We start from the raw sequence: 144179 nt of genomic DNA on the forward strand, positions 1-144179 counted from the left end.
TGAATATATGTGTAATGGAAAAAATAACTGCAGCGCTTCATGGGAAGACAGCGCCACACAAAGAGACATGGGTTGAATTTATGGCGAGATACCTGAAGTGCCAGGGAATAAGATGTGGTATTTGATAGGAGGTTATGAAATGGTGATATTGAATGGCTCTTAGAAAGGGAGTGGTGAATTCCACCCTCGAAGGTATTACTTCAACCAGATGAGGTCCCTAGATGAGGTCCCTAGAGAGAGAACACCTCCCAAGAGGCGGCCAAAGATATTATTCAGAAGCAAGTGAGAAGATTCTCTACCAGGTTGCAAATGATAGTTTACATGCTGGTTTGTCTTATGTTACAGAAGACAAAGTTTAAGGGAGGGAGGGGGTGGGAACATGGGATGGGTGAAAAGTATTAAGAGATTAACAGATTGATTTTTGAGGTAGGGGCTGAAAAAGGAGTTGATTATTACTGTCTCAAGTCTTTTTACTGTGTTGATGGTTTTTGATGTACTAAAATTACAACAAAACAAGATATAGTTTATTTCTGTGAGAAACCAAAGGGTGTCTCACTTACTAGTCCATGGACATCTCTCTCTCAGGTGGCCAGGGCATGGCCTTCACCTTTGGGTACAGACACTGGGGTGGACCATTGTGGGAGGATCACCTGGGTGGTGGATCTTCAGCGAGTGGAGGTGAGTCAACCGACAGTGAGATGCAATATTTGCCACTTTCGCATGCTCATACCCCATCCCACTTTTTAAGATTATGTCATATTCCAATTCCACTCCCTTTCTACACAAACACTGGGCCAAGGCAGAGGATGACTGAGCGTACATTTATATATCTCATTGGATAAGTCCCATTAATCAGGTCAGGTAAAGTCAGGAACTTGACCATAATCACATACATCGGATACCCATTAGCTCCCCCCATAAGGATGAAAGGCAGAATGTAGAGACACACTCTGACCAAGGTGAGACACGAGAAGGAGCAGATCTTCTGGGGTGAAGGCAAACCCACTGGAGCAGGATGATGGATTGAGGGAAGAGAGCAAAGGGTAGGTAACCCCTGATGATCCATGCAGGACGTAATTGCCTCCAGTAAACCACAAAGGATACGTGGAGAAAGACAAATACCAGACAAGAAGAAACCTGCATTGTGTTTCAAGGATGACAACGACCCTCCTGGGTGAACAACAGCATTGGGGAGAAGAGGCCAGACCTGTAGTATCACCCTTGACTTGTAAATCAATGCCGCAGAGACAAGAAAAGAATGCACACAACCAGTGAGTTAGCGAAGGGCATGAAAGGCTGGTTTGTGTCAAGGTAAGATTGAAGCGTAGCAGTGTATCTCACAGTTGAAGGTTGCACGCATGCTGATGAGACGTGAAAAAAAGCAAACCAGAGGTGAACTTTTAAGTTTCCGATAACTCTGAAGCCAGTGATATAGAGTAGCAGAGTGGTACGGCGACAGGAAATAGGCCATGTCTTGTTGTGAAGCAGCAAAGTGAATGAACTCTGAAATGTGCAATGTTCGAGATTAACCCTGTCGAAAGGGGAAGTTAAAAGGTGATTGCTTTAGGAGGAAGATTTCTTTTGAACATTTCCGATTGCAGTATGGAACTACCAAGACCAAGAGACACTGGGACAAATAACATAAGGGAGAGCAGAAGTGAAAGTTGCTGTAGTCCTGCGGAGGTCTATGTTAAAAGCCTTGCATTTTCAAAAGTCTTCAACATCAGTGAAAGGTCTGAGCCCAACTGAGGGAGACCAGTCACATGAAATAATTTGGAGGAGGACAACCCCTAATGAATGTGAATGAATCTTGAGGAAGGGAACCCCTGCAAGTGCTGTGATTGCAAAGTCTGAGTCCAGCTCAGGGAGATCTATGTTGAATAAGGCACTTTGTGTTGAAAGGTCCGAGCCCGACCGAGGGAGAATTAGGTGAACTATTGATACCTTGAGAGGTCATCTGAGTGAAACACAGGCAGACCTACATGAACTTTTGTAGAACTGTGAAAGAACTTTTGGAAAGCTGGAATAAGTGGCGTATTGGTATCACCCTGTCCTCGGTCGGAATATGATGCTGTTCATTTTTCTATTACTGTACCTTTTGTCACCAGAGTCCAGTCAGTCCGCTCGGAAGCGATCTCATATCGCAATACTAAATCCCTACCTTTGGACAAAATAGAAGCCCTCATAACTCAGAGCCTACATATTGTGGAGACAGACGACATTGGCATTCTCTCGAAGAAAATGAGCTCTAACTTCAAATTAGTGGCTAATTCTCTTGCGCCCGTTAAAAATAAAAATAAACCGTCAGAAATTAAAATAACTAATCCTTAGTTCTCTCCCGAACTTCAAACCCTTAAAGCTGCCTCCCTTAAATTATTTTACATCTGGAAAACCAATGAATCTCCCATAGCATTATCCAATTATAAAGAAGACTCCAACACCTATAAAAGAGCCATTACTGAAGCTAAGAAATCGCACATGGACTCCAGAATCTTACAGGCAACCTCTAATTCTAGGGAATTATTTAAAATTCTGAAAGAACAAGAGGTTGTCCCAGAACCTGTAGCATCTTCGATCACTAAAAATGACGATTGGTGCCTGGATATCCAGAACACCATGGTAAATAAACTGGATGGTATTCGGGAATCCATAGCCACAAAATAAAGTGCATCTGACACACAGGACACTCATACTGTCGGCAATACTTTTACTAGGGATCCAGACATCCCCATCTTTGACTTCGTACCCATATAAGAGGAGGAGTTAGCATCCAATATCAATAAACTTAAAGCAACTAATTGCACAGTGGACCCATGTGCCTCTACTATTATCAAAACATGTCCCCCGACTCTGGTACAGGCCATATGCAAATTTGTCAATGCATTACTTCAGAATTGTACGGTTCCAGATGATATGAAGCAAGCCTGGGTCACTCCATTATTAAAAAAAACAATTTGGTTGAGAACGTACCTACTAACTATAGACCGATAACCAATACCCCTTTTTTATTAAAGATATTGGATCACGTTGCCTACATCCAAATGGCTCAACACCTTAATTCCTACCTTATCCTCAACCCTTTCCAGTCAGGGTTCAGACAAGGCTTCAGCACTGAGACCTCTCTACTGGATCTTAAGTGACAACTGCTCCTGAGATTGGATACTCAGAAGATCTCTCTCCTTATCTCTTTGGACCAATCAGCAGCGTTCGACCTTGTCGATCACGCCATACTGGCAGATAGGCTCATTTTAGGCCTCTAATTGGCTGCTCTCCTTCTTATCTAACAGATCCATTAGGGTATGTGCCACCAATGCAAAAGCACCAGCAATTGAGATACTTTTTGGAGTGCCACAAGGAGAGCTAGCTTGTCACCGTGCATTTATAATATCTTTATGGCCCCTTTCTTTGCCCACCTTGCCCAGGAGGGCATACTTTTCTCTAACTACGCAGATGACACAAAATGTATCATCCATTTTACGGGCCAGCATGACCAGGAAAAAAGAGAACTTGACCGCATATTTGCCATCACTGAACAATGGATGATGCTGAACAATCTCGCACTCAACCGTGGAAAGTCGGAACTTATGGTGGTGGGATCTGATAGCATTTTAGCCATACTAGACCCAGATTACAAATATTTTCAGCTGGGAGATGCTCAAATCCCCACTCTCCCCAAGGTAAAGATCCTGGGAGTGGTTCTGGACCAATCGCTCAACATGAAGCCTTACATGGCCAGTACTGTGTCCTCTGCTACCTACTACATTAAACTGTTGGCCCACCTGCAACCATTTATCTCTCAGCCTAACGCAGAGACTATCGTTCAAGCTATCATAGGATCAAAATTAGATTATTGCTGCAGCTTATTGGCAGGTTCTAGCAAAAAGACGATTAACCATCTCCAGGTGGTTCAAAATGGAACGGTTAGAGTGGTACCTGGACTTGCCTATAGGGCACATATATCTGTGGCACGTCGAGCACTGCATTGGCTGCCCGTGGAGTCACAAATATCCTTCAGACTCATGGTCATCACCTTTAAATGTCTAAAGGGCACTATGCCCATCTACCTACAAAGGTATATAGAAATAAAACCCTGCCTTAGAAATCTTCGTTCAAATAACCAGAACCTGCTTCACCAGCCCAAATTTAAAACTAAAAAAGCACAATGTGGCGCCTTCGCAGCTCCGGCACTCTGGAACGCCCTGCCAGATCAGCTGAGAAGCTCCATAGCCTTGAGTAACTTCTAGAAGGGTCTCAAAACCTTACTTTTTAAATAGTAGGCTTTGAACCTCTTAGTGCCTTTCTTCCCTGCTCTGGAGATACTTAGGGATTTCCCGGTCTTTCCATGTCTTTTTTCTGTCCTGTCTGCGCCCTCACACCCACGTGTCTATGGCTGCGCAATATAAATGCAATAAAGTAAAGTAAAGTAACGTGGAAGGCCAAGCAGGCCTCGACCCATGTTTTGAACTGGCTTTTTCTGATAACCTGTGCCAGAGTGTGTCATCTTTTGTCCAGGGGCCGCCTTACTCTGTGCTGTCCAACGTGGGGAGCAGAGCTGATTCAGCCACCTTGATCCTTTATGTTATAACACTGACTTTCCTTTGCATACACATTTCCTTTTGCACACTTTTTTTATAAGACATAGGGCTGGCATTCAGTTTTGTTAGTATAGACCATTTTTATTTGGCAAAGACTTACGCGGACTGTGTTTTCCTTATTATTTGATGGTAGAGACTGTTCCCATCATACCTATAGGGCAAAGTAGGAGTGTTTCCAAACCCCAAGAATTTAATAAAGATTTAGAAACGTGTAACTCTTGTGTCAGTGTCATTCTTGTGATACCATGCCTCTCTTACATTACCCATTCCCTATCACATAAATATTCTTATTTTATAAAACACCGCCCAATTTCAATATCATATTTACCCAAGCATATCACAGCAATACAGCCTCTTACTCTTGCAACCTTCCCAACCACACTTATCATCCCACTACACAATCTGAAATCGCTCTATTCATCTGTACAATGACACCAACACACCCATCTAGAATACATGGATAAACATTCCACAACTTACAATCACAAACTTTCTTTTTCCCAACAGACAGAACAAAATGCCTAGTAAAAGCCAACTTTTTAGAAAACAAAGAAAATATAGAGCAGACTAAAAAGAAGCCATTAAGTCATCTGCCTTTTAAACATTGTATAGAAAACAGTAAAACCAAACAGCTACCAAGCACACTCAACAAAACTAAGCCTGCCACCACTAAATAATAAGGCCCCTAACTCTATATCTACCAATGTTAGCATAGCCAACGTAAAACATTTGAAAGATCAATTGTACAAAAAGATGTTCACCGTAGAGTTCTCAACAATCTTATAAAGAAAGCTAAAATGTCACAATTTACCCATAAAAATGACTAGAGAAAACTAATCCTTGAAGCTCGAAGTGTGAGCACATTTCTACTAATGAAAACATTGTTTATATTTATTTTAAACAGAATGAAACCACTAACTAAATTAATCAATATCTCACGAAAAGTACTTCTAAACATGTGCAATGTCAATATAGATACCTGTTCAATCTTATATTGTGAAAACAAAATCGAAATATCGAGGCTGAGTACCCCAAAAGGAAATACACTGAACACGGGTTACAAAGGAACATGCAAAGTACTTTATTTTGTACTGAATTCAGTTACAAAGAACAGAACAAAATAAGATAGCTATCGGCCCTCAGTGCAACACAGGGAACTCCAGCGTGGTTCAGTGTGTTCAGTGAGAGACGCTGTACATCAGAATGTATTGCTTTTTATACCATTTGCGAACACAATGTCCAACCCTACTTTGGGTTAATATTCCTCTAATACATTACTTGTCTAGGGTTCATGCCGAGTTTGCATATCCACATGTAACTGGTTTGCTTTTAATACATATATCAACAAGCCTGCACTGCAACTGTGTGTTCTGGGATTCTTCATACAAATCTTTTCAAACATTAATACAATGTAGTTAAACAAGTGTTCTTAGTTCAGTATTTGAATACATTGTTCTTAACATATGCTCGCAGATTAGTTTCATTGACGCAAATAATCCTTTACACACAGGTCAAATAAGGACAAGGTCTCAGTTCACGACCTCAACAAGTGGCCTGCAGGCAAGTTACATATTAGCTACATGCAGAGGTCAAGACGGCCATGTTGTATTTTTGGAATGACATCGTCCACCATTTTAACTCACAGGGTGACTTTACAGAGCAAACCTAAAATGGCGGATTGACCTAAAATGGCGGCTTACATTGATTTTAAGGTCAGGACCTTGCAACACGGATTTCTTTGCAAGTGACTTACAAGCAGCTTGGTGTAGGCCAGTATACATATACTCATTGCAATAGGAGGCACAATATGAGTTCTCATTTGACAAACCCTCCTTTTGGCCTATGCCAAGTGCTAAACTACTTCTGATCTCCTTGCAAATAACTCCATGCATCATTGTCCATGCACCCTGAATCACTGTCAGAAACATCTATTGCCATTAGGTCATTCGCTAGAATTTCTTTCAACACATATTCTTTAGAAGTTTTATCTGGTGCATTCACTTTATGGCCTATCGTACCTATCGCTTGTGTGAAGCATCCCCCTAGCATCAAACATATACTAGGTAGACACTGAATACAACAACAAAGAAACAACAGAATTCCCAAAATGATCAGCAAGACTGAAAGTACCTTCCAACCCCAAGATCGCAAGAAGCAAGAAGTCCCAGAACCAAACGCTAAGATCCCAGTTTCCCTCTGGAACATGCACTTCTGAACTAAGGACGTGCATATTCTGTATTGCCTTGAAGATAGTTGGGGAGGAATCTGGTACAAAAACACAGCAAGCGGACCCCACTAATTTACACACTCCACCACGTTCAGCCAGAATGACATCTAATGCCATCCGGTTCTGAAACGCTACTAGTCTTATCGCTTTCTGTTCTAATGTCATATTATAGAGTATGTCCGTGGTCCGGTTGATGGTTCTCTCCAATACTCTCGCTAGTCTTCTGATATCTTTGGAATTCGCTATCTGCCCCCAAAATGGCACAACTGATTTTGCTACATCTCCCAAGATTTGTGCTGGAGTGTCACCGTTCTCGTCCCGCCGTGGACGAGCCTTTGAAACCTCTATTTTACTAGCTATAAACACCCCCGGTATTCCCCAGTCAAATTTGCAACATTGGCACAACCTAGAAAATCTCCCATTGACTGATTACCATTCCTCTGTATGCAAAAAGAAACTGATTCGGGGCTATGGTTAACAGTGTAAGAAGGAGGCATGGCATCCTTATTGCCTATCGGAGCCATCTTGAAGGAAATCAAAGATTGGAAAGGACAAGATAGTCTGTCAGAAGGCCTAATTGAAGCAACGTTGGGTTTACTCCTATTTGCGAAAAGTGAGCATCCCAGGGGAGTCAAAACACATTTCTCAAAGCTATTCAAATTAGTGCCATCAAAGTTCCCTGAGATGCTCTCATTCCGATGGCCAAAAAACTGTGCTCTAAGAGAAGCATAACAAGCAGTTGTCAAAGGTAAAGGATGAATATACCAGTCTAGCCCCTTATCCCCATGTTGCGGTAAATGGGAGCAGACCCAACAGTTAGATTTATTAAAAATGGCATGCATTGCATTCATGATAAGTAGCAGAGTATTATTGTGGTACCTTTGTTTATGCTGAGATCCCTAGGGGACAGAGTATGCAAATGTACGAAGGGAGTAGGAACAGTAGGTACATTTTCGGTCAGTAACAAGGATTCTAAACGATGAGTTTTCTCGAGGTACCACAAACCTAAAACAGTGACTATTATAAACTCAAATATTATCATAAAACACAGTCCAACACGAGCGGTAGTGGTGGCAGGCATTGTAGTCTTCAAATGGAAACCCCCAATGTTCGTTGCTTGCGACCTCCCAGCGGAGCGACTTCTTAGTCCTTCCACAACCCTAGCCAACAGAATCCCCTTTCTCAAATTTGGGCCAAAAACAAGCCCTCGATGATTCTTTCCTCCTCCGAATGCACAGTCGAACCATGCCGTAAGTCTATCAGATGCACAGCAAAACCGTGCCGTGAATCTATTTTCTTGGACGCAGATTGTACCTTCCTTTTCCCGGTACTGATTGATCCGGAAACAATGTGTTGTCACTTCCCGTTGGAAGAAATGTATCAGAGACAAGTGAAGGTGCCGAATTTGAAACAACAGTTTCCGGATGCAAAACTTTTGGACAGTGTGGAGACAAAATGGCTGCTTCCCAAGCCTCACAGGCTCAGAAAGATTCTCCAACACACTCTCGGCGCTATTTACTGTTTTGGGATCATTGGTCGCAGTGTTAGCGAGAGGTTCTGTTTCTTCTGTATCGTGTGGCACTGGGTGAGGAGGTTTCTTGACATGCGACACGTGGATCCAATTCTTTCTTCCAGAAACCTGCACCACTGTTTGGGTGACCAACAGGACTTGGAATGGGCCCCGCCAGCGAGGTGCAAGGCAGGAAGAGCGCTCAAATGCCTTGATGAGCACCCAGCTTCCACGCCGTATGCTGTAGCCCGGGCCCTCGTATCGCACAGGTAAAGCCTCTCGCACCTGGTGATGAATCAAATACAGGTTTTTAGTCAACTGGCTGCAATAATCTGAAAGTAATACATTTTCAACATTTCTTAACGATTTACATTTAGGAAGGTTCCAAATATTGGCAGGTCTCCCCATTACCACCTCAAATGGAGAGAGCCCAGTCTTAGTTTGAGGGGTTGTACGCATGGGTAATAACAAGATCGGTAAGGGGTCCGGCCATTTTAATTTAGTGCCGGCACACGTCTTAGCGAGCTTGTTCTTGATGATACCGTTGTGTCTTTCTACTAATCCGGCGCTCTGAGCATGTCTGGCCGAATGGAACCGTTTGTCGATCTGTAATGCCGCACATATCTGCCAAATTACAGCAGCGACAAAATGTGGACCATTGTCCGACCAGATAACTCTTGGTAGCCCAAACCGTGGGAAGTACTCCTTTAACATGGTTTTTGCAGTAGTCATGGCTGTAGCATCTTTTACGGGGAAAGCCTCAACCCATTTGCTAAAAGCACAAATGACCACCAGCACGTACTTCATATTGTTGCACCAATCCATTTCAATAAAATCAAAGTGGATAACTTCAAAGGGGACAGAGGGTGGCCCAAAACTTCCCCCTGGAGTTGCTGTCCCCTTTCCCACATTGTGTTGTAGGCAAATCATGCAACCCTGAACATAGCGCTGGGCAATTATTTCAAAATGTTGTCATTTGCCCAAACTTTCTCTAATATTTTTGTCACCTTCTGAGCACATACATGCATAGGTCCATGGGCCATGATGTCCATCATCATTACATACGCGTCAGGGAGTAGCAATTTCCCTTCAACTATGTCCACCCAACACCCGTCATCATCAAGTTTCCCCAGGCCTTCAGCCCACCTCTTGTATTCTTCTAACGTAGCATCAGCTTGGATATCCCGTACAGACCCAACACCCTCATCCATTGCATAAGCATATACAGTCTCCCTTGAAACATACATCTCCGTAAGAGGATCGGTAGCAGTTTGTCTAGCTATCTGATCAGCGAAAGCATTCCCTTTTCCTATGTCATCTGTAATCTTTCGATGTGCTGCACATTTCATAACAGCTAACTGGGTAGGGAGCACAAGCGCTGAGAGTAGTTGTACTATTAGGGAGCCAGGCTGGATTTTAGTGCCATGTGAAGTTAAGAACCCTCTCTCTGACCAAAGTCTCCCAAAGTTGTGAACCACCCCACAGGCATACTGACTATCAGTATATATGTTTACTGCAAGCCCTTCGGAATGTTTGCAAGCTCGGGTCAATGCTATAATCTCTGCGGCCTGCGCAGAGTCATGCGTAATTCTCTTGGTCTCCAGTTTGAAGCAGGAGCCATCACAAAACAGCTCTCCTTGCAGATTATCTAAAGCAGTGTCTTTCAAATCAATTCTACCCTTTGTCTCTTGTTCGGTAGTATACAGACAGTCATGTGAATCTTCATCACCGCAAGTAGTATCTCGCGGGAAAGGTAGGAGTTCAGCCGGATTAATAACACAACACCTCTTAATTTGAATGTGAGGAGCAAATAATATCAATTCATATCTCGTCAACCGTGCAGAAGTGAGGTGTTGCGTTTGGGTTCGGTTCAGTAGAACATCTACAGAGTGAGGCACCATCAGGGTTAGATCATTCCCTCACTCTGTTTTACAGACGCAGCAGCGACAGCTCGCAAACATTTTGGCAAAGCGCATGCTACAGGATCAAGGGCGGAAGAAAAGTAACTGCACGGCCTATTCTTCCCTCCATGTTCCTGCGTTAATACAGCCAAAGTACATCTATCACATTCATGCACAAACAACACAAAGGCCTTTTCATAGTTTGGTGTGCCCAAAACTGGTGCAGCGCATGCAGTCTGGAGCAAAGCAAACAATTGCTGGTGTTCCATGTTCCACGGCAATGGCAAAGAAATGCCCTTCTTTGTCAAAGCCAACATCGGTTTGAACACTAGTGAAAGATTTGGGATCCACAACCTACAGTAAGAAGCCATACCTATCAAGGCTCTAGCTTCCTTCTGTGTATTTGGGACAGACATGCCAGAAATGTGTTTTATACTTTCAGGTGTCAATCTTCTTCCCTCCTTTGACAGGAGATAGCCTAAATAGGCAACCTCCTGGCAACAATATTGAAACTTTTTAAGCAAAGCTTTGTGACCATGCTTAGCTACATGAGTAAGCAATAACACAGTGCCCTCCTTACAGGCGCTGTCAGAATCAGCAGCTAAAAGCAAGTCATCAATATATTGAAGCAATGAACAAGTACAGGGCAATTCAAGGGTATCAAGCTGTTCTTTCAAAGCCCTTCTATAGATGCTAGGACTCTCTGTGTACCATTGAGGTGCACGAGTAAATGTGAATGAGTGTCCCCCCAAGGTGAACGCGAACAAGTATCTACTATCCTTGTGTATAGGAATGCTAAAGAAAGCATTCTTTAGATCCACAACACTAAAGTAAGTAGCTGTAGCTGGAATCATGGTCAATATTGTCGTCACATCAGGCACAATTGGAAATTGTAGAGCGACAACTTTTTTAATGGCACCTAAATCAATTATATAACGGAATGGAATTGTATTATCGCCTTTCTTGTATATGGGTAAAATTGGACTATTGCACAAACTTCCTGAAATTTCACCCTGCGATGCACAAAATCGGAAACAATGCATTTCAAAGCTTGCTCGCCCTCAACTGAAATCTTATACTGGGGAATGCGTGGCAGCGCAATTCCATATTTCAAAACTATCTTAACAGGCTCAATCTGTAAAACACCGACATCGTTGTCATCAACAGCCCATACGCTCTCTGGTACATTAATGAATTCTGGCGGCAAAGCTCTAGTCAAGAATTGCGAGACAGAATATTGCTGTGGTGAAATTGTCAAGCGCACTCCATGAGAAGAACAATAAATCACTGCATTTAATTCTTTTAACAGGTTCAACCCCAGCAAATTCTCTCCACAATTCAAAGTCAGCAGAAATGGACAGTGGTCTGTAAAGGGACCCAAGGAAATGGGTACCGGCGAAGAAACTGGACAAACAACTGGTGTGCCAGAAAACCCTACAGAAACATTAGTTTGCCATGACAGTGGAATGTTTGGAACCTGTGAATGATCAATGGAACACTTCTGTGCTCCATTATCTATCAAAAACTGATGTTTCCTATTTCCCACCACCATTTCAACGTAGGGACCTTTCTGATTGACGGGAATAGGTGTAGATTCCAAACCCTGCTTCGGGCACTCCTAACGAAACAGAATATCATCAAAAGGAAGCTCTTCAGATAAATATGCAGCAGAAGGATGATCAAATATGTTCCTAGTATCCACACTCGGAGTCTGATTATCCTGTGAAAAAGGTTGTTGAGGATCCTGTGCAAACTGACCTCTACCAGGGCCCCCTAATGCGGGCGACCGCTGGATCGTCTACCCATATTCCCAAATGTGTTATTCGACCTCTGTCGAAGGACGGGGCATTGTGCACGCCAAATGACCTTCTTGACAACAATAGGCACACTGGGTAATGTTCACAGGACCCAAGAGCACATAGCCTTGTGGCACATACTGACCTCTAATCAGAGAACTACCCCCTCGGGGGCCTCTAACAATTTGCTGTAGTAGTACTTTAGTCTTTAAATCACCTTTTCGTTTTTCGACTCTATCTTTTTCATTATTGACATGATTCCCGTAGTACTGAGCCATATGCAGTACTTCTGATTGGGACTTCGTGTAACGCTCACCTGACTCCCACGGAGGCGCTGGCCTGGTTTGGATTGCTGTGGCCTCTTCTAGGGTGATGCGCAGGACTCGGAAGATGGAATGGACCGGACCCCCAAATCTGGATTGTCTGGCTCGTAGAAATATCCTTCTGTGTGTGAAAAGGGAGTATTAACAATCTGCGGGATAATGCGTAGGCCTCCCACTTCCCTTCTCACCCTCTGCGAAACCCTTCTGCAATTCCCCGTGAAGTCTCACGTTAGGGTCTGAAAGGACGATCTCTCCATCCTGCTTCTGATGCAGGGGCGCGTTGTTATCCAGTTACTTCACTGGATCTCGGATTGGTGAGAGTTCAAGTTCGCTTGACTTTTCCGGTAAGGTACCGTAAGAATTCTGTTGCAAGTTCAAGCTTTAAATAACCATTGTCCGTTTTCTATATTTCAGGTGCTGAATGAAGATTCCGAGTTAGGAAATGGAACCGTCGAAGGAAAACTCTGGTGAGTTTTTGATGAGTGGTTCCTCTAGTGTTCTTGCATTAATGCACTAATGCTAATGTCTTTTTCCCCTTAGGGGCCGGGGTGCGGAAATGCCGAAGAAACGGCGCCGACCCGAAGTGAAGAGGGATTGACCCAACAGGTAAGTCTTATGGTGGAAATTAAGCCTTTCTTATTCTCTTCCCTCGCTCACCTTTGTTCTTGTCTTTTTCTCCTTTAGGCACTGAAATGCGGCGGATGATCCAGATGATCGCTGATGAGAAAGAAGGCGCCTAGTAAAGGTGAGTGGAATGCGGCACTGCAGCGAGCAATGCGATGTGCTTTTAAAAATGAATGTCTTCCCTTTAGGATTGTCGGCGAGATGACTCCGGAATGCGGATTAAGCAGGTAATGTCTCTTCTTTCTCCTGTTCTCTTCTCTTCTCCCTTTACAGGTGTTCCAGGATGCTGTCGGGCGTGGCTGGAGTCCGGATTCAGGAGCAGACACGGTGAGCGTCCAGCTGCTAGGTGCAGAACAACGCAAAGCGTGAGTTGCTGCTTGGGCGTGGCTTAAATAGCCTTCAAAGTTGTTCCAGGTATGTATTCTTCCTCTAAGGTATGTATTCTTCCTCCGACCACACCCGTGTTGTAAAGTAGTCCCATAGGTAAAATAGTCCCATTCAGTCCTCTAGGTGGCCTGGATGTTGCAGTACGGTCTGCATCAGGTAAGTTCACACAAAGCACTTCTTCACACAAAGTCATCCTTTATGAGCCTGGCGCCTATGGTGCCAGGACTGTTGTCCAACATGAGCCTGGCGCCAAAGGCGCCAGGACTGAGTCCAAAGGGCCCCTACCTGGGGCCGCTGGGACTTCCCTCGGGAACATGATGTCTGCCTCTGGGGTTGCTGGGTCCGGTCTGGCTCCTTGGGGGTAGGCATCATGACAGTACCCCCTCCCAAGGCCCCTCCCAAGGTTGTTCTCTCCGGAGGTTTCGGTTTGTTTTGGAATTTCCGGTGGAATTTCTGTACTAACCGAGGCGCATGTACCTGGTCTCTTGGTTCCCAAGACCTTTCCTGAGGCCCATATCCTTTCCAATCAATTAGATAGAAGAGTTTTGACTTTGGCACCTTGGAATCTAATATGTCTTTAATTTCGAATTCCAGCTCCCAATCTACTTGAATTGGTTCTGGTGGTTTGATTAGTCTGGTTCCAGGTTGTACTGGTTTCAACAGTGATACGTGAAAAACAGGATGGATTTGCATGTTTGCTGGTAGATCGAGTTTGAAGGCCACCGGGTTGATTATAGCTTTGATTGGGTAGGGCCATACATATCTTGGATTGAAAGTTCGCGGTCCTTTGAGTGTTAAATGTCTAGTCGCTAGCCACACTTGGGCCCCTATTTGGTACGGAGGTGCTTCACTTCGATGTAAATCAGCATTTTCTTTGTACTTTTTCTTGGCTTGCGGTAAATGAGTCGTTGCTTCTTTGAAGGCTTGAGTTATCGTGGAATGCAAATGATCTACAGCGGGCATTTCAAGACTTTGAGGGGAGTCAAGGTCTGAGGTTCGGGGGTGATGGCCATATAAGGTATAAAAAGGGGTTTGTCCCGTTCCAGAATGTACAGAATTGTTTTATGCATATTCTGCGATCCAAAGAATGTCTTTCCAATTACATTTAGATTGGTGCAACATACACCGAAGATACTGTTCAAGGGTCTGGTTTGTTCTCTCGGTTTGACCATCGGTCTGGGGGTGGTGACTAGTGGATAGTCGTACATCGATTTGTGCCAGTTGACAACACTTTCTCCAAAAATGGGAAATAAATTGGCTTCCTCGATCAGAGACCAGTATGGATGGAAAACCATGTAAACGAATGACATTCTCAAGAAATTCCTTGGCCAGGATGGAGGCTGAAGGTAACCCCTTTAATGGGATAAAATGGGCCATTTTGGAGAAGAGGTCCACAATCACCAGGATAGTGTTGTATCCATAGCAAGGAGTCAGGTCTGTAATAAAGTCCAGCGACAAGGTGTGCCAAGGTGCCGGTGGGATGTCCAAGGGTTGTAAAAGGCTTGCTGCTCTTTTCTTTTGACCTTTATTTTGGGCCCAAACTCCGCAGGACATCACAAAGGATTTTATATCCTTTTGCCAGGAGGGCCACCAGAATTGCCTTTTGATCTTTTCTTCAGTTTTAGCAATACCAGGATGTCCTTCCATTAAAGTATCATGATAATGGGCAATAACGAGTTCTTGCAATTCCTTATGAGGCAGAAATAATCACCCCTGGAAGTAGGGTAGATCATTATTGACGGAAAAGTGTGAACCCTTTTGACTCCATTCTTGCAAGGCTGTAGGGTCTAAAAGGTGTAGTTTGAATGTCCTCAATAGTTTATAAAGAGGTCAACCCCAAAATTCTCTGTTCTGGTATAATCGGTACTGGTTCTAATCTTGAATTTGTTTCTCCCATCCCAATCCGGGATAAAGCGTCCGCTTTGCCATTCTTGCAGCCAGGGCGGTATGTGATTACAAAATCAAACTCCGCAAAGAATAAAGCCCATCGGAGTTGACGTGATGATTGAGCTTTGGCCGTTTTTAAATATTGCAAATTTCTGTGATCTGTAATCACTGTGATGGTGTGTCTTGCGCTGAATGACGCCAAGCTTTGAAGGCGGACTTAATAGCTAATAACTCCTTGTCAGCGATTGCATAATTAACTTCAGGAGCCGAGAATTTTCTGGACCATAAGGCTACAGGGTGCAGTTGGTTAGTTACAGGATCCCTTTGAGACAGGACAGCTCCCATGGCTAAGCTGGATGCGTCAGTTTCAACAATGTAAGGGAGATCTGGGCGCGGATGTTTCAATACAGGTGCGGAGGTGAATTTAGTTTTTAGTTCTTGAAAGGCCTGTTCTGCCTCATTAGATCATTCGAAGCATTTATTTTTCCGTAAGAGTGCAGTGATGGGTTGAACCACCCGAGAAAATTCCAGGATAAATCTTCGATAGAAATTGGCAAAACCAAGCATGCTCTGAACACCCTTCACAGAGCTAGGAGATGGCCATTTGAGGATTGGGTCCACTTTTCGTGAGTCCATTCGGATTCCCTTAGGTGTCAGGATGAATCCAAGAAACTCAACTTCTGTGGCATGAAAAACACATTTTTCGAGTTTTGCAAACAGTTTGTGCTGGCGCAATTTCTCAAGAACTGCCTTGACATGTTTTCTGTGATCGGATTCCGAAGAGGAGTACACCAGAATGTCGTTGATATATACGATGACACAAACATCGATAAGTTCCCAAAGAAGATCATTCATAAAGTATTGAAAGGCAGCAGGTGCGTTGCACAATCCGAAAGGCATCACCTGGTATTCGAAGAGTCCATATTTGGTGCAGAAATCAGTCTTCCATTCGTCGCCTTCTTTTACACGCACCAGGTGATAAGCTCCTCGGAGATCTAACTTGGTGTATATTCAAGCATCTTTTACCTGGTCGAGAAGTTCAGGGATCAGGGGCAGAGGATAACAATTCTTAATCGTTATTTGATTTAGGGCGTGGTAGTCAATACAAGTTCTAAGGTCGCCTTCTTTTTTCAGCACGAAGAACAGAGCTGAGGAAGCAGGAGACTTTGATGGGCGAATAAAACCATTGGCAAGGTACTGATCTAAATACTGTCGCAAATGAAGATTCTCAGGTTCAGTAAGGGCATAGATCCTACTACAAGGCGGTTGAGCATTGGGTACCAGATCGATTTGACAATCGTACGACTGGTGGGGAGGTAACGTGTTCGCCTGTTCTTTTTGGAAAACGTCTTGGAATTCTTGGTACTCAGGCGGTAGTTGTATTGTGGCAGAGATTACTGTGGCCAGGCCCATGTTTGGATTTCTTGGATAGCAAGTTTGTGCACAATCAGGAAAGGTTATTCTCTTTGCTCGCCAGTCAATTCAAGGATTATGTGTTTCTAACCAAGGAATTCCTAGAATTACTTGAAACTGTGGGGCCTTGATTACGTCAAACACAATAGCTTCCCGATGTCCATCCTGACCCACTAGTGTCATTTCTGTAGTAAAATGTGTTACCGGCCCTGAGGCAATTTCGGTTCCATCAACTGTGGTAATGACATCCTTGTTGGTTTTCGGACAGAGAGGGAGATTAATCCTGGAGGCCAATTCACGATCAACATAGTTTCCGATAGCTCCACTGTCGATGTATGCCTTTATAGCATGCAACCGCCGAGGCTGTCTCGGATCCACGAGGACCATTGGCATGATGAAATGCGAGGTCAAAGAGTTTGTTTTCAAGCTCGGCAAGCGGACCTCTACGCTTGTCGGGCTTGGTCGTTTCCCGAATCAGGTTGCGTTAGATTGTTGTCAGTGGCTCCAACCACCTTCTTGGGTGGTTTTACCGGACAATCTCGTAAAAAGTGGCCAGAAGCCCCGCAATAAAGACATAATTGCTTCTGCCGCCTTCTTTCTCGTTCCTTCTGAGTTAACGGTCCTTTAACTCCACCAATTTGCATAGGTTCTGAAACGTCAGTACCCTTGGGGTTAGCGTGAGTTTGATCAACACTCGGGTTTCAAACTTAGACCGATCTGCTTTTCTATTCTGAAGTCTGTGATCAAGTTGGACCACTAAGTCTATGTATTCCGCGCAGACTTGGGCGGATTTACTATTTTAGCTAGAACGTCTTTAAGTTCTCCGCGCAGGCCTCGATTAAATAATGTGATCCTTTTATTTTCTGGCCACCCAGTTTCCACAATCAACCTATTAAAGGTGGCGATGTAGGATAAGAGTTCCTGGTTACCTTGTCGTAAGGATAGCAGTTTGTTGTCCAGGGCCTGTCCCTGGGAGTGTCGAGCGAATAATCTTTCCATGCTTGCCTGGAAGCCTTGAAAATCCTGGAGAATTGGGTCATCTTGACTTACCAAAGGAACTGACCAATCGGCAGCACAGCCGCTGAGATAAGATAATACAAAAGCTACCTTGGTTTGGTCATTAGGGAAGGCCCCAGGTCTGCATAGAAAGTGTAAGCGACATTGGTTCATGAAAACAGCATATTTCTTGGGGTCCCCAGCAAAACGTTCAGGCGGGGCCAGTGGCATATTTCCAGGTAGATTGATTTGTACCGAGTTATTCGAAACCACAGGAGTGGGATTACCCCCGGAACCAGGTAAAGGAGTTTGTCCTGCCTGACCTTGCAACAGCTGTTTGGCCAGGTCATCAGTTCGTTCCTTGGATAGGATCAGTTCTCTCCTGAGAGCGTTAGTCTCCTGGCGGGTGGAATTTACTTCTGCCCGTAATTCCCCCAAAAGTTGGGCGAGCTGGTCTGTCTTGGAAGTATCCATAGCGCCCGGGTGGGAAATTGTAGGTCGGCTTCGCGTTCTGTAACGCTCACCTGACTCCCACAAAGCGCTGGCCTGGTTTGGATTGCTGTGGCCTCTTCTAGGGTGATGCGCAGGACTCGGAAGATGGAATGGACCGGACCTCCAAATCTGGCTTGTCTGGCTCATAGAAATATCCTTCTGTGTGTGAAAAGGGAGTATTAACAATCTGCGGGATAATGCGTAGGCCTCCCACTTCCCTTCTCACCCTCCACAAAACCCTTCTGCGAGTCCCTGTGAAGTCTCACCTTAGGGTCTGAAAGGACGAGCTCTCCATCCTGCTTCTGATGCAGCGGTGCGTTGTTATCCAGTTACTTCACTGGGTCTCGGATTGGTGAGAGTTCAAGTTCGCTTGGCTTTTCCGGTAAGCTACCATAAGAATTCTGTTGCAAGTTCAAGCATTAAATAACCATTGTCCGTTTTCTCTATTTCAGGTGCTGAATGAAGATTCCGAGTTAGGAAATAGAACCGTCGAAGGAAAACTCTGGTGAGTTTTTGATGAGTGGTTCCTCTAGTGTTCTTGCATTAATGCACTAATGCTTGTGTCTTTTTCCCCTTAGGGGCCGGGGTTCGGAAATGCCGAAGATACGGCGCCGACCCGAAGTGAGAAGAGATGTCCCAATAAATATCAGGTAAGTCTTTGATGAGCGTTCCGCTAATGTCCTTGCATTCGTTCACTAATGCTAATGTCTTTTTCCCCTTAGGGGCCGGGGTGCGGAAATGCTGAAGAAACGGCGCCGACCCGAAGTGAAGAGGGATTGACCCAACAGGTAAGTCTTATGGTGAAAATTAAGCCTTTCTTATTCTGATGGTCGCTGATGGGCAAGAAGGCGCCTAGTAAATTTGAGTGGAATATGGCGCTGCAGCGAGCAATGCAATGTGCTTTTAAAAATAAATGTCTTCCCTTTAGGATCGTCGGCGAGATGACTCCGGAATACGGATTAAGCAGGTAATGTCTCTTCTTTCTCCTGTTCTCTTCTCTTCTCCCTTTACAGGTGTTCCAGGATGCTGTCGGGCGTGGCTGGAGTCCGGATGCAGGAGCAGACACGGTGAGCGTCCAGCTGCTAGGTGCAGAACAACGCGAAGCGTGAGTTGCTGCTTGGGCGTGGCTTAAATAGCCTTCAAAGTTGTTCCAGGTATGTATTCTTCCTCTAAGGTATGTATTCTTCCTCCGACCACACCCGTGTGGTAAATAGTCCCATAGGTAAAATAGTCCCATTCAGGCCTCTAGGAGGCTTGTATGTTGCAGCACGGTCTGCATCAGGTAAGTTCACACAAAGCACTTCTTCACACAAAGTCATCCTTTATGAGCCTGGCGCCTATGGCGCCAGGACTGTTGTCCAACATGAGCCTGGCGCCAAAGGTGCCAGGACTGAGTCCAAAGGGCCCCTACCTGGGGCCGCTGGGACTTCCCTCGGGAACATGATGTCTGCCTCTGGGGTTGCTGGGCCCGGTTTGGCTCGTTGGGGGTAGGCATCATGACACTTCGCCTGCCAAGCGCTCTCAGAAGACATCATTTTTGACTGGATGTCAGGCAGCAATCCATGCACAAATTTGTCCACAAACAACCTTTTCCCAAACTGTGCCTAAGTCTTGTCCGCTGAAATCCGAGACTACCTGTTCGAACTGATTAAAGAGCTTGTTAGCACCCTCAGATTTCCCTTGGACACAGGCCGTAAGTTTGTCCCAAATAATTCTCTTTTCTTGAATTATGGTTTTCAATTTCACAATGATTCTACCAGGCAAAGTTAGTATCACCTGGGGCGGTCTTTCACCAGCTGGCCTTTCCCCATCGAATCTAGTTATATTCGCCCATGTATCTCCCAACCCTGGCACATCGTCTATAGTCCTAACTTGTTTCCACAATTCTACAGGTAGGAGTACAGGAAATAATAAATCAATATCGACTAAGGTGAACACTGAGGACTGCAAGACAGACTCTTTTTCTTTATAGAAACCTGTCGGATTTTTCCTAATATCAGGAATAGATTGTCTAATAGTATTCACTTCCTGTCTTGAGAACGGGACATGGACAAACTGCGATACATAATGTGCAGGAATGTCCACAGTGACTATACCCCATGCAGCATCGGCCGCAATCTCAACCTTAGGGACAAATGTCAGAGGAACCTCTCTCATAGGCAACTGAGAAGTAGGCGACTCTGAACGCTTACTAAGCAACAGAGCTAAGTCAAGCACTAAAGCAGTCGAAAGAGTGTCAAGTGAAAAAGCTCTTTTATAAAAACTCAATAACTCCATGGGACAACTAATCTTTCTTTTTACACAATCATCCTGTAGGTACTCTATTATTACCTGTATCACTTTCCTCTGCATTTCTGGCATATACTGACTATGTGTGTCATATACTTCAACTGGAGTTATCGACATATCTGAAATCCATTAAAGCGTGTCCTTCGTACAAATTCACGCTTCCTCAGATATCGATTTTCGACAAGGAAGGAACCGTTTCTGTACATACATACTTTCCCCCTCGTCATCCTCATTCTGTAACCTTTCTGACTCCTTTCTATACTCAAATAACCTCTTGACATGCTCATTTACTTTCTCCACAGCGTCTCTTGAAAACGCTAAAGTATTTAGATCCCTTAACCCTTGCGGGTGATCTGTATTATTCAATTTGCCCCACATCACACATAAATTAATTGCTAAACCTTCAATAAAAATATTTTTCTCAGGAATATTATCCATATTATAAAGTGTGGCAAAAACATTAGCTTGATCACCCTTCTCCATACAATGCTTAGCCCATGCAATCATTTCACGTTTCTTCTCTGGTGGTACAGTATTGCGAGTGACAACCTTCGACCCCGCACCCTGATCAACTACAAGCGGCACAGGACCACTCAGAAGAGAGGGGGCAGGCAAATTCAATGGAGGTACTGTTACTGGTGCGATAAGAAGAGGTGGAGGAGCTGGAGGTAGAGGAACATTAGGAGGAGCAGGAACAATGGGAACAACAGCAGTTTGAGCAGGAATAGCAGGAGGAAGAGGCAAAGCAGCAGGAAGAGGAACATACAGAGGTGGCGCAGAGGCACCAGGCCTTCGTTCATTTAACAATTTATCTATGAATTCATCGGAAACATGAAGGTCTTTAGAAGGATACATTTTCTGAATTCCAAGTGAGAAAGCCCTATCCATATTCCTAGTCGACTCAGAATGTTTATCTTGGTCATACAATAATGCTTTATTGGCGTTCGTCTTATGACGGCGCGCATGTTTTTCTCTACTTTTAAGTTGCTGTAACGCTTCTTTTTTTCCAATTATGCAAAACATCAAATGCTGCAGGTCTAGCCTTTTTCTTTAATAGAATTGACTCTAAATATTCAATACGAGGGATTTCAAAACTACCATTGATTGGCCACTGAAGTTCGGAGGCATGTCTGGTTTGTCTGTGCCAAATATGATTAAATACTATACTTCCAATGCCATGCTTACAATACATAGTACATGCTGGCGACCCCTCCTGTGGTGCGGGACCGCTAAATACCAAAGATTGTTTATCGCTGCGGAACAACGCCCTGAAGCAGGTAGACAATTTCCCAGGCATATCAAATTATTGGTGTTACCTGGTCAATAATTGTGTTTGCAGATACAATATGCCAAAATCAAATTATCAGGATTAAATTAAGAGTCGGGTCATGACTCACCTGATCAAGCCTAAGGAGGTCCGATCGGATTATAAAGAATCTTAACTAACTAATCTTACCTCGTGTGTGGTGATTTCGGCATATCTGCCTGCCTCGATAAGTGGACCCTTGTCAAGATGCCGTCTCGGAGCACAAGCTAATCATACAGGGATTGGGTCGTGCAGTGCTGCTGAGGTGTCACGTCTCGTTCAGTGGGGCCCCTTTTTGTGACACCGTCCGATCCCGTTCTGATAGCCTGCCTCAACCTTCGACAATCCGGCATCAATTTTGAGGGTCCCTAATCTGGTCCCAACTGTGAAAACAAAATCGAAATATCGAGGCTGAGTACCCCAAAAGGAAATACAACGAACATGGGTAACAAAGGAACATACAAAGTACTTTATTTTATACTGAATTCAGTTACAAAGAACAGAACAAAATCAGATAGCTAATGGCCCTCAGTGCAACACAGCGAACTCCAGCGTGGTTCAGTGTGTTCAGTGAGAGATGCTGAACATTAGAATTCATTGCTTTTTATACCATTTGCGAACACGATGTCCAAACCTTCTTCTGGTTAATATTCCTTTAATACATTACTTATCTAGGGTTCATGCCGAGTTTGCATATCCACATGTAACTGGTTTGCTTTAATACATATATCAACAAGCCTGCACAGCAACTGTGTGTTCTGGGATTCTTCATACAAATCTTTTTAAACATTAATACAATGTAGTTAAACAAGTGTTCTTAGTTCAGTATTTGAATACATTGTTCTTAAAATATGCTCGCAGATTAGTTTAATTGATGCCAGTAATCCTTTACACACAGGTCACGAAGGACAAGGTCTCAGTTCACGACCTCAACAAGTGGCCTGCAGGCAAGTTACATATTAGCTACATGCAGAGGTCAAGACGGCCATGTTGTATTTTTGGAAGGACATCGTCCACCATTTTAACTCACAGGGTGACTTTACAGAGCGAACCTAAAATGGCGGATTGACCTAAAATGGCAGCTTACATTGATTTTAAGGTCAGGACCTTGCATCACAGATTTTTTTGCAAGTGACTTACAAGCAGCTTGGCGTAGGACAATATACATATATTCATTGCAATAGGAGGCATGATATAATTTCTCATTTGACAATATGAAGGTGAATAGATTCACACAAACAGCATAGAACCATATTTCTATGAAGAGGCTAATAAACAAGACCTAAAAAAAATCCATAGACAATACTGGCGATGCTATGAAATGGTAGGACTTTAAATATGGGAAAATAGAATGTGAATAAATAGTTCTAGAGGGGGATGTATAACAAACAGTGAATATATTCTATTACGAACAATAGGAACAATACAACATATAGCTTACAAACGGCTAACCTTCATTTGGAGCATAGAACGAAGCATAAAATGGTGAATCATTATTTGAAATGGTAAGCATATTAATAAGTGGAACTGGTTTGTTGACTGTGTTACCATACAGAGACATAGAGTCTCGACATTTTTCAGTTCTAAAATGTCACATATACAGAACATTCATCAGGAGAAGGTTGTGTGCAAAGAATTCCTATTCTGCGTCCAGCTTGTGTGAAGGTAGACAAACAAGCACTACCTGTCAAGGTTAAAAAGAGAGAGAATATGTGTAAGCAATTACTGCTAATATATATATCTGTATGAGTTCAATAGATGAACACTGAACCAATCTTCAAGGATAAACAGATTTACCTTGGAGTGGTTCTTGTGGGGGCTTACAACTCTTCTGATGAATTGTGGTAGGAGAAACAAAGAATCCTACAGTGTGGCTGCAAGAAAAGCAAGTAATTAGCTTTCCATATGCACACGGAGCACAAGGCTCTCTTAAGACAAACACAGTAGGGTTTGGGAGGTCAGATTCAAAAACATGCAAGAATTTGTGTTGAACCCACTTGTAGTGGGAGCTTGCTATCCTCACTGTTTTATAGAGGAGTCGTGTCACTAGCGTTAAAAATTGGAGTCACAGTCACTGTGCTGGACTCACAGTCCTCAAGGCAAACGCTTCAGAGATCTCATTCACATCGGTGGTGCGTAGAAATGCCGTCACTTGGAGTGAAGAAAAGAAATGGGAGTGATTTAAAGGGCCATCAATGTAAATTTGGGCGATCCCATGTGTGCACGGCAAGTCTAAGTAGAAACCAAGCCTGTCCCTTTTTCCCTCTTCTAGAGAGTGAAATTATCAAAGAGAAGTGAAATACCTCTGAAATATATCCCAAACAGTAGTTGGTGATGAGGTGTAGCCTCGGTGTATACACTTGGTGCCAGTCGGCAAAAGGGCCTCAGGTCTCCCTACCAAAAAGACATTGAGATAGTGTAAGGTCTGGGAGCCTGTAGGTACCATGGAGAGTACCCATTGAATCAAGCTGCTGTACGTGAGTGAATGAGAACAGCATGCGTTGGCGAATCAGTATACAGTTTCCCCGGTTGCCATATCGCAAAAGGCTGCCTTGGTTACCTTATCAACAGTGCATCGGGGCACACTACGACATCCTTCTGGGTCGCTCTGGTCACCCTCTGGTTTGTATGTGCTTACAAAGTGTCCACTGGGTTTCCTCCCTTATCCCCGTTTACACACCGTGGCAGATTGTCACAGGAAACATACATAGTGGGGCTACAGAGGCAAGTGGCACTTTAGACTACCAGTAGGTTGCACCAAGATGGCAGAAGAGAGAACTCTTGCATACAGTGACGATTAAGCGTCTGCACTTATAAAAGCCATTTAGATTCTTAACTATTCAGAAATTGATGACCTCACGCCTCAACCAGATGAATGGGATGAGTTGGTACAACTCAAAAAAAGACTAATTTGCACTGAACTACACGGAGCAATAATGCTTGAGTATCTCAGGAACAAATCCTTACCACAAGGACTTTCTGTACTGAATGAACCACACTTATTTCTAGATAACAAAAAGTTTTGGGTCCAGTGGAGCCACATCTGAAATCGATGTGGTCGCGAATGGTTGATCTTGATAATAGACACGGCCAAGGAAACCTCTGGAAAACTTGAAATCGATCTAAAAAAAATAGAAGAAAATATTAAGCAACTTTTAAAATTGGACAACTGCAAAAAAAAGAATAGAAGAAATTGAAAAAGAGATCAAAGATTTCAAAATTATTAATACACAGGAGCGGATACAGAGGATGAAGAAAGACCTGGCACGGTTCACACACGAACAAGCCTTTCCATATGTCAATGCTAACTATCAAAATAGATCACTACAACAGGAAGGGCCCTCTAAGAACAACAGGAGGGTCAGTTTTCAGAACACCTCATGCAGCACTAGCAACGATAGCAGCGATCCAGAAGAAACAGGGGAAGGTACAGCAGCTGCAGCACAACAGACTCCAGCAAGAGGTAGAGGCCAATTAAATAAACAGAGAGGAAATGGTGGACGTCGAGCAAATACCAGGCCTTTTTTATACCAAGGCCAGATCCAGACCTGGAACTACGGACCAGAACACACCAGAAGAGTGAATCGCTTTTAGTGAACCTTTCTGATTATTAACCCACCAGTATTTAAGAACAAGTCTTCAATAAAGGTCTCAGGTTTGTCATCTTTAAATAACATGACCCTTTCGAATTTCATACAGATTTTAACAAATTCCTCAGAAAAATCCATCTTAAAGAATTCTTCAAGACAGACGAGAGTGGATCCGCAGACAAGACCAGGAATTCTACTGTTTTGTGTAATCCCTCCACATTCTGCCCACCGAGCTACAGCCACTCACCTGAATCACAGGTTTTGAAAGAAGAGTCCTTGCCAATATTGGGAGAATAATAAAACATAAACCCTTTCAGTACCTAAGTAAATTGAAACAAGATGCCATCCAATCTCTGGCTTCTAATCCACAGATACTGATCAAGAAGGCTGACAAGGGCGGAGCCATTGTGATCCTCAACAAGACTGATTACATCAAGGAATGCAAGAGACAATTGTAACGCTCACCTGATTCTCGCAGAGGCGCCGGTCTTGACTGGGCGACTACCGTATCTTCAAAGGTGATGTGTAGCACCCGGTTGGCTCTTTGGGCTGGACCTCTGTGCACTGTATGCCTGACGTGTAGAGTAAGATGTCTGCAGATAGAAAATATGGGGTTAATGAACTGGGGTTACTGGGGTGTCCCTATCTCTTTCCTCTTCTCCTCTCCTGTAGACCCCCAAAGGTTAACGCTCTCACCTTAGGTAAGTGAATGCCAAGCTCTCCATCTGCCTCGGGGCAGGGTGCTGTAGCCAGTTTCTTCACTGGATAGGTAGCACAGCCCTCTTGACTTCAGAGGACTGCTCTCCGTCGTTTACTGCACGAACGGTAAGTTTCGAGTCATTCAAATGTCTTTTTAAAGTCTTTAGTAATGATGTCTCTTGTTTTGCAGGGTTCCGGCGATGGCGGATGACGGGCTGAAGTGAGTTCAAGATGGAGCCGTGTGATGAATAGAAGCGCCTGGAAGCACGTGAGTAAGCGCTTGTTGCCTGTTTCACAATGCGCTCTAACTGTCTTTTTATTTTGCAGGTACGAGTTCGGAGCGGCTGCAGGGTGCCGGAATACCCACTGGATTAGATGTGGAAAGGAGTAATGGCACGTGAGTATTAAAGTTCCCCAATGTCTTTAAACGCACCTTGTTTTGTCTTTCAGATGCGGATGCAGCGCCGAAGGCCTCCGGAGCGTGCGAAGAGTTGGTAAGCTTTTGTCTTTCAGATGCCGGAATGCAGTATGAAGACCTCCGGAGCGCACGAAGAGTAGGTAAGCCTTTGCCTTTCAGATGCCGGAATGCTAACCTGTTCTTTCTTGTCTTTATAGGTGTTGCTGAAGACTGGATTCCGGATGGTAAGCCTTTTTCCTTAGGCCCAGGACTGGATGCAGAAGACACGATGAGCGTCCTGCTGCAGAGGGTGCAGAATAACGCAAAGCAAGATTCATCCACCGGGTGTGGTTTAAATAGCCTCCTGTAGTGCTTAGGTGTCTCCTTCCACAGCCACGCCTAAGTAAGAAAAGAGTTCCTGGTAAGAAAAGAGTTCCTGCCTTCCAGAAGAGTTCCAGTGTTCTAAATCTAGGGAGTGGCTCCAGCCCCACCCAACAGGAAAAGTAGTTCCAAACAGAAGAGGATCAGAGGCTCAACTGGCAGGCAAGTAAGCAGCATGGTCTTCTGCAGGTAAGTCCACCCAAGCATTATGAGCCTGGCGCTTCCAGCGCTGGGACTGGGCATATTTATGAGCCTGGTGCCACTGGCGCCAGGACTGGGTCCAAAAGGTCCCAATTGGGACTGGTTGGCACTCGGAACCTGGGTTATGGATCTGCTTCCAAGGGAGTTGGGAAAACCCTGACCTTTTGGAAGCAGAGATCATGACAGTACCCCCCCTCAAGGCCCCTCCCAAACCGGGCTTCTCCGGGGGTTTTGGCTTGTCAGGAAATGTTCGGTGAAATCTTTTGATTAGGCGAGGAGCGTGGACATATTCAGCAGGTTCCCAGGATCTCTCTTGGGGGCCGTAGCCTTTCCAGTCAATTAGGTAGAATAGTTTAGATTTGGAGATCTTGGAGTCCAGAATGCTTTTGACTTCAAACTCGAGTTCTCCATCCACTAGGATAGGTTTTGGAGATTTGGTTAGTCGGGTTTGAGGTTGCACGGGTTTTAATAGAGAGACGTGGAAGACCGGATGTATCTTCATGTGCGGGGGCAAGTCCAACTTGACCGCTACTGGGTTTACTATGGTAGTGATGGAATAGGGACCAAGGTATCTTGGGTTGAATGTGCGTGGCCCTTTTAGAGATAGATATTTGGTGGATAACCAGATTTGATCCCCTACTTGATAGTGAGGGGCTTCCTTCCGATGTTGATCTGCTCCTTTCTTGTATTGTTCTTTAGCCCTTTGAAGGTGAGAAACAGCTTCCTTAAAGGCTTGGGTGATTGTAGAATGCAGGTAGTCTACTGCTGGTGTTTCAAGATCTTGGAGGGGATCCAACTCCGAGGTTCGAGGGTGACTGCCGTACAAAAGAAAAAACGGGGTTTTCCCAGTTCCCGAATGAACAGAGTTATTGTAGGCATACTCGGCTATCCAAAGGATATCTTTCCAAGTTTTTTCAGTTTGTTGCAGCATGCAGCATAAATACTGTTCCAGAGTTTGATTGGTTCTCTCGGTTTGTCCGTCGGTCTGAGGGTGGTGACTGGTCGATAGTCTCACATCAATTTGAGCCGACCGACAGCAAATTCGCCAAAAATGAGAAATAAATTGACTACCTCGATCCGAAATTAGAACCGAAGGAAAACCGTGCAGTCGGACGATGTTTTCGAGAAATTCTCGGGCCAGAGTTGCTGCTGTTGGCAAGCCTTTGAGCGGAATGAAATGCGCCATCTTGGAGAATAAGTCCACGATTACTAGAATCGTATTGTATCCGGAGCATGGAGGTAGATCGGTGATGAAGTCCATAGAAAGCGTATGCCAAGGGCGAGGTGGGATGTCAATAGGGCGTAAGAGGCCTGCTGGTCTTTCCTTTTGACTCTTGTTTTGGGCGCATACTCCACAGGACATTATAAAGTCTCTGATATCTTTTTTCCAAGACGGCCACCAGAAGTAGCGCTTGATCTTTTCTGAGGTCTTGGCTATACCGGGATGACCTTCCAGTAAAGAGTCGTGATAACAAGAGATTACTTTTTTCTGTAAATCTGTGCTGGGTAGGTATAATCGTTCTTGGAAATACAATAAGTTGTCCTTTACTGCAAAGTCCTTTCCCTGCAGATGCCAATTCTGTATATCTGCTGGAGTTACAAGTTGCCTGGCTTTATCCTTAACTTCCTCTATGGATTCTGTGGCGATTACACCCAGAATTCTTTGTTCGGGAATGATTGGTACAGGTTTAGGGTTGATCAAGTGTTCTTCCACTCCCATCCGAGAAAGGGCATCGGCTTTACCGTTCTTTGTACCAGGTCGATAGGTAATTATGAAGTCAAACTCGGCAAAGAATAATGCCCAACGGAGTTGTCTAGAGGATTGGGCTTTTGCGGTTTTCAAATATTGCAGGTTTCGGTGATCCGTAATCACAGTAACGGTGTGTCGGGCCCCCAGCAGATAATGCCGCCAAGCCTTAAAGGCAGACTTGATAGCCAGAAGTTCCTTGTCAGTAATCGTGTAATTGACTTCAGGAGGCGAGAATTTGCGGGACCAAAATGCCACGGGATGCAACTGATTGGTTACCGGGTCCTTTTGTGATAGAACTGCCCCCATGGCAAGGCTTGAAGCATCAGTTTCCACGATGTAGGGGAGTTCGGGGCGAGGGTGTTTTAAGATTGGTGCAGAGATAAATTTAGTCTTCAAATCCTGGAAAGCTTGTTCCGCCTCGGTAGACCATTCAAAACGTTTGTTTTTCTTTAACAAGGCAGTGATGGGCTGGACTATTCGAGAGAACTCGGGGATAAACCTGCGGTAAAAGTTAGCGAAGCCTAACATGCTTTGCACACCTTTTACGGAGGATGGTGATGGCCATTTGAGAACTGCATCGACCTTCTTTGAATCCATACGCACTCCGCCAGGTGATAATATGAATCCCAAGAATTCAACTTCAGTCACGTTGAAAACACATTTTTCCAACTTAGCGAAAAGTTTGTGTTGACGCAATCTTTCGAGGACCATTTTCACGTGTTTCCGATGTTCAGATTCCGATGAAGAATAAACGAGGATGTCGTCAATGTAAACAACAACACATACATCTATGAGCTCTCTGAGGACATCGTTTATAAAATATTGAAAGGCGGCCGGGGCATTGCAAAGTCCGAAGGGCATGACCTGATATTCAAATAGCCCATACTTGGTGCGGAAGGCCGTCTTCCATTCATCGCCCTCTTTTACTCGTACCAAGTGGTAAGCTCCTCTAAGATCCAGCTTTGTATATATGCATGCTTTTCTGACTTGGTCCAGGAGTTCAGGGATCAAAGGTAACGGATATCTATTCTTAACGGTGATCTGGTTCAGGGAGCGATAATCGATACAAGTTCTAAGGTCTCCTTCCTTTTTTGGAACGAAGAACAAAGCTGAAGAAGCAGGGGACTTGGAAGGACGAATAAACCCATTTGCCAGGTATTGATCCAGGTATTGTCGAAGGTGAAGGTTCTCAGGCTCGGTGAGGGCATAAATTCTACTACAAGGAGGAGTAGATCCAGGTATCAGGTCTATCTGGCAGTCATAAGACCTATGAGGAGGTAGAGAGTTAGCCTGATCCTTCCGGAAAACATCTTGGTATTCTAGGTATTCGGGAGGTAACTGGGGAGTCTCTGAAGAAATTGCGGCCAGTGCAACACCAGGTGGAGGGTGACAAGTAGAGACACATTCTGGAAACTGGACCGTTCTTGCTCGCCAATCGATCAGAGGATTGTGTTTCGCTAACCAAGGTATTCCTAGAATAATCTGAAACTGAGGGGCCTTGATCACATCGAACACGATCTTCTCATGGTGTCCATCTTGACTTACTAGCGTCACTTCTTGAGTGGTATGCGTTACTGGCCCGGAGGCTATCTCCATACCATCCACCGTAGTAATGACGTCCTTTACAGCCTTGGGACAAAGAGTTAGATTCATCCTCAAAACCATTTCATGATCCACATAATTGCCGATGGCACCGCTGTCGACGTAAGCTTCAATTGCATGTAATCGAACCGGATTATCAGGGCTAATGAGGACCATAGGTATCACGAAATGCGAGGTCACGGAACTGGTTTTTACGCTCGGCAAGAGGACCTCTATTCTTGTCGGGCGAGGTCGTTTCCCTGCTCAGAGTTTGTAACTTTGGTAACTGCAGCTCCTACTACCTTCTTGGCAGGTTTCACCGGACAGTCTCGAAGAAAGTGCCCTGAGTTTCTGCAATATAGGCATAATTGCAACTGTTTCCTCCTATCCCGCTCCCGTTGTGTTAGAGGACCTTTCAGACCCCCTATTTGCATGGGTTCCCCGGAGTCTACTCCTTTGGAAGTAGTTGGCGGTTTGGAAAATACTCGAGCATCAAACTTGGAACGATCGGCCTTCCTGTTCTGCAGCCTGTGATCTATTTGAACGACCAAGTCTATGTAATCCGAACAGTCTTGTGGGGGATTCACTACTTGGGCTAAAATGTCTTTGAGCTCTCCACGTAGACCTCTATAAAACAGCGTAATCCTTTTGTCCTCAGGCCATTGAGTTTCCACTATTAGTCTATTGAAAGATGCAATATAAGCCAAAAGGTCTTGATTACCCTGTCGCAACGAAAGAAGCTCATTGTCCAAGGCCTGCCCCTGTGAATGTCTTGTGAACAGTTTTTCCATATTAAGCTGAAAGGCTTGAAAATCATGGAGAACCGGATCATCTTGATGAACTAGAGGGATCGACCAGTCTGCCGCATTGCCACTAAGGTACGAAAGTACAAAAGCTACTTTAGCTTGATCAGTTGGAAAGGCTGCTGGCCGGCATAAGAAGTGCAACCGGCACTGATTGATAAATACTGCAAACCTCTTTGGGTCACCAGAAAATCGCTCGGGCGGGGCCAGAGGTACATTCCCAGGTAGGTTGATCTGCACTGGATTCATAGAGGATGTTGAAGGAAGATTTGCCCCTGATGCGGGTAACGGGGTCTGTCCGGCTTGTGACTGTAGCACTTGTCTAGCAAGATTGTCTGTTCTCTCCTTGGAAATAATTAGTTCCCTTCTTAGAGCATTCGTTTCCTGACGAGTTGCATGCACTTCTGCCCTTAGTTCCCCAAGTAACCGGGCTAGGGGGTCAGTATCCGAGGTTTCCATAGCGCCTGGGCGAGAGTTTTGCGGTAGGCTTTGCGTTCTGTAACGCTCACCTGATTCTCGCAGAGGCGCTGGTCTTGACTGGGCGACTACCGTATCTTCAAAGGTGATGTGTAGCACCCGGTTGGCTCTTTGGGCTGGACCTCTGTGCACTGTATGCCTGACGTGTAGAGTAAGATGTCTGCAGATAGAAAATATGGGGTTAATGAACTGGGGTTACTGGGGTGTCCCTATCTCTTTCCTCTTCTCCTCTCCTGTAGACCCCCAAAGGTTAACGCTCTCACCTTAGGTAAGTGAATGCCAAGCTTTCCATCTGCCTCGGGGCAGGGTGCTGTAGCCAGTTTCTTCACTGGATAGGTAGCACAGGCCTCTTGACTTCAGAGGACTGCTGTCCGTCGTTTACTGCACGAACGGTAAGTTTCGAGTCATTCAAATGTCTTTTTAAAGTCTTTAGTAATGATGTCTCTTGTTTTGCAGGGTTCCGGCGATGGCGGATGACGGGCTGAAGTGAGTTCAAGATGGAGCCCGTGTGATGAATAGAAGCACCTGGAAGCACGTGAGTAAGCGCTTGTTGCCTGTTTCACGATGCGCTCTAACTGTCTTTTTATTTTGCAGGTACGAGTTCGGAGCGGCTGCAGGGTGCCGGAATACCCACTGGATTAGATGTGGAAAGGAGTAATGGCACGTGAGTATTAAAGTTCCCCAATGTCTTTAAACGCACCTTGTTTTGTCTTTCAGATGCGGATGCAGCGCCGAAGGCCTCCGGAGCGTGCGAAGAGTTGGTAAGCTTTTGTCTTTCAGATGCCGGAATGCAGTATGAAGACCTCCGGAGCGTACGAAGAGTAGGTAAGCCTTTGCCTTTCAGATGCCGGAATGCTAACCTGTTCTTTCTTGTCTTTATAGGTGTTGCTGAAGACTGGATTCAGGATGGTAAGCCTTTTTCCTTAGGCCCAGGACTGGATGCAGAAGACACGATGAGCGTCCTGCTGCAGAGGGTGCAGAATAACGCAAAGCAATATTCATCCACCGGGTGTGGATTAAATAGCCTCCTGTAGTGCTTAGGTGTCTCCTTCCACAGCCACGCCTAAGTAAGAAAAGAGTTCCTGGTAAGAAAAGAGTTCCTGCCTTCCAGAAGAGTTCCAGTGTTCTAAATCTAGGGAGTGGCTCCAGCCCCACCCAACAGGAAAAGTAGTTCCAAACAGAAGAGGATCAGAGGCTCAACTGGCAGGCAAGTAAGCAGCATGGTCTGCTGCAGGTAAGTCCACCCAAGCATTATGAGCCCGGCCCTTCCAGCGCTGGGACTGGGCATATTTATGAGCCTGGTGCCACTGGCGCCAGGACTGGGTCCAAAAGGTCCCAATTGGGACTGGTTGGCACTCGGAACCTGGGTTATGGATCTGCTTCCAACGGAGTTGGGAAAACCCTGACCTTTTGGAAGCAGAGATCATGACACAATTGTCCGATACTCTTCACTACGCCTTACTTGAAGACGATCTGACGAAAACCCTACAATAACAAATTACGAACAAAGACTCAAAAGCAGAAGAACAGGGTTGGATATCCAAACAGGAAGCAGAATTCCTCATGAATACCAAACCTACCACCCCCACCTTTTACTGCCTCCCCAAAATTCATAAAACACTGGTGGATCCACCTGGGCTACCCATTGTGGCAGGAATCAATTCAGTATTAGAACAATTGTCCAAATACGCAGATCACTACCTTAAGGGGTATGTGAGGAACAAGCAGTCCTATTTTAATGATTCCAGAGATGTAATCAACCACTTTGAGAATTTTGAAATCAACCCTGAAACATCTTTACTTCTTGGTCTGGATGTGGTCTCTCTCTCCACGAACATTCCACAGCAGGCAACCCTGGAAACCATCGAAGAGATTCTCCTCAACAGAGAAGACATGGACCCTGTTCCGACATCCTTTTTGATGTGGTGCATCAAACTGGCCCTGACCAAGAACTATTTTGAATTTAACTCCAAATTCTACCAGCAAGTGGAAGGGACAGCTATTGGGGCTACTATGGCACTGAGTCTGGCAAATCTGTACGTGGAATTATTGGAGAAAGCTCATACCTACAGTGAGACCAACCCTTACAAACATCATATCACCAAATGGACACGCTACATCAATGAAATTTTGGTCATCTGGACTGGTACTTTGGAAGCCGCCTTAGGTTTTTTCAGATGGCTGAATAGTCTCAATAGACATCTATAATTCACTATGACGAGTGACCAATACACCACCAACTTTTTAGATCTCACGATCTTTCACCAAAAAGGAGTATTGAAGGTGAAAACATTTCAAAATCCCACAGACAGGAACTCTCTTCTTGAGTATTCAGCACCTTAGGGACATCTCCCCTTCGGGCAATTTTTGCGCCTCAAGAGAAACAGCTCCGACCATACAATATATGAAGCAGAGGCAAGAATACTGACCAAAAAACTGTGCCAACGTGGATACCCCAAGAGAATGGTGAAGAAACCAGACAAATGGGCATCAACAACAACAGGGAAGCCCTACTGGACAAGAAACCAGCTAAAGAACAAGAGGACAAGATGGTGTGTTTCAACACCTTAACCAACCTCAGCATGAGAATTAAATCTGTCATACTGAAACAATGGAGAGTTTTTGGCACCAAAGATGTACCTCTTCCGCAACCTATCTTCGCCTTCAAAAAGAACATCTCGATAGGCAATAGGGTGAGCCATAGCAGACTTAAAACAAACAAGAGCTAACAGCCCAGTATCACCACTCTGTGGGGAATGAACCCTATAGTGGGCCACCACCCATGCGGAACCTGCAGGGTCTGCAAACTCACCACCAAGGCTACAGAGATTGATATTGGCACCAACAGACCATGGAAACAAAAAACCATGATGAACTGCAAAAAAACAACCAGAAAAGCAAACACGAGAATATTCAAACATAGTAGTTGCCTGAAAAACAAAACTGAGAATGCTCCCATGGTCCAGCACTTTATTTCCATGAACCATGGACATGAGGACTTCAACTGGACAACCTTACAGACACTCAAGGGGGGCCCCAGTACCACAGTTGACCCTAAACTATTCATATTGGAACATGAAATGATCTTCAGAATGAGAAGCAACTTGTATGGCATGAATGACTCAATAGAATGGAACAAGATCCTCCCTACTATCTCAGTCCTAGTCCATGCCCAGGGAAGAGCTAGCCTGCTGGTAGTCACCTCACTAGGACCAAATTAGTGATGAAGGGTTCCGTTACCTTACCCACTAGAGCCAAACGGTAGGACACCCAGTTGATCCAAATAGATTTATTTATTTTTCAGTAGGGACTATAATTAATCTCTTTACCCTTTTTACCACACACAGGGGTGACCCAGAGCCTGGGCCTTAATAGACACCAGACCGGAATTGACAATGTGATGGTAGATACTGCAAAAGAGACCAGCCAATTGGCATTGTTTATATCACACCTACAATGTGCAATGATAACTGTTAACACCATTTATGGATTGGACAATCGACAAAAATATGAGAATGTAGTGATTTTACCATGTATCACTAGTCTGAGACTAAGCACTTGGAATTGTTCACACAGCATTCGACTAATGCGTTATGAAATTTGTCAGCACTGCTAACGAACTGGACACGCGATAATAACATGAGAATGTAATATAATAACCTTGTACCTAATGTTGAGTATGGCACTACAGTGGACACATGGTATACCAGCAATAGCAGGGCCATTGTGCAGGATCACTTCATTACTGCACATCCTGCTACCCAGCAGATGATTATGATTATTCTCATTACTTGCTCATGGCAGTGTCAAAATTACTAAATGCCTCGATGCAGTGATTTCTATCTTTCCATGACCATTTCCCCAGAGCCGGTTTCCAATAGTCACATTTATTGACTAGCACTATTTACAAATGGTACCCAGGTTCCCTGGTCCATCTGGATCTTCCAGACGGACCGTAAACAACAAGAAGGGACTTTTGCAGAGTGTCGGGTAACCGTAGTTACCAACACGCTTGCTCCGCAGCGGCTTTATGAATGGAAAAGCTGGCACAGCGGTCAGGACATACTAACCAGAGGGTAACCACAGCATCCCAGAAGGGACATCGTAGCATGGCCCGATGCACTGTGATAAGGTAAGCGAGGCAGCCTTTTGCGATACCGCAACTGAGGAAACTGTATACCGATTAGCCAACACATGCTGTCCTCATTCACTCACGTACAGCAGCCTGATTCTATGGGTACTCTCCAAAGTACCTACAGGCTCCCAGACCTTAAACTATTTCAATTTCTTTTTGGCAGGGAGACCTGAGGCCATTTCCCTTTGCCCACCGGCACCAAGTGTCTACACCGAGGCTACACCTCATCACCAACTACTAATTGGGATACATTTCAGAGGTATTTCACTTCTCTTTGATAATTTCACTCTCTAGAAGAGGGAAAAGGGGACTAGCCGTGCGCCCATGGGATGCCCTGGCGTGGCACCGGGGCCACACAATGTACATACATGGCCCTTCAAAATGCCCCCATTTCTGTCTTTCACTCCAGGTGACGGCATTTTTACGCACCACCAATGTGAATGAGATCTCTTCAGCGTTTGCCTTGAGGACTGAGTCCAGCACAGTGACTGTTACTCCAATTTTTAATGCTAGTGACAAGACTCCTTTATAATACAGAGAGGATAGCAAGCTCCCACTAGGTGGTCTCAGCACAAATTATTGTATGTTTTTGAATTTGACCTGCCAAACCGTACTGTGTTTGTTTTAAGAGAGCCTCATGCTCCTTGTGCGTATAGAAAGCTAATTACTTGCTTTTCTTGCAGCCACGCTATAGAATTACTTGTTTCTCCTACCACAATTCATCAGAAGAGTTGTACGTCCCCACAAGAACCACTCCGAGGTAAATCTGTTTATCCTTGAAGATTGGTTCATTGTTCATCTATTGAACTCATAGAGATCTATGTTAGCAGTAATAGCTTACACATATTCTCCGTCATTTTAACCTTGACAGGTCGTGTTTGTTTGACTACCATCACACAAGCTGGACGCAGAATAGGAATTATTTGCACACAACCTTCTCCTGATGAAAGTTCTGTATATGTGACATTTTAGAACTGAAATATGTCGAGACTATATGTCTCTGTATAATAACAGAGTCAACAAACCAGTTACACTTGTTAATATACTTACCATTGCAAATAATGATTCACCATGTTTTGCTTTGTTCTATGCTCCAAATGAAGGTTAACTATTTGTAGGCTATGTGTTGTAATGTTTCTATGACATTTTTTGATTTGGTAACTAATGATTTAATACTTGTTTTATGAGTGTCTTAAATAAATTATATTCACTGTCTGTTCTATGTCCCACTCTAGATCTGTTTATTCACATTCTATTTTCTCATATTTAAAGTTCTACCACTTCATAACATCGCCAGTATTGCCTATGGATTTTTTTTGGTCTTGTTTATTAGCCTCTTCATTGAAATATGGTTATATGCTGTTTGTGTGAATCTATTCACCTTCATATAAGATTGAACAGGTATCAATATTGAAATTGCACATGTTTAGAAGTACTTTTTGTGAGATATTGATTAATTTAGTTAGTGGTTTCATTCTGTTTAAAATAAATATAAACAATGTTTTCTTTAGTAGAAATGTGCTGTCAATTAGAGCTTCAAGTATTAGTTTTCTCTTGTCATTTTCTGCGTAAACCATGACTTTTTAGCTTTATTTAAAAGATTGTTGAGAACTCTACAGTGAACATCTTTTTGTACAATCGATCTTTCAAATGTTTTACTGTGGCTACGCTAACATTGGTAGATAAGGAGTTAGGGGCATTACTTTTTTAGTGGTGGCAGGTTTAGTTTTGTTGAGTGAGCTTGGTAGCTGTTTGTTTTAATGTTTTCTACACAATGTTTAAGAGGCAGATGACTTCATGGCTTCTTTTTAGTTTTATTGGCACTATATTTTCTTAGTTTTCTACAGAGTTGGTTTTTAGTAGGCAATCTGTTCTGTCTGTTGGGAAAAGGAAAGTTTGTATTTGAAAGTTGTGGAATGTTAATCCATGTATTCTGGATGGGTGTGTGGGTGTTATTGTACAGATTAATAGAGAGGTTTCTGATTGTGTAGTGGGATGATAGGTGTGGTTGGGAAGGTTGCAAGAATAAGAGGCTGTATTGTTGTGATGGGCTTGGGTAAATATGATATTGAAATTGGGTGGTGGTGTATAAAATAAGAATATTTATGTGATAGGGAATGAGTAATGTAAGGGAGGCATGGTATCACAAGAATGACACTGACACGAGAGATACACATTTCTAAACCTTTATTAAATTATTGGGGTTTGTAAAAGCTCCTACTTCTTCCCTGTAGCTATGATGCGAATAGCCTCTACCATCAAATAATAACGAAAACACAGTTCTAGTAAGCCTTTGCCAAATTAAAATGGTCTTTACTAACAAAACCGGATACCTGCCCTATGTCTTACAAAACAAGTGTGTAAAAGGAAATGTGTATGCAAAGGAAAGTCATTGTTATAACATAAAGGATCAAGGTTGCTGAATCAGCTCTGCTCCCCACGTTGGGCAGCACAGAGTAAGGCAGCCCTCGACACAGCATGACACACTCTGGCTTAGGTTATCAGAAAAAGCCAGTTCATAACGTGGGTCGAGACCTGCTTGGCCTCCCACGTTACTTATTCCAGATTTCCAAAAGTTCTTTCACAGTTCAACAAAAGTTCATGTAGGTCTGCCTCCGTTGGGCTTGGATGATCTCTCAAGGTATCAACAGTTCACCTAGTTCTCCCTCAGTTGGGCTCGGACCTTTCAACACAATGTGCCTGATTCAACATAGATCTCTCTGAGCTCGACTCAGACCTCGCAATCACAACACTTGCAGGGATTCCCTTCCTCCAGATGCATTCACATTCATTTGGGGTTGTCTTCCCCCAACTTATTTCATGTTTCTGGTCTCCTTCAGATGGGCTTGGACCTTTCACTGATGTTGAAGACTTTTGAATGTGCAAGGCTTTTACCATAGACCTACCTCCACAGGACCACCGTGACTTTCACTTCAGCTCTCCCTTATGCTATTTGTCCCAGTGTCTCTTGGTCTTGATAGTTCCATACTGCAATCAGAAATGTTCAAAAGAAGTTTTCCTCCTAATGCAATCACATTTTAACTTCCCCATTCGTCAGGTTTAATCTTGAACATTGCACATTTCAGAATTCATTCAACATTATGCATAGATTTTTGAGTGGCCTATTTCCTTTCGCCGTACCACTCCGCTACTCTATATCACTGGCTTCACAGTTATCGGAAACTTAAAAGTTCACTACTGGTTTGCTTTTTTTCACATCTTATCAGCATGCGCGCAACCTTCAATTGCGAGATAAACTGTTGCTTTTCAATCTTTCCTTGATACAAACCGGCTTTTCATGCCCTTCGCTAACTCACCAGTTGTGTGCATTCCGTTCTTGTCTCTGCGGCTTTGATTCACAAGTCAAGGCTGATACCACAGGCCTGGCCTCTTCTCCCCAACTCTGTTGTTCACCCATGAGGTTTGTTGTCATTCTTTACACACAATGCAGGTTTCGTCTTGTCTGGTATTTGTCTTTCTCCACGTATCCTTTATGGTTTACTGGAGGCAATTAACTCCGGCAGGGATCGTCAGGGTTTCCCTACCCTTTGCTCTCATCCCACGATCAGTCATCCTGTTCCACTGGGTTTGCCTTCACCCCGGAGGATCTGCTCCTTCTCGTGTCTCACCTTGCTCAGAGTTTGTCTCTACATTCCGCCTTTTATCCCTGTGGGGGGAGCTAATGGGTATCCGATGTATGTGATTATGGTCAAGTTCCTGAATTTACCTGACCTGATTAATGGGACTTATCCAATGAGATATATAAGTGTACGCACAGTCATCGTCTTCCTCGGCCCAGTGTTTGTGTAGAAAGCGAGTGGAGTTGGAATATGGCAGAATCTTAAAAAGTAGGACGGGGTGTGAGCACGCGAAAGTGGGGAATACTGTGTCTCACTGTCGGTTACCTAACCCCCACTACCCGAATATCCAACACCCAGGTGATCCTCCCACAATGGTCCACCCCAGTATCTGTACCCAAAGGCGATGGCCATGCCTGGCCACCTGACAGAGAGATACCCATGGACTAGTAAGTGAGAGACCCTTTGGTTTCTCACAGTAATAAATGGTGTCCAGTTAAAGTATCGACTGTAAAAGGATTGAATGCAAAAGGATCGACGTAATAGGACCGAAAACAAAAGGATCACAATTTGTTTTTTATTATATATTTTTGGGGGGGTTTTCAAATAGGGAAAAAAGTGGTTTTAAAATTGTTTTAAAAAATGTACAAAAAAAATTAAGTTTTCAATCCTTTTGTTTTCGGTCCTTTTCAGTCGGCCCTTTTGTCAATCGATCCTTTTAAATCCTTTGACCTATATATTTTTTGTTTTTGTAATTTTCGTACATCAAAAACCATCAACAACAGGAAAAAGACTTGAAGCAGTAATAATCAAATCCCCTTTTAACCCCTACCTCAAAAATCAATCCGTTAATCTCTTAATACTTTTCACCCATCCCATGTTTCCATCCCCCTCCCTCCCCTAAACTTCTGCAAAATAAGATAAACCGGCATGTAAGCTATCAGTTGCGACCTGGTAGCGTATGTTACCACTTGCTTCTGAATAATATCTTTGGCCGCCTCTTGGGAGGCGTTCTCTCTCTACGGACCTCATCTGGTTGAAGTAATACCTTCGAGGGGTGGAATTCACCACTCTCTTTCTAAGAGCCATTCAATATCACCATTCCATAACCTCCTATCAAATACCACATCTTATTCCTTAGCACTTCAGGTATCTTGATATAAATTCAACCCATGTCTCCTCGTGTGGCGCTGTCTTCCCATTAAGTGCTGCTGTTATTTTTTCTCTTACACATATATTCATAGCAACATGGGTCCATTTGTTCTTGCAGGAGTTGTGACACCTTTCCATTTCATAACTAGGCAAGACCATGCTGCGACATTCAACGTTCCCACTTTAAGATGACCACTCCCCTGGGTTCCTAAATGTACTGCCATAGTATCATCGCACTGTCCACACCTCTACATCCCTCTCCAGATGGCAAAATCCAGAACTCCCCCAACCAGGAACCGATTGAACTCAACTTCAAGAAGACCCTTTTCCTAACCCATTCTTCTCCGCCCCCTCCTCAAAGGCGCCCGACACCTCCCGCTTCAACTTCCTCCAACCGTTCCTCCATCTTATCTATCCTCTGGGTAATCTTGTCAACCCTGCTTCCAATGTCCGCCCTCATATTCTGTATTTCCTCTGTCAGGGCTGCCACGTCCTTTTTGGTTGCTACTGATTCCTTCGATGTAGAAGCCATTTTGCGCAGCCCCAAAGTTTCCAGCCCAGAACGGTTCAGGGTATATTTGTATGTGGCTAGCTTCAGCTTTGCTGCCATGCACCGCCGCCCCTTTCAATGTGTGTGACCTTCTCTACCCTCTCTCCTCCGGATGACTGCTGTCGCCTCTTATGTATCCTGATCTTTGAGGCCACTTGCTCAATCTAGGCCATTGTTTCCCCGCCAGGAACCCTGTGGCAGGCACATGCCCCAGACTTGGCGGCCCACCCCACTAAGGGCCTATGTAGATGGGAACTTCCCTCCTCCACTCTGCACTCTTACGTCCGAGCTCAGGAAAGGGGGAGTGTATGTCAATGGGCAGACCTCAGGGTATTGTTTTGTCCAATTGTAGACTCAGCCCCTCTTGCTTAGAGTCCCGTCCGGGGCTTGGGGTCTACCCACTTTCAGCACAGTGGCCCAGTGTCCCTTTCCCCCACCTGTGCAGGACCTCATGCCGACCTCCAATTTAACTTTTTGAACACACCCCCAACTCTGGTTTGCCAGTCACTGTGTACCTGCTGCGCCTACATGCCGAGCCTGGAGCACAGCAAAGGATTCTCACTGAGTCTTCCTATATCAATGGCTGAAGGTCCTAGCCTGCACTGGGGAGGAAGACACACACCCGAAACTGGGGTCCCACACCCCCCTGCACCATATGCAAGGGTCTACCATGACCACCAGGAGAACCCTCCTCCCAAATTCTCCACAATACTCACCATGGTGGGGGACCTCCATGCCGTTGTGCCCTCTGGTTCCCTTCTCAAGACATCAAAGTGGTCCGGGTCACACCCTGGACTGTGGCCGCCAGGTTCCTCCTATCCCACCATATACTAAAAACTATCTTTTGTGTCTCTACGGCAGTCAACTGTGTAATTCAGCAGTCTTTGAGTATTTGGAGGGTTGCCGTGTTTCTCCTGCAGCCTTACTTCTGTGACAGGGCAACCTCACTTGGGAAAACAAACGTGGAGGTAACGCTGTATTGATGCTACCTCCCGTGGTCATGCCCTTCCTAATCCCTTTGGCCAGGTTACAGCTCCACTCCGAAGAGAAACCACTTGGAGCCCACAGTCAGTCCCTTGAGGCACCAGTGATGTGCTTCAGGCTTCACTTTTATGCTCTTGTCCATTAAGAGCACCTCCCCAGCTGGCTCTCCAATGATATATCCATCAGGCGATTTACTCACCGCGTCCTTTCCCTTGTCTTTGCAGGCCCGCCCCTCTCCTTTAGGCCCGCGTTTCAGCCTGATAGCAGGAAATCAACAATGTAGGGTGTGTGGTCGTCCTGCCCGCTCCTTGGCTTCCCCCTAGTTCACATCTGGGGCCCCTTGGCTTTCCCGCTACAGTATGCGCTGCAAAATACTTCTCCCCTGCCATGCGGACTGCCCTCATGGCCAAGCGACAGCCCGGGGGGCCGAGGAGGCAGTGGCCCGCCACACACCCAGAGCTGCACACTCACCAGTGTCAGAGGGCACTCACTCACCTCCGCTGCAAGCTCTGCCGAGATCCTCCTTTTGCCCCACTAATTCTGGTCTTTCTTGTGCAGGGGGGTGGGGGCAGTCACCACACAAAGCCTTCCTGAACCCTCGTGGTGGGAATCCGGCATCCACTTACATCCCAATTCTCTGGCTCATTTGCCACGATTCAGGGTCATTTTGATTTGCTGTTTTGCCTCGGTGTGCCTCACTACTGCCCATTAACACCGCTTGAGTTTCATGTAGGGGAGACAAAAAGCAGGGGCTCAAGCCTGTTAACGGTCCCGGGCAGAGAGAATAACACGCTCAGGCTGCTTCCATGAGCGCACCCCCTGGTGGTCTCCCAGTAATACACTTTTGATAGTTGGATGTATTGAGCATTACTGGTGTTAGTGAATAATGGAGTGATGCTGCGATTAAATAAATAGGAATTGTATAATATGTTGAGGAAAACAGCAGTAGCTGTTATAGTGTGATTTAGTACATAGTTAGGAAGGTTGTGTGGGTGCAATTGAAAAGTTGTGAGGAAGTGTGTGTGTGTGTATGATAGTATGTGTTAGTGATTTGATATTTGCAATGAGTGTGAACATTGTTGCGTTGGAATTAAGGACCTCACGTGGATAGGGCTATGGAAGAGTTAGCAAATGAAATTGTGGTATAGAAGTTGATGAGAGATGGATGTGTTGTTAGGCAGTAAGGAATTAGTGGTGTATTGAATAAAGAGAAATGTTTAGATAGGAATAACATGAGTGTGAATGTTGCAATAGAGTGAGTAAGAGTGAAATACAATATTGCTGACTAGAAAATAATACTTTGTGCTAATATATAGTGAAAGTACATTGTTACAATTAGAGAGATATACGTGCTCTATTAATCTACTTACTTTGTAGGATGTGAAGAGTATTCTTTCTTTGGTAGCTGTCTTTGTCAATCTTCTTTTTTTTCCTTTAATTGTGGAAGAACATTAATTGGTTTATTTGGCAATTGTGAAGTAATTTCACTAAGAGAGGTTTTAGTTTATTAAGGTAGGAGGGTTTGTTGGGAAAAAAGTGAGTGACGCTGTGTTATGGTTGGAATAGTAAAGTAGGTTAACTATGTTGTTAGAACAATTGGATCATGGCTAGTGCTGTGCGGGACATTATAAGGAACAGGGTAAAAATGGGCATGTAAAAAGATGCACATCTAAGTTATTTTTGCAACACAGGAAGGTTTCTTCTAGGGCTAATATGTAATGGTATTGTTTCAGTTTGGCCTGAAATACGATGCATGTGTTTCTAGTAGGGCCATTAATGTGGTAGTGCTTTTAATAAGAAAAGTGTTGTGTTTGTGGCGCAATGTATTTGTAATTTGGAGTGTTTTTAAAGAATAGGGAAACTGTGGTGTAGTGGTATTGCAATGACAGTTTGTACTTGGAGTTGTGTATGGTGTCTTATAGTACTGGTTGGAAAAGAGCCGTATTTTGTATGTAAGGAGAAGTGTTGCATATAGATATGTTGGCAGTATAAACATGTGTGAGTAGGTGGAGAATGGTGGCACTAGAAGTAATGTGGTGAGAAAGGTTGGAAAGTATGACATTTATACAATAGGAAAAATGCAAAGTGCTATATCTTTATAAATGTTTCTTTTTAGGAGCTTTTTGTGGAAAGTAAAAAAAAATACATATCTGCATTTACAGCAGCACTGTGTGTAACTTGTATTGTGCAAGTAAGGGAAATGCAGTTGAAAGGGACTTGTAGAACACTGTTAATTAGCAATTGGTGTGTGGAAGTTGAATATGTTGTCAGTACATGTAAGTAACTGCCAGGTGATGTGACCAGGTGCAAAATGTTTCAATACATGGAATTTGATAGCACTGGTTAAAATAGAGAATTTTATTATTGAGATGCATATTAAAGGGTTAGTGGCAGGACCCAGGTATACATATTTATAGATGGTTTAAAACAACAATAAGCATACCTGTACTATGTGTTGTTAGATATTGTTAAATCTGCAAATAGAAATCTTGGAGTGTTTCACAGTAGTTTTTGATGCAGGATGCTGTGACTAACAGGACACATACTCTCAAAGATGAAACATACATCTGAAGTGTTGAAGTGAGGTAACAGGGTTACATCTAGAGTTTTTAGATGTGATTTGTGGATGGATGTGTTTGTGTTCGATGTAGCCAATGAGGGAGTGTTACAAACATAAAAGTAAAAGGGGTAGGAGGGCTGTCCTGTGCTACAGTGTCCATGGACAACAAAGTAGTCCCCAAACACGCATGTGACATTCAGGTCTTTTAAAGATGCCTGCCGTGGAAATAGTCCAAAGACATCGGGGGATTAGAAAATGAGGTGTTGTAGCATACAGGAACACAGGGTAGCAAATGTTTTCTTTCTTGTGTGGAGTGAAGCTGGCTATGGCTATCTCTAAGAAGAAGCCAAGTGTGTGTATGGTGGGATATTCTTGGTTGCATTCATTGAAGGTTTAAACTGAACATCATGGCATTTATGCTACTCTTGTATAAGAGGAAGTGGAGGTTTCATGTCATGCAGTTTGTGGGTTAAACAGGGTGACCATATTACTATTTTGTGAGAGTATGGCTCACTTTAAATGTCCAGCTATCCTTATTGTGTATTGTGGAGGCAACAGTGTGGTGTATGCGACTGCAGTATCCTTGCAGTTTGCCATGAAGGATATGTTGAAAAGCCTAATGGAATGCTTTCCAGATGGGAATATAATTGTTTCAGAAGTTAATAAAATACACATTTGAAGACGTCCCAACTTGTTTTGTCCACAAATGGAATATACCAGGCAGCATGACAGTAGAGCTGTATGCATTCTTTTACACTGTGTAGTATAGAGTCAAGTCTGATGACGTGAATATTTTTTCGTGGAGATGGAGTTCTTTTGACAGATGTTGGAACTGAGATTTTTCTTTCCAGTGTTCAGAATGCATTGAAACAGTTTCTGTGTAAAAGAATTAAAAGGGGAGCTATGCAGTGTATACTAAAGCATGTGTTAGTAGGTGTAGGGAATACAAATGAAAAACACAAAAATATGTTTAAAGCAGTTTTTTTTTACCTTATACAAACAAATAAGTACAGTACAGCATGTGTTACTATAGTAAATAAAAGCAGCAAAAAAAAGGTTATTTTTAAACAAACCCAAACAAAGGATCTTTTAAGAGATTAGCCAATCAGATTTTGTGAAGAGAACTAAAAAAAAATCTCATAGACTCCAAGTTTTCTTCTAGCCACTCAAGTGTGTTTGCTATTTCTGTCAAAATAAAACATTGTAATATTTGCTTATGAGAAATGTTTATATAATGAATGATAATAAAAGAAGAATAAATAATGTGTACTTACTGTTTGGTAAGAGTTTATTTTCCAAAGTGCTGCTGGAGTATCTTAGTGTGTATGAAGTGTTGCACTAAACTGATAATACGAGGTGTATAGTTGTGCTTTTTTATTGGTACATTCCATAACATTGGGTGCTTAATGAAAAAGGTATGTGTACATTTCTAAATGTTGAATTGTGTACAGACATCACAATACTATGAGACCAGAGGGTTATTTTAAGACCTCATAGTTCGAACCCTCATTAGGAAACTGTTCTTACAAATACACACTTGCTATACGGTCTACTCATTTCAGCAAAATCCATGTATTACACTCACAAGGACCATATTTTCATATAAAAATAGACACCTTATTAATTCACAATGTGACAATTCAATTACTACTTTTACAACAATAACATCAATTTCACTTGTTTTTGCAGTAAACATATATTCAACCATTGCAATTTTGATCTACATCTTCATACATTGCAATACTAAATAGCAACAACGGTCATCAGGTCTAAAATGCCATTTTGTAATAAAGTGCTAGTGCTTCCAATATAAAGTGCAATTCTTTAAACTCAAAATAATGTAACCTCATTTTCAGACACCAAATCTACCATTCGAACCACATTCATGCTATTGTGCACAGATGCATATTTTGGTGTGGTAAATATTAGTAATGTTGGTTTATATATATTTTTGGTACTAGACAGGTACTAAATGTTCTATTGTCCCGTGTGCTTCTGTGTTTTGTTGATGCCACCTGCTGTCAGCAGACTTTTATACTGTCCGTGGACCCTAGAGCTGGAACATTGGGGGTGACTATGATATTAGGAAGTTGTAGCAAATTGGGTTGCACTAGTAAAAACCTATGACATTCAGTGGAAAAAACCTTTGTCAAACAGATCTTATGGTTAAGGTGCACTAATAAAAACCTATGAAATTCAGTGAAAAACATATTGATAAAAGCCCAGATATGTAATGTCATCAGTGATGTCATCAATGACATTTGTCATCTTTGATGTCCTGGGTGTTAGTCTTAGCAGTGCAAGGTGTTGGTGTGAGTTATGGTTGCTGGCAATATTCTGAGGTTTTTCGATTTTACTTGTCACCATAACATCCCTTTGACAGTTTTTTCAGGGGGGCAAGTTATAGGGGGGTCCCAAAATTCATAGACATAATGGGAAAAAAAACTTTGTGCATGCCTAGAGCTCAAACCGCCGGACGGATTTCCACCAGATTTGTGGCAGGAGCGGCAGTTTAGTCCCGAAAGCGTGCTTTTGTTAATTTGCTGTAAATCCGTCCAGTACTTTTTTTTTAAATGGCCGAAACATAAGAAAAAAAAATGAGTGATATCTATGTCCGCTCTGCGGACACACTTTCGTGTTCGCTCCATGGACAGGACACCGATTGGATAATCGGATTACGACATATCCGCTGACATGCAATGTGTTTGCCGATTGGCTGGGGTGAGGTGAAAGGCACGTCACATTTTTTTTAGATGCGCCCGCCATTTTGGATTTGCTGACAGGGCGGCGGCAAACAGAGGCAAAATGCAATTCTGGGGAGTGTGTTGGTGTGCAGGAGTGATTGGTGAGGGTTGAGGAGTAATAGATGGGTCAAATACTGTATTTGTTCAGGTGGTAGGTGCCCTTGATGTGTTCACCATGCCAACGGTCGTAGCAGCTGTGCGCAGACATAATGAATGCACTACAAACTAATTTACTTTAGTATGATGTTGGTTTTGAGTTGTTAGTACAGCATTGATTATTATTAATATGATCTATAAGCAGCCCAAATACCACAGTCAAAATGTTTGGTAATATAGGTGTGTTATGCTGCGGTGGTTGTGGGCAGGGCCTAGAGACTAGGGTGCATGGCCGAAGGCCGTAGGCCGTAGGCCATGCATCCAAGACTCTATGCCCTGTCCACAACCACCGCAGCATACACACACATAGAATCAAACACCCATCAAATATGCACAACCCAAAAGTGTGCGTACTGTTTCATTTGAAGAGTTTGTATGTGAGGTTGGCTAGGTTATGCAGTTAAGATTGTAGAGTTTGTAACAAAGAGTGCAGTGTTTCTGCGTTTATTAATTGGATACTTACTGGTTCAGTATTTTGTGGTTGTATGCAGTTTTTTCATTACATGGGTAACTGGACCAGACATACTTTTTCGATCACTGTGATAAAAGAAAACATCATATGTTAGAGCAGGTAGTTCATAATGAGTCATTGCACAGCATAATAGACATTTCTGTTTTTTTACCCTCATATTTAGTACTTTACAAGTACTTTAGTTCAAACCGGTGTACTGTGCAATTTGCTCAGTTTCTGTGTTTGTTTTCTAAATCATTGGGTCTGTGGGAAAAAAAAATCCATGCTGGATTAAAAAAAACTTCTATGTTGTGGTACAATATATTTCTTTAATTGTTTTACTGTTTATTTCTTGTTTCTTGCGAATCTATCTGTTGGCTTGTTGCAGATTTTTGGGGCAATTAGATACCTGTTGGCGTATTCTAATTGTTTATTTTTACTTTTATGCTATTCCATCTATCTGTTAGGTTGTTGCAGATTTTTTGGGGCAGTTAGATACCTGTTGGTGTATTCTAACTGTATATTCCTTGTTTGATTTTAGTGCTATTTATTTATCTGTTTGCTTGTTGCAGAATCTTGGGGCAGTTAGAAACCTGTTGGTGTATTCTAACTGTGTATATCTTGTTAAATTTTAGTGGTATTTATTTATCTGTTTGTTTGTTGCAGAATCTTGGGGCAGTTAGATACATGTTGGCGTACTCTAACTGTGCACAGTTTTGAAGTTGAAGCTTTGCTTTTGTTCATACACAGGGTACCTATTAAATTTTGGTTTTAAGAATATTAAGTAAGTGTTTACAAGATTTGTTGGCAATCTCTGCTTTAGAGTAATGGTACTATCATTACATTCAAACCATCCACAATTCTTTTTTATATATGCTGTGTAGTGACCTGCATTGCTTGTGACCCCAGCGTGGTAGATTATACCTATTGTTGTGAAGGTTTTCTTACCAAGTGATACTTGACCGTGTGTGAATCTAGTCAGTTTACAGTTTTTGGTACCATCTGCATTGTAACGTAAAATAATTACTATTACGTATTTACTATGTGTCTGTATTTGTAAGGTGGAGTGATTATCTGAATTGCAGGTAGTACATAATCTGCCATGGTTTGCATTTTGTACAAGTTGCTGACATGGAATGGATTCATAGTTAGGTATGAATACATGCACAAAGCGTTTGTTAGGGACTTCTTCCTGTGCCACATGATCAAAAGAGAGTGCATATATGTTTCCACATGTATGAAATCTAAAAGATTTCATTTATAGGTATGTTTTTGTTTTCCAGTACTTGTATTCAGTACATTAGAAATTCTTGTGGATCTTCCTGTGAGTTTATAGTAAATCTGAGCATTCCAGCACAGTAGTCTAATTCTTGTCTTATTCCATGAACACTGTATGTGTTGTCAGGATTGTTGCTTGCATTTCTATGAAGGACTAACATTTGCAAACACAATTGGTCTGTACTGTGTAAGTAAATGTTCTCAATAATTGTTGGCAATTGGAATAGAATATGTATTGCTACATTTGCATAGCAATTTACAGCAGTTACATTTGAAAATTTGAATGGACCTGATAGTTCTGTGTGGAAGTCATTTGTTTGGAGTGTGTGTTGCTTCTTTGAAGAAGTAGTTGAGTTACTTTGACCACTAGATTCTTGTTTAATTGTGGTACTTGATGAAGTATTAGTTTCTTTTGTTTTCCTTTGGAGGAATTGTAGTGATATTGTGTATCTTTTCAGTTTGAAGTAGTTTTCTTTAACAACGTTTTGCTTGTTGTGGAATAGAATAGGTTTTCAGATGGGGGTGTGCAGTGAACGCAGCCTATTTTATTTTAGAATGCCAGGAATATCAGCATTTGCTTTACCTGCATCAAAGTTGATTAGAAATAGCCTGTCAAGTGTACTTAAGCTTTATAGTGCTACGTAGCTCATGCCTTCTTTGAAGACTGTGCTACCAATATCTATTAATGCTTTATCTAGGGTAAGACTTTGTGATTTGTGAATGGTTACTGTGTATGCTAGAGTTAGTGAAAATTGTTCTCTGTGTACATACATGTCTTTGAAAAGAAGGAAGTGGGCTGTTGAGTGTCCTATCCTTTTAACTTCTGATAGTTTGTCAAAGAGAATATTGACAAATTGAAAGTTGTTGTCACGTGGGTATGTTTGAAAGTCAACAACTGTACCAAGTGCTCCATTAACTAGTCCTTGCTCCATGTCAAGGTTACGTTTAAGCGTTACTCTACAGTTTAAAGATAATTTTAACATTTTTTCCAAACCAGCTGTGTTGGAGATAGAGTGTTCTTGTGTATTTAGTCTTGTTGTGGATGTTGACACATGGGTAGTGTCCTATCATGTACGTGCAGTTTATCTGTGGAGCAGATTTCAATTATTGGTTGTATTTCTTTTTTCAACATGGTTTCATTGAATTTTGGAACAGCTTGCAAGAGTTGGCATCAAGGACATACAATCGAAATGTGTGTGTGCTAATTGTTGCATGACATCAGTAGCACATGAGTTAAGGCCATAGAGTGCATGGATGTGCCTGGTTTTTAATACTGTTTGCGTATGTGAGGTCTGCAGACTGGCACATGTTTTGAGTTAATTCCCTGTATTGAAAATGTTGCCAAAGGTTGACATTTCCTATGCTGCCAAGAGTTTTATGGCACAGTTTGTGCCCTAAGGTTTTAAAAATAGGTTCAGCTTTCACTGGTGTCAATTGAAGATCTCTGAAAACAATAATGTGTTTAGCTCCAAAGAACTGGTCATAGTCTGTTTTGAGGACCTCTTGTAATCTGAGGTGAATCAAAGCCAACATTAGGTTGGAGATCATGCTCAACTCATCTATTGGCAGCATTTTCATTTGTTTGAAAACATTGCGTAGTTCCATTGCAGCTTCAATGGAAAGTTTGCAATAGTCTCATTTACTTTGGTGTTCTACTGGAAGGAGTAGTAATCGGTGTAAAGTGACACCGCCTATGTTGTAGGGGGCAGTTACAACAACTGACAGTTTTGTTGAAGGAACTTGCTGATGATTTTGATTAAGAATGTTTTGCCTGAACCAGCTTAACCACTTACGTATAAAAGTATAGGTTTGCAGTCTTGGCAGGTACAGTTTTTATTTTCATGTTCCACACCATGTTCAGTTTGTTTTGTTATTTTTTGGAAAATGCTGTGCTGCTCATTGTTCAGTTGTGATTTAGTTACAGCAAAGTCTTCTGTAGCTTGTTCATACTGACACATGGTGTTTACTACTTCTACCATGGCAAATTCTGCCTCATTTGCTATTTGTGGTGGTCCAAGTGGTTCTTGGCTTCCTGTTACAGAAGGTTGACTACTGTCGGTAGTGTCCACTTGTAGTTGGGCCTGGAGTTGTTCTTCGTGTTGCTGTTCATTGGCAACATTGTTTGGTACTGTGTAAAGTTTACATCTGTTATAGTGCTTTTGTTTGCTTTGAAAGGGTCTTCATAGGAGTCATATGTATCCAGTAACTCTTCGTCATTTCCCTGTGGTTTAAAAAGTTGTAGCAGGGACATGTAATACAGTTCTTTATGTTGAGGAGTTTTTAATGACAATTTGATATGATTAATTAAGCTGTGTTTGGTAAGTTTCACTAAGCTGCCTTCACAATTTAGCACTCTGTATCTACCTTTCTTTTCATTTGGTTTAACATTATTTTTGTATCTGAAGTGTTGGGCTACGTGGTAGAGACACATGGTTTCCAAAGTGGTACACCTGTTTGGGTAGTATGTGTCTAGTAAATTGTTTTTGAAAATTTCTTGGCTGCTGGGATCATTTTTGGCTATTGTTTCTATGTCCTCATATGATTTGACACCTATTTTCCTAGATTTAGCAGGACCAAAACTTAGGCATACTATATTGTCATATTTCCCATACAAGGCAGTACTGGTTAAATGGTCTGCAGCTTCATAGCAGCCACATTCTCTATGAGAGAGCATCTCTGCTTTGGTTAAGAAGGCTGTGACATATTGTGCAACTGCAATGAATTGTCTGCAAAGTACTGCACATCTATGTTTGCATTCCATAGGAGGGCAATGATTGCATTGTAATCGCTGATGTATTTTGATTCTTCTGTTCTTTTTATGTAATATGTGTTCTTAGGTGATTTACCTTTGACACTATGTCTGACTGAAGACATGAAGTTGTTTACTTGACCTGTTGCTGAAAATGGTCTAGGGAAACCAAAGCAGCATTTGGTGTAGTATTTCCCTTTTATTTATATTTGCGACTGCAATATTTCCCGCATTTGTATTTTGAATTTGTAAATGTTGTGCATGAAGGTCACTATGTGTTATTTGTGAAGGGATTTCACAGTGACATATTTTTGGATGAACTGCAAAACAGTGGCATCACTGTCCTGACCAAATTTCGGAGCATCCTTAATCCATAATAGCATGTGGATGTGTGGTGCTCCTCTGGCTTGGCATTCTTTTCTCCAAAATAAGTGTTGAACTTCTCTGAGGGGAGGAACAGTTTTATTGCAAATAAAGTGTAGCATTGCAATGAAGCAATGATGGAAATATCTTGATACATTTACAGGATCTAGAGAGCAGAGTTCTCCTGGTGTTTTTATATCTATGTTTGTTTTATTTTTATTTTCTATGCATAGAAAATTGTGTAAATCTTCCCATGCATATTCTGCACAACATGCAGGCCGATTCATGGAATAAATGTGCGCCGAAAATCCCGGCGCAGAGGGGCCAATACGTGCGCTGCGCCTAAAATCAGCGCAAAGCGCAGGGAAACCAGCGCACGTCGATTCATGGAAGTCCCTGCGCAAGAAAAGCAGAGGACGTGCGCGGAAAAAACGCGCGGCGCAGGCCGGCGCACAGGTCAACCAACGTCGTGCGCCACGGCCACTGCGCCATCACTCCGAGCGCAGCGCACAGCTCTAAAGTAGGCGGGACACAGGGCGGGACACTCGGAATGGGGAATAAAATGGGGCACAACACTCGGAATGGGGAAGAATGTGGGCGGCACGGGGAAAGTTTAGGAGGCAAGTGCGCGGAACGCCCACACGCTCGCATACAACACGTATTCATGGAATAGAATAGGGCAAAAAAGCGCACGCTCAAAGCAGCGCACAGGCACAAACAGGCACAAACACGACCGCCACAAGAAAGCAGGCGGTAGCGTCTCTGCGCCTGCAAGAAATGTGCGCTAAAAGGTGCGCCAACAAATAGCACCTATATACAGACATGATCAATGTCCAATACTGTGGCCCTCCAGGACAATGACGTACAAAGGGGTACCCACAAACACAGACACGCGCAGAGAGAAAAAATAAACGTGTGCGTGCATACCGGGGTGCGCGGTAAGTTGCACACGCGATATGGCCGGGTACGTGGATTTCAGGGGTGCGCGGGAAGTTCCACACGCGATATGGCAGGGTACGTGGATTACAGGGGTGCGCGGGAAGTTCCACACGCGATATGGCCGGCTACGTGGATCCCAGGGGTGCGCGGGAAGTTCCACACGCGATATGGCCAGGTACGTGGATTGCAGGGGTGCGCGGGAATTTCCACACGCGATATGGCAGGGTATGTGGATTGCAGGGGTGCGCGGGAAGTTCCACACGCGAAATGGCAGGGAACGTGGATTTCAGGGGTGCGCGGGAAGTTCCACACGCGATATGGCCGGCTACGTGGATTGCAGGGGTGCGCGGGAAGTTCCACACGCGATATGGCAGGGTACGTGGATTGCAGGGGTGCGCGGGAAGTTCCACACGCGAAATGGCAGGGAACGTGGATTTCAGGGGTGCGCGGGAAGTTCCACACGCGATATGGCCGGCTACGTGGATTGCAGGGGTGCGCGGGAAGTTACACACGCGATATGGCAGGGTACGTGGATTTCAGGGGTGCGCGGGAAGTTGCACACGCGAAATGGCCGGCTACGTGGATTTCAGGGGTGCGCGGGAAGTTCCACACGCGATATGGCCGGCTACGTGGATTCCAGGGGTGCGCGGGAAGTTCCACACGCGATATGGCAGGGTACGTGGATTCCAGGGGTGCGCGGGAAGTTGCACACGCGAAATGGCCGGCTACGTGGATTTCAGGGGTGCGCGGGAAGTCCCACACGCGATTTGGCCCGGTACGTGGATTGCAGGGGTGCGCGGGAAGTTCCACACGCGATATGGCAGGGTACGTGGATTGCAGGGGTGCGCGGGAAGTTCCACACGCGAAATGGCCGGCTACGTGGATTACAGGGGTGCGCGGGAAGTTCAACACGCGATATGGCAGGGAACGTGGATTTCAGGGGTGCGCGGGAAGTTCCACACGCGATATGGCCGGCTACGTGGATTGCAGGGGTGCGCGGGAAGTTCCACACGCGATATGGCAGGGTACGTGGATTTCAGGGGTGCGCGGGAAGTTGCACACGCGAAATGGCCGGCTACGTGGATTTCAGGGGTGCGCGGGAAGTTGCACACGCGAAATGGCCGGCTACGTGGATTTCAGGGGTGCGCGGGAAGTTCCACACGCGAAATGGCGTGCTACGTGGATTTCAGGGGTGCGCGGGAAGTTCCACACGCGAAATGGCCGGCTACGTGGATTTCAGGGGTGCGCGGGAAGTTCCACACGCGATATGGCCGGCTACGTGGATTCCAGGGGTGCGCGGGAAGTTGCACACGCGATATGGCAGGGTACGTGGATTCCAGGGGTGCGCGGGAAGTTCCACACGCGATATGGCCGGCTACGTGGATTCCAGGGGTGCGTGGGAAGTACCACACGCGATATGGCCGGGTACGTGGATTGCAGGAGTGCGCGGGAAGTTCCACACGCGAATTGGCTGTGTGCTCCCAGGCATTACCTGTACACCCTCCACGGCCCCTGCAGGCAGCACACACAACAGGGAACTACCCTGCACACCTGCTCATGTCTCCCACCACCCCCACCCCCCATCCACCAGGGACACCCTCCACCAGGCCCCCACCCATGTCTCCCACCACCCCCACCCCCACCACTGTGGGGAACCTGTCAGCAGGCCCCCACCCATGTCCAACCCATGTCTCCCACCACCCCCACCCCCCATCCACCAGGGACACCCTCCACCAGGCCCCCACCCATGAATCCCACCACCCCCAACCCCCCATCCACCAGGGACACCCTCCACCAGGCCCCCACCCATGTCTCCCACCACCCCCAACCCCCCATCCACCAGGGACACCCTCCACCAGGCCCCCACCCATGTCTCCCACCACCCACACCCCCAGCACTGTGGGGAACCTGCCAGCAGGCCCCCACCCATGTCCAACCCATGTCTCCCACCACCCCCAACCCCCCATCCACCAGGGGCACCCTCCACCAGGCCCCCACCCATGTCTCCCACCACCCCCACCCCCAGCACTGTGGGGAACCTGCCAGCAGGCCCCCACCCATGTCCAACCCATGTCTCCCACCACCCCCACCCCCCATCCACCAGGGACACCCTCCACCAGGCCCCCACCCATGTCTCCCACCACCCCCAACCCCCCATCCACCAGGGACACCCTCCACCAGGCCCCCACCCATGTCTCCCACCACCCCCACCCCCAGCACTGTGGGGAACCTGCCAGCAGGCCCCCACCCATGTCCAACCCATGTCTCCCACCACCCCCACCCCCCACCCACCAGGGACACCCTCCACCAGGCCCCCACCCATGTCTCCCACCACCCCCACCCCCAGCACTGTGGGGAACCTGCCAGCAGGCCCCCACCCATGTCCAACCCATGTCTCCCACCACCCCCAACCCCCCATCCACCAGGGGCACCCTCCACCAGGCCCCCACCCATGTCTCCCACCACCCCCACCCCCAGCACTGTGGGGAACCTGCCAGCAGGCCCCCACCCATGTCCAACCCATGTCTCCCACCACCCCCACCCCCCATCCACCAGGGACACCCTCCACCAGGCCCCCACCCATGTCTCCCACCACCCCCAACCCCCCATCCACCAGGGACACCCTCCACCAGGCCCCCACCCATGTCTCCCACCACCCCCACCCCCAGCACTGTGGGGAACCTGCCAGCAGGCCCCCACCCATGTCCAACCCATGTCTCCCACCACCCCCACCCCCCATCCACCAGGGACACCCTCCACCAGGCCCCCACCCATGTCTCCCACCACCCCCAACCCCCCATCCACCAGGGACACCCTCCACCAGGCCCCCACCCATGTCTCCCACCACCCCCACCACTGTGGGGAACCTGTCAGCAGGCCCCCACCCATGTCCAACCCATGTCTCCCACCACCCCCACCCCCCATCCACCAGGGACACCCTCCACCAGGCCCCCACCCATGTCTCCCACCACCCCCAACCCCCCATCCACCAGGGACACCCTCCACCAGGCCCCCACCCATGTCTCCCACCACCCCCACCCCAGCACTGTGGGGAACCTGCCAGCAGGCCCCCACCCATGTCCAACCCATGTCTCCCACCACCCCCAACCCCCCATCCACCAGGGGCACCCTCCACCAGGCCCCCACCCATGTCTCCCACCACCCCCACCCCCAGCACTGTGGGGAACCTGCCAGCAAGCCCCCACCCATGTCCAACCCATGTCTCCCACCACCCCCACCCCCCATCCACCAGGGACACCCTCCACCAGGCCCCCACCCATGTCTCCCACCACCCCCAACCCCCCATCCACCAGGGACACCCTCCACCAGGCCCCCACCCATGTCTCCCACCACCCCCACCCCCAGCACTGTGGGGAACCTGCCAGCAGGCCCCCACCCATGTCCAACCCATGTCTCCCACCACCCCCACCCCCCACCCACCAGGGACACCCTCCACCAGGCCCCCACCCATGTCTCCCACCACCCCCACCCCCAGCACTGTGGGGAACCTGCCAGCAGGCCCCCACCCATGTCCAACCCATGTCTCCCACCACCCCCAACCCCCCATCCACCAGGGGCACCCTCCACCAGGCCCCCACCCATGTCTTCCACCACCCCCACCCCCAGCACTGTGGGGAACCTGCCAGCAGGCCCCCACCCATGTCCAACCCATGTCTCCCACCACCCCCACCCCCCATCCACCAGGGACACCCTCCACCAGGCCCCCACCCATGTCTCCCACCACCCCCAACCCCCCATCCACCAGGGACACCCTCCACCAGGCCCCCACCCATGTCTCCCACCACCCCCACCCCCAGCACTGTGGGGAACCTGCCAGCAGGCCCCCACCCATGTCCAACCCATGTCTCCCACCACCCCCACCCCCCATCCACCAGGGACACCCTCCACCAGGCCCCCACCCATGTCTCCCACCACCCCCAACCCCCCATCCACCAGGGACACCCTCCACCAGGCCCCCACCCATGTCTCCCACCACCCCCACCACTGTGGGGAACCTGTCAGCAGGCCCCCACCCATGTCCAACCCATGTCTCCCACCACCCCCACCCCCCATCCACCAGGGACACCCTCCACCAGGCCCCCACCCATGTCTCCCACCACCCCCAACCCCCCATCCACCAGGGACACCCTCCACCAGGCCCCCACCCATGTCTCCCACCACCCCCACCACTGTGGGGAACCTGTCAGCAGGCCCCCACCCATGTCCAACCCATGTCTCCCACCACCCCCAACCCCCATCCACCAGGGACACCCTCCACCAGGCCCCCACCCATGTCTCCCACCACCCCCACCCCCAGCACTGTGGGGAACCTGCCAGCAGGCCCCCACCCATGTCCAACCCATGTCTCCCACCACCCCAACCCCCCATCCACCAGGGACACCCTCCACCAGGCCCCCACCCATGTCCCCCTGGCCCCTGGTCCTGACGATACACAATAATGGCAGTAATGGCCAGCATACCCAGCACAAACACCCAGGCAAGGATTGCATGCACCCACATAGTGAATGCAATCACATGACACAACCCCAAAGGCAAGTATGCAAAAGAACACATGTCCGCCACACACACATACACAATGGGTGCAAGTGAATGTCAAAACCCATATCATGACATGTAAGAAACCAAAGAAAAAATGACACAAGTGTAAGATAATATAAAAATGTATTAAATAAAAAAATAAGTAAACTAATACAACTATCTGGCAAAGCAAATAAAAGGTCCATGTCCGGGAACAAAAATGAGAAACCAAAAAACAAAGGATAGAAAAATCAATAGATTTTGTCCAAAGCAAACACATGTAGCATGAAATCAAAGAAAAACCATTACGACATGGTGTAAACAATATGAAATTAAAAAAATGTATCTCCCAAAAAATAACAATATATACAGGAATGTTCAAGGGTCCATGAGCCCAACACCACTAATGAAACCTAATACTAACTAAGTTAAAAAATATGTACAAAAAAGTGGCCATTGTCCAAGCGGTCCAAAATAATAAAAAGAAATAAAGGAAACCTAGCACTAACTAACTAAAAAACTATATACAAAGGCAGCGGGCTAGTCCTGCGGCTCACTTGGTGATGCTGGCCAGGGCATCCTCGAACTCCATGTCAATGTCCTGGAGGCGGGACTCAGTCCTGGCCCCGAGGTCTCGCAGGGACAACCCCATGTGCTCACCAAATTCCCTGCGAGCCTCCTCGAGGCACTCAGCCCGCCTCAATGCCTGATGCATGGAGATCTCCGCCCTGGCCATGGCGAGCCGCTCCTCTTCCGCCCGCTGCCGCTCCGCACCTATCCGCTGGCCAAACTCCTCCCACACGGAACACACCGCCATGCCAGGGTTGCCCTGCCCTCCGGCCGATGCCTGCCCCTCTGATCTTGATGGCCCTGAGCCATGATGCCTCCCACGTCGAGCCCGCTGCTGCCTCCGACGGCACTGCCTCTGCCAGCACGACGGCATCCAGGCTGATGGTAACCACCGACGCCGTCGTGCACGTGCCCTGCCCGATGATGCCGGCACATCTTCCATCTGCTGGGGTCCACTTGCTGTGTCGTCCACCCCTGCTGGACCTCCGACTCCCAACTGCGGCAGGGATGGGATCCCCACCGAGCTGGCTGCATTGGTCGGGGCAGGTCCACAGGGGGCCATGGTGGCATCTGGGCTGGAAGACGGCAAGGAGAACGACCGGTGGATAGCCTGCACAGAGGAGGAGAGGGCCGTCAGATTGGCCAACACATGCAGGAACCCCCCGAACATGGCCGATCCCAATTGGGCCACGTCGGCACGGTGCACTTGGTGATGACGTGCGTGCTCCTCCCGGGAAGCACGCACGGCATCACGAATCACAGCCGTGCGCATCGCGACCCCAATCAGGACCTGCTCCACGCGGCCAGGGGTTCCCACGGCCGCAGGTGGAGGGGAGTCAGTTGACATGGATATCCCCTCTACCTGCGGACGGGCCTGGGACGGGGCATCCCTGCTGGTGCATGGTGGTGCACTCACAGGGTCAGGGACAGCGACATGCACAGGCACCTCCACGGTGACCTGTGCTGCCTCCTGCCCCTGGCCCTGGACTGCACCACTTGCACCAGCAGGGATGCTCCCACCAGGCCCCATGTGTGCACCAGTGTCGGCCTCCTCCTCCTCTGTGCAAACCACCAACCTGGATGGCTCCTCACCGTCTCCCGCCGTAGCAGGCCCCTGTGGGGGCTCACCCACCCCTTCCGCTGCAGCCGTGGGGGCATCCCCGCCGCCTTGCTCCACAGCGCCGTCTCCGCCCTCTTCTTCACTAGCCGCTGCGTAGAGGGAGACAAAGGACACAAGCATCAGGCTACTGTACAATGGTCCCCTAGACAGGAAGCAATAGCAGATGAGCACCCCTGTCAAAGTACTCTTCCATCATGTCCCTCCACAACACATGGGTCAGTCCAGGCAAAACACACACAGTAACAGGCATGGTGCATGCCATGCACATTTCCATGCATGTCCAATTGACTCTTGAAACATTCAATGATATGTAACTCACATGCATCATGGCTCATGCATATCACATGCACACACTTCACCTCAGTCACATCCATCTGGCCCCAATCACACCGAACACAGGCAAAACAAGGGGAAGTTGGGTGCGTCACTGAATCTGTGCATTGTCACACACATGTGTCATGCATCCATGGCATGCACAAGTCACAGACATGCAGGTCAGGCACACAGACATGACTACCATATATGTACCTGGCATCAGCACCCATCCTTCACCCCCATCCATGTCCAGGTACAGAGACTGGCATGCTCTCATGTCCCAAATCTGCATAGTGCTCCCCATGCCGCATTTCAACACATGCAACAACCATGTGGGTCACACATCACTGGTCGCACATGCATTACCATGATGTCCCAGCACACATACATGCATACATGGCCCATGGCACACATACAGGCAAGTATCATAGAACCAGCACACCGCAACATGCACTGTCTCACACAGTGATGCTTGGACACTTACCGCTCAACTCCAGACGGGTCTCCCTCTCAAGGATCTGGGCGTGGAGCGCTGGGTCGTACGCGTTCCAGGACCCTCTTCTGGATGGAACTCATGTGGCCCCGGCCCCCCTCCACGAGGCGCCGGGCCTTCACAAGGGTCCTGGACCTCAAGTCCTCCCAGCGCTTCTTGATCTTCAAGACGTTGCGGGTTGCCACCCCCTCCGCGTTGATGGCAACCACACAGTCGGCCCAGATCCTCTCCCGTCCTTCCTTGCTGGCGCGGGACGATCCAAAGAGGGCATCATACTGCCCCAGGACATGCTCCACCAGGACACCAACTTCGGTGGCAGTGAAGCTGGTGCCCCTCTGCCCCTCTGGCCTGGGGTTGCCACTGGTGCCAGATGTAGAAGTGCCCGACATGGCAACCCCAGAGGCAGGTGTGGGTGGGCAACTGGGTCCTGGGGCTGGGCTGTGGAGTGATGTAATCCCAGTTGGGAGTCTTCAGTTCCAGCAGGGGTGGACACAGCAACTGGACCCCTGCAGATGGCTGATGTGCAGGCACCAAATGGCAGGGCACGGTGGCAGCAGGCAGGCAGGCAGGCAGGCAGCAGCAGATAGCACGTGGGAGGCTGCTCAGGGCACTGGGGGGGCAGTAACTCGGCCTTCGGGGCAGGAGCGTGGTGTTCCGTGTGTTTTCGGGTGGCCAGCTTGATACGGAGTGATTTGGCACGTGAAATTCCTGCACGTCAGCGTGAAATCCGAGGAAAGGCCCTTAGCGCGTAAGTGCGTCAGCACGCATACGCGATTCTATTGGACCAGAGTCCCTCATCGCGTAAGCGCGTCTGACGTGATCCGCACGGGCGTTCCCCACTCAGCACGTGAAGACGGAGCACACGCGGAAATACTGCACGTCAGAGTGTCATCGCGTGTAATTGGCCAAAAGTGCGCGTACACGCCATTGGCCTATGTACGTGTATTTCATCGCGTGTAATTGGCCAAAAGTGCGCGTACACGCCATTGGCCTATGTACGTGTATTTCATCGCGTGTAATTGGGCAAAAGTGCGCGTACACGCCATTGGCCTATGTACGTGTATTTCAGGGGTGCGCGGCCACTTACACAAGCAAGTACGTCAGCGCACCTGTATGCCTGCTGCGTGGGAATTTCCACACGCGATTGGAGTGGGAACTCGATTCCAGGGGTGCGAGGCTCACACGCTCGCCTAGAACACGCGCAAGGCATTAATTTGCGCACTTTTCAATAAACAAGCCAGATGCCAGGATGAACATACCGTTCCTAGCAGCAGTGGCAGTGGGCTACCAAAGGAGGAGGAGGAGGAGAGTCAGGGCCAGAATATTCACACCCAGAACCAGCCTATTCGGGATGCCTGATGACCAGGTGTATGGGAGGTACAGGTTTCCAGCACACATCATACTGGACCTGGTCAGTGAGTGGGAGGATGACCTCACATCACCCACCCTGTGCTCCCAAGCACTCAGCCCCCTGCAGAAGGTCCTGAATGTACTGCACTTCTTGGCCACTGGATCCTTTCAGCGGACAAGTGCCATAGTGGGTGGTGTGTCACAGGCCACGCAGTCACGCTGCCTACACCAGGTCTTGAACATCATCACTGCACGGCCATCAGTCCGCAGGCACATATATCTCCCCAGGACTCATGCAGAAAGGCAGACGTGCATCCAGGAATTCTATGGTGTGGCTCAATTCCCCAAAGTGCTTGGTGCAATTGACTGCACACATGTGGCTCTACGTCCACCCAGGGAACAGAGCACATCTATAGAAACCGCAAGCACTGGCATTCCATCAACGTGCAAGTTGTATGCAATGCCAAGGGAATAATCACATCAGTATATGCCAACTATCCAGGGTCCACCCACGACAGCTTCATCTACAGAATGTCTACCCTATGCCGGGACCTAGAGGCTGGACAGCATGGAGATACATGGCTGCTTGGTGAGCATGAATGCCACTGCACATGCATGCATGTCAGATACTGGGTCATGACACAACACCACTAATGATACCCATCACCACCTCCACAGGGGACAGTGCCTACCCTATCAGCCCCCACATGATGACCCCAATCCGGAACCCCACCACGCCACCCCAGGTAAGGTACAACACAGCCCACATTGCAACACGGGGCATAGTGGAGCGCACATTCGGAGTGCTCAAGTCACGCTTTCGCTCCCTTGACCATTCTGGCGGGCAGCTGTTATATGCTCCCCGAATAGTGTGCAGGATCATAGTGGCAGCATGTGTCCTGCACAACGTTGCAACACGCCGGGGCCTGCCCGTGGACATGGTGGTGCCCCCACATCCACAACCACATGCACGCCCGCTGCGCATGGGAGGGGAAAGGGCACGGGGGGAGGCAGCCCGTACGCAACTGGTGGCCAACTTCTTCACCTAGGAATCACAGTGCTGGCTAGTGCACACTGCTCTGGCACATACCATCTGACAATCAATGATGACACTACCTGACAATGTCTGAAATTTACTTGACAATAAACTGTCAGATACACATCAGCCTGAGATTGTTAACATGGAAGTGTCAATATGTGTGCACCCCTAGCTACACATACACCAGCAATGCATCACAACGCAAAGACACAACTCCATCAATCTAATATGCATTGCCACAGGCGATTCACTACATGACAACATTGCCATGTCACCCATTCCCTTCACAGTCCCGCCACTGAGGACACCATGTCATGGTATGTGACAGCAAACAAACTGGCCATCACAACATGACACCAGTGTCACAAATAGCAGTGCCCCAAATGGAACATAGCCGCACTTGAGCAGCTAACGGACCTGGAGCCACTACTACACACCTGTGTAAGAGTAATTTCAATCAAATTACACACCAACCCACCCTGAAGCCCACCCAAACAAGACACAATGCATGTAATCAATGGTAGTCTCATTACCTGATTCTGCTGGTATGTCCTCACCGTCCAGATGTACAGTGATGGCGCCATGCAAAAGTGTCAGTGCACATCTACCGACATGTAGTCTGACTCCAGAGAGTATGCCCTTGTGAAGATCTGTGTGAAATACCTGCAAAACATGAGCAACATATGTAAGTAGAGGCACATATCAAACCATCATGCATAGTTAGGTGCAACAACAATGAACACTATGAATGTCTACACAGTATTGACTATGGACTGGCCAACAGCTCATGGGAGTCCAATGTCACCGTGTAATTTGATGTCACTTGGGCACACCCTTTGCAAGCCCATGGAAACGGAAGCAGGAGGGGTGTGGATGTCTGCTACCCAAGCATCGAAACCAAACTCAGGACAAGCCTGCATGTGCCCAGCCACAATACAGTGTATGCCCAGGTACCCACACAAGGCAACACTCTTGCAAAATAAAAATAAAATAGAGAAAAAATGGCCATGAAAGGGCCGGCGGGGGGGGGGGGCACCTATGAGGTCCGAGGACAGGATGCACGCCACAATCCACCTGTGTGGATCATGGGAAACGAAAACACCCCATAGGCTCGTGGCCCACACGGCTACTCTGTTGTGGGAGATGAGTCGCTATGGCTCTGGCCAGACCCTGCAGCTGACTCTGGAGGTGGGGGAGCTGCCTCAGAAGATGGTGTGACAATGGGAGGCAGCCCACGCAAAGCACGAGTTTGCTCCTCCATGGCTGCAAGCAGGCGGGTCTGGTAGTTCTGGTTCTGGGTTATAATCATGCGGAGGTCCCCATGCAGTAACTCCCGGGATGACCTGACCTCCGCACGAGTTGCCTGCATCTCGGCCGAGAGCGTCCGTGTCAGACGCTCCAGCTGCTCCTCTGTCCTTCTATGGGATGAAGCCTCAAGCTCTAACAGGGTCGACCTGAGGTGACGGAGTTCTTCCCTCAGGCCTTCCCTGTGGCGCTGGGACTCCATGGAAAGTGATTCCCGCAGAGTCGCCAGTGCCGCCCGCCTGTCCATGTTGGACGCCAACATATCCTCCCTGTGTGCCTGGCAGATGGACTCTGTAGCCTGCTCCAGTCGCTCCATCAGCCTTTCTGGGGGGACAATGGAAGTGGCCACCCTATCCATGGCCTGTGCAATCATCTCGGATGATGCTGCCTGTTGGGTGGCCATACCGTAGATGGATTGCTCCCAAACGGTATTGCCAGGTGGCATACGGCCACCACGTTGACGGGCACCACACCTGCCTGGGGCAAGGCGGACTGCGCCTTGCTGTGCCGGCAAGGCCTCAGGCTGCAGGACTGCATTCCCTCTCTGATCTGCAGCCCCAGGAACAGGATCAGAGATTGGGTGGTGTGGCCCTGCATCCGTAACCACCGGAGGCTGATCTGCCGACACTGACATCCCCATTGAGGGCAATGGCCCGGCTGCAGGTGGGTCGGACAGAGGAGATTCTCTCCCAAGAACACTCACCTGCGACTGCACATAGGTGTCATCCTCCGAGTCTACACCTGAATACTGCTCGGGGGAGGAACCCCCAGAGACACCCCTCGACAGCACAACCTGCAGCACTTGTGGGTTTTCACCCACAAACACACCACGTCCCTCACTTGTGGTAGGTCGGCCCGGGTTGCCCTCCTGGGACGGCTCAACCACCACATCCCCAGCATCAACAAGTGCTTCGTCCCCTGCAAAGACATGAAAGAGAAAAATGGAAACAGGCATTAGCACCATGGCATGCAACAAGGGCTGATGAACAACAGAGGCAGTAGTTCTACGACACATGTCCCACATGACTGGGAGACCTCCTATGCATTCACCATCACTGGGTCTGTAGGGGAGGCTCAGGGCATACAATGTACAGATTGGAGAGCAACGCCTGCTCACCATGCTGCCTAGCACTGCCATCACACATTGGCCGGTGATTGCCATGTCAAAGGCACATGTCATCACACACATGGCATGTGACATAGCCACCAAGTGAAGAGGGAGAGGAGGGCGAGTTTTTTGGATTTCAACCACTCTGGTCCTGACATTGCATCGTCACTTCAATAAGTATACATGTTGTACATGGATCTGCTAGTCCAAATAGGCCACGATGCACAGTGCCTTGTCTACATCAACAAAATGCAGTAAACAATGTGATTCCACCTCCCCATCACCTGTAAAGGATTCATATTGCATTCGTGAAGCACCGGTCCAGAAATGTATGAAGGTACAGCGGAGCACTGAGGGGTGGTGGGGCAGAAGGGGATGCCAGTCAACAATCCTACTGGTGCTGGTGTCATTCATGTCACGCAAGTGCAGGGGTGGGTGGCACAATGAAGTGCAAGGGGAAGTGGCGGCTGGAAGTGCTGAACAAGGTAAATAGGACTTGACGTCAAGGGCAGATGGTGTTAGGCGCAGACAAGTGCTGGGGGGGTGGCCTATAGGGGTACAGAGTCAATCATGCAGTGCTGTGGGCTCGGAGGGGACAGGGGAGGTACACACTGCATCTGGCTCGGCAAGGTCCTTGCAGATTTCTATGTGTCCTGCAGAGTTGTCACATGCCGCAGATATGTGCCCTTGGATTGGGGATCTCATCTTGGTGAAAAGGGTGAGGCGCTATTGCCTTTGGAGCATGTGGCAGGCCAGTTTGCCAGAGGATGGCCATGATGCAGGACATTCCCTCTCTGCCACCCGGCACCTGTGGTTTGGGTTCACAAGATCCGAGTCATGCCAGGACTCTGCATTGGCATGGGGCTTCAGACAGGTGGTCATGACCGTGGCAAAGACATCCAGTGTACCTGACATGGAGTGGAGCATGGAGTGGGCCCTGTCAGGATGGGAGTGAGCCTAAGGGGGAGCTGGATGGGGGGGAGATTTTGGCAGCATGAGCCTCGACTGACACACACTTCATGGGTCGGAATACCAAGAAGGTGTGACAGTGGTGAGGGTGGCTTTGCCTGTGGGGTGGTGAGGGTGAGCTGGGAGGAGAAGAGAATGTGATCACTCCAGGAGAGAGGAGTGCAGAGATGGACGGAGAGGGGAAAGTCAGATGAGATCAGAGCATCAAGAGTGTGCCCTGCAGAATGAGTAGGGACAGACGGGAGTCTAGAGGGTGAGAGGGAGTTGCTGAGGTCACAGAAAGGTCACGTGGGGGCGTCAACAAGCATGCAGGTGGATGTGTACAGCACCAAGGATGAGGATTTCTGTGTCTGGGGACATGAGTGAGGAGGAGAGGTGAGGACACTCAGAAAGGAAGTAGTACATTTGACCAGTTTTCCCAGACACAGTACGCACTGTTTGAGAATGTCAAGGTGTGGTGGAGAGAGACGTCACACAAGCCATTCCAGAGTGGAGTAGGTCTAAGTAGGAGTGACAGTGGCAGGAATACCCTCAGGGAAGCCAAGGGCACACCCCCCCTGCACAGTAGTGGCGGGCCAAGGAGAGGGTCTCCTGAACATCAGGTAGGAGTGTGTGAAGGATGCAGACAGAGCTGGCCGTCAGACATGTTTCCATGAGACCAAGGATGTCAAGGTGCATAACCTCATGTAAGTGACAGATATCGGAGGAATGCCTGATGCAGCCGCAGTGAAAGGAGTGTAATTGTGGAGGAGGTTGACAGCCTTGTAGGACTTACGGGGAGTGCTAGAGATCAGGGGTGCAGCATGTGTAGGAGTTGGAGTGGGAGGCGGAGAAGGTTCATGGGAGGGTGCAGGGAGGCAGTGCAGGATTGATGAGGAGAGAGGAGGGGGGACAGCAGGAGAGGTAAGGAAGTTGATGAGATGTGGGTAGCATTTCTCAAGGAGATTGAGGTTGGCCTAAGGGCCTTGGACTGGGACGCTCCCATTACCATGCACATCAATAGTGGCCTCTGAGGATTGGAAGGAGGCCAGGAGTACACCCCAACGGGTCCCACCATTGATGGTGGAAGAGGAGCAAGGAGAGAGGACAGGGACCATGTGAAGGGTCTATGGGACAGGCAAAGGCATGTATGAGCAGATGTCAGTGAGAGTTAGCTTTGAGTAGGCTCAGATGCACTGGTCAGCAATAGGGTGGGTCGCATTGGAGGGCAGGGTGCCCTCATTTGACTTTTGGCAAGCAGGTGTCGTGAGTAGGGCACGATGGTCTGAACTGTAGAAGTCATGGAAGATAGACCATGAAGAGCAGCATGGAGTGTGAGGGAATGGGGCTCGAAACCAGACGGTACCAAAGCCCACAGGTAGGAGGTGGATGTCAAGGCAACATCCACAGTATGACAGCATGTTGGTTGGCATTTATATACAGAGGACGCATTAGCATGTGGTATCATTGCATGTCAGGCATGTGAAGATGAAACTTGAATGGCTGGGGGAAAGTATAGGAATGGTATGTAAGACATCAGATGAATAGACAGGGGAGTATGAGCAACAATGTAGTGACAAAATGACAATTCAAGGGCAACTTCCATGGTGTCGGGCCATATGTGCACTGTTGCCAGTAGGGATAGTGCTGTGGGCAGATGGTGTTGCACTGAACATACTGGATGGGGCACATGGGTGCCACTATCAACTCTGCCACACACCCCCTTGACAGGCACCCAACATGAATGCTTCACACACACACCATGCACATGGATAATACACACATGCATGTGCACTCACCGGATGATGCCTCGTAATCAGGGAGGTCTCCCACACCTTGGAGTTGTCCCTCGGTGACGTAGGATCCAGCTACGGACTCGTGTGGTGTGAGTTCTATTTCCTGTGCTGGGGACCCACCTCCAGTCACCAAGGTTGCGGCATGACTTGAGGCCAGCTTATCCTTTGCCCTGCGCTTAAGGTCATTCCAGCGCTTCTGGCAATCACTAGCTGTGCGCCTCACTACTCCAAGGGCACTTATTCTGTCAGCAATGGTCTGCCAGTGTGCCTGGCGTCTGGCATGTGTGGTCTTGGACCCTGCAACGATGACCATTTCCCTATCATGATCTGACACATACTGAACAAGTGCATTCAGTTCGGCGTCTGTGAAGCTTGGCTTCCTTGATGGGCCGGACTGTGCAGCCGTGCCTGGTGCATCAGCGTGTGCCGGACGTGCACTCTTCCTCTTGCGCTTGGAAGGGGGTGGGGATCCAGAGTGTCCTACGCCGCTGTGGACACTAGGGGCAGGAGCCGTGGTGGACTCAGTACTTGGTGTGTGGGATTGCCCACTCAGCATGGGAGTAGGTGCAGGCATTGGGGGTAGTGGGATGGGGTCAGGCCTGATCTGAGGTGCATGAACTAGGACCGACACAGTCTTGGCAGGGTGTATGAGAGGTGGGGTGGATGGAGCCACACCCTGGCTACGGGGGCCAGCAGATGACCTATCTGGCATAGATGCGCGTGCCCTGATGACACCAATGTGCACCGGTGCACGTGCAGTGGACCTGCTGACCTGGATGTCAGCGATGGGATCACCCTCGGACAGGTCTGGTGCCACAATGGCCTGGTCCGACAAGGGCTGATCAGGGTTGGTATCAGCCACATGACTCTCAACTGGGGGGGGGGCATGGGTGTCCCTGACTGGTCCTCCAGACTGGGGGGGACAGGGGCACCCTGCAAGTCACAACCACGTCCCCTAGTGGATCCTCCACGGCCACCACGTGTGGCTCGGCCACCTTTGCCACCCTTACGGCTTGCACGCCTCCCAACCATGGCACTGATGGTATTGTGCGTATGGGAGTCGGTGTGCACAATTGTCCTGGGCAATTGGGTGTCAAAGGGGTTGGGTACCAGATGGTATTCGTACCCTAGTGCAGTGGCAAGGCTATATGACACCCCTGGGGAAAGATGACGGGTCACGCAACGCACAGGCACCCCAAAAAAGTTAAGGAACGTGCACAATACCCCTCCTAGACCACGTGTGCTGATGGAAAACCCTGCATTACGCTGTGGCATCCAGTAACACAATGAACGTATGCGTGTCACACGCAGCCTAGAATGACCTCTGAAGGGGTAGGCTACACACGGGGCAAGCACAGAAGTTAGATACGTGCGTGACTCACCGTCTGCCAGGTAATAGAGCGTGAAAAATGAGCGCGTTTGGTTGGCAACACCCCCGCCAAAAGAAGATGTGTACGCTGTCTGAGGAGACAGGACAACAGTAGAAGGGGACACTGTTTGAGGGAACAGGCCCAGGTAAACCAGTACTAGAGGAAAAAGAGAAAAAGCTGTCAGAGGTAACAGGGAGTACGAACTGGAAACACCGTGAAGTCAATCGCGTGTGAAACGACAAGAAGTACAGAATTCACCCACTCGCTCTCCACGAAAAGCACGTACAAGGAAATGGTGTTCAACACTACCTTTTATACAGGCCCACACGTACAGCGTCACTTACGGCGTGTACGTGCTTGGCCCATGTTCACCAATCACACGCTTTGTCACTTCTGCGTGTGGATCCTTTTTCACCAATCACACGCTTTGACACTCCTGCGTGTAGCTCACTTTTCACCAATCACACGCTTTGTCACTCCTGCGTGTGGATCCTTTTTCACCAATCACACGCTTTGACACTCCTGCGTGTAGCTCACTTTTCACCAATCACACGCTTTGTCACTCCTGCGTGTAGATCCTTTTTCACCAATCACACGCTTTGACACTGCACGTGCAGGTAACTATTGACGCACATATGCTGGGGACGGCTTTTCGCGCGATTCGCTGAGTGTGGGGTTTTCACGTGCAAAATCACTCCCTATCAGGCTGTCCACGCGTTCAAACACGAAAGACCACGCTCCTGGCCAGGAGGCCAAATTAAAGTCCCCCAGAGCCCTGAGCACGCTCCCACCTGCCATCTGCTGCTGCCTGACTGCCTGCTGGCCACGTGCCCCACAGTGCTGGTGGGTGGGGGTGGTGGGAGACATGGGTGGGGGCCTGGTGGAGGGTGCCCCTGGTGGATGGGGGGTGGGGGTGGTGGGAGACATGGGTGGGGGCCTGATGGCAGGTGCCCCTGCACTGCTGGGGGGTGGGGGTGGTGGGAGACATGGGTGGGGGCCTGGTGGAGGGTGCCCCTGGTGGATGGGGGTGCAGGGGGACATGATCAGGTGTGCAGGGTAGTCCACTGTTTTGTGGGCTGCCTGCAGGGGCCGTGGAGGGTGTACAGGGTACACCTGTGAGGGCCCACCCAGCCTATTCGCGTGTGATAATTCCCGCGTACCCCTGTGATACACGTTCCCTGGCCTATCGCGTGTTCTACTTCACGCATCCCCCTGTAATACACGTTCCCTGGCCAATCGCGTGTTGAACTTCCCGCTACCCCTGTAATACACGCACCCTGGCTGTTCGCGTGTGATAATTCCCGCGTACCCCTGTCATACACGTTCCCTGGCCTATCGCGTGTTCTACTTCACGCGTACCCCTGTAATACACGTACCCTGGCCAATCGCGTGTTGGACTTCCCGCTACCCCTGTAATACACGCACCCTGGCTGTTCGCGTGTGATAATTCCCGCGTACCCCTGTAATACACGTTCCCTGGCCTATCGCGTGTTCTACTTCACGCGTACCCCTGTAATACACGTACCCTGGCCAATCGCGTGTTGGACTTCCCGCTACCCCTGTAATACACGCACCCTGGCTGTTCGCGTGTGATGATTCCCGCGTACCCCTGTAATACACGTTCCCTGGCCTATCGCGTGTTCTACTTCACGCGTACCCCTGTAATACACCTACCCTGGCTGTTCGCGTGTGGTGATTCCCGCGTACCCCTGTAATACACGTTCCCTGGCCTATCGCGTGTTCTACTTCACGCGTACCCCTGTAATACACGCACCCTGGCTGTTCGCGTGTGGTGATTCCCGCGTACCCCTGTAATTCACGTTCCCTGCCTAGTCGCGTGTAGTACTTCCCGCGTACTCATGATTTGAAGATTGCCCGCTTTGCTTTCCTTGTTTGCCTGCCCTGTGAAGTGGTCCAGGGTTAGCGCAGCCCTTAGCGATGATTTAGCGATTTTGATGGCTTTTCCTTGCGCGAGGGCGTTCTTGGGGGCGTTACTGGCGCTGCTGCAGGCTCGCTGCGATTCTCTGCGCCACGGCTGGTTTGGGAGCTTGAAATCCATGAATACGCTGTGCGCGGAAATCTGTTTTAGCGCACGTGCCTGGCGCAGACTATCGCAGGCGCACGCTGTGCGCCAGCCGCGTGCGCTACTTGTGCGCTGGATTCTATGAATTAGCCTGTTAATGTTACAAACCAAGTGGGTGGGCCAAGGTTTCTTATCATACAGCGTACATCTCTGTGACATCAGAACCAGTATTCTTTTGTACCACGCATGTTTGCTAAAAGATTTGTAATACTGACTGTAAAATCTCATCTTTTTCTTGCACTTTTTTGTAATAATTGTGCAACTGACATATTTTGAAAATGGGTACCTGAGTTTAATGTGTGTGCAACTATGTAGCATAGAATTGCTATTTCACTTTCAAAGAGAAGGTGGAATATGTATTCCACATTTTGTCTAAATATGGGGTTGTCAGAATACATTCGTAGAGAGCGATATGCTGTTGCTGTTATCTGTGTGGGTCTATCATCGTACCTTCCTCCTTTTCCAGTAGGAAAGAGTAGCGGAAAGGCCTGTGCTTCTATACTTTTTTCCCATATGCTAATTGGAGATCATTTGGCTTGTCGCATTTGGTATGTTTCAAGTGCATCATCTATAGCGTCTTTAGAGTTAAAAGGATGAATTGTATAATGGTCTACAATATTGGATACTGTAGTAGAATGTAGATGTTCAAATTGACCAGTTTCTGGTGACTCTTGAATTATTTCAATGGTTTCTCTCAGGTTTTCTTCAATATTAATTTCTTTGTAGTATTCATTGTTGTTTTTTTAGATATTGCAGGGCTTGTCTAACTTTATGTAAGTCCACGAGTTGTTGCCATATTGTTTTGTCTTTTGTAGGTATGCCATTTAGAAGAAAATTAAAGATTGATCTATTGGCCATTGCACTCTAGAGTGTATACATTTTCTGTCAATTCTAATGGTAAATAAACTGCTTTTCCACAAATGCCTTTGACTAATTCAGAGAGATGTAATTTTGCTGTTTCTGGTTGGAGGTGTATTATTGCTTGAAATGGCTACACTGTTTGAATTATGTTGCTCTCATATTGTTGCAGGGGTTTTGGTAGTAGGAATAATTCCAAGTTATTTGTAATAGCATGTGAAGGCATTTGGTTGTTGTCAAGTTTTGCAGTGCAGTAATTGCAAAGTATTAAGGTGTCAGTAATATCGTAATTGTTTTCTGCTATAAGGTAGAGAGCAAATATTCATTGTCTTCTATTTTTTACGTTATGTTTATAGTTTTTGTGGTACTTTTCTAAGAAGTCCTGCAGCAACACACGCAAACATGGTTTGGTAATTTAGCGGAGGTAATTTTAAACTTTAGTATTTCTTTTTTGTATGTGTTTAATAGAAAGTTGCTATTTGTACAGTAGTTGCTAGCTTGTTGTACATCTATTTCATTTTGTAAGTGGCTTTCAATTCCAAAATATTTTCTCTGGATATGGTCTATTTCTTCGAGTAGTTGTTTGGCTGTGCCATGTAGAAGATTGTCATTTAAGTTGTATGGACGTGATTAGACTATTTTGAGAGACTATTCTGTCAGGTGACACTTTTGATAGCTTGTATTTTCTATTATTGTGGTTATTGATCTGTCGCGTCTTGTCTGAGGTAGGTGGTAAGAAGTCTACAGAACCACCTTGGAAAAAGTAAAGTATCAGCACCCACTCAGAAATCAAGAATTTCGTCAGACTGTATTAAGACATTGACTTGAGCTTTAATGCGTTGCCCTTAGTGATGACACGTTTTTTGGATACTGAAATCCTTTCTCAAATCAGGGCTATTTGTGCTACCATTATCAAATTCAAAACCATATAATGTGAATTAAACAAAACATATAGACATCCATGAATTCACCAAGATAAATGGTTGGAATAGGGGAGGATTGGTAGGTGATTGAGAAATAGAATGACAAAAGAAAAATAGATAAAATACATAGTCAAAATTACAATATTAGCTCAGCAAATACAATAATACAACTGTACTGTATTATTCTCATATGGGTAAATATGTGACTTGTATTACACATTGCCTTTGCAGCATTGTAACATTTTAAATCTGTGTTGGTTTGTTTGTGTTCCTTTTAAAAGGGTCCGATCCCTGTGAATAAATGCCATAGTATTGTAAGTAACTACTCTTAATCTAATAATTTATTGAGTGCTTAAAGTAATATAAACGGTAAATTCAGCCCGCAAAATGTTCTGGCTAAACTACTTTTCCATGGTTTGAATTTACAAAGGGAAGTTTCATGTGTATGAGTTCCATAGCAAAGCGCTCGTATCCCGTTCTAAATATTTGCATTGCTGCCTATTTCATTCTAGCAACATCGTATTAGTAAATTAATTGTATTTGCGTATGTTAATTTCACGTGTCCATTACCTGGTGCCTCCGCGGCTTGTGTATTTACATTATGTTTAGCTTTTCATTCTGAAATGTGTCACATGCGCTCACACTGCTCCCTTGAATACAAAGATGGTCTCTTACCTTCGCTCAAAGCCCTACGGCGTCCCTCGCGTTGGCCCCACTCCTCGCGTACTAATCTCGCACTCGTAGATCTAGAGTGCCTCTGTACGTTACCTAGGTAACAGACAAAGCTTAAGCCCTTCCTTTGTTACTACTGCAGCATCTGACTTTTGCGGACGCCATGTTTTTGGAAAGTGGAAACCGTAAAGCTTTTTTTGGTGACATTCCATTTATTGAGAAGTCTTTTTTGTAGTTTAGTAGTAAGTTTTGTTAGTGGTTTCATCCTGTTTAAAACTAAAATAAATAACTTCCTTTTGAGAAGGATTGCACTGTCTACCACAGATGCTAGGATTCATTTTCTATGGTAGGTTTTAAGGGTTGCCCATGATTTGTCTCCTGTTTTTAAAAGGTTCTGAAGGACTCTGTGGCGGAACATTTTTTGTAAAACATATATTTTTTTTGTTATGCTTACTTGCCACTACTTCAAGATTTATGGGTCCAGTGTTAGCAGTCTTGGTAGTTGAAGTCTTGTTAATCACTTTCTGTTTGGTTTTACATTTTGATAGAGGAGGGCACGTTTCTGTACTGGAAGCTTGTTTTGTTTCGCTTAATGACTGTATTGGCTGTTTTGTTTGAAATTTTTGTACAAAATCTGCTATAGATGGATGATTATTTGGGACACTTTTATTTTGGTTTGCTCTACTTCTGCGTTGCTTTTTGGTAGGCATTCTTTGGGGTCTGTTGGAGAAAAAAAGAAAATGTGGGTTGGGCTGTTGTGCAGTGTATGCGTGCTTTGTGCATGAGTGTCTGAGTATGATGGTAAGTATGATTGTGGAGGTGTGTGATTGTGCAATGGGCAGGTACATCAAGTTGGGGAAGCTATTCTTGTATTTGTTTGGTACTATACTGGGCTTCAGATGACAATATAAAGTATGTAGCTGGCAAGGGGAAGCACTAATACTACATCTAATGGCAAAGGGTTTAATATATTTGTTTCTTCTACAACACTAAAATGCTAGTGTGTTTGAGAAACAGTTAGAACATTATGTTGGTTTTGTACTTCATTTTTGTATGGAAAGAGTAGGTTTCTTCAAAGTCCTTGTTCGTACTTCAGACGCTGCTGCTTTTCAGGAGACTGATGTTCACTGAAAGTGTAAAAGAAAGATATTAGTGCATATGTGTGTTTATAGCACTTTTATTAATTTAGACATTGTTTTGCACTTTTCTTTGCCTATGTGCATCCTGTATATTTTATTTAGAATCTGTTAGTTGAATGTTTTTCAAATGAGTATAATAGTAAAAGTATAGAGTACACTTGTTTTTTTAATGTTTTTACAGGGCAAATGGCAGTGATTGTACATACAAACATTCAATGTATGCCTTTGAGGTCACCCTATGCCAACATGCTCTCAGTACCCAGGGTAAAAAGAGCCAGAGCAGGGGGCTCCAGCTTCCCGTACCTCGCTGCCTTACACTGGAACACTCTTCCTGCCTCCCTGCGCTCTGAACCCTCACTAACTGCTTTTCGTAAAGCCATGAAAACTACCCTGTTCACCTAACCAACACCACACGACCAAGTCCTCATGAATATCATGCATGATGTATTATGTTGTATGATACCACCGATATTTGATCACAGGTCACCGCCTCACTGTAACCCAAGGTGCAACTGTACCCATTGTAACTAAGTCTCCTTACAAGTAACAGTGCCACAATGCCCCTGGGCTGCCTGCGTGCTATATAAATGTAATACATAAATAAATAAATAAATAAATAAATAAATAAATAAATAAATAAATAAATAAGCAGAAGGATTTGATATAGAGGCAGTGGTGTTTTTTTTATCTGGGAGCTTTTCTAATGATATTGACTGTGTGTGTGCTTGACTGAAGATGTATGTACTCATCTAGGCTATGTGTAATTGTATAACATACTGGAGAGTCTTTTTCATAATTATACTGTTATTTGTCAAATCTTATAATATGAAACAATATTTTTATAGATAGGTGTGTGTGTAAAGAAATACTTGGAGAGCTGAAAGGTTTGGAAATGATACTTCATCAGAGCAGATGGGAGAAATGACAGTAAGTTTATTTTACAGTTTATACAGGGTCAGTGGCATTTACTCTGTTCATATTTTTATTTATTTTGTTTTACATTTTTAAAGTGCTTACAGAGCCCGCGGGCATCGAGGCGCTGATACAGGGGTTGAGTGGCATGGAAATGAAACTGAGCAGAGCAAGGGATTGGTCAATAAGGTTTACTGGGTGTGTTATGTAAGGAGAGAGTTTGTCAGTAGGTATTTTACCTGATGGAAGAGCGCATAGCTATGGCTGTGTGTTTCAGAAAGCAGATTCTTTGGATTTTGGGAGATTCATGGATAAATTGGTTGGAGGTGCATGCAGATCGCTGTGGAGTGGCTGCACATCTTGGATTCTCTCATGTGGAATTGCACTGGCATGGAGTGTGTGGAATGAAGTGGGTGGATTTGGTACCTCTCTGTGCTTCTGTGATGATACAGCGTCATCCAGACATTATTATTATTCATTGTGGAGGGAACAGTTAAGGACATGTGTCTGGAATCTCTTTGCAATTTGCAATAAAAGAAGGACTTGGGAAAATCATGGACATGTATCCAAACTCCAGAGTCATTTTTTCGCGTATTACACAGAGACAATCTGATCTGGGAGCTTTTCTAATGATATTGACTGTGTGTGTGCTTGAATGAAGATGTATGTACTCATCTTGGCTGCGTGTAATTTTACAACATACTGGAGAGTCTTTTTCCCAATTATACTGTTATTTTTCACATCTTATAATATGAAACAATATTTTTATAGATAGGTGTGTGTGTAAAGAAAAGTTTGGAGAGCTGAAAGGTTTGGAAGTGATACTTCATCATAGCAGATGGGAGAAATGACAGTAAGTTCATTTTACAGTTTATACAGGGTCAGTGGCATTTACTCTGTTAATATTTTTATTTATTTTGTTTTACATTTTTAAAGCGCTTACACAGCCCGGTGGCATCGAAGCGCTGAAACAGGAATTGTTTGTTTTTTAGTTGAGTAATTATTTTGTTTTAGTTGCGTATTTATAATGCGCTTAAACATGCAAAGGTTTTTAAGCGCGGACCCTGGGATTGAATCTGTGTTGGTTCTTGTCGTCTTGCTTTCAAGGTGTGCACGTTGCCGCTGAGCTATGGTCCCGGGATGTATTGTATTTGTAGAAGTGGTGTACATATACTGTGTAGAAAATATTCATACCTGTAGTCTGTGTTCTTGCATGTGGATGTGCTTGAATCTGCAAGAAGTTGTATAGTAGTTGTTGCTATAGGTCCTTTGCAGTGACAGCCGAATTGTACTGAGAGTGATCAATAGTACATCTAAAGTGCTGATATGTGATGACAGAGTTACATTTAGAGTTGTTGGATGTGATTGGTGGATGATTGTGTGACTGCTTAACAGTAGCCAATGAGGAAATGGTGCAGAGAGTGCAGTGCAATGGGTAGAAAGGCTGCCCTAAGTGTTACTTATGCACTCCACAGACAGTGCGGCTGTTCGGAGACAGGACTTGCTACTTCCGGGGTTTCCGAGCATGAAGTGGCTGTGTATTTTGAGGATTAGCCAATCAGGTGTTGAGGTTCTGCTTTGTATTGAGAGAGGATTTGTGTAGTGAAGATGGAGGAGGTGCATAAAGTCAGGGTGTTGGTGATTGGAGATATGTTTTTGGATGGTTTGGAGCAGTATGTGAAATCTAGGAATGCGGCCAACCATTTGGCATAAAAGGAGTGGATGTGGTGTGGAGCACTGTGCCTGATTTGAATTTGCAGGCAATTCTAGTAGTTTGTCAAGGTGTGGCTAGGTTTCATAGTCCACATGTGGTTGTCCTACCCTGTGGTGCTGTGCAGTTGGGCTATGGTAGTGGCCCTACTTTGTTGCAAGATCTGCAAAATGTGGTTCAGGGAATCATGAAAGTCCTTCAAAATGCCAAGGTTATTTTTTCTGGGTTAACACCTAGGGCAATATGGGAAAATAGTTATGTTTTTTATCCTCAGCAAAATGTTGCTAGGAGATTAGTTAACAGAGGAATGTTTGGTTTTATGACTAGTTTGGGCATGTTGTTATGCAACAATGACAACATTGAGTCTTGTAATGTGGATTACTTTAAGGAAGATGGCATTTCTTTATCTTTTATGGGAAATGCTGTGCTGTTTTGGAATGTAAGGGTTGCTTTGGAGAAGCTAGTGTTAAGATTTCTGGAGCAAAATAAGAATAAAAACAAAACAAATTGAAAATAAAAGATGTTTCTGAAGCATCTGCAAAAACAAACAAAAAGAGCTCTTTTCAGAGTCAACCTCAAAGGGGAAACGGGGCACACTATTTAATTTTTCATCCCCCACGCTCAGATTTTTCAATTTGCCCGCAGACAGCGCGGTTGTCCGTGGACAGCGCGTATTGAATATGGGGATTTTGGGGTTGAGTGGCAAGAAAATTAAACTGAGCAGAGCATGGGATTGGTCAAAAAGGTTTAATGGGTGTGTTATGTAAGGAGAGAGTTTGTCAGCAGGTATTTTTCCTGATGGAAGAGCACATAGTTATGGCTGTGTGTTTCAGAAAGCAGATTGTTTGGATTTTGGGAGATTTGTGGATAAATTGGTTGAAGGTGCATGCAGATCGCTGTGGAGTGGCTGCACATCTTGGATTCTCTCATGTGGAAGTGCACTGGCATGGAGTGCGCGGAATGAAGTGGGTGGATTTGGTACCTCTCTGTGCTTCTTTGGTGACACAGCATCATCCAGACATTATTATTATTCATTGTGGAAGGAACAGTTTAGGACATGCCTACACCCTCTGACCCTGCCCCCTCTTGGGCTCCTTCTTCACCTCCGAAGGGCGTACCTCTGATCTGTACTCTTCCCCTGAAGTCCTTCAAGGATGGCAACCTTCCCTACATTGCCACTCTTAACTCGCGCTCTGCCATCAAACATTCCTCTGATATCTGTCATCTTCTTGAGGAACTGGACCTTGATGTTCTCGGTCTCACTGAGACATGGTTCACAGCCAGCTCTGTCTCCAGCTTTGACACACTCCTACCTGACGGTTACAAGATCCTCTCCATGCCCAGGCCCAACCGTGCTGGGGGGTGTGGCCCTTATCTTCCCTGAGTGTATTCCTGCCACTGTCACTCCTACGCAGACCTACTCCTCTTTTGTATGCCTTGTCTGCCGACTCTCTCTCTCTCCTAGCCATTCCCTACCATGGCTACTATCTATCGGCCACCTGGTCAAATTTCCTCCTTCCTCTCTGAGTGGGCGGACCTCTCCTCCTCACTCCTGCCTCAACCACTCAACTCCTCTTTCTTGGAGACTTCAACATCCACCTGGATGCCTCCTGTACCCCCTATGGACTCTTTTGGGACCTCTGTGACTCTCTCTCACTCTCTAGCCTCCCGTCTGGGCCAACTCATTCTGCAGGGCACACTCTTGATGCTCTGATCTCTTCTGACCTTCCCCTCTCTTTCCCTCTCTCCACTCCTCTCTCCTGGAGTGATCACTTTCTCCTATCCTCCCACCTCACCTTCCCTACCCCACAGGCAAAGCCACCCTCATCATTGCCACCCATCCTCCTCGGTCATCCGACCCATGAAGGGTGTGTCAGTTGAGGCTTTCGTTGCCACCTTCTCACACCCCCTTCCCCCTTCGGCTGACTCCCACCCTGACAAAGCCCTCTCCACTCTCCACTCTGCTATATCTGATACTCTTCATATCCTTGCCCCTGTCATGAGAATCCGCCTGAAGCCCAAAGCGAAATGTAACTCCTGGTATGACTCGGATCTCGTCACCCTTAAATGCAAGTGCAGGTTGGCAGAGAGGAAATGGCGTGCTTCATGTTCATCCTCTGACAAACTGGCCTGCCGCCTGCTCCAAAGGCAATACCGCTCTCCGTTCTCACCAAGAAGAGAGCCCTTATCCAAGCCCGCATCTCTGCGGCATCTAACAATTCGGCTGAACTCTTTAAAATCTGCAAGGAGCTGGCCGACCCTGCTGCAGTCTCTGACTCTCCTGTCCCCTCCCAGGCCCTCTACACGGCACTGGCCTCTCACTTCATTTCAAAAACTCAGGACATCCTGTCCTCACTCTCCTCCTATCACCTCCCCCCTCTATTCCCTGCTCTTCCTCTGGCCCTTCTGCAGCCATCACTCCTCCCTCGTTCTCTGCCTTTCCCCTTTTTTCTGCTGACGAGGTTTCGAGACAAGTCCGATCTATGAAAGTCTTGTCAAAACAGGTCCACCCCTGTTCCTCCAAAACTATCAAGGACCACATCGACTCCTTGGCTCCTGCCCTGGCTGACTTCTGCAATCACTCCTTCGCCTCTGGAGTCTTCCCATCCCCTCTCAAGCACTCCCTTGTGCACCCCCTTCTTAAGAAACCCTTTTCCGACCCCTCTAGCCGAGCTAACTATCGCCCATCTCTATCATTCCATTCCTGGGCAAGCTCCTGGAGAAACTGGCCATCTCCCAGCTTAATCTCCATGCTGAATCTGTTGGTAGTCTTCATGACCATCAGTCTGGCTTCAGAGCTGCCAGAAGCAGGGAAACTGCTCGCCTGAACATCTGTGAGGACCTGCTCTCGAACCTTGACTCTAACACCCCATGTGTTCTCATTTTGCTTGATCTCTCTTCTGTCTTTGATACTGTCAACCATACCATCCTGCTCAACCGTCTCCGTGATAACCTGGGTATCACTGGTCAGGCTATGGCGTGGCTGACCTCTTTCCTCTCCAATCGGCCCTCCCAGGTCCAACTGGGGTCCTTCCTCTCTGACATCTTTTTCTCTAACTGTGGTGTCCCCCAGGGATCTAAACTCTCTCCCTGGCTGTTCAACCAGTATCTGGCACATCTTGCCCCAACTTTCAGTGCTATGCGGATGATACCCAGCTCATTTTCAGGCTACCCTCGGCCTCTTCTTCCCCTTCCTGCATCTCTCACTGTCTTTCTGCTATCCATGAATGGTGTGCCACCAACGACCTCTGCCTTCATGCCAGTAAGACTGAGATTCTACTCATCGGCACACCCACTCCCTCCTTACCTGTAGCTCTCTGGCCAGCCTCTCTTGGCCCTCTTCCTGCTCCTACCTGCAAGGCAAAAAACCTCTGAGTCATCTTCGACTCCACACTCTCTTTCTCTCCTCACATAGCTGACGTCTCTAAGAAATCACACTACCAGCTACACCTCCTCAGAGTTATCCTTCCTTTCCTCTCCTTCCCCTAGAAGCTCACTGTCTCTAGAGCCCTGGTTCTCTTAAAGCTGGACTACTCTAACAGCCTCTATCTAAATCTGCCTGCCTCTACTTTCTGCCCTTTGCAACTCATCCAGAATAGGACTGCAAGACTTGTCCTTGGCCTCAAGCCCAGGGACCGTATCTCTCCAGGACTGAAATCATTACACTGGCTCCCAGTGGCTGCGAGGATTAAGTGCAAAACCCTCTCCATTGTCCACAAGGCCTTCTTGGGCCAAAATACCTTCAACTCTCTCTTCCTAAATATCTTCCTTCTCGAGCTCTTCGCTCATCCGCCTCCAACTCCCTCAGGGTCATCTGCTTCTCCAAGCAACGATTTGGGGGTAGATCTCTCTCCGCAGCAGGGGCCTCCCTCTGGAACAGCCTTCCTGCCTCCCTGAAACTTGAGGAGAACCGTCTCTGGTTCTGTAAGCACCTCAAAACCTTCCTCTTTGCCTCTGCTTTCTGTCCCCCTCTCCCCTGCTAAAATTACTGAAACTGCACTGAATCTGCAACTGGGCCACTCACCGATCTCGGTCCCTGGCCCAGCCACTCTCCCCTGCACTGCTTCCCTGGCAACCCCTGCACTGCCGGACTGTCTCTGTATCCCTACAGCCCCTCTTCCCAGCACTTGTCTGCACTTACCTGGCACTTGCCACCAGCTGGCCCTTATTATTTATCTTGTATTCTACTAACCCTGTACTGTACTTTCCCCTCTCCCCTTCCCCCTTGCACTTTTCCCTTCCCTCTACCCTTGCACTTGCACGATCTGAATGGCACCTGGCCTAGTAGGATTGTTGTCTGTCTCCCCTTTGTTCCCCCCCTGCCTCGTCGCGCCTTGAAACACTTGTGTATAGGCGCGTTACAAATGCCATATCATATCATTTCATATCATATCATATCATATCATGTCATTTCATATCATGTGTCTGGAATCTCTTTGCAATTTGCATTAAAAGATGGACTTGGGAAAGTCATGGACATGTATCCAAACTCCAGAGTAATTTTTTCGCGTATTGGCTGCACTCTTTTTCATTTGGTCCACAAATGGAGAAAGCAAGGCACAATGTTAACAAGGCTGTTTGTGCCTTTTTGAGAGGTGTTGGTATGTCCTCTTTTCAGAATGAATCCATTATGTTTTGTTGCACACACATTTTTCGCAGAGATGGCGTACATCTTACTTATGCCGGCAATCAGATTTTTCTACAAAATATACAAAATGCAATGAGACCTTTTTTGGAATTAGAGCAATCCATTTTGCAATCGGTGTTGACCATTTGAAGTTTTCATAACACAAAAAAACACCACAAAAAGGCTCTTTTTAGAGCCACCACTTCCTCCCATAGAAAAGTACAATGGTTGTGGCAGGGCAGCACTGCACAGATTTTAGATGTCTGCAGACTTCTAAAAAATGCACAGGGCCCTGCACTATTTATTGGTCACTTCTGTTTTTAAACTGTAAAAGGAGACTCTGAAAAGAGGCTTTGCTTTTTTTCTGTTTTATATTTTTTGTGCACACAAGGAAAGGAGGGGAAAGGAGGGCAAGGAAGGCGTTAAAACCTTTAATGCCACTCCCTATTTTCAAACATTTGTATGGTGGAGAGGAGGGGTGGCACACAACTTTTGTTTCATCCACCTTCCTTCCTCTTTAACATACAAATGCTGGAGATGCCTATGGGGTACGTCGGCTGTGTGCACGAGCATATTATTATTATTATTATTATTATTATTATTATTATTATTATTATTATTATTATCATTATTATTTATATTATTATGGAATTTAGTCTTGAGGTATTCCACTGGCTGCTAGAGACAAGATTTAGAAGAATTGCAGAGTCTACAGTCACAGGATATTATTGAACCCATTGAGTGTGGCCAATATTTGAGTCCCCTAGTTGTAGCATTCGAGGCAAAAGAAGAGTTACATGTTTGTGTAAGCCTAAGACACTAAAACAAGAACAATTGTCATTAGGTTTCCTATGTCTCTTACCTCAGAAATGTAAACATGCGTCTTGGAGTGAATTTATTTTCCATGCTTGGTTGTTCATAAGCATACAGAGGATAGCACAGTGGCAACACACTGGTCTTGGAAACAGGACCACACAGAGCAACAGAGGTTTGAATCCTGGATCCATGCTTAGAAACCAAACAATTAAATAAATAAAACATCATGAAAATCCACTCACCAGTAAAAATAGGCAAAACAACTATTTCACACATACCACAAAGTTTTGTGGTCTGTGTGACTATTTACAGTTGTTGCTCAAATGCACCTTTCAAAATTATTCATGCCCCATATGCATGACAATTTTCTAGTACCGAGCCTTGGGGAACACCATAGAGAAGAGGGAGTGAAGAAGAAGAGTGTCCAGCTAGGGGACGGTCTTAGGTTTGTTGCACAAGATATGAACAAAACCATTCAAGAACAGACCCAGAAATACCTAAAGTGGAAAGAGAGGAAATAAGAAGATATTGATCTACAGTGCGAACACAGCAGACAGAGCAAGAAGAATAATAATAGAAGAAAGCTTTGTGTGCCGGGCTGAAAGAAGAGAATTAGAAACAAGAAAGGCAGTTTTGGTGGACTGAGATGAGTGGAAACCAGACTGCAATGAAGGGTGAGTGAAGACTCAATTAACGAGTTATCTGCATACAGATGTCTCATTCAACAATTTTAGAGAGAAAAGGTAGAAGAGAAATAGAACAGTAATTCGTTGGGGAAGATGGGTGAAGAGAATTTTTTTTTTCAGAATAGGGAGAATAAATGAATGCTTGAAAGCCGCAAGGTAACAAGAATGTGCAAGGGAAGAGTTGATAAGAGAAGTAAGGTAAGGAAGAAGATGGGAATATACTTCAGAAATAAGATAGGAGGGAAGAGGGTCAGATGGAGAAGCAGTAGCAAGAGCACAAATCAAGAGAGTGGAAGTATCAAGATCTATAAGTGGAGAAAAAGATGCAAATGAATAAGGTAATGGAGAAAAAGAAAGAGGAACAGAGGCAACAGGAGAGGGAGTAACAGCAATATGGAAAATGGCTACTTTAGAGGTAAATTAGTTTGCAAAATCAGAAGAGGAAAGAGATGAACACAGAAGGATCTGGGGATTTTGGACAGAGGTTATTATGCAGAAGCTGATCAAGACGAAGAGGGTGATGAGATAAAGAAAGTGTACATTCAGAGAAATAATATTTCTTAGTATTAAAGAGCGCTGGGAAGTATTACAAGTCGGGAGAAAATAATGTAAAGGAAACGTAGAACCCAAAACAGATTGCACAGAAGAGTGTAGAGTACTATTAGCTATGTCACGAGGAAAGGAGCGAAATTGGGGGAAGAAAAGAACAAAGTGATGAGAGAAAGGATGGGGCGTTGAAGGAATGAATGCTTAATGAAACCAACAAGAGGGTGACCTGTTTGCAGGGCTTTCACTGGACAACCACCGGACAACCACCGGGTTAGACCAGAGTACCTTTTTGATTGAATACATCTTGTCTTCTTACTAACGAATGGTTGTGCAGTTATACACAGATTATTGTTCATTAGTACCCGGAGCAAAGACTCCAAGGGATACACTGCATGTGGATTGGCTCGTTTCCGAACCTTACCACATTGTAAACCTGTGGATGCACTTACGTGCATTCCACGCCGGGTAGACTCTTTTTTTCATTTCATTTTTCAAGGCGACCTTTGAATGGGAGAAGGGACCACGCATGGCTCCTTCTCCCTTTTACAAGGTGGCCTTTTTTTATTTTCATTTTCCTCCCATTCATTAATATGGAACACGCTGGCCCAAAATGGCACCCTGATGCTCCGTACTAATGAAGCAATAAGCACGTTCTAGTGTTTCTGGAACTTACGCGTACTGCAACAAAACCTTTTGAAACCCAAAAGAAATGCTGCTTGAAAAGATTTCATCAGCCATTAGTGTTACAGAGCTGCAAACTCGGGAAAACTAGTTTCCCGAGCCTGCAGACCCCTGAATACTAATGGCAATAAGCCCCAAGACGGCGGACCAATACTGCCAAAAGGTAATGCCCCTGGGGCCTTCGTGTAGCTATGGGCCAAGGGGGCATTGCCTTGGGCCGCATTGGCCCGCTGGCTCAGGGCTTATTGCCACATTAAACTGTCTGAAAACACATTCTAAATGTGCTAGGTCTGGAGCAACACAACCTTCACTGAGTCACTACGTGTCATCATAAACAGCCTTTCTCGAATGTATCATGAACATACATTGAAACGTAGCTAAAGCCATCCCAAGACAAATTCATGGGTGTAGGAAATGGGGGGGGGGAAGGGGGACAACCCCCCTCCCAGATTTATAAACAGCGGGGATACAAAAGGATGTATCCCTCCCACAATCTGAGCAAAGGGAAAGAAGGGCTGTTTAGGTTTTGCAATTGTAAAGCAGGGCTGTTTCATTTTGTTTTTTTAGAAATGTGCATTTATTTTTCCAAGTGTATAAAATACACATACACACAGTTTATTTTAACTTGCAGTGCTCATTGACATTGCCCTGGCAGAGTGGGGGGAGAGCGAGTGTACAGCTGGATGCTGTCAGACCACCTCCCACACTGCTGTCAGGGGTTGGAAGGTACATACGAAAACCCAAAACAATCTGCAGAGCATCTTTTCAATGATGGTGAAACGATTAGGTTGTTAGACCTAAAACGTTACCTCATAATCAATATAATTCCTTGTAAAAATGCATTGAGATACAAATACAATGTCTGCCATTTTATAATTTCCTAAATCAAATGAATGCCTTTGTAATGAAACCTTATCATGTAAAAGGTCACATTCTCAGAAACACAATATTACATGGTTTCTCTTTCCAGCACAGTTTAGCAAAAATACAACTATTAAGGTTGTCTTCTCCAACTAGGAGAACTATTTAAATATTATTTGCTAATGAGATAGCATAAACAGAAATTGGCCATCATTACGAGTTTGGGAGCATCCCAGCCAACTGCATTGTACACCTACACTGCTCAGCAATGCAAATACACCCCTCCCAACTGTGCACCCACATTGATCTGAAATCAAACCAACCCACTGCACTGCAGACATGTACACAACCCCAACACTACTCTGCACACATCCCTGCAATGCATACATGCATCCACACAACCCCAACACCATGCTGCACACACGGCCTCTTGCACTTTACTCACTTTACTGCACTCAGGCCATCCCTGCACTGCATGCACGCACACAGCCGCAACTTTTCCCTGCACACATTGCATCAATCACTGCACACACACCTCTCATCACTGAACTGCATACACATATACACACACATGTACACCACCTCTTGCACTGCACTGTACACACACACAACTCACCTTCAGCGCCACACACATTGTTCTCAGTACTTCATGGTATTGCACACAAAGCTAATACCAGTAATGCACACACATACTGCCACAACACTGCACACATACCACTCCAGCACTGCTTACACAAGGTCTGAGCACTGTACTGCATGTACACATACACCCCACCAGTGCATTGAACGCAAACAGACACACACAAACACACACTCCACGGGTGCTGCAATGCACAGTCACCAGCCTCAGAACTGTTCTGCCCATCCCATGCCATCATTGTACTTCAGACACAGCACTGCATTGCACACTCACACAGCACCAAATACATTCTGCTGCATCACACGTATAGAGCCCCTTCAAAATATATAAATGCAGTTCTAGTTGGGTATATTGAAGTCTGGAGTTACGGTGATGGCGCCTTCATAACAGTGCCTTGCTTTATTGTGATAACTACCACTAATGGAATGTGTTCTTACTGTGCTAGCTGAGCATGTATGAATCTTCTATTGCATGTGATCATTTGGCATCTGCCTATATAAATGTGCATACAGCATCAAAAACTATTGGCTTTGTCAGTGCATGTTCTAAAGTGTTATTGCAGGCATGCTAGTACATACATAAGTAATTGGAGCTGGAGACATTTATCATGGTCATAATCTACATATATATGCCCCTCTCCCAGGGCTGGTGTACGCAATAGGTGAACTAGGCAGCTGCCTAGGCTACTGGCTAGCAAGGGGTGCTATACACACAGCTTTATTTTTGCCTCTGTAATCGTAATCACTTACTAAAAAGTAGTAAACCACCGGGAAATAAAGTGGCTCCATGACGCACTGTAGCAAACCACAGTGCTCCCAGGTCTAGGAGTCACTCCCTTGGCAGTAGAAGTAGTCTTATTTCCTACTTACACCTGTTTTCAGACAGCACACAGCATTGCTGGTGCAAAAGTAAAAACATGGAGGCCTAACAGGAAGTCTTGATAAAACAACATCAGAACCCCACTGGTCACTCACTTCATCATAATAATGGTAGATCCCCCCTGGAACGTTTGTCTGTAGGCAGAGCATGGGCCAGCAGATCCAGACACCCCAGGTGGAAGCAGGCGGGAGATTGGATGTGAGTAGGGGTCTCATTCAAGTTCTGCAACAAGGAGCTAATTAGACATTTCCTCACAACCTCAGAATAGGGCAAAGTGTGCTGTGCTTTCAGTACAATTTTTCTTAAAGATTATCATTAGGATGAACATTCTCATAGTTGTAGCTCTTTGCAAGAAAAGCTGGCTATGAAAACAGACCCCATGGTTGGTTTGGTTTGCAGTCTGCTCTCAAGCTGAATTATATTTAGTCATGCAACTTTGAAATGACTGCATGAACTACTTTGAGAACACACAATACTGACAGGTTATGTATCATACGTTGTATGTGTGTAAATCCACAGCTGCAACCATTAAGTAGCATTTCTTGGAAAGTTATCAATCAAAACCTGCACAGTTTATTTACAATTTTCTGTACTAACTTTCCAAGCAATGCCGAGCTGCTAAGGCCAGTCGGGGCTTGCCCCTATATGCCGTGAAGATTTATCTGGTGCAGGTTATAAAACTAAGATAAGCATGTTGTCAGAGAATATGTGCATATTGAGAGTAAATTCAAATTTCTCAACCTATCAATATTTTATTTGGGTCATCCAATCTTATATTAAACTTACAGTGAAAGGCGTCCAACAAAGTGTACATTTAGGAAGGTCATCACTGAATATAGGAAATGCGATGCTTAAAAACGTTCTGACCCTATAAATTAGGGTCACCTAAAAGCAAGGCAGGTGTATTAGACAAGTAGGAGAGACAATAAATATAGGGGATGGTGATAGCACTTTAGTTTCAATGCACTTGCCCTCAAAAAGGGCACAGTGTGTGTGTCTATGAACAAACCAATTTTCTTCCCCTCATGCTTCCACACACACACACACACACACACACACACAAAAAGACAGACAGTGAGATATTGCCCAGAAAGAGGGCAGCAATCTGGCATGTTTCCACAGTATGCTCCTTGTAGCTGCACTTCTCCCCAGGCAGCTTCTGGTAAGAGCTTCTGATTGACAGAGAAGGACATGAGGAATGCAAAGAGTCTTGTGTGCATGAAAGCTTTCAGGCAGTATGGGGCCAGCAACCATGCTGTAACTGTTCATTGCAAATGAAAGATGCACTGGCCCTGTCCATGCTGTGCCAGCTGTGTCTGAGGTTAGCTTGCCCTGGTTCTGTCTGTGCTGTACATTTACCTATCTATACGCTTGTTTGCAAAGGCCTTACCATGCTGCAACCATAACCATGTGCCCTGGCCTTGCACATGATGTATCTATACAAAGGTATGAGGTGATTCTGCACTAGTTGCATCTGTGCTATACTTGTACACATTTTATGAGAGAAATCTGCACAGGCCCTTGTAGACAGTTGCCTTGCCAAAGCTATTCTTGTGGATGCTTGTAAGGGAAATGTGCACTGGCCCTGGAATTCTGATGGGGCTTGCACTTTACCTCTCTATGTTGTACCACTTTGAGAGGCAAGCTTGCACTGGCCCTAAACATGACCTACCTATTTGTGTGGGAAGCTTTCTGTAACCCTGCACATGCATCACCAGTTTGTGGGGAACATTTCTATTGGCCCAGCCGATGCCATAACTTTTGGATAGTGAGGGAAGCTTGCACAGGCCCATCCATACTGTCTGTCCGTGGAAAGCTTGCACAGGCCCTGCCTAGGCTCTACCTGTTCTATTTGTGGTGGAGGCCTGTGGTGGTCCTGTCAATGTTCTGTATTTGTGAAGAATGTTCATACTTTGGGGAACTTTACAATTATATTGCCTAGCTTGTGACTGTTATGGGTATCCCTGAGGGAACCTATCACTGCTGTCACCCATGACCTGGTTGCTGTGTGATAGTAGCATGTAGTGTTGCTGTCTATAATGTACCTGTATATTGTGTGAATAAAGCTTTAAATGTTGCTTCCTGTGCCATACCTATTATTTGTGTGGGAGACACTTTCTCTAATGCTTTAGATATTGTACAATTCCTGTATATCAGAGAACTTTGAAATTCTGATGCATGTGCTGTGTTATCTGTGTGTGAATATAGTTTCCACTGTTTTAGTCAATGCTGTACCTGGTTAGTAAGTTAAGGACATGTCAGAGTCGGCCACATTCACAAAACAATGCATAACTTCACACAGAAACGTAACACCACAATTGGAGTTTTTTTTGGGCAACGTCTGTTGAAAATGGCACATTTGAATGAATATCAAGCTAATACATTTGGTTAACACTTCCAGTTGCAAAGTGCACTAAACCCCCCCATTTAGGAAACATAACTGAAGCAGAGCTTCTGCAACCTCACCACTCTACCTTCTGCTGGCTGGGTCAGGAGGCATAACCGCTGTCTCATTTTCACAGTCATTGCAAACTGATGCACATTGGCAGCAGTCAGACTGGTTGAAGTATTTAATTGCAACACAAGATAGTGCTTTGAAAAGGATATCAACTGCTCATGGCAGGATTGGGGAGTTCCACTTCTTTCCTCCTCCCTTACATTAAGATCCCAAAGGAATTCCACCCACTCATCTGGGGATTTCTTTGCCATCTCTGATATGTGAACGAAGGGTGTGAGGGGAATACCACCAACTCTGAGCTAGTGGTGGAAGTCGAAAAGCTACCACCAGCCAACAACACCATCTGCCTTTCATTGACTTGCTGCTTGGTTTAGTGAAGGTGAAGGACATCAAATCTAGCAGTGCTGGCAAAGAGCAGGCAGGGTTGGTGAAAGTAAGTGAAACCTCCAGCCAACCTCTTTAAACATGCCCACTATAGGTCAATAAAGTGACACATGTGCCTGTGTTGGTAAAGGTGGGTGGGAAATGGGGAGCTAGTGCGGGGTTTGGATGCCCAAAGTTCATTCTTTTTTAAAGTATGCCTGATATTGATTTGTCCTAATTATCCTGAGTGTTAGGTTACATGTAAGAGTATGTACTTTATCAAAAGAAGATCTGAAATATGATGCCACAACAGCAGTTTATAATTGTTGTGGGAAGGCCATGCAGGTTAAGGGGAAAAGACATATTTTGGGGAAGGGAATACTAAAGTCAGGAAACATGTAGTTGCTAGTGGGAGGGTGTGAAAATGGCCTTTCGCGTAGGGTGGCCAAAATCATTGCGCTGGCCCTGCCCTCTCCTTCTTTCAGATGGTCCTCCACCCTGATAATCATTTCCCACCACTCTCATTCTAATCTGTTAACAAATCTCGTCCTGTCCTCTTGACCACTCTCCCCCACTGCCACCTTCCAATCTCTTCCATTCTACTCTTCCACCAGCCAGGGAGAAGCTCCAAAATGATTGCTAAGTACCCATACACATAAACTGAATATGTCCTCCTCTTTGCACACCAACCTTATCAAGCGTCCACAAGTATTCTTCAGTCTCAAAATCGGTAGACATTTTTCGAGTGATGCTTCCCACAGAAAAAGACATTTGTGGGAGCTACTGCAGACCCTCCTTACTTTCCCAGCTTCTACCCGTAAGGCTGAGAGAAGCTTTATTGCTTTTCAACAACAGAAATGTAAAAGCAACACAATCAAATAAAATACAATAATATACAAATGTTCCTTTCCAAACACTAAAAACCACAATTTCGCACATCGCCTTTGAATAAAATATAGTATGTAATGCCTCACCTAAAAGGAGTGGGTGCAGCTTGAAAAGAATAAGCACAAGTCACTTTGTTCACCCCTAAGTAACCAGCACCATTAAGGAGCATACACAGGTCCCAGTGGAGAGTCTGAGGAAATATATAGAATCATCCTCACTCGCAGCCCCTTGAACAACCTAGAAGAATGTGCTCAGCATAGTTTGTCTTTGCCACCAAGTCCCGTAATTAAGACCAGCCACTGATTTAGTGATATCACAGTAGAAATCCCCCGTAAGAAGGGCCATTGCTACATTCCCTTGCTCAGAGCATCCCTAAAACATGAGAACAACATGTGTGTTCTTGTGGCCATTAACTCACAGCACCCCAGTTCACTAAAGGCACTTGATGGCTGAAGTTGGTTGTTATTTGTGAGTGGAACTCCTGGAATATGACGTGGTAACAATGTTCCTGGCAGCAGACAGTGAGACACAGTGTTGTTCTTTAGTAGAGTATATATTCTAACAAAGCAAGCAGTCCTCAAAGCTGGGCTGACGTAGCAAATAACTAGAATGAATAAACTGTCGTTTAAAGGACCTGAGAGGAAGCGGCTTGCATGACTGGGCACATGACTGTGTGTAGTTGTTACTGACCATGCACAGGCTCAAATTCTCACTGAAACAGCAGAAAAGAAGGGACTTATGATTGAGATCAGGGGCGTGGTGAGCATGGGAGTGAAAGATGCACTGAGTCGATCACTACCGCCCTTGAAGTACTCTATTTCTTAAAACAAGAATGAGGACATATTCATCTGTATGATATTCAGTATCAGTATTTTAGTTCAGTATCCTCTTACTACCCATCTCTTGTCTTCATGGTTAATTGATAACTGTATTGGATACCTACTCAAGCAAGTAACAGATAGACATGGCATCCCGTTTGTGATTTTGTTCTCATCACTTAATGACATGTTCTGGACTCCTTTCTAAGTACAATTCCTTCTCATGATGAAGGAGATTATGGGGAGAATTTTTCGCAGCACAGTGGCTGTCTGTTTCCTGGTTTTGTCACCCTTTACTCTCCCCTTAAGGTCTCCCTAATGATGCAGTTTTTCTTCAATAACTGCTTAGAGCAGTCGCAGCCACACATTTGCATGCTTCGCCCCCCCCCCCGCCCCAAGAGTAAACGTTGTTATTACCCCCGCATATGCCAGAACTGCTTATATGTTCTACTAAAAGCAGTCACTGTACTGGAAGCACCCAATTGGTAGCTGTGGCAAACCAGAATTAAGACTCCAAGCAGAGGACATGGTTCAATGGTAAATGCTTAATAAAAAATAAAATAAAATCCCTCTGTTGCATTTTTGCTAAAATAGTGTTCCCTTCCTACAAACATGAACTAATGTACTTGTCAGGAAGTCATGTAAACACAAATATCTGTCCTCCGTCTTAACCTGTCCAACTAACTTGCACTGCCACTGTAAGAAAAGAAACTAAAAGATGAGGGAAAGTGTTTTCACACTGGAGGTCGTCAGTCCTCCTGGCTGACCAGCTCGACTGAAGATACTCTTCAAAATAACATGTTCTTTCCAGGACATGGTTCTTGGCCTGGGTCACCAACACAGCAATACACGTCCATGGTTTTCATCATTAACGTTAGTTCTCGTGTCCCTTGGGACACCTCAGCACTTGTGCAGGCTGTTTGCAGTTTCTCTAACCCCTGCCATTCTCTTAACTATCTCCAGCAGGGATTATGTCCCTTTCTCCTGGTGGGACAATTCAGTGTGACTCTCTTGGCTTTCAGTGTTTTAACAGTTTCCTTGTGACTCTGGACATTTTGGTTCTTATTCAGGTTTTTCACTCGCCACCTAGCTGGTGAATAACTCAAGGTTTGGGTTTCCCTGCAGCATTCAAAGTCTACCTTCCTTCTTACTGTGCAGCCTGCATACCTGCCAGGGAGGGACAGTGATTCTGCTAACAGTGTATCACCTGCAAATCGCCTGCTTCTTTCTCTGGCGGCCTTCTCTGGGCCTCAACGGTGCTCAGGTTGTTCATGGGCTCACTATCCAGTCAATAACCTAGGGTTTGGGCTTCCCCGCAGCATAAAACCACCTGCCCCCCCTCTTCCTGTGTTGCCCGCATAAGTATGCTCTTGCAGTGCTTCCGACATGGAGCGTCACTGCTTCTGGTATTGGTCGGCATTTGACTCCACCTGCTTCATGCTCTGGCAGCATTCTTAGGGCTCACAGGTACTCTTCATTCTCTCTTTCTCTTTCAGAGGCTCTCGGAACAGGGGCTGAAGGGCTTTCACCCCTGACATCCCTGGATTCGGCGGTGCTTCACTGGCTCTGTGCCCCCCACATCCTCTGTGTGGCCCCGCCTCCAGACAGCCTCTGTTCTGTGCTCCCGCGGCCGCTCTGTGCATTTTCTCTCCTGTCATTCATCTCTGAGTCAAAGAGTATTCTCCTCCAACTGGGGATATCTACATTTTTATAAGAATCTCTATAATGAGAGATCATGTACTTCTGATTATGAGATGTCAAGCCTGAGGAGATTTTAGCAGTGGTGTCAGTCAAAGAAGAAGTTCTTATCACATTTAATATTTATTTGTCCCCTATATAGATGGAGAGGAAAGATTTTGCAGGGGTTCTACTTCTAACTTGGGAGTTGTCATCTCCTGAGGGTTAGTCGCTCCCATTAAGGTCCCGCATGAGCAAACCCCTAGGGAGGGTCTTGCAGTGAGGGCTCACCTCCCTAGCCTTCCCTTGGGGAAAAGGAACAACGTTTCCAGATTTGTCACATAGCATATAAACACAAAGAATAAATATATTGAGAGAGGATTTGTTGTCACATCATGTAACAGCATTACTGTGCTAAGGACAGATGGGGCTTTACAAATCCAATTGCAATGTCCTGTAGAAAAGGCAAACGAATCCATGGCACTAGAGCAAGATGGCACTATGGGTATGTGATACAATCACATAGGCGAAGAATCTTGGCACGTTCTCACCCATTGACTCCAAACATTTCAAGGAAGTTACAAGACCATGAAGAAACCTATTTCAGTGTAGGATTGTCGAGGTTGTGCTATAGCCAGCAGAATCAGGAAGTTATGCTATCACTTGACATGAGTGTAGTGGCATGATTGTGTTCGTTACCAACAGTGGTACAGTCCACAATGTGATAGGATAAACAAAGGTTGGATATAGCCCAGAAGTGTTATATCTGCATCAGACATTTTAAATATGCATACTGCTCAAGAAGGTTTTGAGGGGGAGAGATAAGGACTTATACCTAACAATTCCATTTAGATATAAACACAGACGGCGCGTTTATCACATTCAAGACAATATTTGACTTTAGAACAAATGTGTGACTCTGGAACAAAGGGTCATGAGATAAGATGTGTTTAGAGTGGCTCAAGTTGTGACTCTAGAACAAAATATCATGTAGTAGGATCTTTTGGGAGGAGATCAAGATCTGCCTCCACAACAAAGCTCATAGGATGATAAAATAAAAACTGTGGCTTTTTAACAATGGCTTATGCAGCACAAGTTGTTGAAAATGGATCAAGGTGCAGCATTCAAATAATGGGCAGTAAATTGGAATCTGGAAGGTGTGGGTCAATGTATAGCTCACATGAACATAATGAGTAGAACCTGTTTGAGAGATGGTAAAAGATTGTGTCTTGAACACATTGTCGTGACCTGTTTTGAATGGAATAGGAAACATAAGAATGTGTTTCTTTTAAAGAAAGGGTGACAAATGAATATCATTTTCATCCAGTTATGATAGGGTATCACAATCAATACACATTCAAAAAGGGCAGGGCATTGACTCAGGCATTCCTTGTTTAAGGAGAAAACAAACACCTACCTGAAAGGTAAGTCGACTCTGCAGTGCGGGAAATGGGCAGACGATATTGACGGGTGGATTTGACATGCCATAAACCTCTAAACGTCTGTGTAGTTGGCATTTGATCTGGTTCTTAAAAGTTTGGAAAATGCATTATCTGGTGTAACTCTACAGCTTGCCATCTCTCATAAACAGCAGCGAAGGGGAGGAGGCTTAGAGGCTGCCTTACAATAAAGCAATGTGTTGCTCAGTCTCCATGTGCCGCCAATGCCAACCTATGGTGGATAGGCTGCAGCAGGCACTCGTCTATATTACTATGCAAATTCTATGCAAATGTGTATATCTTTTCCATGCCATTAAGAGTAAAATATAGATCCTATTTATGTAATGCAAATAGGCTCGTCATAAGCTAAATGCATGCAGATATTCAGTACGTCTCACTACTCTTTGCTGATGGGATGTGACAGCCAGAGTCACAACAGTAGCCACCCGTTGGCATCATTAATCTTCACGTTAGTTGAACCAGACAGATCAGGTTGAGCCACTGAATAAGACGGGCACAGCTTTTGGCTCGAGGCACAGTTGGCTGAAAACACCACAGCAGGGCGGCGAAGACTTTGATTTTGTTTTTAAACCGGCGACCAATTGATTTACATTGGGATCTGAATATGTTCTTTTGATCTTGGATGTGACAAATTGGTGATCCAGGTAGACTGTCTGAATTACAAAATGTTATGTTTTCCATATGGCCACTATCTATAGAGTCTCATGAGCATTACGGACATTTCCTCAGTTGGAAAGAATAAAAAACATTTCTGTACAATGCACTTCAAGTGTGTACCCCTCTGGACGGAAGACGCCATAATGAATTATCTTAAGGCTTCAGCCTCTCATAAGGGAGAACATTGTATAGTCTCTAGTCTATTGGACCAAAAGTGAATGGCAACATCCTGTCAACTGAGTATGTGATGTCCTACAGGCAGATTGCGCTTCAATTCACACTGCTGGCTGATGTATTCTTGAAGGAAACACATTCTCTGAGAAACGTTTGTTTCACAATGTATCCTAATGCTGGCATCATTAACATCCACAAAGGATAACATAGACATCGATCTTACTAGCACCCTAGCTCATCGCTTCTTTTTCTCCAAATGGTTCCATGTTTTTTTCAAAAGGTTCTGGAAGGTCCATGAGACTTGACACAGAGACATTCATTTAGAAACAAGCTCAAAATGGTGCAGCCAATTGCATACAGTCAATTAGGTCAGTGGACCTGCACCCGTCTTACAAGAAATTGATTTATATCAGTGCATGCTTCTCACATGTTTCTAACACTTTTACCTCCATAACATGTATACTTCAACTGTAACCCACTGTATCCCCCTCTTCCTTTCCACACGAGTGCATCCCTGATAGACAATCCTTTTTTTTCTCTTCTATAAACGGGTACCCTATTGCTCTATCCCAGTATTGTTCAGTGCTCCCTTTCTTCACTAGATTTGCGCTATATAAATACCAGCACATACATTCATAACTACATGCATACATGCACACAATGAAGGCCTTGAAAGAACAGACAGTTCTCTTATGAATAATGGGGTGAAGAACATACCCAGAAGGAGTATGTGATGAGCTGGCTCCTAGAGTACACAGAAAGGCCTTATTCTGGTCCTATTATTTCCAAAACAATGGCACTGAGAAGAGGCATGCGGCACTAAGGTAATTATTAATATGTAAGAGTGAAATCCAGTCACTTGATCATGCGGCTGATGGGTATAAACTGAAGGAGGAACAAACAGGATTTTTATGTGTCTGCTATGTGTCCCCAGCATACGTTTTCCCCATGTCAGCAAACTTTTGGGGTGAAAGATCGGATATGTCAATGTCCCTCGTCAACCTCATATTCAGCAGATTAAATTAATTTAGATTCATGGATAAACATGTACATGAGGAACGATCCCAGGTTAGCATTTTTTAAAAATATTTTTATTAGCAACTTTCCTATTTAAACTGCTATCCCATGGTACCTGGCCTCAACAACCTCTAGTCTCTCCAAAGTCTCAGCACATAAATTAGAAAGTCGGGAAGGCGTCAGTTTATTGTATACATCGGAAGGGTTTGCCATACTCGTAAAATGTATATGCATGTTATCTGCTCAAGGCAGACACACCACACTGGACATGTGTGTTCAGAAGTGTGAAAAGATCATTGCAGTCTTCCATAATGATATTCTGAAATATTATCAATCTGTCTCTAGATAGTTTCATCTATTTTTATACTTATAATTTCTATATTTGAATGCTTTTCATAGCAATGAAATGGCTTGGTGGGCTTTGAAACATTTAGCAAGTTTTCCCATTGGAAAACTTCCAAACAACAATCTTAATTTTCAAAGGCCTTTATTAAACATCACAAAATGCTAAGGTTATCAGTCGGACATATGGTGAATTAAAATAAGGTAGTATATCAGGCTTTCTGGAGGGGTGTAGTCTACCAGTTCCTCCCTTTATCCCCCAGGGCCCGATTCATTAAATATTTGCCCGGTTCAATGTGAATTTGCACTTCTGAAACGTGACTTTGCACTGCCGTCACAAACCCTGATTCATGGAATCGTGCAAAGTGTATTTTTGCCATGAAAAGTCCTGGGAAAGTCATTTTGTACTGCAAAAATGAGTATGCACTGACTTTGCCCGGACTTTGCACTTAAAAAATAAACGTTGCATGGTTCCATGAATCAGGGTTTGTGTTGGCAGTGCAAAAGTCAATTTTCAGCAGTGCAAATTCACTTTCAACCGGGCAAATATTCTGTGAATCGAACCCTATGTCTCTTAGTTGTTGTTTTCAGTCTTTTGATTTTTAAATGTGCCAACACTTCTTTCATGGCTCTTGGTTGGTTGCTGCACTTTCAACACACTTGTCAACACATTACTCTCCTTAGGGTTGAAAGCGACACCACAAAACGTGTGCTCAGAGTCGTCTATGCTTGAGCCAACTGTTTAGGCTCTTGAGGTTCTACAGAGCCTACTAGACTTCCATATATCGGTGGGACTGGGATTCAGTTATGGTTTGGTATTTTGCTTATATAAGACGAGAGACCATCCCTTTAGTTGATTCATCTGTGGAAAATACTTGAAGAAGGATTCCATTGGAATTCTGTTGGGAGTCTATTCTGCTTCAAAGTACTCTGCCAAAGAAGTGCAAATCACTTCTCCCTAACCATCCCAACAGAATATTCGGGGTGACTGATGCAGACTATAGCCTGTCTGCTGCCTGAACACTTGAACTGGGATTATGGCCACTGGAGAAGACAAATCCAAGCTCTCTGGTAACCTTCCTGGTGTGGAACACAGAACAGAGTACACAGTAGCACACATGACTCACCTTGCCCTTGGAGATCCTAGCCTGGGTCTTCCAGCAACTGTGGAACCTAAAAGTAGTGCAAAGACATGTCCCACCACATGATGCTTTATGAGCTGCCTTGAACATGGTCAACTTACTTTGAAGTGCTACAGTACCAACAGTTATGCTTTTGGCACTCAAATTGCTTTGAACACTTTCCTATTTTTCAAGATGTTTCTAGTCTGACTCCACCAATTGAAGATGATCATTCTAATTCTACTTGAATGCCAGCTCGACTATTGAAGCAAATTACTCTGTATGACTTGATTCCATGGAAGCACAATCTCTACCTCACTCAACCTACTGAGAATCATCAATTCAGCCTGTATTTAGTGACTCAACCCAGTAGAAAACTTGTTATAATGCTGACTCTACTGCCAACTGTTCCTGCTGGAAGCCATCAACTCAACCCATCTGTTTTGCTGATTCAATTCACTGGGAGCCCTTGCCTCAAATCGTCTTGATGCCAACTCACGATTGGGAAGTGTGATTCTTCCATCACAACAATGGGTAGACTGCAGCAGAATACCTGTACGCCTGTGTTGATGCTGTTTGAGGTTCAAAGACAAACATTAGTAGGTATCCGAAGTCCTCCTGATCTTCTACTCCACCTTTATACAGGCATCTATTGCAACTGGAATTATTGTCTGATCACCCCTATCTACAAACCCTGAGTGTCCTTTTCTTCTGAAGTATGTTTTCTCTGTGTTTTCCCTTACATGGGTGAGACATTACTGTTTGTGTTAGGTGTCTGTTGTATTTTGCTTAATTAAAGATAGTATTGTTGATAGAACCTTGGTTGGACAGTCTATTTTTGATAGAACCTTGGTTGGGCAGTCTCTTGGAAAAATAGTACTATTGTTTGTTCTTTGCTTTGCTTTTATACCAACTCACCCATCCTGAAGAGTATAGCCTGCCCTTGGCCTGTGCTACCCTATGAGGCAAAGGAATTATACATTTGGGGCTATGACTTCTTCACCTTTATGGTTAGGATCAAAGCTGGTTTAGTAGTAGTGTGGGGCTGAGTGAGAGGTGAATGCAATATTCATCCCTGTATTCCTGCAGAGCAGTAGTCATTTTGGCAATTCACCTCCTCTTCTGCCTTAACCATCCGAACTGAATTGTACTGTATCTACTCATTTCTCTTACCAAGTTAAATCTCCTTTCTTTTCTGTATAATTGCATGTACTCTTCTTCTCCACTCCTCCCCTTTCAACTTGTGTTCTCCCCACATCTCTCTCAGCTGCATTGCCTGCACAACTAGTTCATCTCCTCTATTCCTTAATACATTTCAGGCCACTAGCTGTGATGAGTCAAGGGTAGAACTCGGACAATTGAAAATATGTTTAACAGACAACTTTTATTAACAAAAGAAAGGAAGTCCCTCAACTAGCCCTATTGCTACAATAGGGTTCCCTATCTAAGAATGTCAATGCCAAAGGTGCCCATCAAAACGTCTTACATAAGACAATACTGTCCTCTGTCCAAAGCTAAACTATCTAACCTACCCTACCTCTGTAAAGAAAAGAAACAAAAGTAGTACCGATGAATAGGCCGAATGTCCCTTGTTTTAGTATGTTTTGTTGTGTTAATGGAATTGTGGTAGTCCCTTTGGGTTCACCTTCTTGTTTGGGGTAATTTCTGGTGATCTCCTGCAGACCTATGGGTTCTGCATCCCAGAGTTGATTAAAGTTCTTTGACATTTCTAAAATGTTGCTGATTATTTGGTTAACTCAGACCTCTTGGACCAGTTAGCCTTTTGGGCTATATCATTCTCGGTTTGCCTCCTCTTCTCTGTTTGTCTGACAGACAGTTCTTGGGTGTAATCCTTTGGTTTCCTCACCTTTTAGGTTTTTCTCCCATGCTTTGTAGTCTCAGGGTGCCTTTGGTTTTGAAGGACATTGTTTTCCCTTCTTTAGATATCAAACGGTCAACTTTCCCATTGCTTCGGAAATTGCTAGGCCCTTTCAAAAACTGGGGACAACTTTTATACATGTGCTTCTCACTAGTTTTACTAGTCTTTGTAGTGTTGACCGTAGTTCTAATAGCCTTTTTTGAATCCCTCCTTTGGATCAGTTGCTGCTTCTGTACTTCAACTGGCTTGTGCGTGTTTGCCGCCACGCTGATCTTCTACCTTGTCGGCGGTAGGGTCTCGGATAGAGAGCCGGGAGCAGTGCTCCTTAGGTGCTTCTGTGCTTGTCAGCATTGCATGGGCTCTCAACCCACTATGTATAGGCTGTGGTCCTGTTTTAACTTAATTCAACAGTGTTGGCATCCGTTTTGTGCATCTTTACACCAGCTGATTAAGTTTATGTCAATTATAAGTCTTAGATAAGGGTGCTATTTCCCCTAGTTATCGGTGAAACATGGATTTGATGAATGTTCACTGTGCGCATGCTTACCTCTGGGTACTGGGGAGGTCTTGATGCGACAGTAGGTAGGATTTTTAAAGTGTTTTCGAAAAGCCTACATGGGATTTTGAATTAACTTGCATTCATTCCTTTGATATTTAGGGATGCAAAAAGTTAAATGCAAATTATTTGCATTTTTAGCATAAATATGAATTAGTCAATGTTACTGCAGCATATTGTCCCAATTCCATTTGTTGTGTTTAATGCTTTCATAGTCAATATTATCTTATAGAACAATGGCTGTGATGAATCCTTAGATGTTATCACTTCTCCCTGAAGGGGAGCTCCTTCCCACGAGGACAGGGAGGTGAGGCCACTACCCTTAACTCTCCCTGGGAGCAGGACACAGCAGGAGTATCTCACGAGAAGAGACTCCTTCATCTCTGGGACAAGGACAACTATATAGGGAGGACACAGTATGACATCCCTCACCCAGCAACCTAAACACATCCATACACTATCTGCCCCAAGTTAAATCTCACCCAGTTAAATACTGAGACAAAGAAGAACTTATATTGGCTCAGGGAGACTTATCTGAGCATTTCTGTGAAGAAGAAGAACATAGAGAACCTTGGGAGGGCTTGTCTGATGGACACTGAGACAAGAAGGAGAAGCAGAGTAATAAAGAACAACAAAGAGGAAACTTCTAGTCTTCCACAGGGAGTGTGAGACCAAGTAACCAGTTGCTCAATCATAAAAGGTAAGAAGGACTAGAGAATGCTGAGCACAGAGGTGCACCCAGAGCCCTTGAAGTCCCAACAAAGTATCTAAGCCCTGGACAAATTAAGGGGAGATATGAAAGAGCTGGAGGGGACAAAGGGGGCAACACACAGGCTAGGGTGGTTTTCCCAGGACCCAGCAAAGGTAGGAAAGTTATTGGGAACAAACAGACCACTCTGGGATATGCATGCACCAAAAAAGAAGCGGAGAATGAAACAGGTCAGCCAGAACCAAACCATAGAGAAACAAGGGTCTGAGACCCAAACCCAAAATAAAGGGGAGATAGAAGCCATCTTCCTCTTAGCAGTACTTCGCAGAAGAGTGAACAACCAGGTCTGCCCAAGTCTCTAGAGGGGGAAGCCAGGGTCTGTACCCTCAATGGTAAGTCAGGAATGGCCAGGGGAAGAGTGTCATTCACCCTAGTGATGTGAACCATGTACCAAATGTCAAAGAAAGACCAGGAAAAGGGATACATTCCCCCGGTGTTGTGAAGTGAGATACCAAGTGTAAGAGAAAGCCAGGCGAAGGGAGTCATACCCCCTTCTATTGTAAAATGGAAAATCAAAGTGCACGAAAAGCCATGGGGAGACAGTCATTCCCCATGATATTGTGAACTATAAAAAAAACAAGTTTACAAAAGGGCAAGGGAAGGGAGACATTCCCCCTGGTGGTGAACATAGTTAAACCAAGTGTATTAACTGTGAATCCAATTATAGGAGAAAGTCAGGGGAAGGGATTAATTCCCCCTGGTATTGTGAAGAGGAAAGCTAAGTGCATTGAAATCCAGGGGAACAAAGTCATTCCCCCTGGTGTTGTGAAATGTGAAACAAAGTGTGATAAACATCTGGGGAAGGGAGTCATTGCCCTGGTTTTGTGAACTGTAGAACCAAATGTACGAAAATCCAGAGGAAGGGAGGCATTCCATCTGCTGTTGTGAACTGTGAAAACCAAGTGTAAGAAATGCCAGGGAAGGAAGTCATTCCTGCTGGTGGTGTGAACTGTGAAACCAAGTGGAAGAAAATCCAAGGTAAGGGAGTCATTCCCCAATATCAGGCGAAGGGAGGCATTCTCCTAGTAACCAAGAAAGAACAGGTGAAGTTATTCATTCCCCCTGGGCGTGTGAAACTGAGAAGTCAAGAGACCATGAGAAGGGAGTAGTCATTCTCCTAGTAACCAAGAACAGGGAAGTGAGTCATTTCCTCTGGTGAGGAACTGGCAACCGGAACTGTGCTAACCAGGCCAGGAGGAGGCAGTCATTCTCCTGGACTAAGACCATTGGCACAATCCTTAGTTTATTTATGAGCTTAATGGGATAGGTACATTTTGGCACAGGACAGTGGACTTCTTAAGTTACCAAGACATCCTGACAGACTCATTAGAACTTTAGATGAGGCTGGGAAACCCCTTATGGATTTAAGGAAAAATATGTTTTCTCTGTATTTGTATATTGTATATTGAATAAAGGTCTATAGCAATCTCTACCCCACCAGTGTGTCAGTCTCCTCCTTCTTCACCTTTACAGATACCAATTATTAGAACACGGCAAAAAGAACCCTGGGAATAGAAGTTTCAAATGACAACTGAGCTAAGAGGGGCCGTTCAAGCACAACATACCAGGCTAAATGGCATCCAGATAATGCTTTAATGGGGTTGAATGCTGAGGGCTTAAAACAGAACAGCCGAGTTGCAGAGTTTTTTTGGTAGTCCGGAGTTTATTTTCTGAGAATTGGTTGGTAGAATGTTTCACCAAACTACTTTGCCCTGGTAATTGTACGTTTTTTCACGGCTATGCAGATGGGTAATGCAGAGTGATTTGAACACAAGTTCATTAGGAATTGGTGGAGGGTCCCTTGAATATCGAGGTCTGATGCCATCAGAGGGCTAGGAGGGATCTCTAGAGCTGAGGAGAGCTGGCCTACAAGGCCACTTCCAGAGCTGTGAAGCTCCTGAAGATAGTACAGGTCAGAGCCACCCTCCATCTCTGTAGTCATACATAGTCCTGGTTGATGTAACATCTGATATCAAAGTCTGAGTGTTGGGATTAGTGTCTGCATGAACATATTAGAAATGCAAATCCACTGCATTGACCTCTCCAATGTTTGTGAAAACCTCCCTCTCAGGGATCCCACCCGAGAGAATGATCAATGGCCAAGTCGACCTGCCTTGGCTTTTGCTGAATGTGGTGATCCTCATATGCTCCAAATTACCAGAAGCTAACAGCGAGTCTAAATCCAGAAGTCTGAAAGAGCGAGAAGAAGAAACTGTTTAGAAGTCTGAGTTCACTGTTCTCTATTAGTGAAGTAGAGTCCTGGCGTCCTGTCGCCCTGAATGTTCCTGAAATCAGCAGCGTTGTAAACAGAGAGTACAGGCGGCTGTGAAAGTAGGCAACAATGAGCCCTGCTCAGCCGAGTTTCAAATGTGAAACACAGAGCTGAGCTTGGCAGTAAGGCAGACAATTCTTTCCAAAACCAAAATAAATTACCTGACCTATAAAAGTTCAGTGTTCTACACAGACAGGATAAAACAAGAGCTATGCAGGAAGAATGCATATAAGCCAATACAGATGACCCATAGATAAAGGAGCAGACCTGAACCAATAGGAAAAGGGGAAAAAATCATTGAGAAGGAAATTAACAGTCTTTAAAAAGGTGCTTGCTGGCGCAGTAAGCAGTAAGAGGTGGGTGCATATAACAAGGCATGCCAGGTTGAGGAAATTAAATGCAAAAGCAGCAGCAGATTACATGGCAGGAGTCTGGTGTACCCGAGGAGACACAATCCCAATCCCAAAGAGCCATCACAAACAGGAGAAGGAGCAGTCTAGGAACCAGATGCCAGATAAGAAGGCCTACAACTGGGTTGTACACTTATTGGTAGGAAGGTCTATGGGCTTCAGAGTAATCTTGGGAGACAGACCCAACAGCCACTGGTGTAATGGGGGCACCTGCAGCCCTTATAGTACGGGTGGGGCCCCCTTTGACTAAAGCAGAACATAAATAATGTCTTTATAAAGGCACAGTAACTACACAATTATTCATTTTGATGTCGAGGGCTCCCCCCACCCCATGGCATGGAAGCCTCTAGGCTGGAGCTCTCCATGTTATGAGGTGGAGGGAGCTCCATAACTTAAAAAATAAATTGTTTCTTTTTGAAGTCCTTTTGCCTTCATAAAGAAATGATTTCCATTATGGTTCGGTCCTGAACGGATATAATTTATTTATGAAGTCGGTGTGACTTCAAAAAGAAACCATTTGTTAAGTAATAGGGCTCCCCTCAACCCATGACATGTGCGTCTGTATGGTGAAAGGGTGCATACTTAAATGAATGGGTGGCTGCCTGTGTGAGAGTATGGTGAAATGATGCACTCTTAAATGTATAGGTGGCTGACTGTGTGAGTGTATGGTGAAAGTGTGCACAATGAAATCTATGGTTGGCCGGGTGTGCGTATGGAATGTATGGTGAAAGGGTGCACACTTAAATGTATTACCAGGCAGGTACAACCAGGCAGGTGGCTGCCTGGTTGTACCTGTATGGTGAAAGGGTGCACACTTCAATGTATGGGTGACTGTCTGGGTGTGCTTGTATTTTGAAAGGGTACACACATAAATGTATGGGTGGTTGTAAGTGCGTGTGTTCAGGGTCACAACACAACCTACATTCCGGGGGGCTAGACCTTCAAATATTGAACGAGGTGCTAACCTCATGGGCAGTGGAGGAGGGGCAAACTTATTTGTGTGGGGACATCTAACGTCTTTATGTATTCTAATGGGACTATGCTAGGGCAGCTTCAATGTTATACACAGTTAACTCTCTCCTTTGAGTCTGAAAACACCCACTTATGGACTGCTGCGAGAGTAAGCTGTTTCCTGTATCCTCTCTACCATTCCAATCACTTCACTGACATGCAAGTACTAAACCCACATCAAGATTACAATTGCCTAAAGAATTATGCATTCGAAGGCAGGTACTAACATGCTTTACGTTAGCAATTGCCAGGCACTTGTTAGCAGCTAAACGCAGGTTGAGTCAACATAACCCAAAATTTCAGGGAGTGTCGGGGGTGGGAGGTGTGGAGGGGTTGAAGCTCAGTCAGCTCAATGGTGTTGCACCAAGACTTGTGTTTAATCACTTGGTTACTTATTGATCATCTTCATTACTCATAGCCCTATTCTTCCTTGTTCCAGTACTTGTATATGAGGCACTTTGACTCATACAGAAGTACGGGGATGAGGTAGGGCGACATCGAGGTAATGCCTGGCTTATATACCTGTAATCTTCATTACTCCTAGTCCCACTCTCCCTCATCCCAGTTTTTACCTTTGAGGCAAGGAGCCTCATATGTAAGCACTGGGATAAGGAAGAGGGATGTGGATGTAATTCTGGGCTGAGAAGCTAATTTTGGGGGTTGTGGCAAGGAGTGAGAGAGAGAGGGGATGTGTGGGGGGTGTGGTGGAATGCGGATTGCGCAATACATCACAATGGTCATCCATGTCCAGGCTAGGCAGGCATGATATGTGGTATTAGTGGCTAGAAAGGCATTTTGGTGCAGCCAGTCTAGTAATTTCTTAGTTTGGCTTGACATGTTTTTAACTGGGAATCGCTTATAAAGCAGTCCTGCTAAGTGTAATTACCTGGCTAGACTTGCATTTGGGTGCTGCCAGTCTAGCCGTTTCTTACTGCAGCATTGTATATTTTTTATGGATATCATTGATACAATAAGCATGATAAGTGTTATTGCTTCGACTGGCATTTTGGTGCAGCCAGTATAGGTATGTCTAAATGTGACCTGGCATGCTTAACTCTAATATGTTATTATGGGCCTAGATGGTTCTACATCTCGCAGCCAGTTGAACATATTTTCATTGTGGCATGGCATTTTTAAAAGCAAAGGATTATATTAATTAAAGCATTAATGTTCCTGTGCACTGTTGGTGACTTGCATGTATTGGATTTTTGGATTGGTGTTACCCTACACAACAATTGCAAACACTGTGGCCTTTTAGCCAATTGTTCTCAGAAAGTGTGCTATATAATGCATCAAAAAACACATATTTTATATCTTTCTCTCTAGCACAGTGTGTGGTGTACCCCTGCAGCAGCACACTTGTGCGTATTACGCAAGCGTGGTAATCTAGGTCGGCCCAGAGTGTGAGCTGACCCGTGATGTGTTGCCGAGATGTGGGCCCGGCGCAGCATGGCTCGCAGGGGGGCCCCCAAATGTGTTATTTCACTGCCAACAACGGTTGCTGTACCTAAATAGAAGAAGACTGCTTGTCATTGGCATAGACACCATGGAGGTAATTCATGGAATAAATGTGTGCCAAAATTAGTACTGCAAGCTGGCAAAAGCGTGAAAAAGCCGCGCAGTCGTGCGAATCGCACGTGAGCGATTAATGGAAGGCCCTGCACGTGTATTTCCCTGGTTGTGTGCCTTATACGTGCATGGCACACACCGGCGCACACGTCACTTCCACATCCCGAATGCTGTGTGCGACACAAACAGCGAAAGTGCACAACGTCATTGCACACATCAAAAAGGGGGCACAACATGGGGCAAAACACGCGGAATGGGGAACAACGAGTGAAAATAAGGAAAGTACTGCTGGGAAGTACACAGAACGCCCACACGCACGTGAACTACACGTATTCATGGAATCGAATAGGGAAAACCCACGCACGTCAAAACACCCACACGCACAATTACGTCCACCACACGAAAGCAGGCGGAATCGCCCCCGCGAAGCATAAAAGTGCGCGCAAACAACAAACAAGCATATACAGCTACGATGAATGTCCCGTTCCTCACAGAAGTGATCGTGGGACACCGCAGGAGGAGGAGAATAGCGAGGCCATGCATTTTTTTCCCAGGACCAGCCTTTTTTGGGATGCCTGATGAGCAGGTCTATGGCAGGTATAGGTTTCCACCTCATATCATCCTAGAGCTGGTCAGGGATTGTGAAAATGAACTCACATCACCCACCCTGTGCTCCCAAGCATTGAACCCCTTGGAGAAGGTGCTCAATGTACTGCATTTTTTGGCCACTGGGTCATTTCAGCGGACAACTGCCATAGTGGGGGGTGTCTCACAGCCCACGCAGTCACGCTGCCTACACCAGGTGTTGGCAATCATCACTGCGTGCACCACAGTCTGCAGGCACAAATACATGCCCAGAAGACCTGCAGAAAGGCAGGCCGCGGTCCTGGACTTCTACAGGGTGGCACACTTCCCCAAAATTCTCGGTGCCATAGATTGCACCCATGTGGCCCTACGTCCACCTAGGGCCACGGAGCACATCTATTGAAACGGCAAGCACTGGCATTCCATCAACGTGCAGGTGGTATGCAATGCCAAGGGAATCATCACCTCTATCTATGCAAACTATTCTGGGTCCACCCATGATAGTTTCATATTCAGAATGTTCGCCCTGAGCCGGGCCCTGGAAGCTGGGAAGCATGGTGACACATGGCTCCTAGGTGAGTACAAATGCCTATGCACATGCATGCATGTCACACACAGACAAATACACAAGTCCAACCAATGACAACCATTATCAACTTACCAGGGGACAGTGCCTACCCTCTGAGCACCTACATGATGACACCCATACGGACCACCCCAGGTAAGATACAACGCAGCCCATATTGCAACCAGGGCAATAGTGGAGCGCACATTCAGAGTGCTCAAGTCACACTTCTGCTCCCTTTACCGCTATGGTGAGCAGCTACTATATTCACCCCCAGTAGTGTGCAGAATCATTGTGGCAGCATGTGTCCTGTACAACGTTGCAACACGGCATGGTGTACCGGCGGACACGGTGGTGCCCCCACATTCCCAAACACACGCACAGCTGCTGTGCATGGGAGGGGAAAGGGCATGTGGTGAAGCAGTCCGTACCCTGCTTGTGGCCACATTTTTCACCTAAACTCCAACCCCTGTGGAGTTCACACAGGCCTAACACATACCCGATCACAATCGATGATGAGAAAGGGACAGTTAACTGTCACTACCTTACCACCCTGAGAATGTGTCCACAGAAGTGCTACATTGTGTGGATCCCTAGCTAATTAAACTCAACCAATCCCATGTGACCAAAGTGAACACATGCAAGGTGCCCCCCCCCTTTCTAAACAGGGCATGAAAGTACTGGTATGCCACCCATAACCTCCCAACACCCCTGAACCCTGTCTGCCACACCATACCATGGTATGCAATGACAAAACATCAAACCATATGCACAACACATGACACAATAGTCATGAAGTGCCACGTGAGAAATGTAAATAGGCACCAGACAATTACACCTGACATGTAATCTGAAGAAATGACTGACCAAAACTTCACACCATGAAAACAGTGGCACAAATGCATGCCACCAGTGGTGCAACCACAAAAGTCAGAATACCTGTTGCCATGCACATTGAACAATTGCACATTTGCATTTCAAACACCGCTCACTGTACAGCACAGTGAGTGTGCATTGCATTGGGGAAAACCTTTCAGCATCATCTGAATAAATGGCATTCAACCAAATAGTATACTGTCATCCATGTACAAGATCAATGACTCAGAAGTGAACATGGATTGTCGTGACACAGCATGCCTGAGAAGGCAATCTGGGTGCACGTGTGTGCATGGTGTCAATGTAGTTGGTGGGGGCGTTGCCTAAGTGTATTTGTCATTAGGGACAAGCATCGAATACATGCATGTGAAATGAAGTGAGTGCCAGTGTCCCATACACAGCACATGTGAACATTGCACTCAAGGACCCCCCTGTGTGTTAAACCACACCCATCCCCTGACACCTGAAAATAAAGCACAACATTGCATCAGCCATTGACCAGCAGAACATATCATGTACAGAGTGCCCCACATCGACAATGGCAGACAATGACCCATCACTGAATCATAGAAATTCATAATATGACCTACACACAAAGTTCATCCAAGCGCATCAATGAGGGAGGTAACAAGGGAGACGAACAGTACATTCCTACATGTCCTTCACACAGTCTACAATGTCATAATGAACTGTGAAATCAAAGTACATATTACAAGTGCATGGAACAATAAGGGAGAGTGTAGAGAGGGAATGTTGGATGACAAAACTAGCATCAACATTCCTATGCCTGACGGCAATAGTTGCAGTACAGGAGTCACATAAGGCGGTGAGTGAGGGAAGAGGAGGGAAGAGGTGAAGAGAGCAACAAAACAAGTGACAAACTGTGGTAGGTCGACAAAGAATCTAGATAGTGCTGGGGAGGGGGAGAAGAAACACAGAAGGTAATGGGGGAACAGCCAACCTGTAATCAGTGGTGGAGCGACTAATGATAAAAGTAAGTGGAAAAATAATACTAAAACAGTTGATGGTGGGGTGCGGAAGGACGGAGGCTACGTATCACCATGGCTGATGGCAATTGGGGTAGTGGTTGAAAATGACAGACAGAGTACAAGGAGGAGGGTAAAGGGTGGTGGAGAGGGAGAGGATGAGGAGAGAAGGGAGGAGGGGGGCAATGTCAAAATGCAATATGGGGAAGATGGGGAAAGAAAGCACATACAGGTGGCAGAGGGAAACCAGACGGTGCAGAAGAGTTGGGGATGTGATAATGAAGGGGGGGAGACAGAGGGACACTGGCAGGGGCAGGGGAGACAGGGGGGCAATCAAGTCACTCAGAAGGCTGGTGGACACAGGGCCTCCTTTGTGGGCTTTTGGTAGTGGTGGCAGGCTCAAGCATCCTGGTTGGCCAGATTGTCACAAGGGCCAAGTGCAACCAATGGGAGGGGGGAGCAGGTTCAGGACACAAACATGACAATCAAATCAAGAGCAAGGCGGTCATACCTCAAATGGCACATCCAAACACCAGCCAGGGCTGCAAGATGGCCAAAGTGGTGCTAGCAAGGAATGGGTGGTTGTTGAAATGCGTGGTGACATGGGTAACTCAGCGTGCAGCCTTCATGTGGCATATCAAAATCACTGTGGGGAAACTGTCCCAATTAAACATTTTCAGCATATGGACCCCTCCCACCATCAGTGTGTCATACACAGCCAAAGCCCCTCAATGCACCAGCTTGCCTAACCAGGAATAAGCGTAACATTGCAGCTTTAATACCCCTGGTAGTCCCTACTCTGAATGCACTACCGGTCTCAGCTGACTTGAACCTGTTAGTCAACACCTACAACGAGTCCATGACTAAAGCTATCGACACCATTACCCCATAAAAAATACGCAAAGGGAAACCCCTAGCACATTTGAACTCATGGTACACCCCTGAACTCAAACTACTCAGACAAAAAAAAAAAGCAAACTTAAACAATGTGGAAAACGGTCCCTTCCCCAAAAAATAGAACCAACCTCACTAATATCACCACTTTATAAAAAATGAAATATTACGCACCAAAAAAGAAAACTTCAACTGGAGGATAAACCATGCAGGCTCTAGCACTAGAGAACTATTCAACATTCTAAAGAAACTAGAAAACCCTAATCCTCCTATTGACACCTGCACAAGGGACACACCCTGGTGCAGTAGCATTCAGAATGCCCTTGCTAACAAAATTACTGAGCTCCAAACTAAAATAGAAAACAAACAACAACAATTTACCAATGGTACAACTTCCAGCCCCTCCACACCACCGCCTATCGATATCAACTCAGGCTTTAAATTCAGCAAGGTAACTACTTGAAGTACAAAAAATGATAGTCTCCCTGAAACCATCTAACTGTAAAGGGGACAGTTGCCCTGCATAAATTATAAAAGACACAGCTAGGGATCTATCCCCCTTCATCACTAAACTTATAAACGTATCATTCACCAGCAACTCAGTACCTAGCAATCTGAAACAATCATGGGTTCTCCCACTGTTAAAAAAAACAAACACTTGACCTGTCTATTCCTAACAATTACAGACCTATCACCACTGTCCCGTTCCTACTGAAAATCTTAGATAGAGTTGCCTAACTACAAATTCAAGTCTATCTAGAGACAAACCAACTATTAGGAATCTGTCAGTCTGGTTTTAGTCCTCAACATGGCACAGAAACGGCACTTGTTGACCTTTAAAGTCAGATCGATGAACTCAAAGACATGGGTGGTGCTGCCATCCTTCTTTTTTTAGACCTCTCAGCAGCCTTCGACTTGGTTGACCCTAAAATCCTATGCAACCACCTCTCATCAGCAACACATTTCTCCCACTCTGCTGTCATGTGGATCCAATCCTTCCTCGCCAACAGAACTATGCGAGTCTTCTCACCTATTGCGGCGGCAGACACTATCCCCATCACTTGTGGTGTCCCACAGGGCTCCTGTGTTTCGGTCATTTTGTATGATATATTTACAATGCCACTATTCGATAAGTCGGACCATCTGGGTGTCACCTACACCAACTATGCAGATGACACCCAGATACTCCTAACCCTGTCAGGTAACTACAGCACTGATGTCGGCTGGATCAACAAAGTCTTCTCCATGAATCAGGCATGGATGGCCTCACATGGAATGATGACAAGACTGAACTGCTCCTTGTCGGCTCCCCCAACAACCTTTCGAAACTTAGCCCCAACTACAACAATATTATCATTGATGGAAAAACTATACCTATTGCCAAAAGTGTAAAAACCCTCGGTTTCTACTTAGATGCCTACACCAACCTCTCTAAACAAATCAACATGACCGCCTCAGCCACTGCCTACACAGATAAGCTGATCAGGGCCTGCAGACTGCTGCTGTCCTCCAATAGCTGCCTCATATTAGCTGGGGCACTTATACAGTCCAAACTGGACTACTGCAATGGATTATATCTAGGCTGTAACAAATCCATAATCAACAAACTGCAGGTCATCCAAAACAATGCACTCCAAGCTGCACTAAATAGTCCCAGAAGAGAGCATATTTCTACCATCAGAAAATCTTGTAAATTGCTCTCTATACAACAAAAAATTGACCTAAAAACCATTTGTCTCACCTACAAAGCATTCAATCACCTTGCCCCTCAATATCTCACCAGTAAATTCACCTTGAAATCTTCCACCAGAATCACCAGATCTACCAACGCTCTATGCCTGGTGGTGCCTAGATACACCCTAAAAAGAGCCGGCAAAACCAGCTTCCCAGTTCTAGCCTCCCAACTCTGGAATACACTTCCAATGTACATCAAATCTATCTCAACCTTTCAATCATTCAGACACTATGTCATTACCTGGATACTGAACAAATACTTAACACTACCCATGTCCATCCGGACATCACCTACACATCCACCAGTATTCGCTCTCTCCCACCTTTGTGCTCGAAGGTTCTCTCTGTATTACTCCTGTGTACATATGATATAAAATGTATAATTACTATGATATAATCTGTACAATTATTGTACTACTGTAAATTGGATATCTTTGCACATACTGTCTAAATGTATTAATTGTATACTGTAAGCATTTCCTAAGCGCCCATTTACCCCTGGGTCAGGCGCGCTATATAAATAAAATAAACAGACAAACAAACAAACAAAGAAAGAAACAAACAAACAAAGGGTGCATGGTACCACCTACAGCAGGAAGTGCATTAACATAGACAGTCAATACATAAAAAAAACATCTTAAGCGACATGATGAAATGCACAGTCAGCATAATACTCACCAAAGTGAAGTGCAGACATGTTTTGAGAAACCATCCGGAATAGCCACTAGTGGTGTACACACAAGTAGGACTGCAGGCTGGCTACAGATATGAAGGAAGACCAATGCCCATATGTGATATGCTGTTACACTGAGCCATCCTTGCGAGCCCTTGGAAAGGGGAAGCAGGAGTAGCATATGTGTCAGGACCCCAAGCAAAACACATACACAAGACAAGCCTGAATGGGCCCAGCTGGAACACACAGGGGATGTATTCCATGCCACAAAGCACCACACTGTCACATGTATGCAAAATAGACAAAAGTAAATGCAAAAAAAGAAATCTGCAGAAAATAAAAATAAAATTAAATAATAATTTCAAATTAAAAATTAAATGAATAATTTAAAAAAATCAAAAAAAGATAATTAAAATGAAAATAAAGAATAATAAATCAAAATAATAATAAAAACATTATTAGAAAAAATAAAATAATGAAAAGATAATTTATTGTGAAAAAATGACAAAATAAAGTAAAATGAAAAACAAAAAATAGAAAATATGAAAATTAAAAAAAAAGAATTACCCAAAACCATAAAATTTGGATGAAAAATTAAAAATATTTGCAGAAAAAAAACTGCTGGAAAAAGAAAATTCCAGGGAAAAAAAATCAAAAATGGGCATGTATGATATGAGGGGTGGGGGTGGGGGTGCACCCTGGAGGGGGGAGGTACAGAGTGCACCTCAACACCCAAATGTGTAGATGTTGAGATAAAAAAAAAAAAAAAACTCACTGGGCTCAGCGCCTGCACTGCCCGACCTATGTGGGAGATGGGTTGTCATCGTCACCCTCTGGATGGAAATCAGAAGGTGGACGTAGCTCAGTTGACTCACCACGCCTAGCTTCGTGTTGCCCCTCAATGGCAGCAAGCATGCGGGTCTGGTAAGCCAGGTTCTTGCGGGCAATGAGACTGAGGTTAGCATGCATTACCTCACGTGTCACAAGTGCTTCCTCCTGCAAGAACTGACATGTGAGACGGAGATCTGTCTGCATGGCCTCACATGACAAACGGAGCGACTCCCGGTTTGCATGGAGTTCAGCTGAGGTGGTTCTTTCAAGCTGTATCATCCTGTATTCTGTCCACCTGCTTTCGTCCATCATGAGCTCAGCCAGAGTAGATTGGAGGGCTTGGTGTTCCACCCTCAGGGCCTCACGGTGTGCCTCTGCTTGAGCATTAAGTACCACCGCATTGCCAGACACCACACCTGCTGGGCCCAAGGAGCCGTGGTCCCAACTGGATTGGTGCCACCCGCGGCTGCAGGACTGCATCCCTCCGTCGACCTAATGCCCCAGGAACATGGCCAACTGGTGTTGAGTGTGGCCGTGCACCCGTAACCACCACAGGCGGACATTCTGACCCTGCTTTGCCCCCTACTACAGTTGTCGCGGACAGAAGATCATCCAAGACAGCATCACTTACCGGCGACGACACGTCACGATGCAGATCCGGCTCAACATAGTGGTCAGAGGATACATCAGAGCCTGACTCAGAGTCAGCTCTGGACACGATGGCCTGGAGCACCTGTGGGTTCTCGTGGGCTGCCACCCCACGACCACCAATGGTGCCTGGTTGGCCATGTGAACTGACCACCGTGTCTGGGATGACATCTTCATCCTATTGCCTCTAGTGCGTCATCAACTGCAACATAAAAAAAAGAAACAAGGACACGCATGTCAGTAGCACATACCACACATACAGTTCACAGCATTGACAGCCAAATAATGAAACAGCCATGTCACCGGCAACTCAAACCCCAACATGCCTCCATTGGCATTGCAATGTAAGGCTATCCCAAATGCAGAAAAGGATGTGTGCAAAATGTAAAGGCAACACATGTTTTGCATGTTGCACATCACCTGCATCACACACAACCTCTAGCAGGCATATATCCAATGCCAAAATGAGAGATGGGAACAAAGAGCATAAGCATGTGTGAACACACAAATAGACACAGCTTGAAATCTAACCAAACAGACCATGATACATGTAACATGCATGTTCATGTTCAGCAACCAACTACCATTAACTATGCACAGTACATGTGTCACAGGAGGCACCTAGGCTAGTGCCTTTCCATACAGTGAAAGGAGGGACATGGGTACATACATGTCAGGTCAACATCACAAAGCAGCATTGTGTTTGCATGTTGAAGGGCTTAACTTGGCCCAGGAGTGGGTGTGTGTGGTGCAGTGCATGTGTAGCACCTCAACTTACAACATCAACACGTACATAGTCATGACAATATTCAAACATGATGGCTGTGTAACGGCAATTGCAGCCATCATGTGCAAATGGCATGCACCATGTAGCATGGTTTCCGTTAAACACCCATCCTCTGGGCAATAGCAGGTAGGCACTGCATGGCAATGACATGTTCCACACAGAACTGTGCATTGCCAGACAGTGTAGGCGTGCGTCTATTGCATTTCATCATTCAAAGGTCACTACAGTTGATGATAAGTGGACATGATGGAGGAGAGGTGAGGAACCATCTATAGTACATCCATGCATGTAGAAGACAACACCAGTTCAAAAGAGGCAGTGGGCCTTTAACAGGGGGAGCCATGTGCATGATACAAATGTGCACAACCTAAAGTTGTGCGTGATGACACACAGACCTACAGTGAGCATGACATGGTTGTCCAAATGAGATGACACTTGGATCATCCTGGAAAAATACTACATTGAGCATGTGGTCAAGGACACCTCGGGGCATACATGGAATGCACATGGAACTTGATCGTGCACATATGTGCATGGGGAGTCACTGCCATCATCACAGTCAGAGTGAGACACACTGCACCAAGGACAAAGGATGTATATGACATGATATGACATCTCATCAAGATTGCACTCGTACACAAGTGGCTCAGAGCGCAAACAAGCAAACGGAGGGGAACAAGGGAGAAAAGGAATTCAAAACAACTATCAACTGGGCACAGTGACATTGAGAACTTGCAAGTGCATGGTGAAGGGATAAAGGGTAGAAAACCCACGAAGGGGGAGAAGGGGAACGTGCCAAACAGAGGAGACCAAAGAAGGAAAATGAAGTCCAATGATAGAATAGCCATTCAGAAAGTGGTAGTGCAGCCAGCAAGTGACAAGTGGAAGATGATTTGGATAGGGCAACTCTGATGAGTGCAGACGAAGAGTGGGGGACTGTATGGGTACACGCACTGGACCCATTGATATGGGAGGCCTGTAGGCAGTGCAGCAGGGAGGCAAGGTGAGCAGGTACCTGGCCCGATGGACCGAGTGTGTGAAGGGGTACAGTGCCAACAGAGGAAACTGTTTAGTTGGGGAGAAGAGGGGCTAATGAAGGAGCAAGTAGGAAGGTGTTGAGGTGCTTCCAGAAGCAGAAATGTTTCTCCTCAAGTTTCAACATGGCCAGTTGGCTGTTCCAAAGGGAGCTCCCAGCCATACACACAGATCTGCTCCAAGCTTATTTATTCAATTAACGATTGACCTGGAGGGAGTGTGAGGTAGAGGAGCAAATGACTCAAGAGGAAAGGAATTGGTAGAGGGATTGTTGAAGGTATTTTGTACCCAGTCCCAAATAATCCTTGTGCACAATGCAGAGGGTCTGAAGTATTATCCTTGCAACCACTGGTAGCCAATGAAGAGATTAAAGAGCTGGAAAGATCCCAGGGCTTGAGGCCAAGGACAAGTCTTGCAGTCCTGATCTGGATTAGTGGTAGAGGGCAGAGTGTGGAGGCAGGTCAAATATTGAAAGAGACTGTCACAGTACTCCAACCTTGAGTAAACCAGAGCTTGAGAGACTGTGAGCATGTAGGTGAATGATAGGAAAGGCACAGTACCCTTGAGGAAGTGGAGCAAGAAGTTATTCCATCTCAAGATATGTCAGAAATGTGTGTGGAAAAGGAATGTGTTGAGTCAAAGGTGACCCTGAGGTTGTTGGCCTTGCAGGTGGAGGTAGAAGGAGGGCCAAGTGGGGCTGGCCAGAGATTGAGGGGAAAGGATGGCGAAGGTGTATCGATGAGGGGGATGTCAGTCTTGTTGGCATTCAGACAGAGACCGTTGGTAGTACACCAAAAGCAAATGGCAATGAGGCTATCAGAAATGAGAGAGGGATAAGAGGTGGCCAGGGGCAGCCAGGAAATGAGTTGGTTGTCATCAGCATAGCACTGGAAGTCGTACAAGAAACTGATAATGCAGTAGTCAAGAGCTGCCAGGTGCTCTTTGTAAAATGAGGCCGAGAGGTTAGACCCCTGGTGAACAACAGAGGTGGAGAGGGAGACTGAAGAAAGGAAAGAGCCAACTTGTAGCTGGGCGGGTCACACATGCCAAACACACATGCCATTGAGTTACACACATCAATACTCACCAGATGATGCATCATAATCCATCCTCTCTCCCACTCCACAGATTTGTTCTTCCGGGATGAACTCTGAAGTGATCTCCTCATGCTGAGTGAGTTCATCCTCCTCTGGTGGTGTCCCACCACCAGTCACCAGAGACATGGAGTAATTGGAGGCACGCTTTTGCTTAGCACCGCGTCTGAGGTCATTCCAGCGCTTGTAGCAGTCCTGAGCTGTGCGCACCTGGAATCCCATGGATGTCACACCATCCGCAACATGCTGCCAGTGGACTCAATGCTGGTGATGTGTTGTATGGCATTGTGGGCCTACAAGCATATTGCGTTGGTGTTCCGACACGTAGTCCACAAGGAAGACCAGTTCCTGCTTGCAGAGAGGTTTCTTCCTTGATGTGCCGGAGGCCAAAGCCGTGCCTGGGGTCCCAGCCTCTTGTGCAGGAGCACGCTTCCTCCTTTTGGGTGGTGGTACTGACCCTGAGTGGGCAATGTAGCCCTGATCAGTGGGGGCAGTGGCGCTGGTCGACAGGACCAAGGCAGTGGGTGTTGGTGTGAGGACAGAAGATCTGGCTTGGGTCTGACTCACTTCCGGGGTGGTGTTGGCTGCATCTGCACATGCAGTTATCACCACCTGGCTGCTTGGGGCAGCAGATGTCATAACTGCCCCAGATACGTGTGCGCCAGTCACAGCTACAGTGGACACACATGACCCCAACCTCCGGACAAGATGGAAATTGTCCTGGGAGTCCTCGTCACACAACGCAACATGCCCTGCCTGACCCAGAGCCTGGGTGGAGGTGCCCACAGCTGCACTTGCAGCTACCACCACCGGTGGGCTCGTGACAGCAGATGTAAATTGCTGTTGGGTGATATGGGCGCCAGGTTGTGATGCAACAGCTGCATCACCAGGAGCCACAGGGGGTGGTGGCATGTCTGCACCAGCACGTGGCTGGTCATCCCGTCCCAGTGGGGCACCTCTGCCTCTTCCCCCCCTGCAGCCACCCTGGCCACCCTGGACTCCCCATCCTCCCTGCTCTCCACGCCCATGTGCCTGACCACGCCCAGCCCTGGGAGGATGCCCAGCTTTGCCGCCCTTTGACTTTGGTGGCCTCCCAACCATGGCACCGATGGAAAATAGGCTATGGGAGGTTCACCAAACAATTGTCCTAGGTAATTGGCTAGAAGAGGGCAGGGCACTTGATGGAATAGGTACCCCAGTGCCCCTGCAAGGCTGTCTGTCACCCCTGGGGAAAAATGATGGGTCAAGCAATGCTCAGGCATCCCCCCCCCCTCCCAAAAAAAAAAAAGAAAAAAAATTGACAAAATATAAGAACAGGAAATTGAAAAGAAAAAATAAATTGTGCACGCTACACCGGTAGACCACGTGCGTGGATTCTACCTCCAGCAGTATGATGTGGCACCCAGGAACACAAAAAACACGCACGTGTGGAACATGCGGGCTACTATGACCTCGAAAACGGTATGCATGCACAGGGGGAACCACAGAGGGGAAAAAAGCATACGCGACTTACCACCTGCCTTACGTGGAAAAAAAAAAACACACGCACTTTTACGCGTAGGCAACATCCCACCAAAAGAAGAGGTACAGACTTCAGACGCTGTGAAGAAATCGCGTGTGATTCCAGCAGAGTAAAACATGCATCGGTCTCCATGAATAGCATGTACAGTGGTCTGCTGGCCCGTGCTCACCTTTAACCCGTGCTGAAGGCAACACCCTTTCCTCGAATTACAGGCATTCACACGCGGACGTGATTTTTTTTGCAAGTGCGCATGCGCCCGTGCTGAGGTAAACGCCCGCCCGTGTTACGTCACAGACGCGCTTACACGCTAAGGGCCTTTCCTCGAATTACACGCTGACATGCTGTATTTTGACATGCCAAATCACTACGTATCAAGCTGGCCACGCAACAACACATGGAAGACCACGCTCCTGCCCAGAAGGCCATTTTCCTGCCCCGATAGCCCCGAGCAGACTCCCACCTGCCATCTGCTGCTTGCTGCCTGCCTGCTGGCCACATGCCCTGCCATTTGGTGCTTGCACGTCAGCCATCTGCAGGGGTCCAGTTGCTGTGACCACCCCTGCTGTAACAGAAGACTCCTGACTGATGTTCCATCACTCCACAGCCCAACACCAGGACCCAGCTGCCCACCCACACCTGCCTTGGGGGTTGCCATGTCGGGGGAAACACCATCAGACACCACTGGCAACCCCCAGCCAGAGAGGCAGAGGGCTGCCAGCTTCACAGCAGCAGAGGTTGGCATCCTGGTGGAGCAAGTCCTGGTGCATTATGATGCCCTCTATGGAAGAAGACGTGCCGACAAGGATGGACGGGAGAGGATATGGCTGGGAGGACTTCAGGTTCAGGGCCCTCAGGAAGGCCCGGCACCTCTTGGAAGCAGCGCATGTAGTGACACGCCAGGTCAACCTTACCACCAACGACATGAGGTTCCTGGAACGCATTAACCCAGCACTTCACTGCCAGGTCCTCAAGAGGGAGACCGGTCCGGAGTCGAGCGGTAAGTGTCCATGCGTACTTGTTGGACGCAGTGCATGTTGAGGTGTGCCAGGAGTGTGCAGCTTGGACATATGTCTGAAAAGGTCCAGGTATGGATGTGTTTGTGCAGGGACATGACCGGGCTGCATGTGAGTCCTGTCATGAGTGATGCACATCAATGCTCTATGTGTTCCAAAGCATGATTCACAACTGTGTGTGGAGATGCACACATGTTGGTATTTCTATGTATGTACTATGTCATGGTTGGGGTGTGACGCATGGATGCTGGTTACACCTTCATGTATGTGCACGGCATACATGTGCATGTGTGGGTTGCACATGTGCAACAGTGATACAACATGGATGCATGTGACACAGACATGTATGAACCCGATTGGCAGATGTGACATAGTTGCCGATGATTGCACTGTGACATGTAGTGGAGATGTACAGTTGCATGTCTGTCTGTTGGCGTGTGTGCATGTGTTCGGCACTCCCCATGTTGCTTGTGACGTCATGCCAACCTTCAGATGTTCATACTGCTGTGTGTGTATGGATGCTGCTGCCTGCTGCACAATTCCTGTCAATTTGTTCATGTGTGTGGGTTCAAATGATATGAGTGTTGGGGAGTGTGATGCCATCTTTGAAGTTTGACTGTGCCACTCATGTGCAACTGTCACGTGTGTATCTGACCTTTGTACAGTGCCCTGATGCCTGTGTTCTGTCTCTCCCTGTCTGCAGCATTGACTGATGAAGAGGGTGGAGACGGTGCTGTGGAGCACAGAGGCAGGGATTCCACCGCCAGCCGGAGACACAAGGCCCATCTCTCCTCCCACGTTGTCATCTCTTCCGGGAGTGAGGAGTCTGGTGCCGCATCCACAGGAGCCTATGGAGGAAGATGGCATGGAGTCATCCAGGTTGGTGGGGAGTTTGGTTGAGGAGGAGGCCGTGGAAGGGCCACGCACGGGGCCTGGAGGGGGGCATTCCACTAGTGCTAGTGGTGCAGTCCAGGGTCAGGAGGCATCACAGGCCACCGCGGAGGTGCCTGTGTGTAATCCTGTCCCTGATCCTGTGACTGCATCATCCCGCAACAAGCAGGGATGCCTTCGTCCAGACCTGTTTTCAGGGAGGGGATTTGCGAACAACAACTGGACTTCCTCTCCCTGCGGACATGGCAATCCGTGACCGGATTGAGCCTGTCCTAGCTGGGGTGGCAATGTGTCAACGTGGTATTCAGGATGATGTGCAGAGTTCTCGTATGGACAATGCGCGTCATTTTGAATACCTCATTGACCGCATCAGCCTACTAGGACAATGTCACTGGTGCTGGGTTCCTCCGTGTGCTGGATCTTCTAGGGACCCCCTCCTCAACTGAACACCCTATGCGCCATTTGTCCTCCATGCCATCTTCCTGCCCAAGTATCACTTGGGCATCCTATGGAGCTGCCCCTGACCCGGCGGCCAGGCTGGTGGAGGACACATCCCTGCCACAGTCAGGGGTCGGAGGTCCAGCAGGGGTGGCCACCCCAATAACTGGACCTCAGCAAGAGGAGGATGTGCAGGGATCGATAAGCAGGGCACATGCACGGCAGTAGCAGGCTCAGGGTGTGAGCGATGATGGCTTGGGGCCTTCAACATCACAGGGGCAGGAATCAGCCGGAGGGCAGGAGGACCCTGGATTGGGAGTGTCTTCCGTGTGGCAGCGGTTGGGCCAGTGGATAGATGCAGCGTGGCAGCGGGGGCATTGAGGTGGGCTGAGTGCCTCGAGGCAACTTGCAGGGAGTTGGAGAATGCCATGACTGCATCCCTGCGAGACCTCGAGGCCAGGGAAGAGGCCCGCCTCCGGAACATCGACGAGGAGTTCGATGATGCCCTGGCCCGGACCATCAACAAGTGAGCCGTTGGACTTGCCCGCCGCCTTTGTAAATAGTTCTTTAGTGTTAGGTTTCCTTTCTTTTTTTTTGGAGTTAATGGACTTTGCTCCACTTCATGTATATAGTTTTTTATTCATAGGACTTTTTGGTAGGTTTCAATTGTTTTGGGGATCATAGACCCTTTGGACTTGGATTGTATATAGTTGAAGACTTGTACATACTTGCTTTTTTGATATTTTCCATGGATCAATGTATTTTTTTTTTATTTTTTTTTTATATTGACATTGGTGATGGACCACTTTTCTTTTTTCATGCCGTGGATTTTTGTTTTTCATTGGATTTTCAGGTTTTTTTGGTAATATCAGTCATTGTTTATTATTTTTCAAGTTTTATTTTCTTTATGTTAATTCGTTTTGTTTTTAATACATTTATTCTAACTTCATGATTGGTGTTGTGTACTATCATTGGTTTTGTGCATGTCTCAATGACCATTGCCTCAGTCATGTGTTGCCACTGTGTGTCTCTGTTGTGCATTTATGCATAGGCATGGTGGTTCTTTTAAGACTGTCATGGCATGGGTAATTTGGGAGTGGGTGCCGTGGATGGTTGCATGCTTGTACTGGGGGCAAAGGGGATTTGGGTTGGCATTAGGGCCATGGGTCTGTTTTGTAAGGACATGTTGTTTGGTGGGCCATGTGTCTTGGCCTGCTGGCAGGTGCCCGTCAATGGGGTGGGTGGGGGTGTGGGGGGACATGAGTCTGGGCCTGTTGGCAGGTGCCCGTCAATGGGGGTGGATTGGGGGTGTGTGGGGACATGAGTTGGGGCCTGCTGGCAGGTGCCCGTCAATGGGGGTGGTTGTGGGGTGTGGGGGGACATGAGTCGGGTCCTGCTGGCAGGTGCCCGTCAATGGGGATGGGTGGGGGGACATGAGTTGGGGCCTGCTGGCAGGTGCCCATCAATGGGGGTCGGTGGGAGGTGTAGGGGGACATGAGTTGGGGCATGCTGGCAGGTGCCCGTCAATGGGGGTGGGTGGGGGACATGTGCCGAGTGCATGGTGCCATGTGGGCTGTCTGTGGGCATGGTCTGGGGTGATGGGATGCCTGTGGGTCATGGTCTGGGGTGATGGGCTGCCTGCTGTGCATGGGGAGCGGGGGCACACCCAGGAGGGCACACACTGCCAAATCGTGTGTGAAAGTCCACGCGCATCCCCGGAATACATGTACCCCACTCGCACTAGCTAAAACGCATGTGAAAGTCCACGCGCACCCCTGGAATACATGTAGGCCAGCAAAATCGCGTGTGAAAGTCCACGCGCACCCCTCGGAATACGCGTACCCCGCTCGCGTTACCGAAAACGCATGTGAAAGTCCACACGCACCCCTCGGAATACACATACCCATCTCGCGCCAGCGAAAACGCGTGTGAAAGTCCACGTGCACCCCCAGAATACGAGCAGGCAGCCCATCCACCCTCCCCATGGCCCCCAGGCAGCCCATCACCCCTGCCTATGGCCCGCAGGCAGCCCATCACCCCAGTCCATGGCCCACAGGCAGCCCATCACCCCAGTCCATGGCCCGAAGGCAGCCCATCACCCCTGGGCATGGCCCACAGGCAGCCCATCACCCCAGTCCATGGTCCGCAGGCAGCCCATCACCCCAGTCCTTGGCCCGCAGGCAGCCCATCACCCCTCGGCATGACCCGCAGGCAGCCCATCACCCCAGTCCATGGCCCACAGGCAGCCCATCACCCCAGTCCATGGCCGCAGGCAGCCCATCACCTCTGGGCAAGGCCTGCAGGCAGGCCACACCACAGGGTGGACTTTTTCCACGCATTTTACCCAACACAGCGGGGTACGCATGTTCCCAGGGGTGCGCGTGGACTTTCACCTGCGTTTTCGCTGGCACGAGCGGGGTACGTGTATTCCGGGAGTGCGCGTGGACTTTCATACATCAGTTCGCTGGCGTACATGTATTCCGGGGGTGTGCATGGACTTTCACACGCATTTAAGCTGGCACGAGCGAGTTACGCATATTCCGAGGGGTGCAGGTGGACTTTCACATGCGATTTCGCTGGCCTACATGTATTCCGGGGGTGCGCTTGGGCTTTCACACGTGATTTCGCTAGTGCGAGCGTGTTACGCGTATTCCAAGTGGTGCGTGGGGAGTTTTACACGCGTTTTCGTGGTTGGGGGGCTGTATGTTGGTCCACTGGCCTTTGCGCCATGTAGGGGATTTGTGTGATGTTTTGGGGTTGGGGCGTAACTGGCGCTGCTGCAGGGTTGCTGCGCCACTCTGCACCACGGCTGGTTATGGATGTAAGTATCCGTGAATACGATGTGCGCTAAAATGGGTTTTGGCGCACGTGGCTGGCGCAGACTGGCGCACGGTCCCTCTGTGCGCCAGCCGCGTGCACCACTTGTGCGGTAAATTCTATGAATTACCCCCCATATTTCTATTGAAAGAGTGAGAAGGGTACCATGTCCCCTGTTACCACATGGAGATCCTTTTTGACCTCCTCTCTGCCCATCAGAATGTTTAGGTGCACTCTATAACTACTGTTTTTTACTGCATTCTGAACATTCTGTCTTCAAAAGCCAAAGGGAAACCACAATGCAATTTCCAGGCAAGATTTCTTTCAACTAGACACCTCTGCTCTGAGATGACTTTTCAGTTTTTCTGTTGTTGCAGCAACACCCTATTTAACACATAAAAAGAAATCTAAAACATGGGAAAGTGTTTTCAATTTCTTATATAGAAACGGTTTACTTTTACATGACGCTGCTCCTGTTACCACTGTTTCAATTCAACATGTTTAACTTATGAAGAATACCATGTTATTTAACTACCACAAAATAAAACCACATTTAACTGACAAACTCAATTTTTATATTTGCTTTACCCATTATTAAAATAATGTTGTTTGCTTAACCAACATGTATTGCTACTACCATGTTTTGCTAATATCCTTATAGAACTCAGCTGGGGTCATTATCATTTTACATAATGATAGTTCCCCAAATTTTGGCTCTCGGCTTTGCCCCCTTGTATACGTTGTTGGTAGGTATTCTGTGATAATACCCCTGCCTCAGTCTCTAAGGCTGCAATATTGAGAATAAGAACAACGCAATATAACTTATTGGGTGAGTAAGAAAGAGCCCATATCCCTTAACAGGAGTGTGAGAATGGCACACTTTCCATCATAATTAGTGAGAAGGGTGCCCTATCCCTTCTCATTGAAAAGAGACACTAAAACCAGGAAGATGTGGCTCAGATAATACACCTCTATCTGGACTACACATAATGAGCTACACGCTATATGCCTGTGTAGAGAAAATGGAAAATATTAAGGTGTTATATCCCTTGAACTGTTTTTAGTCTAGAGAACACATGGGAGACTAATATCCACATTAGAAAGATAATTATGACACTGTCTCATTTTAACAGATTCTGACACTGTTAATGTAGGTCCGTTCCACCGATGTTTTTATGATATACCCCTTGTCCCTAAAGGCATTTATGCCAACCAGCATGAACAGTTTGAACATTCAATTTAAGTGCCATTTGATGTGTCAATCCTCCATATGCAATGTTTCTTCCTGTTAGTCTTTGAATCACCTACAAAGTGTTTGCGTTCTTTTGAAGGTGGACATACCATAAACTTGACTTGAACTCAGAGTCGAATCAATGACCATAGGTCTGTTCCCTGCATGTATAACCGATAAGAGCAATTAAAAGAGTTGTTCCTATAGCCTTATAGACTGATGTAGTGGTTGTTATCACAGGATAATGACCCACCAGGTGATGGGTAATTATTCCAATGGATAATAACTCCAAAATATATGTCATTAGGTAATTAGTGTTAATAGCAATTAAGGTTTTGGAGTTGAGGTAGGGATGTAAAACATTTTAGTTTAACAGTGATTAAAGTACACAAAACATATTACACAAAAGGTGGTGTTTAAATACGTAAATTGTCTTTATAAGCTTCGAGTTTTAATTGTAAACTTGATTGAATTGGAATAGTTCTATCAGGAGCTTGCTTTAGGTGCTATTTTAAGGTTAACAGGTTTTCTTTAAGAAAACAAGTGAAAGCATTTTTTAATATTTTAGCTTTCACTTTATATTGTTAAATTAGGTTGGACGGTCATCTTGAAAGAAATCTTGCTTGGAAATTGCACTGCTGTTTTTTGAATGCATACTAATGTTTTCGGTTGATTACCTGGTTGCTCCTGAGTTCAGAATCTCAGGAATGCAGTCTATACCAGTAGTTACTGACTGCATTATAATCTCTGATTTGCTGAGAGGCGGTCAATAACTATTTTCATGTGCTAATACAAGTTCATTTTTTTATTTTATTTTGCATTTTTAAAGCGCTCACACAGCCTGCGGGCATGGAGGCGCTGTTACAGGAATTGTTCGTTTTTTTTAGTTGCGTATTTGTTTTTTTTTTGTCTTAGTTGTATTTATAACGCGCTTAAACACACAGAGGTTTGTAAGCGCGGACCCGGGGATCGAACCTGTGTTGCTTGTGTCGTCTGGCTTCCAAGGCACGCACGTTGCCGTTAAGCTATCCTCCAGGGAAATGATGTACCAAATTAAAGGAATTCGATCCAGGAAGATGATGGTTCTCAGGATTTTTCTGTTCAAACAATGTTGTTTTGTTATTCAGTAGAGAGACCCTTGCTGCTATATGGTCTCAATGAAGGTACCTAATCTACTCAACCCTAATATCTATTCACAGTTGATAGAGCAGCCAATCAACCAAAGTATTATTGAATCAGCAAAGTCATGGATGTGGACACCGCAGGTTTAGTCTGTCTCTTAAAGACTGCATTGGATTCTCCTCCTCCAGAGGTTTAATGTTCATAGGATATATTTGTATTTATTTATACATTTTTAGTTCATAGAATGTTTACGTACATTTATACATACATACCGTACACATACACACATACAAATATAAACATATAAAGATATAAACACGTTCTAAATTCATTCAACGTTCTAGATATTCTTAACATTCCGGTTTCCAAATCTTTTGTAAACAGGTCTAACAGATCAAACAAACATTTCAAATACAGACAGTTACTAATAAAACATTAAAAGTCTTAAAAATCATTCAAGTCCTAAAAATCTTAAAATTCGTTGAAAATAGGTGCCTAATAAATGTGCAATTTGTTCCAGCAGGACTGACAATCAAAGGTACAATCACATACACGAACAGTTATAAACAACACACTGCCCTTAAACTCGCCCGAATTCCAAGGATTTGAATGTCACATAAATGCATTAGACAGTGCTTACAAGTAGATTTTAATTAGGGTGGATTTCCCCCTGAATGTATTGTTTGTGTTCCTTCACTATATATGTTCTAATAATAAGCCAGATTTGGTACAAAGCAACGTGAACTGAGGTGGAATTTGTGTTGCCTCATAATTATGTACTATGTGCCCTAGTTATATTATGCAAAATGAGCCCAGCTTCGGGCATTCCGTGAAAATGTGCCTCATGGTTTCTTTATATGCAGGGTTCCTCCAAATTATGCAGTATTTGCAGTCCTCATTCAATTTTAAACGTCTGCCCAATGAGGCAAGCAACGGAAGTTGGTTGATCCAGATGAGGAGTCTGAGTTTTATTACCTCAGGGTCAGGACAGATCAAAAGATATGGTTGCGGTCTCTTAAATCTATGTATCACTCGTGAACCCTGGGCATAGCCATGAAGTGTTTCTGGGTGAGCTTATTTGCCCAACCAATCCCACTGTGCTATCTTCCTTTCAAATACTTTCTTTAATGTCCCGAATTTAGTCCTGTGATGAAAGTCTGGCTGCCAGTTTATAGATATAAACAATTCTTTTATCAGCTGTAGTTATTTATCAGCAGTGTTTATCTCCTCATGACTAAAAGAGACCATTGCGAGCCATAAACTTATCCTTACTGATGGTTTGCATACTGAGGAAAAGCTCCCCCCTGCATCTTAGTACTATTGCCTTCAAAGATAGAAGACCCAATTCTAACTACAAGTACTCCTAGGGGTACATTGTGGCGGGTCCAAAATACTGTGCCATAAGCACCCTTCAATGTGATTTAGCCATTCTATTTTATTCATCTCCAGGGCTTCTGTTCCATACAGTATAGGAAGGCAGAACCATTGTTTATATAATAACAAAATCCCACTCATCGAGTAAGCTTCTCCTTCCATTTTGACGCTGTTAGTGTACCCCTTAGTTGCAGGAATTTAAACATCTCTGGGGGCCCTATTTGGAGACCTGTCTCCAAGTCCTGGATCGATATGCAGCCCTGTGGTTTTATTAACTGGCCCACTCTTTCGAGCCCTGCTTCGTACCATCCCTTGAACCTTTGTGGGTCAGTGATGTCATTTCGAATCGGCGGCGCCCAGATGCAGCTCATATGGGATGGCCAGCTTGTGAGTCCATTCATTTCACCCTTGTTCCATCATAGCCACAATAGCGAAGTGATTGATGACACTGTCTGTTATGGTTTTTCTTGGGGCCAACAGCCATTCTACCAGTGAGACCGGCCTCAGTCTATAATTTTCGATGGCCACCCATTGCTTTTGCTTCTCTTCTCGCAAATGTGGAACTATGGCCCTGAGTTGGGCTGCTCGATAGTAGGCATACATGTCCGGGTGTCCTGTTCCCCCCACTTCCTTTAGTTGGGTCAGTGTGGAGTATGATATCCTCTGCTTTTTACCCTGCCAGAGGACTTGGGGATCATTCCCTTTACTTCTGTGAAGTGTAATCCGGGCACGACGATGGGCAGCATTTGATATTGATATAATAACTTAGGGAGAACTACCATTTTTATAGTGTTCAATTGCCCCAACCATGTGATTGTTAGTTTGGCCCATCTCTCTAGGTCTTTAGCTATTTCCATTGCCAGGGGAGGCAGGTTGGACTCATATAGCCTATCCTATGTCCTCAAAATGTTCACTGCCAGGTATCTGAGAGATTGATATGCAATCGGAATACCATTCATGATCGTGTCATTTCCATCGTGGAGGTCAGGGGCCAGGTAGAGGAAGAGAGTAGACTTGTCCGCGTTAACTTTTAGCCCCGCACACCGGCCAAACTCTCGGATCGTTTGAAGGGCTTTTGGAATGTTGGATTGAGGGTTTGTCAAATATAGGAGGATATCGTCTGCAAACATTGCCAGTTTGTACTCCACCTCCCCTATGGTTATTCCTCTAATAGCCCTCTCTCTCCTGAAATTGTTGCCTAGAGGTACTATGGACAGGACATATAAAAGCGGTGAGAGGGGACATCTATGCCTGGTACCCCTGGTTAGGACAATCACCCGGAGGTTTTATTGTTCATAACGACACAGCCCCTTGGATTCCTATACAGGTCCTGAATCCCTCATATGAGAGTTCATCCCTGAATCCCAAGTTCCTCTTCACGGCTCACACAAACTTACATTCCCTCCTTTCAAATGATTTTTCGGAGTCCATGCTGAGGAGAGCATGGTTTCCTTCTACTGGTGTGCTCCATTGTGTCCAGGGTCATCCTCATAGCGTCTTCTCCCTGTCTGTCCTTTATGAAGCCACCTGGTCTGGGTGCACCAAACAGGACATAATGTCCTCCATGTGGGAGGCCAAAACCGTGGTGTAAACTTTTGCATCTGCATTTGGGAGCGATATTGGATGGTATGATATGCAGCTTGCGGGGTGCCTTGCAGCCTTGGGGATCACCACTATGTGGCTGCTGAGAATGTTGTGGGGGCCTGGCCCGATTCCCTTATATGGTTGAACAGAGTGGCCATATGGAGTGAGAGGCAGTCTGCAAAATGTTTGTAGAAACCTATGGTGAACCCATCCTTCCCCCGGGGATCCCCCTGGTGGCCTTCTTTTTTATTGCTGCCTCAACCTCAATCGGCGTGATGTCTTCTTCCAGAAGATCGGGCTCAGAGTCTTTGAGACGCGTCAATCCTGACGCCTCTATGTATTCCTCCATCTCTCTAATCTCACTGCTCCCCTCAGAAGTGTAGAGGGTGCCGTAGAACTTGGCAAACTGCTTGGCTATCTCTACTGACGATCGCACCTGTTCCCCCTCATCTGTTTGAATCACTTCCACCCATCTGTCTGCTCTTTGGGCCCGAAGCCTGGTAGCCAGCATTCTGTCAGCCTTATGCTCCTTTTCGTAAAAGGTCTGTTTGAAGAACTTTAGCTTTCTTTTGACAACACCCAGGGCCTTCAGCTCTTCCCGTTTCCTTTTGAGGGTTGCAAGGTGATCATCACTGTATACCCCTTGGGCATGCAGTCTCGCTTCTAATTATATGAATTCCCCTCTTAATTGTTCCTCCAGAATTTTGCACTCTCTCTTGCGTCTCGCCCCTTCTCTCATGATGTGGACCCTCCACACTGCCTTAGCTGCCTCCCACACCTTGTTAACGTCCACCTCCCCGTTGTTATTGATTTGAAAGTACTCCTCTATTGCTGAGCAAAAATCCTGTGCTTACATTTTGACCCACCACAGGGTGTAGTTGCATCTCCACCTGGTTTCTCTCTGACCCACCCCTTCTAGTTCTAGGGTTGTGATGACCATATCATGGTCAGGCCATGCTACTACCATGACCAAGTCCTCTCCCATCCCCCTGAGGGACGCTAGTGCAAACTCATTGAATGGACCCTGCCCTTGATTGGGCGTGTATATTGCCACTAGCGCAATGCGAGAGGCCTCCCATTCCCCCTGAATTATTAGGTGTTGGCCTTCCAACGATGGCTCGATTACCAGGTTTTCCAGCCTGAGCCGTTTGCTCAGGAGGACTCACACTCCTCCCTTATATTGTTCCCCTGATGCCTAGAATGTTTGCCCCATCGTTCTACCCCTCAATGATCTTTCCTCACCCGCCTTCAGCCTGGTCTCCTGTACAAAGAGAACATCCAGCTCTGCTCTTTCAAATTCTGTTACCAGTAGGGATCTCTTGGTTGGAGAATTGAGCCCCTTCACATTTAATGTCCCTGCCCTTAACCCTGGTCTCCCAAACCGAGCGGTGGAACCCTCTGTTCCCACTAGGCTGGATCCCAGTTTAGTAAATAGGGCTCACCCCGGTCCTGCCAATACTGGCGCCTTCCTGATCCGTGCTCCCCTGTCTCCTGGTTGAAATTGCTATCCCGCTTGCTTCCCACCTCCCCCCTTCCGTAACTGTAAAAATAATTAAACCCATAAACAAAACCGCTGCCCTAATGATGGGCTCAGGTCCCATGGTGTGAGATTCCCTCATAAAGTTGAGGCCCACCCGATTTGAAACCCTGACAGCTCCCGGGGCCTCAATTGGCTAACCAGTGATCATTTACCTATATGATTTTGTGTTTCCCATTGTGTGTTTCTGGAATATTTTCGGTGCTTGTGCTAGACTGCCTTTTGTGTTTCCTTCTCCCCTACCTTCTCATGGCAGCTTCAGTGGTCAGGCATGATTCGGTTTGAAGTATTTCCTGCCCATTTTTGCCCTTCTTTGCCTGCGGGGCATGCCTCGTTGATCCTCTGACTGGGAGGACAGGGCTGTCTGTGGGCCCGCCGGACCTCTGGTGCCGAACTGGTCTGTTAGGTTGTTCAAGACTTGTTTAGCTTCTTCCGGCGTGGTGACCCTGTAGTCATCACCTTTATCTTCGAATGTTAGATCATCCAGATATACCCATCTGTATCTAATTGCCTGCTCTGTAATCCACATCATAAGGGGTCTGCATGCCCTTCTTCGTTCAAGCGTGAAACTTGAGAGGTCCTGAAATATTTTTATTTTAGAACTCTGGAATTCAATGTCCTGTTTCTGCTTCGCCTTGAGGAGGATGTCAGACTTCTCTTTGTATTTCAAGAATTTAACCACAATCAAGAAAAGCTCTGCCCCCCTATGGGTTATTTCGATTGTCACCACTTTTCCTCCCTCATCCTCGAACAGGAGGTTGATTATGTCCTGTACTTTCCATTCCACCTGTTGCAGGGACTCCCCGTCTTTCTCAGCGATCCCCAGGATCTGCAAGTTAGACCTCCTTTCCCTATTTTTCATGTCGTCCATCTTGAGCGCAATTTCCTCCTCACGCAATTGGATGTCAGTCATTCTGGCGCTGAGCTTCATCTCCAGTAGGTCCACATTAAGCTGGTTATTCTCTAAGTTCTCAACTTTCCCTTCTATTTTTTCAACTTTTCCTCTTATTTCTGTGATTGAAGTCTGGGTGTCTGACTGCAGCACCTTAATTTCCGCCATAATCCCCGCAATGTCCTTGGTGGCTGCGGCGGCCATCGTCACCTTGCTGCACGATGTCGACTGTAGCTCTCCTTGGTCCGGTCTTCTATATTGCTGTAGTCTGTTGATGGCCCTGTTTTTGGGCTACTGCGCTGGATTCTTAGCGGATGTGGGGTAAATGCCAGGGGCCCTTTCATTGTTAAAGCGGCCCCATGCTCCTTTCTGGGAGCCATTGCTCTCTGACACACTATTCGTGAGGGCTTGTTAGTAGAGGAGTGCAGCGCCTGCAGCCTGGCGGGCAGTTCGCTTTGCTCTACCTCCTGCACTTGTCCTGTCAGGTACTATCCACTTCAAGACTCCTCTCTCACAGGGGGCCTCAATAGTCTTTATAGGGTAGTCTCTAGTTTTTTCTGCTTTGTATCTTGGACTTTCCTCGTCAACAAGGCAGCCTGGCCTCTTCTGCTGTATCAATTCTCTCAGAACTAACCCTCTCCTCCCACGTTGATTCAGAGGTATACAGCCCCGCTGCCTGGCACTTTGTGCAGTCCTTTCATTGTGTCCCAAACTTCTTTGGCTCCCTTGATTATTCCTGGTTTCCCCTTCTGGGGGTACTGCCCCTGCTCAGTGCAGCACCTTTCGAATGGGGGCCTCCTCGCTGGTGTGTTAGGATACCACGCTCTGTGTTTCTGTTGCCCCTGGAGAGCAAGCAGGGTGCAGTCTCTGCGCCTTCCTTAGCTGGGGACCACTTTCTTGCTTGGGCTCAAACTTCCATTGGGGGACTGGCTCCATCTGCCCCCCCATGTATCTCACTTGATTCAGAGCCTGTGTGGAGCCTTATTGGAGGTTATCAGGGGCACTCTAGCGTTGGGTTCTCATACCCTGATTGTGTTCTCTCATCACGTGGCTGCAGACCTCAGGCTTTCCGTTGACTTGGCGCTCCTCAGGCACCGGTCCTTCCCATGCCTCTTGCCGTCTTCCTGCCATGGGTGAGAATGATCCCCCGGGCTCCTACTTCCCGCGGGCACTGCTGAACGTCGCCCGCATGCCTCCCTCTCTTTGCTGACTTTCTTGGGTGCACTGACGTTTCTTATCTTTGGGGTGCCTTACTGCGGAGTCAGGGTTCTTTTCTCCCTCACGTGCACCTGCCCGGACCAGCGACCTCCTTCTGAGCCTTTCCCTCCTTCAGTTTGTTTCCTGCGCTCAGGTCTGCAGCTTGCTGATGTTGCCACTTTATCCGATGCTGCAATCGGGTCTTTTTCTTCACCGACGGGAACCTTCTGTTGCCTGCCTCCAGGATCCGGAGGGTTATTTAGGGTCTCCTCTGTCAGCTTCAGGCCCTTTATCTGCTAACCAGGGCATATCATGGCTCAGCGCTTCTCACCCTCCAGCCGTCCGCCATGTTTCAGATCACTGCAGGGGGGATGGGCCAGTTTCGTGTTTTCCACTAAACATCGACTTTTTCACCTCCTGGCTCAACACTATTCGTCCTCACACACTTCTGCAAGACAGAAATGGTTTTTCTTGTGCCTTTTTTGCTCGGTTTTATCTCTTAATCATCTCTTTCAACCCCACGGGGCACGGAGCTGAGCGTCAGGCAGACATTGCCTTCTGCGCCCCCTGGTGGTCTCCCCGAGCAGTGGATTTTTGACATATCATCATAGCTCAGGCCCAAAGGTTGCACATAGTCAAAGTCATTGCAATTTAGGATGCGTAGGGAAGGCACTTTTGTAAACAGTTTCCGCAAGGCCGGGCGATTTATTATTACCCTCTTGACAGTAGAGCTGGCTGATAGTTACTATTCAACTATTCAGTCACATTTGGGGGTGTCAGAGATTGGGGAGCAGGTTGCCCAGTAGCTATCACTTGGCCATTATCAGGTTGAGTTATCTGCTCTACTGCATTACCAATTAACGGCACTGGTCCACTCTCCCCATTTTCAGTGGGATTAGGTACTTCCTCCAATTCCAAGGGTAGTTGGCTGGTGTTGTAGTCCTTCAACAGCCAACTAGTCAATGTCCCCTCGCTTTGCAGTCTGAGTTTTTCGCGCCACATTTCCTTCTTCTTGCTTTTCTTCGTCTGGGGAGGCGGCCCAGACACCAATACAATATTTTAATTTAGAGGCTGAGTGTCAAGACACAAGGATTGCTTCTGAAAAATGTTAAAACGTCTTTCTTTGCATGCTGGATAATTAAGGGGAGATGATAAAACCTCCTCCCGAGGGAAATTTGTATCACACTCCTCCTGAGATTCAATGGTTGTGGGTGCAGACCCAGCACCGCTAATAGGTACTGCGCCGGGTTCAGTTAATAACTTTCCCAATTTGGGTTCTTCATCAGGGCACCCAGAATGATGTCTTGTCTCGCCACTTCCCCATGCATGCATCCACAAAGTTTCAGTAGGATTTATAGCAAAGTGTACCAAATTATTGTTCGATGCTGTTGTTAAATTTGAGTAATTATATTGGCTGTTAGATTGATTTTTTGATTCAGAAGGAAGCGTATGCATCAATGGTGGAGTATCGTCCATAACCATATTTGGGGATGCTGAAAGGTGTTGTGAAATCAAATAAGGTTCAAGAGTCGGCCGGTGGATTAATTTGGGCTCCCAGAGGCAAACATTCTTCGTTATTTTTTGTACCTCCTTCCCCCTCCTCAATGGGGCGCATTGAGTTACTCACTTGGCAGCACGGTTCCAGTATTAAGTTATTATCAATCCCCCAAATGTGGACTGCAGAGCTGATTTATCTGCATCTGGTGCGTCATGAATTTGAACATTGATCTCTGCTTGTTCAACAATATTCACCCGTACCGTGGTATCTTGTTTTAAAAAAAAAAAAAAAAGAAGGAATGCCTTTTTGTTTTGCTTTGGGCGTTCTTAGTTGGAACCGGGGTTACTGATGAATTTATTATTTCAGGTGATTCCGCACTTGCATCATCAGCCGTTGCCGTTGTTGGTGCTTGCCTGTACCCGTTACACTTGCCATATGGTTTCTGCTTCCTTAAGTTGTCATTTCTGGGTTTAGGTGGGCCCCTTGCCCTGCATGCTGGCGTCTGATAAACTGGAAATAGCAGTCCTCTCTCATGAGTGGATTTTTAGGGAAATTCGCTGCACCGTGCAGTACTAATAATAACACTACGCGAGCGTGGTTCCAAGGGCCTAGCCCTGCAGTCACCAAAAACACACAATATATTATAACACCAAAGGTACTTTCCAGTTGTATTATTTAAGAATGTGGCTCAAAGGGACTAGTCCCACAGTCACCACGTATAATGAGCAAATTTTATGCCAGAATTCACTAGTCCAGCTTACCACTGACAGTTGTGTGTATATCTCTCCCAGTGCTTACCACAATACAATTCCCTCTGAGGCAGGCCCTCAATAGGGTGGCGGGATGGCGCAGGGGTCACTTACTTTCCTTTATAATCTGTGTTCAGGGCGGCCCAAGCAATGGTAAAACAAATTGACAGTCATAACTCCTGCTCTGTGCAGAGCCACGTGACACAGAACACTTGTACACACTCTACCATGCTCCGCTGCGGCCTGAGTGTTTGAGTGATAAGTCCCACCTCCAGAAGTAACCACAGGAGACAGACTCTCCTCCAAAGCTCTGTCTGCTGCTGCACCAGTGTAACGAACACACAGAACACTCATACACACTCCATATTTATTTCTGTTCTAGAAGTCTAACTACCAATGATAGCTGTGGGGGGGTCAGAAATGAAAGCCGAACACAATATTGTCATGTTTTTGGTTAATAATGCTTAACAGCGCATTGTAGGGGCTACTCTGGCTGGTAATGGGCCGGGGACCAAGTTACAGCCCAAGCAAAGCAAGACCTGTAACACCGGGTACCATTGCTGTTACCAGCCAGTGTAGCACTTAGATCATGTTGTTAATGCTATTATGACCCCAAAGATTTAAAGGTGATAATAGCAATTTGTAAAAAAGAAAAAAAAATGGCTGCGCTACCTCGGTAGCAGCTGCGGTCAGATAAGTCAGGGTTGCAATGGAAATGGAAGAGGGACTATGACAGGTGCCGCTCTTCCATTTCTGTGGCTTCTAGTGGAAGCAGAGCTCGCCGAGGGTGTCCAGGGCAGAGTAATCCATTGGAGGCGAGGGGAGTGAGGAGTGATAAGGGACCAGAATTTGGTGGTGGAAGTCAGGGGAGAGGAAAGCAGAGCAGCGCCTGGTGGAGGACAGGTGTGCGGACACCCTCAGGTTGCTCCAAACACGGGCTTATACTGCCAGATTCAACCTGGGTTTGGAGCAACCTCATTGGGTGCTAACGACATTTATTAAATTAAAATGGGTTGGGAAAATGCCTTTCTAACCCTATCATAAAATCTAAATGTTAATTGGATTGTTTTGATATTATGTGTACCCTGTTAACATTGTATCAATTGAATGTTATGTGTTATGCAAATCATGTTTCGATATATCATTGAATATTTTATTTTAATGACCTAAAACACACTTAATATGTAAATTCACATATACATTTTCTTTTTTGAAATGCTATACTGTTGTTTTCAACACTGATTGATATTTGACAATCATATTGTCAGAAGTGTGCCCTTGTTTATCCCTTTGTTGCATCTCGAGGGATCTTCTTCTCCTTACTGCTTTTAAGTCTGGTGCACAGTCCTCACAAGGAGCACCTGAAAGTTATTGTAATTATTTATTGAATCACACTTAACTACAGACATGTTAAGTATATTGAGTGCACCTCCACGACCTCACCTGTCCCCTTTTCTAAAGAGATACTTCCCTACCCAGAAACCAAAAACTAACGATGTCTGTGTCAGGATGTCAGTAACTGAAAAGATGACCTTGTTCCCAAAACCACCTATCCCAACCCTCAAACTATAAACAAAACAACAACGGGGTGCAAGTAAATGTCTTTAACTTGATGTTGGCAAAAGTGTTCAGAACCAAAAGTATGATAATGATTGCAATGAAAATGTTCTCCTAGGTAAAGACCCTTGGATCAAGCAGGTGGTCCCCTTCCCCAGGATTTTTTAATAGGATGGCAAAAATGTCTCTTCATCTAACAGTTCCTTTGTATCTTAAATGGTCTCACACAGTTATTGCTTAAGCAATACGTTCTGTGATATTCTTTCTGTAGTATTTCTTGTAACTTTGCAGAATGTCTGGTATACTCCACTGCTAGGAATCTTTAAGCAATTTCAGCTGCCTGGTGTACTCACCTGCCAAGATTTTTCTTGTGGTTTTCCAGATCACCTAGTTTATGCCCTGCAAGGTATCTTTATACAATTTCAGCTTCCTGGTGTACTCGCCTGCCAGGTCTTCTTATGTATCTCACAGTTCTTTAGATATATCACAATAGCATATACCGTGAGGTGTTAGTCATATCTGTCTATTGTAAAATTTGCTCAAACCTATCCCCCACACTGGAATCATTTTTACTTTGCCGTGTATGCAGTCAAACATTCTTCTCATTGGGTGTTGAATGTGTACTTTGGCTGGACTGCATTCAAACAAACTTTGGGTATTTTCTGCATCAGCAATTTTGTACCATTCAAACATTTCTTGGCACACTTGTTGGAATTCCCCCTGGGGTCCCCAACTGCTTTGTGCAGACTCACCAGTTCCTGCCAGCGTCTCTGATTCTGCACCTTTGTGGTATGTTTCCATCAACTGCTTTCCACTTTGGAGGGTGCATATGTTCTTTCAGTGTCTGTGTGGCTCTGCGGTCACACGCTGGCATGCCTTTTTGGCCCGGACTGGAGAGCACTGCCTCTTCGAGTGGCCCAAAATCCAGGAGCTCCTGTGCGGCTCCCAGCATCTCCACTACCCTTCTTGCTCGCAGGTAGCATTTCTCCTCCTGTCTTGGCAGCATTCTCTGTTCCACCAACTCTCTCTGTGTGCCTCTCGTTCGTGACCCTCAGCCTGGGGTTCAACGTCTTCTTCTGCACTGCTTGATCCAATAGTGTGGTTGCCATATTTAAATGTCCTGCACACTGAATACTTGGAAAAACAATTAGCCTGCAAGCTACTGTTACTTTGAACAAACTCCCTCATCCTCCTCCTTGTCTCAGTACCTGGGTGGTTATGGAAGTTGGAGTCCATGAGAAGAGAGGTACGTTTTACTGTGGGATGATATGGTGATGGGTCGGGATATGGTGGGGGGCACATTGGTTCTTTAGTAGATCCATACACTGCACAGTGGCCCAGGGAAACATGGAACAGCTAAATGAGGATGAGGCGAATGGCTGCACACCGATGGTGTAGGGTGTAGCTACATACAATTGCTATATACCTAGTTGGAAGAAGGTGTTCATTTGCAGTTCAGCACTATTTGCGCTTTTGGAGGTTTACTTACATCAAAGAAATGGCTCACGTGACCTCCTCTTTCCATTTGCCTCTCTGAAAATGTAAGACTGAGCGAATAATCGTGATTAAAAGCAGTGGATGTCCATGAATGGTAATTGATTTCTGCCTCCAGCGGTTGATTAATAGACTGAAAAGACAAATATGGACTAAAACAGATTGGAAGTCACAGTTCTGTATTATAGTGTTAATAACACCTAATCAGAAGGCATATGGGTAGCTCTTCTCATTTAGCTGCTGTAAGGGTGCAGAAGTAGGGCTCGGACACAATAGTGGCATGTTTTTGGGCACAAATTATTTAAGAAAAGGTAGGGACAAATGTCTCTCTGTCTCTAAAACTAAGAGGGGGTTCCCTGCAAGTCTGGCCCAGTGGTGGTTCAGAAGCCTAGTTCTGTCCCTTACACCAGTAGCTAATAACAACTGTGCAAGAATGATCATTCCTAAAAATAATGGACCTCATTATGAGTTTGCCGGTACAAAAACAAGATTACCGGCATACCAGTGCTACTGTGTCCATGTAGCACTGCTGCCGGAATCTATGGTAGATTCTGAGTCAGCGTGCACGTGCATTCCGGAATGCTGGTATTGGTTGCACCGGCATGCCGGTAAGGCCCCCCAAACCTCTGATACCACCATCATTGATGCCGTAGCCACCAGGACCGGCATCCTCAATGCCATAATTACCAGTATTCCGATGCCGGAAATACTGGCACTGGAAGCTACGTCATTGCGCCAGAACGGGAAATGCAATGGCTGCCATCTTGAAAAACGCAATCCATTGCAATCGTCTGTCTACAGCAACTGGAGAATTGAGTAGGCAGCAAGTATCTTGAGGAACATGGCTTCGAGGCAAGGGACAGTGCGTCGGCGTAAGCCAAAGTTCTGCGGCGTGTAGCTCAACCTGCTTGCAGATACCCTGGTGGAACACGCAGATGTCGTTTTCTGCACAAACCTGCCCTGGGAAGCACAAATGCAGAGCAAAGCTGTGTAGGAGGAGGTAGTGCAAAAGGTCTCTGCGGTGGGGGAAAAACCATGCACTGTACGTGACTGTAGAAAGCGGTGGGATGATCTGCGGCTGCGGTCCGCAACATCCTCTCTGCAAATCGCAGCCAGGGGCTGGCCACAGGAGGAGGAGCACCATCCCCAAAAAAGCTGGCACCGTGGGAGGAGAGGTGCAGCACAGTGTTGGACATGGAATCAATCGAGGGTGGGGGTGATGCCGAGACAGGAATCCGAATATCGGACGTTGATGGTGAGTGACCTTTTGCTTAAAACCAAAGTCACAACACACACCTTCAACCTCAAATCCAATGGTGAAGTCAAAATGGCAAGTATAAGTGAGCAAATACATGCCCCATCACCTCCCACTTAAAGTCACCCCCTACAAAACCTCATTGTCCCTGCCACAAACACACCCAACAAACCCCACTGACACAACCCACAGGAGTCCCCAATTGACAACACATGCACCATCTGCATGTGCACACACACATATACATCACCGTACAGATGCAGGCCTGACCACTGTGCCATCCAGACATCACCACTGCCGACTGCACACCTGAGCCACCCACTATTACCATGCACAACATGGCTGCACCAGAAGGATGCACAAACACAGCATCCCCCCTCCAAATCTCATAAGCACCATGCCTGCCCCTCCAACATGTCCACGAGAATGCACAGGAATCGGAATGTACTAGCATTGATGTATGTAGGATGAACAATGACCTATGGCTGATGCCCTGCCTCACTGTCCCCTACAGGCACAGGTTCAGAGAGCAAGTTAGAATGCACACCAACACCCAAGAAAGCATTAGTACGTTGGAGCCGAGGTGACGTTGCCGGCTCCAGCCAGGGCCCTTCCACATCAAGGGCAGGACAGAGGTGTCCCACAGCCACCACAACACAGCCCCCCAGCCAAGGGGACACACAGGCTGGCCAGCAGGACGAGCATGAACGTCATCCACCTTGCAAGACACCCCAGCAAAGAGCCACTGCTGGTGGCAAGGCACCCCAGGAAACATCCACTGGTGGCAGCAAGGCACACCAGCCAAAAGGCACCCCTGGCACAAAGGCCCTACACCCACAAATCATATCTGGGGCATGAGAACCACCTCATGTTGGAAATCTACAACCCACAGTGGCTAACGATGTGGAGGAGCCACAATCACGGCAACCAGTGATCTGGGTGAGGCAGCCCAATCAGCACAACACAATGCAGCAGAGGAGGAGGAGGTGGCTGACACTGCAGACAACGGCATGCTTAAAGGGCAGGACAATACCCCCCATGCAGCCTACCCAACAGCACTCACTGGAACACGGCTCAAATGGCCACAGCTCAGTGGATGACATGGACCAATCAGAATACAGCCCCGGGAGCCCACACACCCCACCTCCAGTGCACCCACCTGCAGCACAAAGCATCAGAGACCTTGAGGGGCCCGCATGGAGGAGCGCCAGCTGGCTGTGCAGGACATGGTCAGGCAGTATGTGGTGGACGGTGAGGGCACATGCAGGGCCATGCAGGAGAATGTCAGTGTATTCAGCTGGGCTGTGAACCGCGTGGCCCAGCATGTGCAGGAAGGGATGGCAGCCATGACCCAGGCCATCACCCAGCTTGTGGCCACCATGGCCGAACAGAGGAGTGTAGACAGAGACCCGCAACCCGCTCCATCCATGAGCACGACCCCGGAAAGCTCAACGCAGACAAGCCCTGTGTGTCGGTCACTGGGCTGTTTGCGCGGTACAGACCCTCAACCCCCTCCTCCAAAAAAGGGGTGTTAATGGCCAGATTCTCTTGTTCATTGCAGTAGGGAGTCGATTTGAAGTTGCAGTGGGTATGTTGGGGTGTGGGGGATGGGGGTGTTGGGGGGTAGGGTGTGGGGGGTGGGAGTGTTGGGGTGTGGGGTGTGGGGGCTGGGGGTGTTGGGGTGTGGGGGCTGGGGGTGTTGGGGTGTGGGTTATGGAGCTGTTGAGGGTTCGGGCTTGTGGGGGTAGTGTGGTGTGTTTTTTGGGATAGGTTTGCACGTTGATTCATGACACATGACTGGACATTGCTTCTTGAGTGTGTGCCAGTTTAATATTTTACAGTGCCCAGTGCCCAGTGTTCCCCATGCCCAGTGCCTTGTGTTTCCCAGTCCATCAAAAGTATTGTGCAATCAATTCTTGGTGTGCTGCACGTCCTTCATTCACATTGTGCCATGGGGGGTTTGCAGCATCTTCCCCATCTTCGGGTGGCATCAGCTCCATATCAGGCGGCAGGGGTACATTGCGCTGGATGCACATGTTGTGCAGCATGGCACATACCAACTCTTTCTTGGCCACCTTCACAGGCCCGTATATGAGTGCCCCACCCGACCTGCTGAGGCAGCAAAACCGGGCGTTCAACAGCCCAAAAGTCTGCTCAATTGTGACACGAGTGTGTACATGTGCATGGTTGTAGGCCTCTTCGGGCCTGTTGACTGGTTGCCTGATGGGGTCATGAGCCACGGCTTCAGGGGATAGACAGCATCACCTGCATGGGAGCAATAGAAAGTGCCCTTGTGAATATTTTGGTAATTCCATGTGTGCACTGCCTGTACAGTGTTCATGGTTACATGCCACAGATTGTTATTGATTGCACTATACATTTCCTTATAGTGAAACCCAGGTAAGTGTACTTAGTGATGATTTATGGTTGGGGGGATGTGTGCTGTTAATGTCTTAGTGACCTTTGCATCAGATACAGCACACACACAAATGAAGTGAACAGGTCCATGAGGTACTCACATCTAATGGGTGTGTTGCAAATGGGAATTCACTATACATCTACAGTGCATCATGACACATTTGTCTGTGCTTCATGATGCACAGTGGTTTGCTAATCATGCTTTTGACTACTTGATGTCACCATGTCAATGTCCATCACTGCTCTCCCCCACATGACAGAGGCACAATGGCATTGGTGGTATGGTCTGCCGTTGGTGAGTAGCGTTTCTTTGATGAGGCTGGGTGTGTACTGGCATGGTGGGACTGAGATACTGTGGATGGGTCCTACACCACTCGATCATATGTCAGTGGTGGTAACTGATTGATGGTTGCAATAGTTTCCATGCTTCACCCTTTGCATTTTGAGGTGTCCGTTAAGGTGCTTGAACAGGTATACTGGTCTGTGGTGTACCAGTGGGGTGGGTGCAGTGACAGAGGTTCCCATTTGTAGAGGTTGGAATAATCTCAAGCATGGCTGCATGACCCATGATTCACTTTGTTGTGCTCATGTATTTCATGCATTGTGACTGCAAAGTGGTGCATTGTGGTACGTGCGGTTAATTTCTGGTGTTTTTCCAGATGCATGTGCTGGGGTAGGCACTGTGTATCTTGCTTCCATTTATGCACAGCTGTGTTGGCATTACACATCTGCATCCATTGGCTGTGTCCCACATTCTGTCATATTCATTAGGGTCCGAGTTTTAGGCACCCAGGACGCTGTGGCCACACCCCTCCCCAATCGACACACCTCATAGCCGAGCCAGCAGTCATGGTGCCTGTGCATGTGGTTACCCCCCAACTGACACCCCTCATGGCCCTGTTGTTGTACTTACCCAGCAGCCAGGTACATTGTGTAGTTTGTCATGCCATATAGCAGGGAACCGAGGATATACTCAGCACCATGGCATCATGTGTGGAGCCCGGGAATCGTGCACGGCAATGTGTAATGATTCTGCTTGCTTCGCACGCCATCTAGACATTCAGGGAATGGTAGACCTTCCTGTTGCGGTACACCACCTCCACAGCAGCCAGGACTACCAGCTTCACATGGATGCAGTTGAGGGCGCCTATTACGTTTGGCATGCCTGCCAGTACATAGAATGCTATTTTGGTGGCATTCACCTTCCCGCAGTCGGTGGAAAATGTATGTGTTGACTTGTGTGTTTCAGGAGGGAGTCTAGTACCTGGTTGAGCACACGGGAGAAACATGGTTGTGAGATGCCATGCAGCTGCCCCACTGTGTGCTCGTGAGTGCCTGTGGCAGGGAAATGTAGAACAGACACTACCTTCAGCAAGGGGGGATGGCTGCCCGTATATTGATGAGGCTCACCAGGTCATCATGAATGAGGTCCACTATTGTGCATATGGTGTCCCTGTCCAGGCGGTACAGGGTGTGGATCTGTGCAGGGCTTAGGTCAAATGGACTGGCCCTTTGGCAGAGTTTGGTGGCTGCCTGCGGGATACAACTTCCTGCACTGTTGGTATGTGTGGGCCCTGTATCACCCTCCTTCCCCTCCTATGCCTCTGATGCATTCTCTGGTTCACTGCCTGCTCAAGTAGTAGCAGTGCAGGCATGTCCTCCAGCCCCAGGATTGCAACTGCTAATGGTAGCATTGTGGATTTGAGAGGGGTGCAGTGTTTGGGAGTGCTCCTTTTGTGCTGTGCCAGACTCCATTGCCTCCACCTGTGCTGATTGTGTGCACCTGTTGCAGGTTTATGCACAGCAGATTACTATTTACGGCTGCCCTGTGATGCCGGTATTAACAGCATCATGGCATCCATTCTTACCGGCATGTCTATACCAGTGTTTGCATGTCCGTACAACTCGTAATGTGCTCTTCCTTGCGGCATGCCCCTGTCACAGGCACGGCTGCTGCGTATGCGCGCACATAGCTACCCCTAGCCACCCCTACCCGCTGCAAGGAACGCGCGATTAAGATCGCGCACAGCCCTGGCCCCTCCCACCTCCCTCGCTCCGCATCTCCACACGCGGAACAAACGCCTGGGGGGGAGAACATTCTGCTTTGCGCAACATCTGCCGATCCAGGCCACCATGCGCCAACCGCCTGCCCTCCGTCACATGCCTCCTGCGTCGCATGCACCACAA

Source organism: Ambystoma mexicanum, chromosome 11 (assembly GCF_040938575.1).
Source record: "Ambystoma mexicanum isolate Mex_15411 chromosome 11, UKY_AmexF1_1, whole genome shotgun sequence".
Lineage (NCBI taxonomy): Eukaryota > Metazoa > Chordata > Amphibia > Caudata > Ambystomatidae > Ambystoma > Ambystoma mexicanum.